Genomic DNA, 101065 nt, shown 5'->3' with positions numbered 1-101065 from the left:
CAAAACACTGCTCTGGAGGCTTTTCTCAGAGGAAAAGATGTTTTTGCTCTTCTCCGGACTGGTTTCGGCAAGAGTTTGATCTATCAATTGGCTCCTCTTCGTCGTCGCTCTGTTACGTCATATGCTTCGTTGATCTGATTGGTTTATTTGGCCCGTCTATCACCAACATAGGCCAATCAGCTAACCAGTATTTTCGCCCCTTCCCAAAATTACTTCTATGGAAGGTTTCCATATGGATATGCGGAGCAAATCCATCTGGCGGAGTCAGGTTATTAATGATGTCCCTAAGATTAAAAAATAAAAATAAAAAATCATCTCCGAAACCTGAAAATCTGCTAAAACAATTTAACATTACTTTTTTTTTTAACCGTTATGAAGTAGTACAGTTTTTTGTTGATATTTAACAGCACATTGTTTATATCATACTATTTGTGAAGAGGAGTCCATTTCAATAAGCAGGTTTAGCAAACTCAAATCCTCAACTCTCAATTCATCTAGCTTAAGGTGGGAAACTGAGTTTTAAGTTTCATAAAAGCTTCTATGCATTGTTCAATCAACACGAAGTAGGCCTACTGAGTTGAAAACATGCATAACAACTATACAGTCATATGAAAAGCTTTGGGCACCCCTATTAATCTTATTTCTAAATATTTGGGTGTTTGCAACAGCTATTTAAGTTTGATATATCTAATAACTGATGGACACGGTAATATTTCAGTATTGAATTGAAGTTCATTGGACTAACAGAAAATGTGCAGTACGTGTTAGTTATCAGGGCAAATATTAGAAAGGATGTATTTTATTAAGTTATCATGATAGAGCTTAGAAAGCTGGCAGTATTAATCTTGGCTAGTGGTTTGTGTTTATTAGACTTGTTTTTAGGGACCACTTTTCCTGGCAGTCATGTTTTTGGTTTGAGGAAAAGTTTCCAGAGAGGTTCCACACATACAGAAGGATATCATGCAAACTCAGTGCAGAAAGGCAACGTCTGAACCCAGGATCTACAGAGTTGCACTGCAGAAATCTAGAAACACCTAGATTTGCCTTGTTTTTGCAAATAACCTTTAAAAAAATTTGCATTTCTTGTAAAAAAAAAAAAAAAAAGGTTTAATTTCATTTTCTCATTTTAAGGGGTGAAATCTGCATCATGTAGAGACAGAAGATGAATTTGAGAGTTTGATGTTAATTATTTTATTTGTACAACGGAATAATTCAGCTGAGGGTGGCTGATGGACACCATCTGCTATAGCTGCAAGGATCCAGACTGAAAGCTTCCACTGACCTACTGCAGCATTTACTAATGTCGAAGAAGCCAGCATCATCGACCTCCTGGGTCTTCCTGGTGAGACTTTGTGAAAGTCAGTGTAAGGTCATGAAATGAGATCGTTCTTTACCAGAAACATTGCTTCTGTGAGAACAAATTTGATTGGACCAACCTGCTGGATGACAGACCCCTACAAACGGCTCTGGGCTCAGACTGTCGAGTCTATCTCACGTTCAGTAGATTGAAGAGATTTGTGTTTATGGACGTCTGTGTCACTGCTCGTACAGGATTTTTTTAATTAGTAAGCTTGGTTCATGCTAATAATAATAATTGAACTACATTAATTTCACTCTGGAGAAATTCTCCTCTGCATTTAACCTATCTCTGTGGTGAGCATTGTGGGGTTAAGGGAGCCAGAGTGGCGGTCTGTGGGGCTTGAACTCAGAACCTCCAGCAGCCAAGCGCAATGCTTTAACCATTAGGTCACCAATGGAAACAGAAATTCTTTACCATTTTATTAAACGCAGATTTTAAGGCCACATTTATAGAAACTTTTATGTATTTCATTATTTATATAAAATAAATGCAGGAATAATAATTTTTCAATTTCTGCTATTAAATTTCAAGTAAATGTGAAGACATTATTAAATAAAATAGATTTTAGTTGAGGTGCTTTCATATTGTATATGCTGCATAGCTAACATTTGACCAATTAGGTGTCTGGTCTGCTAATGGTTAGCATTAGCAAATATTGAACTTATCCAGAAGGAAAGTGGCTCCTCCGCCCTTTGCTTCCTTACGTTAGCATCAAGATCCAAACCTCTGCCGTTGTTCTCCCTCGTTTTGCTTCTTTTGGCTTGAAATTGACTAATTAACACTTAAAAGTTCAACCTACTATTCCTATTAGTACAGAAGTTGGAATGGTAACCAAAAGTAAATATTTAAATACATGGACCAATCAAATTGTATAAAACAGTTATTTATCTGCTGTTTTTCCCCTTTTAGTAAAATCAATACTTTATTCAGCACCATTGAAGAGGTTTGGTTTTAAATAAAAATACTTTTTAAATAATTTTGATGAAAATGTAGCTATGACCCATAATTAACTGTTGCACAGGAAAGTTGGAAATAAAGAATATGAAATTATGTAATGAATTTAGTAAATGTTCAGGTTTTATGTAAATGATGAAATATACGTATTGATTCTGTTGGGTTCTGGAATTAACAGTTGACCTCGTCTGACTTACAGTAAAGTGTGTCCCAGTGCCGTCCTCCGTTTGGGTTTCCTCCTCGAACTTTTGACTGAAATGTTTTTATCCTATAAGCCTTAAAACAAAGTAAAATGTACATCTTATGCAAATAAATTTAATGAATTTAAACCAGTGATTCCACACATTTAATAGATGTTGATGTTTGTTTTTGCTTCATATCCACAAAAAACAATGTGTGCAGAATTAAGAGGCAGAATCAGTGGGTCTTTTTAGGTTTCATGATTTGGTTAAAAATAGAGTAACAATCAAGCAGAGGTTAAAGTGAATTCATAAACAGACTGATTACCGTTGCCCCTGGTGACCAGAGATCAATCCGGGTTAATTTAAAATCAAACATTAAAGTTAAATAAATAATCCCCTCATGGTTTACGTATTAAAAAGGAAGACATCTTGTGTAAAAGGAAGATAAAGTTAAAACTCGTCAGTGTGACAACTTTCTCTCTGCGGTCCTTATTTGGCAACAAAGGGAACATTTCATTGTTTCACAATAAAAGCACAAATGACTGCAGTCAGGACAATAAAACATTCTTATTCAACACGTTGAACCGAGGAGGAGGAGGAGGACGAGGAGGAGGAGGACATGGAGGAGGACTTGGTCCAAGACGTCTGAAGTTCAGGAGTAGCAGCAGAAGGGAGGAAGAGTTAGCTACATGAGCTAAAGCTACATTTTGTCAGTGTGTGAAATTCATTAATAAAATTTAAGATTGCGTTCTCACACTCGTCACGTTCTCTTCTGTGCAAATCAAAAAAAAAAAAAGAGGCCTGAGAAGGTTTGTGCGTTAGATTCTTGTACCGTTGGTTCTGAATTACAGTAATCTGCTGCAAGTCTTTCCGCGGATGTAGATATAATCCCAGATTTGGACCTGCACTGCTCTGGTTTTCCTGGTCAGTGTAGATAGCTGGTGTTGTACTGGAAGGAAGCCATGTTCACTCTGCTCCGCAGCCTCTGGACCTCTAGATCCTGGAAGTAGTCGTCCTCATCGTTCTGGATGATGATTCTCTGTAGGTCCCTAATTTCCCGCTCCATCCGAGAACGCAGCTCTCGCTTCATTTTCAGCAGAGCCTGTAAACATAGAGGACTGGAATAATGCCTCTGAAGTTGAACTTTCCCAGACGTGGAGAGTTTTAACATGACTAAAGCCGGGCATACACTAAGGGTGTGCAAAATAATCGTCATGACGATGCATCGCGATTCTAAGTTTTGTGATCTACTGCATCGATTCTTGAAGGCAAGCGTCGATTATAAAAAAAAAAATAAAAAGGAACAAATAAAATACATAAATGGTTGGCGCACATCAGCCAAATCAAGTGGAATACAACTTCCAGTCCAGCAGATGTCACTGCGGATGTGTTGACGCCCGCTGCCTTGTGTCACTAGCATTTCCGGCCGTGGGATACTGCGACGGGTCATATGAAATAAACATGGAGGACACTATGAAAATTCACCCCGCGGTTCCATCACATTTCAAGTCAGAAGCTTGGATGCATTTTGGCTTTAAAAACAAAGAAGGTAAAAACTAAATTGATATGATGCACGTAATTTGCAAAAGGGAAAATATACATTTGAATGTTTTCGTTTCATTGGTTTAAAGGACCACTGAGGCCATGTAAACTGCACTGATTATCCTTATTTTGTTATTTTACGTTTGATGAATCCTAAGATCTTTTTGTCAGTGTGTCCACGCCAGTAATAGTAATATTTCTGTCCAGTATTTCTTTTCATGGAAACACCTCCAAAAGTCGTTTCAATAAATACATCTATGTATGAATTCAGTTGCTTTCAGTTATGTATCAATTGTAGACACGATCCAGATCACACACAACCAGTCAGCCACTGGTAATGGCTGTATCTTTTTCTTACAGTGTTCGGTAAAAATATCGCAATGCATCGCGATGCATCGCAATATTTCAAGTATCATGATGCATCGTGATAGAATCGCATCGTGGCATGTGAATCGTGATTCGAATCAAATCATGACTTCTTTGCCAATACCCACCACTAGCATACACTGTGAAATATTTTCACTCGTTGCAGGCAGCTACAGCTCAAACAGTACAACAAAACCGCAGGGTTTAAAAGTTCTCCTGACCTTATGCTCCCTGATCAGGAGGTGGTTGTGAAAGGCAGATCTCCCCTCGTTACCTCCTGTACTCTACACGACGCGCGATCAGGCTGAAACTCTGCCTGATAGAAAAACTATTACATGACTGGAGAATCGGCCCGAAAAGGGCAAAAAAATCCTACAGTGTATGCCCGGCTTAAATAAGATTTTATTGGTTTATCTGTTTATGCTCAAATTTAAATAATAAACCAAATTGGTTGTGGAGAGCAAAAGTGCCCCTGCTGGACATGCAAAAAAACAAAGCCTGGAAGGAGGGGAGGAAGGTAAGTTGAAGCATAGAGGAACAGAGAATGGCGGCTAAATCATTTAGTCAGTGGAACATTTACTAAAAGTACGATTTCATTTTTCTATTTTTTCTTACACTTATTTAGATCTAGAAAACACCTTGGATCCATCCAGGTTGCCCCAGTCAGACCCTGATAAAAATAAACTCTCCCGGAACATTTATTTGGTTGATAAGAACCTGGGACTTTTAATCACTGCTGTGACGATGATCCCAATGAGGGCAGAAGACTCCTTCACATCAGATCTACCTGGTTCTTTACAACCTGCCAGTCAGATAAAAGTCAGAGTTTCTTAACCCTGAAAACACGTTTTTTTCTCTAGGTTTTGTCAGAGCATGACTAACTGGATCGCCCACTGCAGTATTCCGGGGGTCAAATTAACATTGAATCATGTTTACAGAGGAAAAAGGTAAGCACTAGCCAGAATCTAAGAAAACTGATTTGAGAGACTTGGAGAACAAATGGAGAGCTATTTTTAGGGTCACATGTTGGAAGACTGTCAGAAAAACCTGGTATGGAGCAGCCGGATCAAATATCTGTTGCTGGAAGAATAGATGGGCTGTATATGAAGCTTTAATGCTGAGGAAATGTAGTAAATATTAAGAATTTTGAATGTTTATTGGGAAGCATTTACCTTTTCTTGAGCTTTTTTCCGAGCCTGGATCTCTTGCCGCTCCTCTGCAAGTTTTTCAGCAAGTAGTGAAAACTGAGGGGGAATAAAATGCATGTCATTACTGTGGAAATTAGCCAATTTATTTCCCTGATAGCTTTTTTTTTTTGGAAGGTTTGAATCTTACCTGATCCTTGTAGTAGTTCTCCAAGGACTCGATCTGATCCTGGTGTCGTCTCTGATGCTCCAGTCGCTGCTCCTTGGCGTAGGCTCTCTGCTCCCTCACTCTGAGCTTCTGTAACTGCAGACCTTCTTCAAAGAGCTGCCGAAACATCTGCACACAGATATATCCACATCTGTCTCATTTTTACAGGTAAAACAAATATTCAGAGTAAAAAGAAAAAGTCAACAGAAAACTTCAAAGTTAAGCTCTAATTTTCTTTGTTGCTTTTTTTCTTAAACTATAACCTTAGAAAATAAATAAAAAGTGGATAATTTGGAAGAATTAAACAGCCTAGACAGGAACAGTTATATATTCTAACATGTTGTTAGCATGATGATACTGCCCACCTTCTCCTCCTTAGTGCGAGCCCTCATGAGGCGGGCGCTGTGCTGAACATGGTAGTCGTTGTGGTATTTCTTAGCTCGGGCGACCTGCTGCCTCTGCTCCCTCAGTCTGTTCTGCACAGACTTCTGCTGCTGGATGCGCTCTTTGAAATCCCGCTGAAACATCAACATTGACTCATTTAAAAATCCCCACGTGTGAGAGTGCAGCTAGTGGGCGAAAAACTAGTTCATGTATTTTTACACGTCTGCTAAACGTATGGGTCTGCTGATGCTCACCAGACGTCTGCTGTGGTCCTGGTCTTTATGCACGAGATCCACCAGCAGGTCATGTTTCCTCTGAGCTTCCTCCAACTTAAAGACAAGGAGGAGTTTATGTTACAAAGATCACAGATGTTAGCTCTGACCAAGCAGAGGAAGAATGATATTTTGCAAACTAAACTATGCAGAGTTCCTGTAAAAGTTTTGGATTTGACTATTAGTCTTTTTTCCTACTTCTGCTTCTCCTCTTAGTAAATTCTGCTTAATTATTTTAAATTGAACATAAAGGAGGAAGAACTCTGCAAACCAAAGTCTGAGATGTTTACTTGAAAGTTTGTGTGGGAATAATAACTGCATCTGATGTCAAACCCAGGGATTAGTCCATGCCCAACTCATGCAATAACATCATGTTTTAATAGATACTGCAGTGTGCAAGATCTCAAAAAGTGAGGGAAAATGTGCAAGGGAAACTAATTCTCATGCATTTGAACTAAAAACCTATCATATATGTTTTGTTTAACAAAGCGTACATCGAGCTGTGGTTATTTTAGGATTCTTCAACTCTTCTCACCTGCTTGGAGAGTTTGTAGTGATGTGGACTGTGCGAGGAGGATGAAGCACGGAGTCTGTCCACCTGCTGCATTTGCTGCTCCCACATTCGGCCCAAAGCATGAGGAGAGACTTGAAGGTGAGGCAGTTCCTCCCGCAGCAAAGGGAGAAGTTCATTCTCTTTTATTCTCACTGGTTAGAGGGAGATGGAGAGAAAATATCATCATGTTTGCCAAAATCAAACCAGCGGCTGCATCCTAATATTCACTGCTTTTAGATTATGCTTGGGGGGGGGGGGGGGGGGTCTTAGATATTGGAAATAGAAGCCATTACACAGAACTATTAAGTCCTGTTAGCTGGAAATTAAGCATCGATTGATCACCAGTTTGTCACTTGACTGGACTGAGAATTGTGCAACTTATAGGCCACTTATTGTGCACACTCTCTGCTCAGATATGATATACGCACCTCTCATCCTCCTCGATGTTCCTGCAACATGTCACCTTATCTGTGTTGCTTTTGCTATGTGATTACGTTTTTTTTTTGCAATCTCAAACTGTATCCTGCTAAGGATTTAAGTAGTAGACTGACAGACTTTTTTCTATTCCCTCGCCTAATGTGATCCCTTTCTTTTTGTTTTTCCCAAACGCTGCAGACATCCCATCTCCCCCATGTCTGTATATTGTCTGTGTGCTTTGTATTTTCTTGGATGGGCTGTACCGAAACTGAAATTTCGCTCTACTGGAGTGCCACTCCAGAATCCTTTATATAAAAACCTCATCAATTATCACTTGTCTGCTTTGTGGAAGCAAAAGGTAAAAGTTTTCTGTTATTGAGGCAAACCATTCTATGACAATTTCAACTAAATAAACCGGTATTTATTGAAAAAAATCACGACAGCAAAATCACTTGTTTTCTGTCTAGAGATTTTGTCTAGACTCTCTGTCATAACAACTGGAAAACAGGCTATAACCTGCATCTGTTAGAATATCACATTTTCCAAACAAAAAGGTTATTTTATTAATAAATATATTAAAGGGAACTGGGCCCAGATGAGAGGGCCATGAAACACCAATAGATAAACAGAGGTTAAGAAGGGGAATGCAGATCTAAGAGCAAAGAAAATCATCTGGGGATAATAGTTAGGTCTATAAGCAACAGTTTTATTTATAAAATAAAAAGAAACACAGGAACCTTGTTTTCTCGTTCCGGTCTAATAATTTATATCTGTTATTTGCAGTCAGTCTGGAGCTTCAGTCAGCCATTTACTGTACAGTAGTAGCCATTACATTTTCCCCACTTTCCTTGATGGGTCCTTAGCTGGTCTCCTACAATTCCTCTTAAACATCAATCTTTGTACTAAAATATTCTTTCTGTCATGATTTGTAGACATTAAGATCTAAAGAGAAGCGTCGTCTCCTGGTCTGACCCTGTAATTCAGTGAAAGAGAGTGAGTGGAGTTACTTCAAGAGGGGGTCACTGCCGTTCTGCTGGCGTTTGACTGGGAAGGGCCATTTTAAATGGCTGCTACTGTAAAGGTTTTGACTTACATGATGGAGCTTTCTTGGGGCCGTCGAGGCTTTTTTGTGCGACTGGTTGTGCTGTTCGTGTTTTTTTACGTTGCGTCTTTGTTTTGCTGGGAGACGGTCTGGATGATGGGGAAACATCTCGTAGGATGGCCTCCCTGTACTCTTGCTCCTGCAGACAGAACACACCTCCATGCTTTAAGCTGGCTTGTGTTGAAACATTTCAATCATGTTGATCTCATCAATAAATACTGGGCGGTCTCTCACAGCAAGAAATGGTGCATAGTTTTATAACATTTAGAAAATATTTCCGCTCATATATTTTATGTAACAGTTTAGTAGCAGAATTATAAAGTATTTACACATTTTTAAAGCATATCTTGAATGCTTATTCTTGGCTACTTTAATACTAATACAGTATGTTTATAACTTACAGCCTTCTGAGCATTGAGGCGGGCTTTGTGTAGTTTTGTCCGCTCTCTCTCTTCATATCCCCTCAGCTCCTCTTCATAAGCTTCATTCTCCAGATGCTGAAAAATGCAGAGTTTTAGGTATAACACTTAAGAAGTCAGGCACACATTGCTTCATGTAAAGCAAATGTTTTAAACCGTTGGTTCTCAGTCATAAAAGACATTAGAAACAAATAATCAAGCGAAAACTTTTATTTGAAGTAACCAAACCTGGTTGTAATTTCTCCGAGGCGGCCTGAAGTGTGACTCTCCCTGTTTTAAAGGGTCAGTAACTTGGAGGTTAGTCTGTCTCCCGTCATCCAGGCTCAAAGCCTCTGCAATGGCTTCCTCTAGCTGTCCGTGTAAGGAGCTAGGATCGCGAGGAGGAGAAGGTGACGCAGAGCGTGTTTGCTCAGTGGATTGCAGATCAGGTGAGCCTGTGGGCATTAAATGTAAAGTTTAACACATAACAAGACTGTAGGTGAGATTATTCTGCGTGGAGAACATCATATGGATAAAACTCTAACCTATGCGTTGTCTTAAAGTCCTCTGACCCTCCATGATGCCGTCACTGCAGCCGGACTGCCTGTCCGCCTCCCTCGTTTCACTGGACTCATCACTTTCTCCCAGAACTCGTTTCAGCATCTACAGATATTTGGGTTGTTTGTATAAAGGCACGTCACAGAAACATGTGATTTGGTCTGCACCTGACGTCATACACTGGTTTGACTCGCACTCATTATAGCCACAGTCTTCTTAGAGATTCTGTTTTGTAGATGTTAAAAACATATCCTCATCTGTTAGGAGTGGATTGAGACGTTCCTCTAGCTTTATCACCAGGCCTTGTTCTGTTTCCTTATATGTGCTACCTAAGGGCTACATTACCATGAAATATCAACCTCTAAGCTGATGACACTCAGCTATATCAGTCCAGTTTATTTACATAGCACCAATTCACAACCCATGTCATCTCAAGGCACTTTACAATTCAACCAGCGCATCCAGTCAAATTGATTCAAAGTTTTCTATCTAAGGAAATTCCAAAAATGTAAAAAAAAAAAAAAAAATCCACTGGACTTTGTTTCCAAGTATGAAGATGTTTCACCTCCCATCCAGGAAGCTTTCTCAATTCAAAAAGCCTTGTTTTAACTTAGAAAATTAGCAAATTGAACCTGAGGAAAGGGTCTGCCCCTTGGGAATGGGGGGTCGTTGGGTTCTTTGTTAGCCTGCAATACCTGATACCTGTCTGTGTCTATCTAAGGAAAATCAGTTGATTGCATCGACTCATTGACTCTTCAGCAATCCCTCACAATGTAACCTGATAAATGCAGGGACCAAAAAATATGACGGCATCAAGCATTGGATGCCTTGTAGATTTTATATGAGTATTATCATAAAGTTTAACTAGTAATTTGAAAACTAAAATATTTTTTGGTGGCTTCTCTAATATTTGAGTATATAATATTACAATTATGAATGCAGCAATCAAAAGAAACATTAATAATTGCTTTAGATAGATTCTGCATGGTCCTCCTCAAAAATAACAATAACTAGCACTAAGCTAGTTAACATACAGGCCAACAATATTCCAACACTTCAGCCATCGCTGGTTGTTAACACTGCTTAGGCATAATAACATGCTATACATATATGAATAAAAATGGGGTAATTTAGGTCAATTATCTAGAAAAGAGAGCAATGGGGTGAGAGTGTGAATGACTGCTGCTGTGTCTCATACACACCAGATCCAGTTCCTCCAGCCGCAGAGAGAGCTTCTCAGATATGTGGTGCAACTCCTCCTCTGCTTCCTTGTTCCTTCTCCTCCGATTAGCCAGAGACTCTTTTGAACTTTCTGGTACCGTCCTGCTGCTTTCAAGATAAGAGACAGATGTTGACTGAAAATGTAGTTTTTATTTTCTTCTTGCTCAAGTTTATAATACCGATTTCGTACATTCTGATTTGGAAAGACTTTTGATAGATACTTCTGTTAAAATATCTAACAGATAAAAAAAACAAAAAAATAAGTCCATGCTGATGGTCTGACAAAACCAAATTCTTACCGAATGTCTGTCTGTTTTCTGTGACTTCTTCCTCTTTCCCTAAATCGTTGTGTATAACTCAGATCTTCCTCGTCCTCCTCAGTGTCTGGTGGTGAAGGCGTGGCGGCCGCCCCCTCATCCTGCAGGGTGAGAAAGAGCACATCTGGCTGGGTGCGAAATAAAACCCTCCTTGGACCTCCATTAGACGGCTGAGAACAGAAGAACAAAGCATAGCAAACAATCAGATTTGGGGGGAAATGAAAGACTACATTTGTTCCACATTTAGACTGTAAAATCATACCTCCAGAGTCTCTCCTTCCATTTCTGTCTCACTTCTTTGCGGACTAGAAAGAGATTCCTCACTTTCAGCTGGAAGTTAAACCAGAAAAGATGTCAAGAATGATGGGAAAGCTTCTCCCTTTGGTATAGTAGCTTAAAGGAGAAGTTCAGTTTTTTTCAATTTAAGCCCATTTTCTGTAGTGTCCAGGATGAAATCGAATGATCGACACCAAAATTTTGACAATTGGTCCTGTCTCTGCTTTTTGGCTCATTTAGAATCACCCCCTGGCTGCTTCAGAATGGCTTCCATAGTGCATGTCCGATAATGTCCTTAAAACAACCTTAAACGTTCTTTTTTTAAAATATGCTACTCACCGGGTCGTCAGCGCTGTTCAATGACGTTCCAAAAAAGTTTCGTGAAGAAAAAAACGTTCCTGTAGTGTTTTATTTAGCATTTTGTAAATCCCATTGAGTTCTGTAGGAATAGTCAATATTCCCCTGCCACCGGAAACGGAAATGGGGCCTGTTTACACAGTTGTAGTCTTTTCGCTTCACTCTGTGTACTCCGACGTCGAGAATCAAGAATCCACCTTTCGTATTCCATTTTCAGAGTTTTTTAAAGTGTTTAACAGAGACGTTAGCACCTCGACGTCGGAGTACACAGAGTGAAGCGAAAAGACTACAACTAAGCGTAAACAGGCCCCATTTCCGTTTCCGGTGGCAGCGGAATATTGACTATTCCTACAGAACTCAATGGGATTTACAAAATGCTAAATAAAACACTACAGGAACGTTTTTTCTTCACGAAACTTTTTTTGGAACGTCATTGAACAGCGCTGACGACCCGGTGAGTAGCATATTTTAAAAAAAGAACGTTTAAGGTTGTTTTAAGGACATTATCGGACATGCTCTATGCAAGCCATTCTAAAGCAGCCAGGGGGTGATTCTAAATGAGCCAAAAAGCAGAGACAGGAGCAATTGTCAAAATTTTGGTGTCGATCATTCGATTTCATCCTGGACACTACAGAAAATGGGCTTAAAGTGTAAAAAACCGAACTTCTCCTTTAAGCTTGGAAATAGCCCCATCTTTTGGCTGCCATCAGGTCAGGCCTGTCATTCCGGCAATGTGAATGGGTTCAAATCACAAAAGCCTTCCTTACACTAGTGATCACTAACAAATTTAATCTGACATGTTTGAGCTCCAAAGCAGGGAAGGCATCACTACTCACCGGGTGACGAGCTTGGTGTGGGGGACAACACTCCGTTGGTCAGGCTCTCTGTTACCATGTTAGCGTTCTGGAAAAGAAAATGAATTTATGTTCATAGAAATGCTAACCTGTGTGTGGTTCTCTGTGTTTTCCTGTTTCAAAACAAAAATGCATAAAAAGTAAAATAATCCTGTTCTTGTTTTTTTTTAACTTACATGCAAAAATGTAATATTAAACCTATTGAAAATCAACATACCGTATTTTCACGACTATAAGACGCACATAAACGTCTTTTTTTCCCCTCAAAATGTGCGGTGCGCCCTTTGGTGCGGTGCGCCCTATGTGTGTTGCAACTGCGACTTTCGAGACCACCTCATTGAGGAGATGATAAAAGAGTGGCTGAATGTAAGGAGACCAGGTGTTTGTTTTTTTCCACTCATCACCACACCATCGCTGTTAATCTGACTCCATGCGTGCCCATCTCACAGCTGATGTGAAAAACATGGTGAAACAAATTAATGCTGTGCTCGCTCTGAACCGGACGCAGCAGGTGCAGCAGAAGCAGCGAGTTTACATGCAAAGTCAACGGTTAACGAGCGTATAGACGCAGCAAAAGCTCCCGCAGCGCGTTTTGAGCAGCAGGAGCGTTTAAGCATCTGCCAACGCGCTGCTGCTGCTCGAGATGGAAAAATTGGAGTTTTGCTGCTGGAAGCGCCGCATCAACGAATCAGAGAAGCTGATCTGGGAGCTGACAGCGAGACAGACACATCGCTCTGATGACATATGATTTTAAAGCAAATGAAAAAGGCTGGATGGATGAGGAGATGATGAAAGCGTGGCTGAGGGAGGTGTATGTGAGGAGACCAGGTGGTTTTTTTTCCACGCATCACCATCGCTTTTAATATGTGACTCCATGCGTGCCCATCTCACAGCTGATGTGAAAAACATGGTGAAAAAAAAATAAACGCTGTGCTCGCCGTTATCTCGGGGGTCTGACAAAGGAACTTCCACCGCTCGACATCGGTGTGAACCAGCCGTTCAAAGTAAGGCTGCGAGCGGCGTGGGAGCGATGGATGACAGACGGAGACCACAGTTTCAGGATAAGTGGAAGGCAGCGCCGGGCAAGTTACGCCACCGTTTGCAGATGGATTGTAGATGCTTGGGCTAACGTGTCTGCTGGCTCTGTTGTTCAAGCTTTCGCAAAAGCCGGCATTATTTCTGAGGAGCTGCGCTGCACGGAAAGTGACTCTGACAGCGAAGAAGGGGAAACTGGCATGTCTGATTTAGCGCAGCTGTTTAATTCAGAAACAGAGGATGATGACTTTGATGGGTTTGATTAATACTTTGTAATAAATACATTAATAAAGCACAATCATACTCAGTTTTGCTCCCGCTCTATTTTTCTACCTGAACACTTAATTCAACGGCAGCCTCTGGGCGGGTCTCCTCCGCGTATACCGCAGTGGCTGGCAGGTGTTTTTTCATCTAAATAATCTAAATCTTGCAGCTATATTTGCTGTGATCAGTGGGAATTAAGTAGTTTTAATATGTTTTTAAGTGAGAAAGTCCACCTGAAAACTTCATAATTGCAGTCAGTTCATCCAGATTATCTATTTCTGTCGGAGGCGCTCAGACCCCCACATACCAGCGGTGCACCGACAGCAGAAATCCCTTCAACAGCAGCCTCTAAGCAGGGTAGCCTCCAGGTTCACCGGCGGCTGCTGGCAGGTGTTTTTCATCTAAATAATTTAAACTGCAGGCACCAGGATACCGGCAATAAAAGCGAACATATTCCGTCGGCAGGTTTCAGGATTTTAAGTTAATTTAGGAGTCATCACAGCGCTGTGTCATCTGCGATGTGTCTGTCTCACGGCCAGCACCCAGGTTTGATTAATACTTTGTAATAAATACATGAATAAAGCACAGTCATACTCAGTTTTGCCCCCGCTGTATTTTTAAATACGCAGTAGAGGTATTTAAAGGTAGTAGAGGACATGTACCGGTATATAAAAAACGCGCCCTATAGTCCAGTGCGCCTTATGTGTGTGTTAAATATAGAAATGGGACACATAACTGAGACTGCGCCTTTTAGTACGGTGCGCCTTATGGTCGTGAAAATACGGTAGGCACTTTTCAGTCATCCTTTAAGAAACTGGCAAAAGCTGAACTCAAATCTGCAATGCTTTAGCTCGTTACAGGGCTCCAAATTACTCTGCTAAGAGCTCACTCTGTTAGCAAGGTGAGGAAAGGAAATGTTGCAAAGGATGGATGGGAAAGGCCACTGACTTTGAGATAGACTGGATACATCCAGTAAACCGTCACCACACCCTTTCATGGTGAGCCGTTGTAATTAGAATGAACAAGCCTTACGAATTATTGCTAAACAATTCTAGTTTTCTTTTTAGTCTGATGTTCTTGTCATTCCCTCTTTCCACTTTAAAAAAAACAAAAAAACAAAAAAACTAAAACAGTCTTTGTAAGTGAACAAACTCCCATCCTAAGAAGAGGATCAAATATATATTTTGTCCTCTAAAGAATCAGGCTGTAGGTTGAACTTGTAAGCACTCACACCCATAAAGGATATTTGACTAGGTTTTTGTCTCCTGTGGCAAAACAACTTCAAAATGATAAGAATTTGCATAAAAATATTTTAAATTAAAACCCAAACGCTTAAGTAGAACGGATTAGGACGCAGACATAACCTGACAAAAACATAGGAAAGACAGGTTGGGAGGAGGATGTTGGCCTGGGAACAACAGGCTAACGTCTCCTATTCTCAGACTCGCTGAGGCTGAGTCAGCATCCCCGTATCCTTCTGATAAAACACTGATAGGAAGCGCTACTGTAGAAAGCAAACTGAGTGTAAACTTTAGAGGAAGAGTGTTCATGTCACGCTAGCTGTATGTTGTACCTCAGCCTGTGCTGGCTCAGGCGTTTCCTCCTCTGAAGGTCCTTGGATGAGGGGAGCAGCTGTTAGGGGACAGCTGGGGGACTGGGGGGCGACGTCAGGGACAGAGTGGGGGGTGTCAGACTGGTTGGGTGGCTGTAACGGGATGGCTGAATAGATCTGTTGACTGTGTGGAGCTCTCCCATTGTCAACCGGACCTGTGACACTGTCTGATGTTTCTGGAGGGACAGCGGGTTCTTCTACGAGGACAAAGATTTAGAAAAAAAAAGTGATTTTAATCAACTTGTCCAAGTTAATATTCTAGATTTACTTTGATAAAACTATTCAATACAAAGACGCTATAAACAACAGATTTTTCTTAACAAACCCAGGAATAAAAAAAAAAAAGACAAAGAATGAATAAAAATGCTTAGAAAACACTTTTCTCCCCCAATCAGAAGAAACATGCATTTACCTTCTTGTTTGTTAGTGAATATTTGATCAGAGCCTCCAAAACCGTCGAGCCCACAGGCCGATCCAGCCTCCTCAGTGTTTCTGAAAGTCAGATTAAGGATTGTTTAAAATATATAGCCTGACATATCGTTAGCCTCTATGATATCAGTCCTATAGGGAAATAAGTCAGATAGACAGCTAAAATGCATCAGTTCATCCTTGGTTCCTCCTTTTATTACAATGTTATGAAAGTGCAGGTTATAGCTTCATAAGAGGTTAACAGTTTACCTTAATCATATTAATTTGTTTATTTTTCTCCATAAAAACAGAAGCAACACTATCCTTTGGTATAGAAAGAAATTCACGTGTTGGATAAAATCTTTTGGGTTTTTTTTTTTCCACAGGAAAAGAAACCCACAAAGAAAACTATTCAGAAAGACTCCAAGCAAGATCAATTTGAATAAAACAAGAAACGGTCATGAGGCAGGTTTGATAAATCGATTGCTAAACCCCTAAAAAAGGAGTTTGGTGTAAAATCTTGCTTGTTTGATTCAACAAATGCACAAAATGTATGTGTCAGAAACCTTTCATGTAGCATCGTATTGACCTTTCAGTTTTTACAGCTGCAGGCTGTAAGCAGGGTTAGCTGCTGTCAACCACCTGAGTCATGTGCTGCGAACTTCTCACTCTGCTGGGTTTTGGTTTACAGAGGCTAAAAGCAAATAGGAAATGTTTTTTTTCTCCAAATTTTTTGATTTCTTCTTGAATTTTTTTTTTTTTTTTTTTACAGTCTTTAAAATGGTATCTTAATTATGTATACGATTAAGTGAGTGACCATGGATTTCCATATGGTACGGATGAAGGTTTGCAGGTGTTTGTATCCATGTTAGGAATGCAGGTTGGGAATTTGCTTTGTTTCATACATTATATATAATATGTTTGTTTTTTTGCAGCATTTTAATTTAATTACCAACGTTATTTACAGCAATTCTTATCTATTTTTAATACCTTTGTGTTTGTGCTGCTTCACTGAGCTCTTATATTGCTCCTTGAGGACAAATTACAATTAAATTGAATTAATAATAACATACGAAACTCTGATGGGTCAATGGTATAATAAGTTTCCTCATAATGTGTCAGAATTAATCACTTTATTCAAAATTACTTCCACTGAGTGATTTCATGCTTCCTAATGTTTTTGGAGTGCTGAGGAGCTCTTACTCTGCACCGGGTGACACCGCCGTCTCCTCCTGCTGTGGCTCCTTCGATGGCTTCTTGTTTTTATCCGCTTCATCTCCACTTTGGGGGTCATTGAGTTCATCTGCATGAGGAAAAAAAAACAACAACAGATGACTAAAAGAGAGAACACATAAATAACCCTAAAAATTAGCTCAATGCTAATGTCAGGAACAGTTAAATCCACACAATAACAATAGGAGACTGAATAAAAAAAAAAAAGTTTTTAGATAATACATTTCTATTTTTATGACCAAATTACAGTAAAGAGTTCTGAAATTTGAGAAGTTTAATTCCATAAAAAGGTGATAGTTTGATAAAAGCAAATCGTTTTCTAAACTTTGCAAAAAGTAAAGAATATTCTGGACACTAAATAAATTTTAAGGATTCAGTTAAAGAAAATTAGGATTACATCCCACCAAGGCATTCCTGGGCTTCCAAAGTTTAAACTCAGCCTATCACTGTTCATACACATTAGCTGCGTCCGAATATCCGCCCCAAAGGCCGGTTTATACTCAGAAACCAGGTCGTCTGCATGTGTGTCGCAGTTAACGCAGACATGCCCCCCCCCCGCAGCAGAGACTGTGCTGCACCCCTCCAAAATTGTAGTAGACTGCAGTCAGTGCCACACACAGGAGGCCTCTGATTGGTCAAATCTACATCCGCTCTACACTATGCGTATTTCCTGTTTGGTACCTTACCTGCTTGTTTTGTTTGTATGACCACCATTGTGAAGATGGACTAGCTAGAAGCAAGGTGCACGACAACGCTCTGACCCTTTTTCCACCTGGATCCCCACTCCTTTTCACCGTTATGTCCCTCCGTTGTCGCCTTGGCTGTATCTAGACCCACAGCTAGTTCCTAATTGTTCCTCTTGCGTTGTGGTGTGGAATAACATAGCGCAGACCGCGCTTCAAAATTGGGCATAAATCAAAAAAATCTGCGACAACCTCACTGCGACACACTGCTGCGGGAGGATAACCAGCCCTTAAACCCCTCAATCACCATATAGAACGGGGTCTATATAGAGGACTTTATAGTGAACTCAGTTAACTGACCGTTTGGACAGATAATCACCACTTTCCGCCCCCATTGGTCACATGACTCTGCCTCCACGCACGATGCCTGCCCCATCTTTGTTATTTGTTGCCATTGTCAGGTAGCGACAGCCGTAGGCAACAGTGGGCCAGTGTGACACCAAATCCCATAATGCTTTGTGAGGAGAACTCTCCTCGGAAATAATTTCAGGATATATCTGCTCTTCTAGTGACAATGGATGATCACTCCTTTTCAAGGTGCATTATGGGGAATTTGGAGTCTAGAGATGTCCCGATCCAGGTTTTTGCACTTCCGATCCGATACCGATAGTTTTTGGACTTCCGATCCGATACCGATACTGGCCGATACCAGCCTATTCAAGCATGCATTTAAGTTTAAGTTAAAGTATTTAGCCTTAGTTGTAAGACTCATGTTGAAAAGGGTTTTAGTACTCTTGATAGCATCTAGCCAGCTGAATTAGGTGAGATTGAATAAAACACAATGATTGGTAACAACAAACTTACCTGTTTATTAAGAGATAAACACAAACTGGACAAAATTATGAATAGCAATCTAATATTGCACAGTGAAAAGTAAAACCGTAAAACGTTAAAGGTGCAAGTATTGCTGTAAGTTTTAATAAAAATGCAAAACAGACAAGAGTGGAAAATATTCTATTAACTTAGAATCAGGACTCTACTCTTGAAAAAAGATACTGCTTAAAAAAAAATCTGTTCACCTGTTTTAATGGTTAGGCCAGGAGACAGACCCAAAAAGACCTGTGGGTGTGTTGAAGGTGTTCTGGAAAATGCGGACCGGATTCGGGGAACACTGGCGCAAAATAGTGGAATGGATCATTTCAATCGGCGAAACTGGAAAATACGGACCGGATTTAAAAAAAAAAAACTGGATCGGCAGTCTGGATCGGCATTTTTACATTCTTTGCCGATACGCATTCATTTGCCAATATCGGCGTCCCGATCCGATCCACGTATCGGATCGGTACAAGCCTATCGGAGTCCACTACTTTCACCAGACATCCACCAGACATTCGGACACTCATAAAATGGCGTAACAACTATATAGTGCCCTATATAGTGAATAAGTCAGACATTCAGACACATCCATTCACTAAAAACTGATAAACTATATAAATGTTTATTACTTTCCTACTGTTTAAAACGGCAGAGCGGCTAGCTTGTCTAACAAGCGTGTCTCACAGCTTGTGTTTGTATTCATTTTGTCATCAGGTCAACTCCAATAAGGGGTGACTAAAATAAGAGAATAAGTTTTAAAAAGCTATTTCTTTCATTGTTAGTTTGTCGTCAAACTAAAGGGAAAAACAAAAATGTATCAATTGGATTTGTTTTTAAAAAAAAAGAAGAGATTTTATTTCTGTCATATTGCCCAGCCCTAGCAATACATTAATGAAGCTAATGAGATAAATGTATGATTTATACGTGCCGCCATTCTGTGACTCCTCATTGAGGTATTCCAGGAGACCATCGAAGATTTCCAGGAGGTTCTTGATCGACTCTTTGTCTCCTCTCACCACATTTTCTCCTGCAAATACAAACTCACTGAATAAGGTCTACGATTTAACCCTGAATATTTCAACACACTACTTCAGAAAATAGCTAAACTCTCTGTTAAAGAGACAGAAACTAACAGATAAATTTATTTTTCCTTACCTGTGATGTGGGAGAGGCTGATCTGAAGGTAATCCAGAGACAGAGAGTCAATCACAGATTGAACATTGTGGACCTCATCTTCCAGACTGCTCGGCGATTTAATAAAATCTTAATGCAAACATAAAAAAATGCATATCAGCACAAAGGAAAACAAGTGATAAAAAAATCTGTGGACCAGTATAAACTGCACAAATCTTCATTATTAAAAACATGCCTCAATCACTTTCACTGATGTTTACAGGAGGAAGCAGCTGGATGTTTGCGTTTTCAGGAAACAGTTAACAACTTGTTTAAACATTAAGAATGTAAACATGTTACATAACAGTAAAAGGTTATACTGGGGCTGATTATTCTCTATTCACGTCATTAATTATCATGATATGAAATCTTTCATTGATTCATTTAGCTTTTTGATGATCTCAGAGTCTTAAGGAAAGTTTGTCCACCAAGACACGATAAACACCCAGTCACCAGGTCATCCCCAGAAACGTTTAATCTAGATGCTGCTTTTACCTGGAACCGTCTCTCCGAGGATCTTCTCGTATAAAGTAATGAAAACATGTGCATTGCAGTCCGACAGCACCCCCACCCTAAGGTTTACGTTACACCTGCTGAGGAGATTGTTTGCCACATCAACCCAGTCTGTGGAGGGGAAAAAAGGGCAATGATTAGTTAGAAGTTCTTCTTGTGAGAAAATATAATCATGATTTTTAATTGAATCACAGAGATCAACAATCTGGTTGAAGGATGAAATGTTTGACTGTTGGGCTCAAACTTTTATGTAACCCTCAGACAGACAGAGGATTACATGTATTCAGTAATGAACAACATGGAAGGATTAGTTTTAGGAGCTTTAGGAGTCTCCTTCCTATCCTTTGTTAATGCATCAATGAACCTCCTCTGTGGTTTTCCATCCACTATCTCTCCTCTGTAATAGTCCAAAGCACCTAGCATCACATTTCTGCAATTCCTCTAATTCCCCTGACTATGACACTCTGATGCTACTATTTCTATACATCTGAGTAAACCCATTAATATTTGTAACATATTTATATGTATGTCCTATCTGTGGGTTTGAAGCAATGTTTCCAAATTACATAGAGCAGCCAGATGATCCTCTGTTATTAAAGACCCCTGATTGATGCCTTCATCCAAAAAGACCCTGGTTGTTACCATCAGCAAATCCTTTTAATTCTCCTGTTAAACTAATTATATCTACTGGTTTTTAACAGATTTCTTTTTTGTTTTTGTTAAATAATATAAACATTATGTTTAGTAAAAATATGTCCAAAATTCAATAAAACTGAAAATACTGAAATATATGAATATGTTTGATTATAGATCTGTTAAGTATGTGGGAATATAAAAAAATCCAGACTTTACTTGTGCTGAGCTAGTTGTTCAGTGAAAGCCTGGAACATTAATAAACTGAGAGCATGGTGAGGACCAAGGAGCCAAGCGTAAAGGTAGAGGTAAATTTTGCAGAGGGGCTGTAATCGATGTAAGGCAGGGGTCGCGCGGCTCTTTAATGCACCCCTAGTGGATTTTTTTTGTTTGCTTGTTTAAATATGAAGTGCCGGAGTTCAAACAAACATTAATTATGTTTCCAATGCTTTAAAAATGTGTTCCAAAAGTGTTAAAAAGAACAATCCACTGGACTTCGTTTTCCAAGTTTGAAGAAGTTTCGCTTCCAATCAAGGAAACCTTTTCCAATTCAAAATGTCGGGATTAGTTTCGAGCTTTATAGAGTAGCCCAACAAAGCCTTGTTATGGCTTTAAAATCTGTATAGTAAATACATTTAAATGATAAATTGTAACATTTCTGTCAATGAAGATTTGTGAGATAGCCTTCCACAGACATTTCAGCACGTTGCGGTGCCAGGCAGGTGGCTGTTGCAAACAAACTGGCGGGTCTGTGTTGGGCTATGGACCTCAAAGGGAAAAAAACGAAGAACACTGATGAGAAGAGAGGATTTAAAGAATTAACCAAATCATTTGCTTTCATTACCAATGCGAAAGGATTGCCTGAATGTTTGCTTTGTAACAAGAAGTTGTCAAGAAATAAAAAGAGTAATTCGGAAAGGCATTTCCAAGGAAGGCAGGCTAAATAGGCAGCCGACCACCAAGTTGCTAGTGAAATAAAAAGGGCTTGCATTTAGATTGCATTTATTTCTGGATAAATTAGAGGAGCGCAAAGATATATTTAAGAAGGGGATTGCATCTGCAAACTCCGCTACTGCTGCTAGGTTTGTTGCGAGAATGGAAAGCCGTTCACAGATCAAATAGGTAGTGCCTCCTTAAAATAGGAATAACACCAAAAATGTGATTTTTTTATCATGTTTCTATGATTTAATCAATATAACAAAACCTAGTATATTAATATTGTAATGGAATTTAAACCTAAAAAACCAGATATTGTACAGCAGAGTAGTCACATGATGCGATATTTGCTCCAGGATAAACATTTAACCATGAATGCTTGTTATATATTTTAATATTGGGCTGGTACACTTAGAGTCTGTGTTGCCATGCAAGGTTTATGTAAGCCTTTTACATCTTTGCGGCCCCAGACAAATGTCGTTTTGTTTTAGGTCCAATATGGCTCTTTGAACAGTTTGGGTTGCCGACCCCTTGTGTCATTTTTACGTTGAGTCAAAGATTTAATTTCCTCACAGCCTGCACCAGGGCAGCTGTGGTTACAATGAAGCTGTACACCATCAGCGTGGGAATGATTGCCTGAAAGACTGAACGTAGTGCAATGCACCACGTTCCACCATGGATTTCCACCCCATTTTGGTGAGTTGAGCGTTGGTCCGCCACTAAGGTGGGGAAATATTTTGACACTACCACTGTGGTTTGTACAGCTTTGTGAAGACATGACAACAAGACTGTTTTTGTGAAAACAAAGCCACAAGAGGTCATGTTTAACGTTAGCCGCTGGTGATATAGCAGACAAAGAGATGTTCAGAGAGCTGGCAGAGACCCTGAAGCAAGATGTGATTCAACTAAGCTGAACACACAAATAAACACCACTTTATGCCTCAGAATCTTCTTTGGTATCTTTTTTTTAACCCATGTACCACTACCCTGCTACTTTACAGAAAGACTACGCTTTGTGTTGTTTAATCACAAGAAAACCTTTTAAAAACACATTAAATATAAAAAAAGACAAATAAATTAGCATGAGTACTTTTGCAAAACATTCACTTTTTACAGACTCCTTATTCATCAGCAACCAAAACAAACAAAACATTTGTTATATTTGTCTCTGGATGAAACTAAACTGCTGCCCACTGACATCCTCTCATTTAAAAATAAGGAATAAATAAATAGAGATATCTTTTTGATCTAGCTTCTTCGCTCTTTCTTACATCTTTATATGTCTGTCTAGCTGCATTGGTTCCCAGTTACTCCAGCTCTTCAGATTACACTTATTCATGAAAATCTGAGCCAGCAGCCTTCCTAGTAACTCCTCCATCATCCTCCCGCTCCAAGGATGTTATTAAACTATTAATATGCAATAAAAAAACATTTTTTTCAGACCAATCTCTGGAAAAGCTTCCTTTACTTCCTGCTGTGCGCTGTTACCCACCTTCTTCCTCATTCATTACATCCTTAAAGTGTTCCTTATTCACTTTCACACCGTCACTCACTCTTTTAAAATGGGTTAACACTAATTTTAAAACTAATAATAACTACTGTTACATGGCGAAGGTATGTTCTAAAAAAAAGCAAGAAGTGTTTTGGTTTTTAAAACAAGCCAAACTTGATGGGAACATCAGCGCCTTCTCTACTGTTTGAATTCAACAAGCTAACGTTGCTAACGGCTGCTAACAGAAACTTGACGGATAAGGATAAACTGTGACCTTTATTATTCATACTAACGATGTCTCTAGCAAACGGATGTCCAACTAAAAGCCTTCGCAACAGCAGCCACACAGAAAACAACTTTAGCCGTGAGCGTTACGTGTCGCTAGCTTTCACCCAGACAGTCCTGGCAGCCTTACTTCTCTCTCCCTCCTGGGTTCCCATGAAATAACTGTGGAAGATAAAAAGGTCGCTGGGGTTTCAAAGGTGACGATGAGCCAAAAAAAGGATAAAGTCCCAAATGGTGAACCGGGGCCCAATAGATTGGTATCGGTGCTGTAGTTTTTCGGTATCGGCTCACATTCAAAACTGTGGTCTTGTTTGATTGGACGTTAGCTCGCTGTTGTTTGAGGAAGTAAAAGCTGCTCCGCTGCGTGTCGCCCCCTACGGGTGTCTGACGATATACCGCACTATTTGGCGCGTCAATGAAACCGCCATGTTGGAGAGGGCGACCTTAAAACTTAGGTCACTGATATATTCCAGGCTCATTATATCAGTGATGACAGGTCACAGATGTTGGTAGAAGGTGATTTAGATAAAGGTTTGAAAGTTTTCATAAACGTTATAACAGTTTATAAACATTCCCCTTTCAGGTTGCATAACTTTTACAGTTTTGGACTTACCAATGTTAGATTCTGAAATTAAAGATATATTAAGGAATTATGGAAAAAACTAAATTTGAGCTAAAAAGAGGATGCAGACATATTCAAGGAAGGAAAACTAGACAGCAAAATATATACACTGCCCCCCAAAAAATAAAGGAACACTTTAAAAACACATCAGATCTCAATGGGGGGGAAATCATGCTGTTTATTTATATTAATATGGACTGGGTGATGTGTTAGGAACAAAGGGTGCCAAATCATTTGACGGACATGAAAATTATCAACCTACAGAGGGCTGAATTCAAAGACACCCCAAAAATTACAGTGAAAAAATTATGTGGCAGGCTAGTCCATTTAGCTGACATTTCATTGCAGCAACTCAAAATTGTATTCAGTAATTTGTATTGCCCCCACGTGTGTGTATGCATGCCTGACAACGTCGGGGCATGCTTAGGGTGACCATATTTTCATTTGGGAAAACCAGGACGCCTTGGTGCGGGGGTGGGGGGGGGGGGGGGGGTGGGGGGGTGGGGGGGGGGGGGGGGTTGATATTGAAAGAACAAATATCTCATCATCGGGATTTGCTCTGTGATCAGAGGAAATGTTACTTGGCGCAGAACAGTTGTGAAAATTTGAAGTTCAGTTTAATATAATAATACAACTCTGTGAATAGTTCCGTCTGAAATTAATGGAAATAGTTGTTTTAATGGTTATTGAGTCAGATATGTGGCGGTAATGTTTGGTTTATCTAAAGGTTTTAATCTGTTACTGTGTAAATGAGTTTGGCTGTAATTTAAGGACAGATTCTAATAGATCTGCAGAATGGGAACTATAAATCTGATAGGATTTTTATTTTTTTATTGTTGCTTTGCACAATATGCTTAACTAAGTATTTTTTGTTGTTGAATATTAGAGATTTTGCAGATATATTTTGTAGATACATCGTTTAGATTTACTTATATATTTCTAACCCTTTTATAGAATAGAATAGAAAATCCCTTTATTGTCCCACAATGGGCAAATTTACAGCAGCAGAAAGATTATTGAAAATGGTCACACAAATGAGGACCTTAGAAAAATGTATAAGAATAACATAATAGGGAAGAGTTAAAATATAAAAAATAAAATTCTGTAAAGTGTTTTAACAATATAAAACTGGAGAATAAATAACCAATATGCAGCTATGGACATTTTTACAGTAATGGATATTTGAAAATAGCAGCAACATCAGAGATGTGCAGAATGACAGCAGCAGGTTATTTAACTGACTAAGGTTTCTATCATTACATTTGATTTGATTTGTTCCTGATACCGGTGGTTGGAACCTTTATTCCACTCTGGATTCTTGTGAGTGTAGTCTTTGTTCACTTTAACTTTTTAAAAAATAAATAAATAAACAAACAGTTTTGAAAACCTCGGTACTCATTCTTTTCCTGCTTTGTGTGTCAACTTTCACGGTTGCTAAGCAACAGAGCATACGCCGGCAAAACCCGCCGAAGGGAGGACCTGTTCGAATTTACAGACAGAACTCTTCCGGCCTCCTTATTTTCAAGGACTTCGAAGGATCCAGTCTAGGTAGACCGCGTCCTTGGAGGATGCAGCCCAGGTTTTCGAACAGAGCCTCTGATTAAGAACAGGGCTGCCCGCACTGACGCGGCTCAGGGATTACGTCACACGGAGCGTCGTGCGCAGTGAAATCAGGACATTTCCTCACTTTCTAAAAAAAACCCGGGACGCCCGGGACAGGACGTGAAATACGGATATGTCCCGGGAAATACGGACGTTTGGTCACCCTAGGCATGCTCCTAATGAGACGATGGGTGGCGTCCTGGGGTATCTCCTCCCAGATCACTGAGCTCATCACTGAGCTCCTGAGGTGCAACCTGGCGGCGTCGGATGGATCGAATCATAATGTTCCAGAGGTTTTCTATTGGATTTAGGTCAGGCGAGCGTGGGGGCCAATCAATGGTATCAATTCCTTCATCCTCCAGGAACTGCCTGCATACTCTCACCACATAAGGTCGGGCATTGTCGTGCACCAGGAGGAACCCAGGACCCACTGCACCAGCATATGGTCTGACAATTGTCACAGGCCGGCTCAATGCCCATGACAAAAAGGAGGGGACACCAAACAATTTAGGCCAATCAATACTTTATTGTAACCAATAAATAACTTTAAATAAAACAAAGATGAGATGTGAGTATGTAAGAATGTTTAGTGTGTGCAGTGTATGAGTGGGTGAACATGAATGTGTCTGAGTGTTACAAAAACCAAAATGAACCAACCAACAAAGGAAATACCTGGAGGAGCAGAGAGAGAGAGTGTTAGTGGAGCCCAACTTATATAAGGAGCCCAAGTGGCTCCAATTAGTAATTAGACCTGCCTCTGCCTACAGGAGGAACCGCCCCTGCAGGTCAGAGGAAAGGGCCGTGACACAATGGGAAAAAGGATTTCATCCCGATACCTAATGGCAGTCAGGGTGCCGCTGTCTAGCCTGTAAAGGTCTGTGCTTCCCTCCATTGATATGCCTCCTCAGACCATCACTGACCCACCACCAAACCGCTCATGCTGAACGATGTTAGAGGCAGCATAACATTCTCCATGGCTTCTCCAGACCCTTTCACATCTGTCACATGTGACATCTGTGAAAAGCACAGGGCGGCAGTGGCGCACTTGCCAATTCCAGTGTTCTGTGGCAAATGCCAAACAAGCTCCACGGTGCCGGGCAGTGAGCACAAGGCGTACCAGAGAACGTTGGGCCCTCAGGCCCCCCTTGTGAAGTCTGTTTCTGATTGTTTGGTCAGAGAAATTCGCACCAGTGGCCTGCTGGAGGTCATTTTGTAGGGCTCTAGCAGTGCTCCTCCTTGAACAAAGGAGCAGATACTGGTCCTACTGATGGGTTGTAGACCTTCTACAGCCCTGTCCAGCTCTCCTGAAGTAACTGCCTGTCTTCTGGAATCTCCTCCATGCTCTTGAGATTGTGCTGGGAGACACAGCAAACCTTCTGGCAATGGCACGTATTGATGTGCCATCCTGGAGGAGTTGGACTACCTGTGCAACCTCTGTAGGGTCCAGGTAGCGTATCATGCTAACAGTAGTGAGAGTGACCCTAGCCAAATGCAAAACTGGTGGAAAAAATATCAGAAAAGATGAGGAGGGGGAAAAAAATGTCAGTGGCCTCCACCTGTAAAACCATGTCTGTTTTGATTGTGGTCTCGTTGTTTCCCCTCTAGTGCACCTGTTGTTAATTTCATTAATAACAAAGCAGCTGAAACTGATATAGTATATATAGTATAGTGTATATATAGTATATATAGGGTGACCAAACGTCCGTATTTCCCGGGACATATCCGTATTTCACGTCCTGTCCCGGGCGTCCCGGGTTTTTTTTAGAAAGTGAGGAAATGTCCTGATTTCACTGCGCACGACGCTCCGTGTGACGTAATCCCTGAGCCGCGTCAGTGCGGGCAGCCCTGTTCTTAATCAGAGGCTCTGTTCGAAAACCTGGGCTGCATCCTCCAAGGACGCGGTCTACCTAGACTGGATCCTTCGAAGTCCTTGAAAATAAGGAGGCCGGAAGAGTTCTGTCTGTAAATTCGAACAGGTCCTCCCTTCGGCGGGTTTTGCCGGCGTATGCTCTGTTGCTTAGGAACCGTGAAAGTTGACACACAAAGCAGGAAAAGAATGAATACCGATGTTTTCAAAACTGTTTGTTTATTTATTTATTTTTTTAAAAAGTTAAAGTGAACAAAGACTACACTCACAAGAATCTAGAGTGGAATAAAGGTTCCAACCACCGGTATCAGGAACAAATCAAATCAAATGTAATGATAGAAACCTTAGTCAGTTAAATAACCTGCTGCTGTCATTCTGCACATCTCTGATGTTGCTGCTATTTTCAAATATCCATTATTGTAAAAATGTCCATAGCTGCATATTGGTTATTTATTCTCCAGTTTTATATTGTTAAAACACTTTACAGAATTTTATTTTTTATATTTTAACTCTTCCCTATTATGTTATTCTTATACATTTTTCTAAGGTCCTCATTTGTGTGACCATTTTCAATAATCTTTCTGCTGCTGTAAATTTGCCCATTGTGGGACAATAAAGGGATTTTCTATTCTATTCTATAAAAGGGTTAGAAATATATAAGTAAATCTAAACAATGTATCTACAAAATATATCTGCAAAATCTCTAATATTCAACAACAAAAAATACTTAGTTAAGCATATTGTGCAAAACAACAATAAAAAAAAAAAATCCTATCAGATTTATATTTCCCATTCTGCAGATCTATTAGAATCTGTCCTTAAATTACAGCCAAACTCATTTACACAGTAACAGATTAAAACCTTTAGATAAACCAAACATTACCGCCACATATCTGACTCAATAACCATTAAAACAACTATTTCCATTAATTTCAGACGGAACTATTCACAGAGTTGTATTATTATATTAAACTGAACTTCAAATTTTCACGACTGTTCTGCGCCAAGTAACATTTCCTCTGATCACAGAGCAAATCCCGATGATGAGATATTTGTTCTTTCAATATCACCCCCCCCCCCCCCCCCCCCCCCCCCCCCCACCCCACCCCCCCCACCCCCGCACCAAGGCGTCCTGGTTTTCCCAAATGAAAATATGGTCACCCTAGTATATATATATATATTTATGTATGTTCTGGGTTCAGTTCCCGGCCCGGGGTCTTTTTGCATGGAGTTTGCATGTTCTCCCTGAGCATGCGTGGGTTCTCTCCGGGTACCCCGCCTCTCGCCCGTAGATAGCTGGAGATAGGCACCAGCACCCCTCGTGACCCCAATTGGGACAAAACGTGTCAGATAATGGATGGATATTTATGTATGTATATATATAAATGTATATATATACCTACATTTTTTTTATTTTGTCTTCTTTCATAGACTAAAACTCAAATCTATGACTAGTCAAATTAAATCCACGTTTAGCTCATCAGTTTTGGTTATTGTCATGAAAAAAAGGAGCATCAACTAAATTATTTCGTCATCGTCATCCTTGATGAAAACATTGCTTACGACCCTCGGCTGTTTTCAAAGAACCACTGTGAAAATGGTGCGCTTCAATGACTCTGAAATCACCACACATATATGCCTGAAAGTGCGTATGCACAGAAAAAGATAGCCAATGCGACGAGCATGTAGGACGGCCTTACGTAAACATATCACCAGGATGACCGACATTTAGGAGGATCTTTTATTTAGACGATCCACTCGGAAATAAAATATTGTCCTCTATACCTCTAAGGAACAGTTTATATAACCTGCATGTGTTTACACTTGGAGTAAAAGTAATAAAAAGTACGTATTAGTCAGTAAAAGGTGACATTTTTAGCCTTTAATACAATAAACTGCAATTAAATATGAGGTTAGTGCACATATGTACGGACTGAAATATATGGAAACAATTTTTTATAAACGTATATCTTTTTTCTCAATGACCTAATGTGCTATAAAGAATACAGCCACCAGGAGGAGGCGTTGTTCTTTGGACACTAATGCACTTTGTGGGGTGCCAAGGTTAGAATGCCTTCTAGACTGTCTTGCTTAGTTGTTTCTTAGACCAGCTCTCTCAGCTTTTCTGTTTCATTCTCAGCTGCTCTTCGTAATTTCCTGATTAACTAATCTGCATCAAATGGCATTCTCCACAGTTTTGTTCCATTCTAGCTCTCTGATTGTTATAATTTATATTATAATAATCTATTCCTTTTTATCCACTTATTCCAGTACGTTTTCTGTTGTAATTCATTCACTATGCTCATTCATGATTTTAATTTTTTTTATATAAATAAAATGTATTAATCTCACAGAGGAGAAATTCACCTCTGCATTTAACCTATCCCCTTGGGAGCAGTGGGCTGCAACTGCACGGCGCCCGGGGAGCAGTGTGGGGGTTAAGAGCAATGTGGGTGTTACGTCTTAGTTGTGGTTTAGAGGACCCAAATGCAGAGACAGAGAGGCTGAGGTGAATTCTTGTAGTTTTAATGGTAACACAAACACAACAATAGGGGGCAAAATCCAACTTAAATTGTTACGCAGACCAGAACCATGGAGACATCAGGGGAAAACAAGCACAAGGAGCCAGGGAGAGACGAGGTGAGAAGACAACAGCGACGGAGTTGAGCAAGAGTATATGTAGCTGATTGAGACAATGGCAGGGCTAATGAGCTGACAAGGAGCAGGTGTGAGGAGACAACGAGGGAGCCAAGGGGAAAGGAACACACACAAGAGGGCAACAGAGGAAAACAGAAAAACCTGAGAACTAACATAAATCTAGAAACTACAACAAAATAGGAAATAAACCAATACTAGAAAACAAGGAGCAAAGTAAAGCACAACACAACCAAAACCATGACAGTGGGGGGTAAGGGTCTTGCTCAGGGACCAAGCCTGCAGGCTGTGGGGATTGAACCGGTTACTTGCAGCTCTCTCAGCTCTTACCACTAGGCCAACACTCCCCCATTCTACCCTCCTGTTTGTACTTAGGTTCTACATCAACACACTGTTACAAAAAATATAGTGCAAAGCTCAGCATGTGAGCTCCAACTTGACCAAAAACATATTATCAATTCTTCACTCTAACAAGCTGCAGCATACAGCATGCTATGTGCTTCCCCAAAAACAGCTTTCAATCTGTTAAAAGGATACTAATGTCATATACAAACCTTTTTAGAGCTTGGAATGCTTCAGCTGGGATGAAGTTCCTAATTAGCTATGGTCAATACTGAAATCCTGAGAATATGAGACATAAACTCATAAAATGTCTGACGCATGGCACTTTTAATAGCAAGTGAGAAGTTGAATACAAATATCCAGTAGATTATTTTTTCTGAAAGCAAATCCCATTCAAATTGAAAAAAGAAATTTTTAAATATACATTATTTAAAATGATAGCATAAAGAAAAAGTTTATTCTGGAAGTCTAAGCCTAATGATTTACCTTCAACAAACAAAAGGTTGTTAAAGTTAAGGAATGAATAGTTCCTGGAGATTAATGAATAAAAATCTCAATAACAGTGTTTAAAATAACTGTCTTATAACCAGAATATTTCAATGCAGGATTTTACTCCAAGTCAAGATATTTCTTTCCATACCTTGTGACCCAAATGCTTATTAAAACTTAGGTTCCATCTTAAGAGAGGCATCCTCAGATTGACACACTACATTAGATATAAAAGAAACTCTGAGAGCCACAGGAGTTGGCATGGTTTACATCATTTCCTGAAATCCAGCATTACTGTTGAACTAAATTATAACATTTCTTCATTATAACCACTTCTTCTACAAGTACTATTTTTCATTTATTCAACTGCTAAAAACTAAAAAACACTCGTTTTTTTCATAGTAAACCGATGGGGACAACATCCTTTTGAAACTTGGTGACTCACTCAAACAAGCCACAGTTTCCATACTGTAGACATCAGCTGAATCTTGTCTTTATCTGTTGGTTTATATCTGAACAGGTTTTCTGCCATTGGCTGCCTCCAGTCACCACAAAGCATCATCATTGATCCAAATCTGGTTACTTTACGAAATCTTGAATATGCTTATAAGCCTCTTTGGTATTGCAAGAAATGTTCTTTTAACAGAAACAGAACAGAACCTTTAAGTTAAGGTAAAATTCAGGGTTTTAGGTCTTCTACAGTAGCTAGCCGCTGTAGCTAAAGGGAGACATCCCGGGCTACTGTGAGTTGTAAAATTAATCCCAAGCAGAGTTGCTAGTCGGGGAGGAAGGAGGGGCTAGTCGGGGAGGAAGGAAACACCAGGATATAGACAGATAGAGTGATGTATGAAACACTGGCATTTGTACAGAAGACATGACGTTACCAACTGCAGTGAACCATCAGGTGAAGAGTGATTCTCCTCTAGTTCTAAAATCCCTAAATGGTGCTGATTGGAACTAATTTTATCTTCTGGTGGACACGCCCACCAGCTGAAACCCATCAGCAGGCTGACTCCATGCATTTAAATGTATGCGTTTCCTCTGCCATCAACCGCTGTTAAACCGGCTGCAAAAAGCACTATTTAAAGGCTGGACAGTCCACTCGCCCTACGCACTACAGGGTTTGGGAGGGTACTTAATGTGGCGGATCCTCCACAGGAATGAACAAATGGAGGGTTTGAGCTCAGGGTTAGTGCTTACGGGCCAGCTTGGGATTGGCTCGAGGACTCTTCCAATCTGAACAGGCCTCTAAGGGTGGTGGCAGATGGACCTGCAGTTTTTAAACCTGAACGCTTTCAATAGGGTTTATATTTTCCAAAAATGAACTCAAACATATATTTATTAAATGCTTTCCTACTGTTCAGAACACAAGAGAACCATAATACATTTGTGGTATTTATAGTTACAGACAGATGCCTGCCTTTAGTGCATTGTTTTATAAAGGGCTCAAAAACATTAATGTATAAAAAATGACGAATAACAGCCGATACTGATGCCAACATCAATATATCATGCATCCCTAGTATGGACACAACTTCAGCTCCAACCATCCATCCATGCATGGCTTACCCTTAAGCTGTATCAGTAATTATCCTCCTTCACAAGCAGCAACATCTAATTTAGAAATTTGTCCCATATGTCAACCAGCTTCACAGGCATCCCGGAAACACACAGCCAGACAGACAAGCTTCAAGCCAGCTCCCATGTCAGAGGATGAAGAGGGCCCATCCAGCCAGTAACAGTCAGAGAAACAGGCCGATCTCCAACATCTATAAACAAAGGTGTTGATGGCAGCACCACAGCTGATAGCCATCTCCAGGATGGAGTCACAGCCAAACAGGACAGATTAGTCGAAGCTATTATGAGAAAAGGCAGAAAGAGCATAACATTAGAGATTGAACTAAGGGATTCTGCAGAGTGGAAGAATAGAGATAGAATGAAGCAAAATGATGAAATTGGGGTCCCTATGTCCTCCAGCAGTCTAAGCCTATAGCAGCATAGCTATAGAGATAGCTATAACCTGAGCTAGAGATAGATAACCTGAGCCACTCTAACTACAAGCTTTATCAAAAAGGAAAGTTTTAAGCCTAGCCTTAAAAATAGACAGGGTGTCTGTCTCAGGAAGTAAAACTGGTTGGTGGTTCCACAGGAGAGGAGCCTGATAACTAAAAGATCTGCCTCCCATTTTCTACTTTTAGAAATTCTAGGAAGGACTAGTAAACCTGCAGATTGAGAGTGAAGTGCTCTGATGTAAGATGGAGCTTGGCCATTTAAGGCTTTATGTGTGAGAAGGAGGATTTTAAATTCTATTCTGGATTTAACTAGAAGCCAATGAAGAGAAGCCAGGATAGGAGAGATATGATCTCTCTTTTTAATTTTCAGCAGAACTTTGGCTGCACCATTTTGGATCAGCTGAAGGCTTTTAACTACAGCTTGTGGACTTCCTGATAGTAAAGAATTACGATAGTCCAGCCTTGAAGTAACAAATGCATGGACTAGTTTCTCAGCATCACTACATGACAGGATATTTCTAATTTTTTCAATATTCCGAAGATGAAAGAAGAAAATTCTAGAAACCTCTTTGATGTGCGATTTAAATGACAGGTCCTGATCAAAAATAACACCAAGATTTTTTTCTTTATTATCTGAAATCAGTTTAATCCCATCCAAATGAAGTGACTGACTAATCAGCTTCTTTTTCAGACTCTGGTCCAAAGTCTCTAACTTCTGTTTTGTCTGCATTCAGAAGCAGAGAGTTAAGAGTCATCCAGGTTTTTATGTCTTCAAGACATGCCTTTAATCTATGTAATGGGTTAGCTTCATCTGGATTTATAGACAGATATAGCTGGGTATCATCAGCATAACAGTGGAAATTAATCCCATGTTGTCTAATAACTCTACCGATTTGGAGCATATATAGAGTAAAGAGAATTGGTCCTAGCACTGATCCATGTGGTACTCCACAGGTAACCTTTGAGGAAGATTTAACATTAACGTGAAAAAAGTGAAACCGATCAGATATATAGGATTTAAACCAGTAACAGTGCTGTTACTTTAATTCCAACAAAATATTCAAGTATTTCTAAAAGAATATTATGATCAACTGTATCAAATGCAGCACTTAGATCTAATAGGACGAGCACAGATACAAGTCCATTATCTGTTTTCCTTTTCCATTGGAGGGAAGAGGCCATCCGATCACTAAATAATGCCCATAAATATAGTTAGAAAATGTTTTATTATGACTTTTCTGAGACAATTTTATACTTTTTACATTTTTTCCCATAAACTGCTTGTCTGATGCCACCTTTGGACATGCTCAGTCTGGCAAAATATGATTAAACCATGTTTATCTGCATTTTAGCTGTTTCTTTCTTTAGATTTACCATAATGTTAACACAAAAGGAAAACATAAAACTCAAAAAGACAAGATTTATGTTTAAATCCAAAGCCAGAAACAGCTCCCAGAAGTAGTATAAGATCCCATTGTCTGTACATATTGGGCACAGACGAGTGATAAAACAGACAGGATTTTAATGCATTTATTTTCTCAGGAACTACATTATTAAACTTTAACGCATTATAGTTTACTACGCGTACTATTTTTGGGAAGGGAAAAATGTAATATAGGTATCTTTTACAAAGTGAAATTGAGGGCGGCCTGGATGCATATCTGGTCGCACTTGCTTGCTCCTTGGTTTAATGCAGAGCTGCGTACTTTGAAGCAAAATGCTAGGAAACTGGAGAGAAAATATCGCTCCACAGGCCTGCGGGAGTCCTTCCTAGTCTGGAAAAATGGTTTACTGCTGTATAAGAGGACTCTTTGTAAAGCAAGAGCAGCATACTTCTCCTCATTAATAGAGGAGAATAAGAATAATCCTAGATTTCTTTTTAAAACAGTTGCCAAACTCACCCAGAGCCATAGCTCTGTTGAACCGTCCATTCCACCTGCTCTTAGCAGCAATGATTTTATGGGATTCTTTATAAATAAGATTGATCTTATTAAAAATAAGATCATAAGCACTCCTCTATCCGCGATTGTACCTGAGGTAGTCATGGAATCTGAACCGAGTTTAGACTGCTTTGATCCAGTTGAACTTTCTGAATGAGCAAAATTATTGTCTTCATCTAAGCCTTCAACTTGTATGTTAGATCCAGTTCCAACCAGGTTATTTAAGGAGGTATTCCCTTTGATCTCCTCCTCCATTTTAGATGTGATTAATCTATCTCTGTCACAGGGATATGTACCTAAAGCTTTTAAGGTTGCTGTAATTAAACCTCTGCCCAGATGACTTGGTTAATTATAGACCTATATCCAATCTTCCTTTCTTAAAAAGGAAGATTGTCTATAAATCCAGATGAAGCTAACCCATTACATAGATTTCAGGCATGTCTTGAAGACATAAAAACCTGGATGACTCTTAACTTTCTGCTTCTGAATGCAGACAAAACAGAAGTTATTGTCTTTGGACCAGAGTCTCTGAAAAAGAAGCTGATTAGTCAGTCACTTCATTTGGATGGGATTAAACTGATTTCAGATAATAAAGTAAAAAATCTTGGTGTTATTTTTGATCAGGACCTGTCATTTAAATCCCATATCAAAGAGGTTTCTAGAATTTCCTTCTTTCATCTGAGGAACATTACAAAAATTAGAAATCTCCTGTCCAGGGGTGATGCTGAGAAACTAGTCCATGCATTTGTTACTTCAAGGCTGGACTATTGTAATTCTTTACTATCAGGAAGTCCACAAACTGTAGTTAAAAGCCTTCAGCTGATCCAAAATGCTGCAGCCAGAGTTCTGATGAAAATTAAAAAGAGAGATCATATCTCTCCTATCCTGGCTTCTCTTCATTGGCTTCCTGTTAAATCAAGAATAGAATTTAAAATCCTCCTTCTCACATATAAAGCCTTAAATGGCCAAGCTCCATCTTATATCAGAGATCTGATTGTTCCTTATGTTCCTAACAGAGCACTTGGCTCTCAATCTGCAGGTTTACTAGTGGTTCCTAGAATTTCTAAAAGTAGAAAGGGAGGCAGATCTTTTAGTTCTCAGGCTCCTCTCCTGTGGAACCAACTACCAGTTTTAGTCCGTGAGGCAGAAACCCTGTCTACTTTTAAGGCTAGGCTTAAAACTTTCCTTTTTGATAAAGCTTATAGTTAGGGTGGCTCAGGTTATCCTGAGCTATCTCTATAGTTATGCTGCTATAGGCTTAGACTTCTGGAGGACATAGGGACCCCCATTTCATCATTCTGCTTCATTCTCTCTCTGTTCTCCTATTCTGCAGAATCTGTTAGTTCAATCTCTAACCTTCTGCTCTCTCTGCTTTTCCTCAGAGTAGCTTTGCCTCGTCTGTTCCTGTTTGGCTGTGACTTCATCCTGGAAAGAAACATCAGCTGTGCTGCTTCCATCAACACCCTTGTTTATAGATGTTGGAGATCGGCCTGTTTTCCAGTGTGGTCCTGTTTCTCTGACCGTGACTGAGTGGATGTGCTCTCTTCGTCCTCTGGCATGGGAGCTGGCTCGGAGCTCGTCTGCCTGGCTGTGTGTTTCCTGGACGGGCCGCCTTTTACAGCTGCTTTTTGTATCTCTGCTTCTGTCTCCTTGAACCCCAGTCGGCCTCGGCAGATGGACGCTCACACTGAGCCTGGTTCTGCTGGAGGTTTCTTCCTATTAAAAGGGAGTTTTTCCTCTCCACTGTCGCTACAAGCATGCTTAGTGTGAGGGATTGTATTTGAGTCAATGAGTCAATGCAATCAACTGGTTTTCCTTAGATAGAAAACTTTGTATCAGTTTGACTGTATGATCTGGTTGAACTGTAAAGTGCCTTGAGATGACATGTGTTGTGAATTTGGCGCTATATAAATAAACTGAATTGAATTGAAAATTGAATTGAACTTGCGCAAATCAGTTGATGGTACGGATAGGGTAGTGACAATGCGGCTGACAAATGCAGCCTTCTGTTTGCCTATTTTGAAGGACAGGTCCAGTGTAACTTATGTATCCTTTGATATCCCAGGATTCATTGCGAGTCCAAGCAAGCCGTTTGCTTCGTAATCAGAGGAAAAAGGTAAATGGCGATGAACAGGGGTGAATAATGTAAGTGCTGTTTAATATAATAGAAGTATGGGAATAGCTCCGCCTGAAATTAATAAAAAAATAGCTTTTTTTTTTTATTGTTATTGAGTCCGATATGTGGTGGAAAATGATAGGTTTATTGAAAGGTTTTATCTGTCCCTGTGCTAATGGGTTTGGCTGATATTTAAACACAGATTCTATTATGTGTTTATTCACGATGACGGTACAGCTGCTGAAGCTCCTGAAAAATGTTATAAGCACCCTAACAGTAGTGAGAAGTACTGCATTCTATCTTTGCCTGCTTTGTGTGTCAACTGTATTGGCTGTTAGGCAACAGAGCATATGGGCGCTGAATGTTAACACCCTCTGATCTTCCTCAATGCTACAAGTCTACTGTTATCTCCTCTGAGCTGGTTTAATCTCTCTGACCCTGAGTCTGGTTAAGACTAGCGAAATAACTCTTTTTTTCAACACCTGGTAAGAGAAGAACTTTATGCAATTATTTTCATTTTTATTACGGAAACTGCTTTGGTCGCAGTATTTTTCAATGGTAGAATAAAGGAAAAAGAAACTTCTATTAAAGATAGAACATACAGTGTCATACTGTATGTTTTCAGTCTCTTTATTGCTACATTTTCTATTTAACATAATTTTAGATGCTTGCTGTTTTTTGTTTCATTGTCAAACTGTGTACATTCTTTGGCTTTTCATTTTCAATCAGATCAGGAAACTGTCACTTTGTGTCTCAGGGTACTTAGTGGCAGTCTTTAAAATTATTCCTTATTTTGGTGTATTTCTTAAGTGATGAGGTCATAAACGATGCAGCTCAATGAGCAAAGACATAACAATTCATTTGAAAACTGTCTAAAAAAATAAGATCTAAAACTGTCTGAATACAAGAAAATACTGAATAAAGCCTAAAAATAATCCCAAAACATGAAGACTTTGACTGTGTGGAAAGGAAAATTCCTCCTAAAAAATTCAGGGGCTGAGCTTTCTGTTTTTCTGTTCCTAAACATTATCACTTATAGCTGTATCTCTCACCCTACAGCTCTAAAATAAAACATGGTAAGATTTGAAGGTGACCATCGGATCTCAGTGGAATATGAAGCACCCATATCCTCAGCCACGAATGATACTTTAATGAAGAATCCAGGTGAGAGCAAAATCCCAAAGTTTACCAGTTGAACAACCATGCACCCATCCATCCATTTTCTTACACACTTATCCCAAGTGGGGTCGCGAGGGGTGCTGGTGCCTATCTCCAGCTGTCTATGGGCGAGAGGCGGGGTAAACCCTGGACAGGTCGCTAGTCCATCGCAGGGCAATAAATGATTATGAAAAAAATTAACAATTATCTTAATCTCTTAATTTGAGCATTTTAGTTTTAGGCATTTTATGCTTTCCATCTCAAATAAAGAACATTAATATTCACAGTGCACCAGTGGTTAGCATTGCTGCCTTGCAGCGAGAAGTTTCTGGGTTCGATTCCTGGCCCCGGGTCTTTCTGCATGGAGTTTGCCAGTTCTCTCCATGCGTGTGTGGGCTCTCTCTGGGTCTAAAAACATGACTGTTAGGTTAATTGGCTTCTCTAAATTCTCTTTACAAACCATTCCTTGCTTGAATGGTTGTTGTTCCTGTTGGTCGTCTCCGTGTTGCCCTGCAATAGACTAGCGACATGTCCAGGGTGTACGGAGGATAGGATCTGTCCATCAGAATGGGCAAAAACAAGACTGCATTTGTCAGCCACATAACAAGGAGTCTTCCAATACAAACAGCCCTTGGTGCCATAGTATGTTGAATCTGGCCTTCAGAGGATGCAGCCACTGAATTCGAACTCAGCTACAGACATACATAAAAAAACAAAAAACTATTTTCTCACCCCTCGTGAGGTGGTATGTGTCATCCTCAAGGTCAGGTCCTCTACCAGAGGCCTGGGAGTTTCAGGGTTCTGCGCAGTATCTTAGCTGTTCCTAGGACTGCACTCATCTGGACAGAGACCTCTGATATTTTACCTGGAATCTGCTGTAGCCACTCTCCCAGTTTGGGGGTCACAGCCCCCAGTGCTCCAATTACCACTGGCACCACTGCCACATCTATCACTTCTGCCTTCTTCTGCTGTTTGTCGATCAACACAATGTCTGGTTGGTTAGCCATCACCTGTTTGTCAGTCTGGATCTTGAAGTCCCATAGGATCTTGGCTCGGTCATTCTCAACTACCTTAGGAGGTGTCTTCCATTTTGACCTTGGGACTTCCAGCCCATACTCATGGCAGATGTTCCTGTACACTATGACAGCTACTTGGTTGTGGTGTTCCATGTATGCACTTCCTGCCTGCATTTTACACCCTGCTGTTATGTGCTGTATTGTTTCAGAGGCATCTTGCACAGCCTGCATCGGGGGTCCTGCCTGGTGTGGTAGACCCCGGCCTCTATTGATCTTGTACTGAGTGCCTGTTCTTGTGCTGCCATGATTAGTGCCTCTGTGCTGTCCTTCAGTCCAGCCTTTTCCAGCCACTGGTAGGATTTTTTGATATCAGCCACTTCCTCTATTTGTCTGTGGTACACGCTGTACAGCGGCTGGTCCCTCCATGATGGTTCTCCTTCATCATTCTTGTCCTCACTTTCGGTTTTCTCCTGGCTGAGTAATTCACCAAGCCATTTGTCTTTGGGGGCCATCTTCCTAAATGTACTCCTGGATCTTAGTTGTTTCTTCCTGGACAGTGGTCTTGACACTCACTAGCCCTCGGCCTCCCTCGCTACACTTGGTATACAGTCCCTGGGCGCTGGATTTGGGGTGGAACCCTCCATGCATTGTGAGGAGCTTTCTCGTCTTGATGTCAGTAGCCTCTATCTCCTCTTTTGGTCAGTTTATTATACCAGCGGGGTATCTGATGACTGGCCGGGCATATGTGTTGATGGCTTGGATCTTGTTTTTCCCATTCAGCTGACTTTTCAGGACCTGCATTACTCTTTGTAGGTATTTGGCTGTGGCAGTCTTTCTTGCTATCTCCTCATGGTTGTCGTTAGCCTGTGGCACCCCAAGGTATTTGTAGCTGTCCTAAACATCTGTAATGTGGCCTTCTGGTAGTTCAACCCCCTCGGTTCAGATCATCTTCCCTCTCTTTGAGACCATGCGACCGCACTTGTCCAGTCCGAATGTCATTCCGATGTCGTTGCTGTAGATCCTGGTAGTGTGGATCAGTGAGTCGATGTCTTGCTCACTCCTGGCATACAGTTTGATGTCATCCATGTAGAGGAGGTGACTGATGATTGTTCTGCTTCGGAATTGTTATCCATAGCCAGTCTTTGTCATGATCTGGCTGAGGGGGTTCTGGCCTATGCAGAACAGCAGTGGGGATAGTGCATTGCCGTGGTATATGCCGCACTTGATGGTGACTTGTGCAATTGGTTTTGCATTGGCTTCCAGACTTGTTTTCCACAGCTTCATTGAGTTCTTGATAAAGGCTATTAGTGTCCTTTTGTTCTTGTACATTTCCAAGCATTCCAGTATCCATGTATGTATATATATATACAGTGTTGTGCCTGAACGCGTTCATTGAACGAAAGTTCATGAACTCGTTCATATTTTGGGCGAACGTGAACTGAACGAACTGTATTACTGCCTGATGAATGTTATTGTGAACTCCTTCATTCTGGTGTCTGTGAACGGCACGCTCTTTCAGTTCAACTTCGTTCAATAGGTTGCCAAATTTCTATAGAGCCCTCCAGGCGAAACCCCGGCTAAATCACACCGTAAACAAGCCTTAATATGTAGCGGGAAAAACACCCAATCTGGCAACACCAGCTACCAGTGTTGTAGCCTACAGCCGCGTGCGTCATCAAAACAAAATGCAGCGTGGAAGCCACAGCAGCATGGAGGCGACCATGGAGGCGACAAAACAGCAGTATGATCACTTAAAACAGTTTTATGACCAGGTGGTCGGTGAGGATGATGGCAACAATTTTTACATTTCTCTGCAAATTTTGTCCGCCGGCTTTCAGTAAAAAAATCTGCACTTCAGTAACCTTAAATTCCTACCTCAGCCTGGTCTCTCAGTTTGTGTTAGTAAAATGTTCTGGAGGGTTTTACTATTCATGTAACTTGTTTGTTAAACCTGCCTGGTATAATTTTCCAGGATTCCAGTATTCCTTTTTAGTATGTACTGAAATGGAATTTTAAATTGAAAAAATTATTAAAATTAAAAAACATTTGCACCTTAAAGACTACTTTCCTGTTTTTCTTTTAATAATTCCTCATAAAAAAGACCATTCAAGCAGCACATTTTTACTGATTTTTTTGAGAATATACTGTAGGGTTGAAAGCTGCAGCTGCTACTAGTGTGAAGTCAATGGACAGCAACAAAGCATTAAAGCAACAATGGGGAAATGCTCTCCCCTCAATGCTAATGTAAACCCTGGTTGGATAAGGATTCAAAACTGGATATGAAGATGAAATCTGACGCACAGTTTCAGTGTTACAACTGATAAAATAATTGCTGTCTGTGGTTCTACAGTAGGCTATGGTGTAATTGAGCAATATATGAAAAAAAAAAAAAGAACTATGAACTAGTTCATTTTTTGGAATTTTTAACTTAGTTCAAAATTTTGAATTATGAACTATGAACTGAACTAGTTCATTTTAAAATGTGTGAACTGAACTTTGAACTAGTTCACGTAGAAAGACAACTTTCCCAACACTGTATATATTTATATATATGTGTGTGTGGTTAGCATGAAGGTTACAAACCTTTTTCTGGTGAATGTAAGATAACCATCACTAGGCGGATAATTTCAACATGAATGTTGTGACAGCTAATGTATTTTGTGGTCACTCTAATATACCAGCCCTGTCAGGTCTACAAATGAGGAAGACAGAGTGTTCTCACAGTAAAACTTCATCTGCTAGTTTGGGTAACACTGACCAAAAGCTGGAGTTGTGAAAACAACCTAAAATTCAAAGTCATTCTCCATTTCAGACTCTAATAATTTCTTATTTTAACATAGAAATTAAAACATGGTTACATGTATTTATATTTTCTATCGCTGAGGCTGTTCACTGTTTTATTTCTCTGTTACATTTTTGCTGACAGGGAGAAACCATTTCAGGTGGATCCTTCTGAGTTTCGGACTTCTCTGCATACTTCAAGTTACTCTCAACATTTCTCTGCGTCTGACATTTTGTAAGTTACTTAAATCTGTCTTCATTTCATCCTTCTTATAAATCCATAAAAACATAATTCCAAACTTTAAACAAAAACTAGTCTAAGACAACCCTATTTGTTCAGTTTTAACTTTGATCTACAGCAGAACCACTTTCCTTCCATCCTGATTTTATAAAACCCCAGGAACCAGCAGGGGTGACTGTGGAATCTGTAGACAGAGTATTTGTTTTCCAATCAGAAAGTTGTGGGTTTGATTCCAGCTTTCCTCCACCCATTTGCTGATGTTTTCTTGGCAGGACAACAAAATCAAGTTGCTGACTGATCAGCATTTTGCTGTATGAATATGTGAATAAGAAAAAATATAATGGATCACGCTACTAGTATGTATCGGGTAGTGACAGATACATACATATTAATAAATAGATGCCTCATTGGATGCTACCATCAGGGAGGTCGACGTGCCCATAGGGCGGCCATTATGGGTGAGAACATATCTCAGACAGCTACTGTCAAAATGAATAGGAGGCACCTCAGATCTCATTTTAATCACATTTGAGACAAGTTAAAGGCAATTTCACAATATTCTCTCACATGACAAAACCCATTTAAAGGCCGAATCAAATTTTAAAAGGTCCTTTCATTTAGATTACACACATTTATTCAAAACAATTTAAATATAAGTCAAAATTGAAGAGACATGATGCCTACATGCAGTTATAATTTTTTAGATTAAATATTAATATGATAACACATTAAAGACATTAATATATTATATAAATATATATTTATTTAGTATATTAGTATTATTATTTTCTATTATTAATGATTTTACTGTGATAATGACTAATAGTGGAAACATTTTTGTACTAAGAATTTACAAAAGAGAGTAAAAATATTGTTGGGTATTTTTATTCATTTTAATATTAATTTTTATTTAGTTCGTTTTTGTCTAGAAGTTGTTCAAATAACATTGAATGGTAAATTCATGTTATGTCTGACTAAAGGGTTTTTGAACTTATAAGTTTGCACTTCTCCCAAAACTTTTTTTCAAAGTACACATTGTTTTTATTATAATATATACACATACAAAGAAATATATATTTATATATTATATAATGTGTATTTTTAGTTAAATATACATGTATACTAATACAGTTATATATCATTTATATAATTGTTATGACTTTTTAGATTTAATATGTATTTTTATAAATCCTCATTCACACCTTTTAGAAATCAGGATGTTTTAAATACTTTTCTCTGCTTCCGTTCCTGCTATCCATTAGCACCTCTTGTTTTGAAAAAAACAGTAACGGTGAAGCATGAGGATAATTTGTCATAAAATCATATTTATGAAAGAATGAAATCCCACTGGATCTGATTTGTAGTCACCCTTTATTCGTGAACCCATAGGTTCACCAATAAAGTGTGACTGCGCACAGTCAGGGCACAGAAACAGGTCAGGGATCCAGGCAGCACAAAAAAACAGATCCAACAGGGGCTAGGCAGGCTCAAAAACCAGGAGGCAGAAACAGGTCAGGATCAGAAAAACAGACAGAGAAAAATGCTGGATGCTTACTAACCAAGGCTTTCAGGCAACCTGGCACTGTCAACTAGTCAGAGGCCTGCTTAAGAAGGCTGGCAAACAGGTGAGAGGAATCAGTGGTAATTAGGCTGAGCAGCAGCACAGGAGGACCAAAAGAACAGTCAGAGCCGAAGGGAGAGGGGAATGAAATCACAAACACTAGTTGACAGGCCAGAAACATAACACATGCTGCTTCATTTTTTATGCTTGTACAAGTTAAGTTCTGATGCGCAGCTGCAGCTTCTTTGCTGCTCTTGTTGCGCGATCAAAAAGTCGGTCTGATGTGTGTTCGGCAGAGCTACCCTATCCTTTCTTTGCTTTAACAATGGCGGGTGAAATTGAGAGAGTCTCTTGGCTTATTTAAATAATAATGCTACATTCAAACTGCAAGGGTTGAAAGGCCAAGGGCTGGAAGGCCAATAACCTCCCTCTCCACAATGTGGAAGCTCATGTCCAGGATCATAGTGGCTAAGATAAGCGGGTACACGGATTAATACATGAGCACAGCTCAGAAGGGAATTGGTAAAAAATACCAGAGGTGCCAAACATCAGCCCCTGGTAGACAGACCAGTCACTTGAGACTGCAGAACCCAAAACACTAACCTGAGAACTGCCTGGATTGATTACAAAAAAGCCTACAACTCAAAAATAAATACTTGGATCATTGAATGCTCAGCACTATACAACATCAACAGGATTCTAAGAGCCTTCATTGCAAACTCAATGAGGTTGTGGAAAACCACCCTTGAGGCCAATGGCAAGACACTTGCACAAGTCTCCATCAAATGTGGCATATAACAAGGAGATGCGCTGTCCCCACTGCTGTTTTGCATAGGTCTGAACCCCCTCAGCCAAATAATAACAAGACTGGCTACGGATAGCGGCTCAGGGACAAGGCCGCCATCAGTCTCTACATGGAGGAAATCAAGCTGTATGGTAAGACTGAGCGAGACATTGACTTACTGACCCATACCACCCATATCTACAGCACAAACAAAGGGATGTCATTTGGACAGGCGAAATGTGGTCGGACAGTGACTAAGAGAGGGAAGGTAGTCCACACAGAGGGGCCTCAATCCAAGAAGGAGCAATAGCAGACATTGAAGACAGTTACAAGTACCTCAGAATCCCACAAGTAAATGGCAATCTCAAAGGGGTGACAGGGAAAGCGACTATGGCCAAATACGTCCAACAAGTAAGGCAGGTCCTAAAAGCTAGCTGTCATGATGGGTTCACTAAAAGCGACCCAAGAATGCAGAACACCACTGACGGACACAGGGATGAAAGTTTAACAGTTTATTGATGCACAAGCACACAGAATATACTGGTTCAGGTTCGGGGCCTGGATACTGGTTCACCGGAGTCTGCGTGAGAGACAGTTCAGTTAGCGTTGCCAACAGAGGTTTGATTTCCTGAAGTTTACTGATTGTACCTTGAGGGTTCTTGAGGTTAGCTTTGGGAGAGTCTCTGTTGGTTCTGGAGAATAGTTCATCAGTAGAGTCCGTTTGCTGCTTCAGCGTCTCACGTCTTATATAAACAGACCTTGGCTTAGGGTTTCCCAGCTCTAGTCCAGAGCTGCTTGGAGGTTCTCTGTGATTCTTCGGGTTTGGCTCTGAGGGTCGGCTCGGCAGGTTAGCTCTTCCTGAGCTTTCACAGAGGAGGCACAGGTTTCCTGGAAAACAGAAACAAGGGTTAGAATCCAAGCTGGATTCAAAAGTCATCGAGTTACTCTGAGGATCTAGGCTTAAGCGCTGACCAACTGGAACAACACTGCGGCGTTGAGGCAAGGTCTGAAGACAGCTTAAGTAGTGGATCCTCTGATGATCTTGACGAGCTGCAGCTGTGCAGGAGGCTCCCTCAGAAGATCCACGGCGGACTCTGCTGGAGAAAGGTGGAATTTCTCCAGCTCCCAACAGTACCCCCCCCCTCAACGACCGCCCCTTGGCGGTCCGGAAGAGGTTGATGGGCAGGAACGCTCGTACTCCTCGATAAGGGCAGGATCGAGGATGTACGAGCCTGGAACCCACTGGCGATACTCCGGTCCGTAGCCCTCCCAGTCGACGAGGTACTGCCATCCGTGACCTCGTCGACGGGAGTCCACAATGCGACGGACAGTGAAGGCCGGATGACCATTGACCTCCAGGGCGGGTGGTAGGGAGTCGGACGGTGGGCACAGAGGGCTCGAGGAGACAGGCTTGATTTGAGACACGTGGAAGGTAGGGTGGATTCGGAGGGACTGAGGTAGTTGGAGACGGACGGCTGAGGGGTTGATGACTCGAGTGATCTTGTAGGGTCCGATGAATCTAGGAGAGAGTTTGAGACATCCCCTTGAGGGGAATGTCTCGAGTGGACAGCCATACCTCCTGGCCTTCAATGTACTCGGGGGCGGGACGTCTCCTGGCGTCGGCGAAGCGTTTTATGGACTCTGATGACTGGTTGAGGGTGGCGATGGTTTCCCTCCAGATTCTTTGGCAACGGCGGATGTGTTGGTTTACGGACTGAACCGAAATCTCTCTCTCGTCTGCGGGAAAAAGAGGTGGTTGATAGCCGAGACTAACCTGAAATGGAGATTGTCCAGTGGATGCAGATCTGAGGGAGTTATGTGCGTATTCTATCCACGGGAGAAATTGGCTCCAGTCCACGGGGTTGTTAGAAGTGAGGCAGCGAAGGGTGGATTCCAACTGCTGATTCATTCTCTCAGTCTGTCCATTCGATTGGGGGTGGTAACCAGAGGTGAGAGAGGGTTTGCAGCCGAGAGCAGAACAGAAAGCCTTCCAGACCTGGGAGATGAACTGAGGACCTCTGTCCGAGAGGATCTCTTGGGGAATGCCGTGTAACCGGAAAACATGCTTGATGAGAAGCTGGGCTGTCTGGAAGGCCGTGGGAAGTTTTCTGAGGGGAATAAGATGGCAGGACTTCGAGAAACGGTCAACAATGGTGAATATGGTGGACATACCTTGAGAGATTGGGAGACCGGTGACGAAATCAATGGCGATATGGGACCAAGGACGCGAGGGAACAGGAAGCGGTTGAAGCAGGCCAGAAGGAGGTTGGTGTGAGGCTTTGTTACGGGCACATGTGGGGCAAGCCAACACATACTCCTTAACGTCCCTGTGGAGAGTGGGCCACCAGAAGCGTCTGGAGATGAGAGCTACAGTTCTACTGACTCCTGGATGAGCAGAGAATTTGGCGGCATGCATCCACTGGATGAGACGGGACCTGACGGAAGATGGAACATAGGTTCGGTTAGTGGGGCCGTTACCTGGATCGGGTTCAGTGGCCAGGGCTGAGTTGATGAGATCAGTTATTTCCCAGTTGACCACTCCCACTGTGCAGGAAGCCGGAAGAACAGGTTCAGGTGTCTCGGGATGATCGACGGAGTAGAGACGAGAGAGCGAATCGGGTTTTACGTTCTTGGATCCGGGTCTGTAGGAGATGATGAGATTGAACCGAGAAAAGAAAATTGACCACCTGGATTGGGGGGGATTAGCTTGCTTGGTTGACTGGATGTAAGCCAGGTTCTTGTGGTCAGTCCATACAAGAACCGGATGCTCAGCTCCCTCCAGCCAATGCCTCCATTCCTCCAACGCCAGTTTAATGGCCAGAAGCTCTCGGTCACCCACATCGTAATTTTGCTCTGCAGAAGAAAGTCTACGGGAGAAGAAAGCACAAGGGTGTATCTTTTGATCTGAGTCAAGTCTCTGGGATAGGACTGCTCCAACACCAGAATCTGAAGCATCCACCTCTAGGATAAACTGCTTCGCTGGGTCAGGTTGCATAAGAACAGGTGCTCTGGAAAACAAGGACTTTAGTTTTTCAAACGCTGCTTGAGCCTCGGGAGTCCACTGAAAAGTGCGTTTGACAGAGGTCAGAGAAGTTAATGAAAGGGTGGTCTGGCTGTAGTTTCTGATAAACCGACGATAGAAGTTAGCAAAACCTAAAAACCTTTGTAGCTGTTTTCGGTTCTCAGGAACTGGCCAGTCTAAAACTGCCTTAATCTTGTCCTCAGATGGTTTTACCTGGCCGCCCTCGAGCACAAACCCCAAAAAGGTGACTGAAGGTTGATGAAATTCGCACTTCTCGGCTTTCACGAACAGCTTGTTCTCCAGCAGTCTCTGTAAAACAAGGCGGACATGTTTTTTGTGTTCATCGAGGTTCTTGGAGTAAATGAGTATGTCATCAATGTACACGAAAACAAATACGTTGAGAAAGTCTCTTAGAACATCATTTACGAGGGCCTGGAAGCAGGCTGGAGCGTTTGTAAGACCAAAGGGCATTACTAGATATTCGAATTGGCCCAAGGGTGTTTTGAAGGCAGTTTTCCATTCGTCGCCTTCACGGATCCTAAGGAGATGATAAGCGTTTCTTAAATCCAGTTTAGAAAACACTGTAGCTCCCTGTACGGGTTCAAAAGCAGAGGCAAGGAGAGGCAGTGGGTATTTGTTTTTAATAGTAATCTGGTTCAAACCTCGATAGTCAATACAAGGTCTCAGGGAACCATCCTTCTTCCCCACGAAGAAGAACCCGGCGCCCAATGGAGAGGATGATGGGCGAATTATTCCAGCAGCTAATGATTCGTTGATGTATTTTTCCATTGTTTCTCTCTCGGGCTTGGAAATATTATACAATCTGCTGCTAGGTAGAGAAGCACCAGGTAAAAGCTCAATGGCGCAATCGTATGGTCTGTGTGGAGGTAGGGACGTCGCACTGACCTTACTGAAGACAGGGGCTAGGTCATGGTACTCAGAAGGAACTGAAGAAAGGTCAGGAGAGTCCATCTCCCCCCCACCTCTAGGAGACCCCACCAAGGGGGCAGCAGAACGAAGGCATGTTTCATGGCATGAGATGGACCATGATTCCAGGTGACGTTCAGTCCAGTTAATGTGAGGATTATGCTTCTCCAACCATTCGAAACCGAGCACCAGCGGGGAACATGCAGAGGGAAAAACAAAAAATGTTATAGTCTCTCGGTGGTTACCTGACAGGAGTAGCTCGAGGGGCTGAGTTTGGTGTGTAACTTGATGGAGTCTTTTTCCGTCAATAGCGGATACACTGAGAGACTGAGTCAGAGGAATGGTTTCAATTTGGAGTTGCTGGACGAGGTTAGAATCGATTAGGTTACGTTCACAGCCTGAGTCGATGAATGCAGGAAAAGAGAGGCTTTGATTAGAACAGAACAGCGTGGCAGGAAGTAACAATCGAGGAGATTTCTTAGTGTTTATTTGGCCCGCCAGACTCCTCAGATCTTCTGGCGGGCCCAGGCTTTTGATTTAGCCGGGCAAGAAGCGATGAAGCGTCCACTCTCACCACAGTAGATACATAGTTTGCTTAGAAAACGCCTTTGCCTCTCCTCTGGAGTGAGCCTAGTGTGTCCCACCTGCATGGGTTCGACATCCCGTTCGCTCGAATGAGAGGCCTGAATAGGCAACGGTAGAGATTGGGACTTAGGCCTCTGAATGTGCAGCTGTTCTGTAGAGGAAGAACAAACAGTCACGTTATGTGAGGCAGAAGAAAGTGTACCCTGCTTCTTTGAGCTGTTTCTGGCACGAATTCTATTATCCAATCTAATGGAGAGGCGAATAAGCTCTTCGAGGGTAGCTGGTTCGTCGAGGGTTGCGAGCTCATCCTTAATGTGCTCATTTAACGCCATGAAAAAGGCTCCCTTTAGAGCGCTTTGGTTCCATCCGGAAGCTGCCGCTTTAACCCGGAAGTTAATGAAAAATTCAGCCACCGAAGAGTTTACCTGTTTTAGGTTGAAAAGAGCTCTGGAATCAATAGTTTGGTCAGTTTCTTGGTTGAATACCTGGGTAAATTCAGAGATGAAATCAGAGTAGTAGCAGTTTAAGCTATCATCAGCGGCAAATCTAGCCTGAGCCCATTCCAAGGCTCTTCCTGTTAACTGTGAGAGAATAAAAGTTATTTTCTTGTAATCCGTGGAAAAGCTGCCAGGGGAGTTCTGAAAAATCAATCGACATTGAAATAAGAATCCTTTGCAATCTTTCATGTTACCAGAAAATCTTTCTGGGAGACTAGGACGGAACTCAGATGACGTGACTGCTGGTGACCTCGGGGGAGGGACTGGACCCGGAAATGGTTGTTGTGCAGCATTAGCGCTGTTCAAATAATTAGCACAGCTCTGTAGCATGTGGTTATGAGTATCAACAAGGCGGTATAACTCACGGAGCGTTTGGGTTTGTCCTTGAATTTGGGCATCCTGCTCCTCCAGTCGACGGGTGAGGTGATCTGCTGGGCCTTGAGTTTGGCCGCAGTGTTCTGTCATGATGGGTTCACTAAAAGCGACCCAAGAATGCAGAACACCACTGACGGACACAGGGATGAAAGTTTAACAGTTTATTGATGCACAAGCACACAGAATATACTGGTTCAGGTTCGGGGCCTGGATACTGGTTCACCGGAGTCTGCGTGAGAGACAGTTCAGTTAGCGTTGCCAACAGAGGTTTGATTTCCTGAAGTTTACTGATTGTACCTTGAGGGTTCTTGTTGGTTCTCTGTTGGTTCTGGAGAATAGTTCATCAATAGAGTCCGTTTGCTGCTTCAGCGTCTCACGTCTTATATGAACAGACCTTGGCTTAGGGTTTCCCAGCTCTAGTCCAGAGCTGCTTGGAGGTTCTCTGTGATTCTTCGGGTTTGGCTCTGAGGGTCGGCTCGGCAGGTTAGCTCTTCCTGAGCTTTCACAGAGGAGGCACAGGTTTCCTGGAAAACAGAAACAAGGGTTAGAATCCAAGCTGGATTCAAAAGTCATCGAGTTACTCTGAGGATCTAGGCTTAAGCGCTGACCAACTGGAACAACACTGCGGCGTTGAGGCAAGGTCTGAAGACAGCTTAAGTAGTGGATCCTCTGATGATCTTGACGAGCTGCAGCTGTGCAGGAGGCTCCCTCAGAGGATCCACGGCGGACTCTGCTGGAGAAAGGTGGAATTTCTCCAGCTCCCAACACTAGCTCTATGGCAAGAATAAGTCTCGGCCAATAAATAGCTTCGCTCTACCAGTAATCAGATACCCTGCAGGAATAATAAGCTGGCCAAAGGATGAGATACATGCCACAGATGTTCAGACAATTAAGCTCCTAACCATACATGGAGGTTACCACCCCAAATACAGCACCCTGAGACTGTACGTCAGCCGAAATAAAGGGGGCCAAGGACTAGTGAGCATAAAAATAAAAAAATTAACTAAAACTGGAGTTATAGTTAAATATTTAACCTATTCAAAATCGGAGGTGAAATAAATTTAGTGTTCTTAGTTGAATAATTGCAGCTTTAATTTAGTTACTTACAAGGGTTTGTGGTTTTCACCTCTGGAGGGTTCCTGGACCGGCTGTTAAAATCAAAGTATCCACACCAATCTAGTGACCCAGGCTGAGTTATCAGCAGAGCTATTAATTATCAATACAGAACCTTTTATCTATGTTTATTCGCACTATTACCAAAGGGGGTGGATCTGACCTGAGTGATAAATAGTCCGCTATATGAAACACAGAACTACTACAAGGTAAACAATGATGTCTTTATTCCAATAATTTAGGATTATAGAAAATCTACATCTATGCAAACACTACACGCTATTAGAAAAATAAACACGAGGTAGATTAAATGACTAGTTTAAAGAAAACAAAAAAAAGAATAAAAAAAAAAAGAATAAAACCCTAAGAGTCCGTTTAACTTCTGAGATTGTCCAAAATATGCCAGAGGTTAATACATTCACTAATGTCCGTTGGAATAGCAGCAGTTATGATGATAACAGTGCAATTAATCAATATAAAATTAATATATTCAGCTTAAAAATGGTAAATGATTAAAAATGCATTAAACAACAGCAGCAGAAGTCATTTTAGCAAAACGGCATTAACAGGGGGGGGTTTGTGCATGGGGAAGGCATGTAAATGTATAAGAGTGATATTACTTGGAGTTGCCTTCGGTCCGTGAAGGAGCGGGGGTTCTGAGGGAGCACGTGGTCTGGCTTCGGGCGCGCGGATCTTCTTCACCACCGGATCCACTCTCGGGAAACTTTCAGTCAGTTTGATGCTACAGCAGAGGGCTTGATGTGCTCTTAAGTCGAGGAAGATTTTTCTTACGGAAACTATCAGCAGAAGGCGTCCCTTTTGCTGTCGGACTCCACTTAGCAGTCAGCTCCAGAGGTTTCTGTCTCCCCAGTTAGCGCAGCCACTATGCACGATGGGACACTGCGATCCATGACTTTTGACGCATGAAAACGAAAGCTACTTCCAGTTAGCTTTCTTCTGGCATTTCACGTGAAAAGAGCCTCTCCTTGCAGGTTGTGAAAACCCATGGGAAAGAGAAAGATTGAACTCGCACTCTGAGTTTTAAACCATTAGTGACGTGGGGGCAATTCCTGTTGAAGTATCAGCCCCCTCCATCAGCTGATTGGTCCAAGTGTGAGCTGACCGTCTCTTACAGTAGGCAGTTGCAGTACTTTTCCAGAGAATCTTTTGTTCTCTATGTGAAAAAGGAAGGGGGATGACTTTAGATGGTTCATCTAATTGATTTGGGCTCCATTGTGGTAATATATATCAACATGTGTATATATATTTGTGTATACCTGTATTAATGTGTTTGCATATCATAATAAAAATATCCTATTACTCTTACACTCGCTAAGAATATTTATTCTTAAGCCACCTTTGATTCCCCAAAGCCACCTTTTGTCCCTCTAACTCTTTGTCAGACCTACAGTGCTCCCCACCACTAGTTAAAATTGAAGGAGCCTCTTGCATGAGAAAACTTCACATCCAGTTGCCTAGATTAAATTTTTTTAAGCCTGACCATAACCTGGATGACTGAGAATTTTCACAGATATATGTCAATAGCCCCTTTTACACTACCCTTTTGAAACAGTGCCGAGATCGGTCCGAGCATGGTAACAGAGTTGGCATGCACAACTGACCCAGACCGCACCAGACACAACCGAACAGCGCTAACATGGTACTAGTTCTTTGGTAGGGCTCGGCTTGGTTCAGTTCTGGCTCGATTCTCAAATAACAAAGAGTGCATGAGCAGAATGCATCATCTCCTTAAAGTCAGCCTCCGTAATCATGGAATTTCAGAGAGGGCTTTGAATCCTGAGATTGTGAGTTCAATACCCCACTCCCACAGACTGCCACTCTGGCTCCCTGAGCAAGACCCTTAACCCCAAAAAAAACTGCTCTCCGGCCGCCTCACAATGGCAGCCCATTGCTCCCCAAGGGGATGGGTTAAATGCAGAAAAGTAATTTCCCTCTGGGATTACAGTATGTAAAATAAAAAAAAATAACAAATAAAAAGTCATCCTCTGCTAAATGAAGAGTGTTGTAAACTCTGCATGTCTCCCCGAACACCAAATAAAATGTTAAATAAATCAGCTGTGAAGCAGAAGATGTTGGCAACCTTATTTGAAAAAGTGAACCCTTATGAGAGACAAAAGAGAGAGATGAAGGGAAAGCAGACGCTATCTATTACTTTCTGTAAATTTTCTCAATTTTACAACTTTTTGTGCTTCTTTAAAATTCCTTAAAATCCCAGCATGTAAAGGTTAGTGCAAATAGTTGAGGATGCTATAATAACACTCTAGTTTTTGGATAGTATTCTAAGTTTTGTGTTTGTAGTTTAAGGTCAATTTCTTTTTTCATACTGCATTTTTTGTAATTATCCGCAACAGAGCCCTTTTTTATTTTACATTTTATTTTATTTTATCAGTGCAATTTTATGCACTCTATTTTTTTAAGGTAATTTAAACATGTGATATATATTGTGTTTCGCGATTATAGCCAAAATATAGTATGATATTACATTTTCTTCATATTGCCCAGCCCTACATTTGTATCACCTTTTCAGTCTAACTTTTGTGAATAAACTTGCATTTTACTTCACAGATAGGTCACCTGACACTGAGTCCCCCAGCAGAAACGTCAATGTACAATCCATCGAGGAACCTGACCAGAACCCGACTTCACAACCCACAGAGGACGCATGTATAAACCATACTGCACAGATTCATCAGCTTAGGATGCCGCTGTGTGTTTATGGGAACATTAACAGATCAGCTAATGTTGATATACAAACATGTGAGTAAAACTTGGTGTCATTTTTTTAAGTCAGGCCATAGAAACATGTCCTTGGAAAGTAAGTTAAATACATTTCACAATTTTGCTACGAAATGAAATGTATATATATTGAATAAAAGCAAAGTATTTTTTCTATGATATATTAGATATGAACACATCTCCAGTAGATCACAAGCCTCAGCACCTTTGTTTATTCCCACTGACCTGAAACACTACCCACTGGAAGGTTCAGTTTCTAGTGGACAGTTGGCAGTTGGTGTAAATAATAAGGTCTGGGAATATAGTGTTCAAATGTCTCTCAAAAATTTGGAGGAGGTTGGTTCATGTCTGATAACTTCTGAGTTTTACTCAGGCATCAAACTGTCAAAAGTACAAAAAAAAAAAAGATCTCTTACTGCTGGTTAAAAATATACAAATCAAATCTAACCATTGATGCAAAGATTTTTCAAAAGGCAGCATTTAACAATCAGAGATCTCAGAATGACTAGTGATGTGTCTAAAATAGGATCTTATCAGCAAATTTCTCCAGTGCATTTAACATGATTAGGTCGGGCTTACTTTGTGATAAACTTCACCAGATTTAGATGGAGGCATCAACAATCACCAGAATCAAAGACTACCTGACAAACAGACCGTAGTTTTTTAGACTGAAGGGTCAGCTGTCTAATCAGAGGACTGTACTGTCACCATTCCTTTTTACTCTGTATTATGTCTGACTTCCAGTACCAGACAGACTCCTGTCATCTACATAAATACTCAAATGGCTCTGCAGTCATTGGGTGTCTTAAAGATGGATGAGAAGCTAACTGCAGAGGGCTGGTTGAATGTTTTGTGGCATGGTATGGAAAAGATAATTTGATCCGGAATTTCACCAAAACAACAGAGATCGTTGTAAATTTAAGAAGAAAGAGGAACAATTTGAATTCTGTTAGCATCATGGAAGAAGATGTGGAGGTGGTCGAGCAATATATGTACCTTGACAAGAACAACTCGACTGGAGACGCAAATGTGCAGGCATCTTCAAGGAGGGACAGAGCAGACTGTACTTCCTGAGGAAGTTTATGTCCTGCAGCATTTCAAACAAGATGCTACAAATTTTCTATAGGTTTGTTATCGAGAGTAAGATCTCTTCTGCCATCATCTGCTGGGGTAACAGCATCAGAGCAAATGACTTGGAGAAGCTAAACAAGCTGATAAACAACTCATCTAGAGGCTCTGGAGATGATCTCACAAAGAAGAATGCTTCATAAAGTGAAGAAGATTATGGAAAACACAGAGCTTGTTGCTAAACAACAACAGAGTTTCTTCAGTCAGAGGCTTCTCCATATCCGGTGCAAGACAGACCGCTACAGACGTTTTTTCCTGCTTACAGCTGTGAACGCCTACAACAACTAGTTAAAGAAAACCCTCTCTGAACTGCTGCAAAATTTAAGTTCCCTTTGAATTGAACTGAATTAATTCAAAAATTAAAATCACTTGGTTATATAGCCACAACAGTTATCCAGTACATAAAAATTCCGGAAATGTAAAAAAAAAAAAGAAAAAAAGACCCTGTTGTTTTTATGGTGGAAAATGCTTCAGGCATCATCGGAAGAACTCTCATTGATCAAAGATTTAAAAAAGGGAGGATTTCCAAGGTTTTAATTTTTTGGAAAGAGCCATCTTGCAGATCTACACTGAAATCTGTCAGGGTTTGGTTGTGGTTAGAGGCCCCAAATGATGGAATGTTCACAAGCAACTGAGGCAGGAATCCAAAAATCCATCATTTAAAATGTAAAACAAACCAGAACCATGGAGATATCAGAGGAAAACAATCACGAGGAGCCAGGGTAAGACAAGGTAAGACAAAGTAAGAAGATGTATGACGAGGAACCAACACTGAGGAACTGCACCACTAGAGTATTTATGAGAGACTTGACAAAGAGAGGACTAACGAGCAGATTTGAAACAGGTGTAAAGAGAGGAGTCTAGAAAGGGGCAACGGAAAAAGAGACAACACAAGACGGCAACAGAGGGCAACAAATAAAAACCTAAGAACTCAAACATACCCAGGAAATACAAAAAAATAGGAATTAAACCAATAAAACTAGAAAACATCCAGCAAAGTAAAACATAACAGAACCAAGACCATGACAGTACCCCCCACTCAAGGGCAGATCCCAGATGCCCTAAAATGCCCCAAAACAAAAAACAACCTACCTAGTGTGGACGGAGGGCCACCGAAGTTCTCTGGAGGCCGGCCATGAGGCCAGAGACGAGGCAGAGTCCATGGAGGGCGGCCGTGAGGCCGGAGACGAGGTAGAGTGTCTGGAGGGCCAGCCGTGAGGCCAACAAACTTCTTGGTAGCGTAGGAGGCTCTGTCTGCTGTGTGCTGTACAGGAAGTTGCAGCAACACCAACAATGCTCCCAATTAAGAAAGTTTGAAGCAACCCCTGATGTAAATCAGTGTGCCCATACCTAAACGGTATATGAAACTTGCAGGTTCCTGCATGTGAGCAGAGGATGGTTGTAATTAGTTTAATTCACTCTGTTATATTTACTTGAGTATTTTTTTGACGAAAATTTATTTTCAAGGGTTGTTTTACTGATAACACCTTAAAATACCTTTACTCTGGCATGAGTAAAATGTTTTGTTACTAAAAAGCAAGTTAATGTGTATATTGAAATTAGTAATACATTTTTGTACACAACCTTACTTAAACCTACCATAAGATTTGGAGGTTAAGCTAAGATATACTGTAGTGAGGTTTTAACATTGGCACTGGAGGTACTGGTTTCATAATTTTATGATAAAAAGAAAATTTGTTTGGAAAAGTGTTTCTTCTGTCGGGTTATTTTTCACTTGCATCATTTGTTTGTATTAAATATTTTATTATAGTCTTTAAAATAACTGAATCTGTAATGAAACAGAGACTGGATCTAAATAAACCAAGACAGGTTAGTGACGTTTGATCGGTTTATTTAACAGGTTGCTCTGAGAGCGGGACTGAATCTGAATGGAGCAACAGGCTGCAGGCAGACAGGCGGGCAGATTGTGTGAGATTTACCAGTTAGTAATCCAGGAGGGGAAGGCAGGGAGTTGAGAGGAGCTTTTTCAAGTGTGATCCAGAGAGGGGGCAGCAGGCAGTCCAATCAGAACGATTCAGAGATCCGGGGATCCAGAGGCAGAGCAGAGAGGATAATCAGGCAGGCAGAATCAGACAGGGGACAGGCAGGCTCGGAATCAGGAGACAGATCGGGTCAGAAACGGGTAGACAATCAGATATTACTTTAGATGCTGGAATATTCTTACCAGGTTGGCACGAGATAATCTGGCACAGAGGACTGGTCTGATGAGGTTTATCTACTGATGAAAACAGGTGACTCCAGTCAGAGCGGATTTCGGACGGGTGGAGAAGAGCTGGTGTATGGACTGAGTGATCAGGCCAGAATCTTAACATAACTTTTCCTTTTTGGTCTGTCTGTTATTCATAATTTTAAACCTAAGATAAAATGAAGTTACTAGGCGCTTGAGTAGCCTTTTTACTAAATTCTATTTTACTCTAACTTGATAATTTCTTGGATGGCTACTTGTTATTCTTACTAGAATAAAATGCAATGTAGTGGTCGTCTTGCTTGAATACAAATTTTGGGTACACTACCCACCTCTTCATATGAATAGACAAAGCGCTTACCTTTCCTCTAAAACACATGCAGTGACACAAGAAACTACACTATAGACTTCAGAATTAAAGTTAAGTCTCAGACAGTTTTATTTATTATGGATTTTACAGCAAAAGTACAAATCACCAAATGAACTATTTGTGTTTCGTTTGTCCTGCCTTCTTGTTGTAGTGGCCTGTTTGTCGAAAGAACGGTTTTCAAAGGTTTGTCCAAGCCTGTACTACATTTCCTCTACCATTAACACTTGGAATGACAGTAGAAAAGATTGCTTGGAAAGAGGTGCAGACCTGGTGATCGTCAACAGCAAAGAAGAGCAGGAGTTCCTGAGGAAATTCAATCGAAGGTTTTGGATTGGACTGACTGATGCTGAAGTTGAGGGAGAATGGAAATGGGTCGACGGGAGTAAACTGAATATAAGGTTGGTAAATTGTGGATCAACAGCTCCAAAGTTGAGAGGCAACCGATTACATCAAGGTTCAATGTGGGTTCTTTTCAATTTTTGTCAGGATAAGAGAATAAATGTTTGTCAAAAACATTTTATCAGATCCAAAATATACAGACTTTTGAATAAAATAAAGGTAACTCTTTCGAAAGCAACCCACATCTGAGCTTGACAAGGTACATTTTTTTAGATGTTCCCATGAAGACTGTTAATTATCAGCAACGTTCGGTTCAGATGTTAACTTGTTCTTCATCAAATGCTTAAAAAAAATCTAATTATGCCCCTCTCTAACTATGGTTTTTGTAAATGAAAAATTGTTTAGAAATCATCTTTTATTACACAAGAACTCACTTCATATGCACTGTGAGAATACTTGGAGGACGATTTAACAAAGTATTACAGCATTATGATAAGATTAGAAGGTTAGCAGCTCAGTTATCTGTTAAATGATGCTTCCATTACAGATTGACCTTTCAGTGCAATAAGACACACTATGTACAATGCTTTGTTTGTAAACTTGTACTGTTAAAAATAGTATGACTAAGCATGCATGTAGCAACAGTGAAGAGAAAAACCTTCCTTTCAACAGGAAGAAATCTCCAACAAAACCAGTACGAGCAGCCTTCTCTCCAGGCTGACTGGGGGTTCAAGGAGACAGAAGCAGACATACAAGAGTAACATAGAACAACTAATCTATAAATGCTTTCTATTTTAGAAAGGGTAAACTAGCTCTACAAGACTCTGTTTGGGAAGGAAAAAGTGAAGCAGAGCTCTGAGCCAGTTTTCATGTCAAAGGGATGAAAAAGAGCACATACAGTTATCACAGTAAAAGCTGAGTCCATATGAAGATACATTTTTTTCAAAGCAGATTTGTGTCTGCAGTGCTTAATTTTAGTGCTGCAACTAATGATTATTTTACAAATTTATTAATCTGTCAATTCTTTTTTCGATTAGTCAATTAATAATCGGATAGCAAAAAGACTTAAAATTAAACCACATGAAACTGAAACTTTTCCACTTGAAGAGATCTGGATAGAGCATAATGACAGAAAATGTTTTCTTTATTAGAAATGCAAAATGCTTACTATTTTGCTAACAATTTTGATATAATTTATCATCAAGGTGGGTTGGTCTGTCAGCTAAAGGCATATTTTAGAGTTTCTACACACCAGTAAATGATTGAACGATTACTAAATGACAGTGATGGGACTAACGGCGTTGAAAGTAACGGCGTTACCTTGTTTTAGTAACGAGTAATCTAACTAATTACTTTGATTGTAACTATAACGCAGTTACCATTGCAGACACCCCGTTACTGTGGGTTACTCAGGTTGCACAATGAACCTTTTTTCATGATAGGACTCGTGCGTGCCTTGTCATGAGAGAGGGGAGGATGAGAATGGCTGATGTATAGTGAAATTCCGTCTGTCAGTTGGGTAGGTGGGTGTTTCTGCTGGCGGGTGTTAATGTACAGCACACACAGAGAGATGGAGAGTGAGGATGACTCCAGCAGCAAAACAGCGTTTTCCAGATAGAAAAACCGGTGTTACGTCGAGCTGCGTTTCCCCATCAGATACGGTTTCCCCTGCATCTCCGCACAGCGCAGGCGGCACGATTCACCACGCAAGCGACAGGAAATGCGCATGCTCACTAAAGGCGCGTAACAGTCGCCCTGTTCTCACGCCACAGGAGAACTATGGAGAGCGTGAACGATCAAATGATAGCCTATATGGAGGAAGGGAGAAATATGGATGGATGGATGGATGGATGGATGGATGGATGGATGGATGGATGGATGGATACTCTGCCTTTTTAACCTACTGTATTTTTATTTTAAACATTATTTGATGGCCTTTGTGGCAGGGATGGAGATCCATATTTTATGTCACACACAGAGTATACATCTAGATAGATAGATGGATAGATAGATGTTGCAGTATCTATAACAACCCAAACACAAAGGATTTCAGAATTAGACATCCCCAGTTATTAATTTCATATACTCACCAGATCTGAATGCCCTGTTAAAAAACTTCACGTCGCGTTCCCCCCTGATGTAATTTATGGTGAGTTGCAATAAATGCAAAACTCTCAGCAGGTTCTTGTCTTTGTCGTCCAGTCTTTTCAGCTGGCTTTTGAAACACACAGCGAGAAAGTGGGGGCTGGGTGGTGAGGGTTACGGGGGCGAGAAACGCAAAAGTAACACAATAGTTGTTGGGAGCTGGAGAAGTTCCACCTTTCTCCAGCAGAGTCCGCCGTGGATCCTTCTGAGTGAGCCTCCTGCACAGCTGCAGCCCATCAGATCGTCAGAGGATCCACAATATAAGCTGTCTTCAGACCTTGCCTCAACGCCGCAGTGTTGATCCAGTTGGTCAGCGCGTAAGCCTAGACTCTCAGTGAATCTTTGTGACTTTGAATCCAGCCTGGATTCTAACCGTTGTCTCTGTCTTCCAGGAAACCAGTTTCTCCTCTGTGAAGCTCTGGAAGAGCTAACCTGCCGAGCCGACCCTCAGAGCCAAACCTGAAGAACCTCAGTGAACTTCCATGCAGCTCAGGACTAAGACCTGGAAAACCCAAAGCCAAGGTCTGCTCAAAACTAGAAGTGAGACGCTGAAGCAGCAAACGGACTCTGCTGATCAACTCCTCTCCAGATCCAACAGTAACCCTCCCAAAGCTAATCACAAGAACCCTCAAGGTACAATCAGTAACAATCAAGAAAGCAAGCTCCAACGTGCTACGCTAACTGAACTGTCTCTCACGCAGACTCCGGTGAACCAGTATCCAGGCCCGAACCAGAACCAGTATAATCAGTGTGCTTGTGACCAAATAAACTTGTTGAACTTTTATTCCTTTGTCCGTCTAGTGGTGTTCTGCATAATTGGGTCACTCTTAGAGTACCAATCATGACAGAACACTGCGGCCAAACTCAAGGCCCAGCAGAACACTACATCCGTCGATTGGAGGAACAGGCGGCCCAAATCCATGGACACGGCTTGGCGCTACGTGAGTTAAATACCCACATTGAAAGGCAAAATCAAGCTATCCAAAGCTATGCTAACTACATGAACGGCGCTAATGCCGCACCGGCCCCACAACCATTTCCGGGTCCAGTTCCTCCTCCGAGGTCACCAGCAGTGACGTCATCCAAGTTCCGCCCAAGTCTTCCAGAGAGATTTTCTGGTAACATGAAAGATTGCAAAGGATTTTTATTTCAGTGTCGTTTGATTTTTCAGAACTCTCCAGGCAGCTTTTCCACGGACTATAAAAAGATAACCTTCATCCTTTCTCAGCTAACAGGAAGAGCCTTGGAGTGGGCTCAGGCAAGATTTGCCACCGACGATAGCCTTAATTGCTATTACTCTGATTTCATCTCCGAATTTACCCAAGTTTTCAATCAAGAAACTGATCAACCTATTGACTCTCGAGCTCTTTTCAATTTAAAGCAGGGAAATTCTTCTGTGGCAGAATTCTCCATCAACTTCCGGGTTAAAGCGGCAGCTTCCGGATGGAACCAAAGCACTTTGAAGGGAGCCTATTTTATGGCATTAAATGAGCACATTAAGGATGAGCTCGCAACTCTCGATGAACCTGCTACCCTCGAAGAATTAATTCGTTTGACGATCAGATTGGATAATAGAATCCGTGCCAGAAACAGTTCCAAATCAAGAAATCAGGGGACACTTTCCTCTGCCTCACATAACGTGACTGTTTGTTCTTCCCCCACAGAGCAGCTGCCCATACAGAGACCTAAGGCCCAGTCTCTCCCTGTGCCTATTCAGGCCTCTCATTCTGGTGAAAGAGATGTCGAACCCATGCAGGTGGGACACACTAGGCTCACCCCTGAGGAAAGACAAAGACGTTTTCTGAGCAAATTATGCATTTACTGTGGTGAGAGTGGACACTTCATCGCTTCCTGCCCGGCTAAATCAAAAGCCTGGGCCTGCCAGAGGATCTGAGGAGTCTGGCGGGCCAAATTAACACTAAGAAATCTCCTCGACTGTTGCTTCCTGCCACGTTGTTTTGTGCTAACCAGAGCCTCTCCTTTTCTGCATTCATCGATTCAGGCTGTGAATGGAACTTAATCGATTCGAACCTCATCCAACAACTCCAAATAGAAACCATTCCTCTGACTCAATCTCTTAGTGTTTCTGCCATTGACGGGAAAAGACTTCACCAAGTTACCCATCAAACTCAACCCCTCGAGCTACTTCTGTCAGGTAACCACCGAGAGACAATAACATTTTTTGTTTTACCTTCTGCATGCTCTCCCCTGGTGCTTGGTTTCGAATGGTTGGAGAAGCATAATTCACACATAAATTGGACTGATCGTCACCTGGAATCATGGTCTACTACATGCCATGAGACATGCCTCCGTTCGGCTGCCCCCTTGGTGGGGTCTCCTAGAGGTGGGGGGGAGATGGACTCTCCTGACCTTTCTTCCGTTCCTTCCGAGTACCATAACCTGGCTCCTGTCTTCAGTAAGGTCAGTGCTACGTCCCTACCTCCACACAGACCATATGACTGCGCCATTGAGCTATTAACTGGAGCACTACTACCTAGCAGCAGGTTGTACAACATTTCCAAACCTGAACGAGAGATCAAGGAGAAGTACATAAATGAATCCTTAGCTGCTGGAATAATCCGCCCATCTTCCTCTCCACTGGGCGCCGGTTTCTTCTTTGTTGGTAACAAAGACGGTTCCCTGAGACCATGTATTGATTACCGAGGTTTGAACCAAATCACAATAAAGAATAAGTACCCACTTCCTCTACTCGCCTCAGCATTCGAACCTGTACAAGGGGCTACAGTTTTCACTAAACTGGACTTAAGGAATGCATATCATCTTCTTAGGATCCGAGATGGAGATGAATGGAAAACAGCCTTCAAAACTCCCTTGGGTCAATTCGAATATTTGGTGATGCCCTTTGGTTTAACTAATGCTTCAGCCTGTTTCCAAGCCCTCGTGAACGATGTCCTCAGAGACTTTTTAAATGTGTTTGTGTTCGTCTATATTGACGACATACTCATCTACTCAAGGAACCTTTCTGAACATAAAAGACATGTCCGCCTTGTGTTACAGAGACTACTGGAGAACAAGCTGTTCGTTAAAGCAGAGAAGTGCGAATTTCATCAGTCTTCAGTCACCTTTTTGGGGTTTGTGCTCGAGGGCGGCCAGGTAAAACCATCTGAGGACAAGATAAAAGCCGTGTTGGAATGGCCAGTTCCAGAGAACCGCAAACAGCTACAGAGATTCCTGGGCTTTGCAAACTTTTATCGTTGGTTCATCCGGAACTATAGCCAAACAGCCCTTCCCTTAACTTCTCTGACCTCTGTCAAACGCACTTTTCAGTGGACTCCCGAGGCTCAATCTGCCTTTGAAAAATTGAAATCTTTATTTTCCAGAGCACCAGTGTTAATGCAGCCTGACCCTGCTAAACAGTTTATCCTCGAGGTGGACGCTTCAGATTCTGGTGTTGGAGCGGTCCTATCCCAGAGACTCGACACGGATCAAAAGATCCATCCATGCGCCTTTTTCTCCCGTAGACTTTCATCCGCAGAGCAGAACTACGATGTGGGAGACCGTGAGCTGTTGGCCATCAAGTTGGCGCTGGAGGAATGGAGACATTGGCTGGAGGGAGCTGAGCACCCGGTTCTTGTATGGACTGATCACAAGAACCTGGCTTACATCCAGTCAACCAAGCAAGCCAATCCCCGTCAATCCAGGTGGTCCATCTTTTTCTCACGGTTTAATCTCATCATTTCCTACAGACCCGGATCCAAGAATGTCAAACCCGATTCTCTCTCTCGTCTTTACTCCGTCGATCATCCTGAGACACCTGAACCAGTCCTTCCGGCTTCCTGCACTGTAGGAGTGGTTAACTGGGAGATCACTGATCTTATCAACTCCGCCCTGGCTACAGAACCCGATCCAGGTAACGGTCCAGCTAACCGAACCTATGTGCCATCTTCTGTCAGGTCCCGTCTCATCCAATGGATGCATGCAGCCAAGTTTTCCGCCCATCCGGGGGTCAGTAGAACCATCGCCCTGATCTCAAGACGTTTCTGGTGGCCAACCCTCCATAGAGATGTCAAGGAGTATGTGTTGGCTTGCTCCACATGTGCCTGAAATAAAGCCTCACATCAACCTCCTTCAGGCCTGCTACAGCCACTTCCGGTTCCCTCGCGTCCTTGGTCCCATATAGCGATTGACCTTGTCACCGGCCTCCCTGTTTCTCGAGGTATGTCCACTATTCTCACCATTGTTGACCGTTTTTCGAAGGCCTGCCATCTCATCCCCCTTAGGAAACTTCCCACGGCCTTCCAGACAGCCCAGCTCCTAGTTAAGCACGTCTTCCGCTTACATGGCATCCCCCAGGAGATCCTCTCGGATCGGGGTCCTCAGTTCATATCCCAGGTTTGGAAGGCATTCTGTTCTGCACTCGGCTGTAAACCCTCTCTGACATCAGGTTACCATCCTCAATCTAACGGACAAACAGAGAGGATGAACCAGCAGCTTGAATCAATCCTTCGTTGCCTCACATCCAACAATCCCGTCGACTGGAGCCAATATCTTACATGGATCGAATATGCACACAACTCCCTCAAATCTGCTTCCACTGGACAATCTCCCTTTCAGGTCAGTCTCCGTTTTCAACCTCCACTTTTCCCCGCAGACGAGAGAGAGATTTCGGTCCAGTCAGTCAATCACCACATCAGACGCTGTCAGAAGATCTGGAGAGAAACCATCGCAACCCTCAACCGATCTTCTAAGACCAACAAACGCTTCGCTGACTCCAGGAGACGTCCCGCCCCCGAGTACTCTGAAGGCCAAGAGGTATGGCTGTCCACTCGAGACATTCCCCTCAAGGGGATGTCTCGAAGTTGGTCAGCGCCTAAGCCTAGACTCTCAGTGAATCTTTGTGACTTTGAATCCAGCCTGGATTCTAACCGTTGTCTCTGTATTCCAGGAAACCAGTTTCTCCTCTGTGAAGCTCTGGAAGAGCTAACCTGCCGAGCCGACCCTCAGAGCCAAACCTGAAGAACCTCAGTGAACTTCCATGCAGCTCAGGACTAAGAGCTGGAAAACCCAAAGCCAAGGTCTGCTCAAAACTAGAAGTGAGACGCTGAAGCAGCAAACGGACTCTGCTGATCAACTCCTCTCCAGATCCAACAGTGACCCTCCCAAAGCTAATCACAAGAACCCTCAAGGTACAATCAGTAACAATCAAGAAAGCAAGCTCCAACGTGCTACGCTAACTGAACTGTCTCTCACACAGACTCCGGTGAACCAGTATCCAGGCCCGAACCAGAACCAGTATAATCAGTGTGCTTGTGACCAAATAAACTTGTTGAACTTTTATTCCTGTGTCCGTCTAGTGGTGTTCTGCATAATTGGGTCACTCTTAGAGTACCCATCATGACAATAGTTACTTTTACTAGTAACTAGTTACTTTTATTGTGGAGTAACTCAGTTACTTTTTGGGAGAAGTAACTAGTAACTATAACTAATAACTTTTTCAAAGTAACGTGCCCAACACTGCTAAATGAGTTAACGATTATTTCGATAATCGATTAATCAAAATTAATCCGATTAATTGTTTCAGCTCAATTCATACACAGGGACATCTTTTCCCACCTGCTGAACTATATGTATGCTGTCGTCCCAGTAATTCCTGAGCTTGCTAGGACCCCCATGAGGTGTTAAAGTCCCTATTAACACCATGTCAATTGGAAACAACCCTGTGCTTACTTTCACATCGTAGATTCTTTTGTTTCTGTGAGCAGATTTCTGTATGTTTTCTTGTACAATGGTACACGCCTGCTGCATTCCTTCCTTCAACTGCTCAACATAAGCATGATAATCATTGCTTCCTGTTTCTGTTGGTAGGCCGAACAATGTGTCTATAGGCAATCTTGGGGAGCGACAATATAGGAAACAAAATAGGGAAAATCCTGTCACCTCTATCCCAGTGCAGTTGTAGGGAAAGATGAGCTTATTCAGAGAGTCTTTCCAGTTAGTCTTGTTCTTATCGTTGAGAGTTTTGAGCATCTGAATCTGATGAAAACGTTCGACGTGACCATTCCCATGAGGGTGGTATGGGGAAGTTTTTGATTCTGCAATGTTGCAATATGTGGACAGCTGACAGGATTTCAAACTTGCCACCCTGGTCATGGTCTAGACGTGCTGGAAATACAAATCTTAATGGTTAATCATTGAAGATTTTGTCAGAAACTGTGGTGTCTTTCAAAATAACGAGTAATTGATTATTTTGCTTTGCATAACATCTCAGACATTAGAACAAAAACTGGTTAGTCAGTTCTCTTATATGAACTAAAGAGGTCTAGGATAAAAGGGAGCTTTAGCAGCAAGCCATGTTTTATGTATGAAGTCTCTAAACTTATTTGTAAATATATATTTTTTTTTTCAGTTTCTGGGATGAAAATGAGCCAAACGATGCCATGGGTGGAGAAGACTGTGGAGAGATTATGTTTATTCATAATAAAAATAACTGGAATGACGCAGCATGTGGCACTAAATACCATTGGATCTGTGAAAGAAAGCTGGAGGTAAATAATTTCTGGAATATTCTAGCTGAGAACTGGACTTGACAGTATTTAAATAAGGTTGAGCATATAGGCTTAAAAAGTCAGATGACAAAATAGTGTTTTTGTTTGGTCAGCAGTTGGACCACCTTTATATAAGGAGGAATATAATATGGGTATAAATTAAAACAACATCAAGCCAGGAAGACACCATCAGCTACAGCTGTGAAGTAAATGTTGTTGGTTGTTGAACTGGATGGGCTATAAGTACAATGACAGGACAGAGTAAAGACCTGAGATTTAACCAGAAACAAATAAGAACATTTAACAGATTGGTTACAAATAATTTCTCTGGCTAACAGAGCACTGCCAGTGAACGGAACCGAGCCCCGTCTCATAACGCAGGTTTAAGAAACTCAGACTCAAATTCTCAGGTATTAACTGATCTAGCCTAAGGGTGGCAGCTGTTCATTTTTGTTTTCACAATGGCTGAAGTAATGCTAAAGTCTTTGAGGTCGTTGTTGACCCGATACGGGGCCAGGCTTTTGTAAAGGTAAGTCATTTGGGTCATTGTGCATTACAGGTTTTAGAGAGCTGAAACCTGAGTCCGCCCCCTCTTTTTAAGGTTGGTTTTTCTTTCTTAAGTAAATCGATAGTATGCAAAAAAAACCCCACTTTTATTAATTTTGGTATTTACATTAAAGAGGTGTTATGGAGTTTTCTAATGACAATTTAAAGCTACAGTGTGTAATAATTACAGGGATATACCGTCAGAAATGTAATATATTATACATAACTATGTTATTTATCATCATCTACGAGCTCAGCCTCTTAACCTTAATATTTGCGTTGCCTTAGAATTCGTAATTTATAATTACATAGGAGCGGGTCTCGCAGCCATGGAGGCAGACATCTTTGCGGTACGGCAGCGCAGAGCCAACAAACTAGCGATTGCGAGATCGCCAAAACGTCACAACAATGTAGAAAAAATAACGGGTATATTTATTATCTTAAGTCTACATGAAATCTATACCCTACACAGACTAATGAAAAACTATCTGTAAAATTATCTATGTAAACAAACCTCATCACTTGAGAAGGTAGGTGATGCGGACGTCGTGGAAGACATTTTGTCCCGTAACGCTCGCCGTACTGTTGGGGGGGAGACGCGGTGGGGGGGAGATGTTCATGTTGCTGCAGTCTGACCGCTAGATGTCGCTAAAAGTTACACACTGTAGCTTTAAAATGTGTTTGAGGACCAGAATGTTCACAATTTGGACAAAGAGGACAGGTGGTTTGAAAGGGATGTCAAGGAAGCCATTTATGTTTATGTCATAATTCATGTGTTTTTTTTGTGTTGTTTTTTTTACATTATCTTTTTAATGTTAGTTTATCCTATATGAAATTTTGATTACCAGTGGCGGCTGGTCAATAGAGGGCACTAGGGCGCCACCCCACCCACCCAATGACCCTGATTAAGACATTCAAAAAATATATATACATATACACATATACACACATATATATATATATATATATATATATATATATATATACTTTTAAATTATTATGTTGTTTTGCCATATGCCATGATCATACTTTTTGGACACTGGGACCCAGTGTCCATATTTTATCTTGACATGATGATGCGTTGAAATCTCTGCAACAACCCCGGTTTCAGGCAAAGCCTCCACAGGCAAGTCACGAGGAAGCCACCAGGTGTGAAAACCTACCCCCCTCTCTATGAAGACAGACAAAACCACAGAGCACACAGGATTCTTCCTCTTTTGCCTCTTTTGCCTCTGCTCCTGATCTCTTCTGCCCCTGTGCTCAAAGCTGGGGTCTGCCTCGGCTGGATCTCCAACACAGTGGAGATGTGGGCCCCAGGGGAACCAGATCTCCAAGACCATCAAGGATAAGTTAGAACCTTTCAGAACCAAACTGCTGCAAAACAGACATTTTGCAACACATTTCTCTTGAGTTTCAGAACTTATAGAGCCAGACTGGAGAGAAAGACTGCCTGATGAATGACTCAGACAAAGAACAGAGCCGTCAGCACCGCGGTGAAGTTGGTTTGAAGTTGGATATTGAATATTTAAGCTCCGTGGAGTCAACGGGATCTAGCAAACGGTTGATCCAACTGAGGGACTCCGATGTTGGCCAGTGTCTCTCAGCTGCTCCCTCCTCCCACACACGGTGCTGCAGTTAGGGAACCTCAACAAATCTTTGAACCAAACAGTCTTGAGAAACAAAAATCAATAAATTCCTTATCTTATGACCAGCTAAGACGAAACTAATATAAAATCATGCCGATAGATAACATATGTAAGACACACTTGCTTTTATGCAATTTTAAGCTATTTTCAATTTTTAAGATATGTTTAAAGATTAAATAGTGACCTTTCTTCAATAGCTTCCAGGTCATGTGACCCAATGACTGTAAATCTATGTACTACACTAATTTTTATTCCATTTTAAGCCTTTGTAAAGTTATGCCTTACCATGCAGGGGGAAACATACCGTCACCGGGTTGGGTTTGGTCGCTCCGTCCTCGGCTGGCTCCGGACCTGGACCAGCCCCGAGGTGATGGCTCGGTTCGAATGCCCGGTCTGGTCCAGTCAACATAGCGCAGACCACGCTTCAATATTGGGCATAAATCAAAAATATCTACAATAAGCTCACTGCAACACACTGCTGCAGGAGCATAACTCGCCCTTAAGACTCCTAACTCTAATGGCTCTGGATCGGTCACTTTGAGAAATTTGCCTATATGATTGGTGGTGGCTATTTACTGCGCACTTTGTAGTGATCGGAGGAGAGACAACACACACCAGCAGTAAATTTAAACTGGCATTTACTTCACGTTTTATTTTGAACTAAGAGTTATGAGACAGGTTGATTTAATGAAAAAAAAGAAAAGAAAAAGGTTTTAAAAATGCGCAGCTTAAAAAATATCAACAGCAACAGTGTGTTTATGCTTTGCAGGTTAGTATTATGAGGCAATAAGTTTGACACAGCAAAGCATTTAAATGTGGTGTTCCTCTTTGCTAGTTAAAAAAAGCAATTATGTTCAACTCCTCAGAGGATAATGACTCACAGTTACAAATAAAAATAAATTTGCATTTGTTATATTTAAAATGCACTCTTCTCTTTTGTACATCACCAAGACTCAGAAATAGCTGTACCAGCCAACTCAGCTGCAGAGCAAGACTCACAGTCGAGAAAGACTTAAAATTAAAATTTAAGAAACCTACAAGATTCAAAGCACAAACAATACAGTGATATTCAGTGAATCAGTGATTTATTTATTTATTTATTTATTTATTTGAATAGGGACAATGCACATTAATGAACATCAGTATAAAAACAAATGTAAATATGCCGGATTATAGCTACAAGGCTAGTTTCCATCCGTAGTCCCTAGGCAGGCAAATACATAAGAAAGAACATAACATACAATACAACCATCACAAGGAAATGTTAAGAGTTTAGTGGTTACATGACTGGTTTGTTCTCATCTGTAGTTTGAGTTGGGCTTTGAAGCTGATCAGTGTAGGGCTCTCCCGTATGTGTAGAGGAAGACTGTTCCAGATGTTAGTGGCTCTCACAGAGAGAGTGTTCTGACCAAAAGTTGTTCTTCTTGAAATAAAAGCTTCAATATTCATGTTAGAAATCCAGTTTGCAGCAGTAACCTCCACAATTTCCGTTTAAGACCTCCTGGATTCCAAGTGACAGTCCGCTCCATTGTGCCTCAGGAACCAACCAAATCAAAACCTGTCCGCCCTCCAACGAGTTCCTCCTTCTGGTTAACTCACACACGACTTGATTCTGGGAAGAAAGTTTTCTCAACTAACATGAGTCCTGTTTTCTCTGTTTCTCCAAAGTCATCGTACAAAGTTCCCACGGACCCTGAACTAACCTCTGATACTTCCCTTCCCACATCCAGTTCCGGTTCACCTGTACCCTGAGTTTCCTGATTCCTGAATCTCCTCAATAAACCTGTTAAACTTTTACTCTAGTTTCTCTGAGTGGTTTACTGCATGTGGGTCAGTTCCCTTAAGAAAATAATGACAATTCAGACTTTGTCAAAGATATGTGTGGGGGAAAAAACTCTAAGTTAGATTTTGCTGCTTGTGAAGGGGGATATTAATCAATGATACAGATGAAACGGAAGCCATCTATGTGTCTGGAATCATAATTTGCAGTCTTTGGCAGTTTTAGTACCTTTCAGTTTTTCATATTTTTCCTTAATACAGCAATGAATGGATGGATGGATAGTTTTCCTATTTGAAATTGTATTTATGTATATATCGATTTTTTTTATTAATGTTATTGATGATTTAGAGCACTTTATAAATGTGGCACTAAAAGGTATATGTCTTTCTATCTGTAATTATAAATATTAGGGTGTTTCGTAACAGTTGCGTTCTCAACAATAGGAGAGCATTAAATAGACGTATGGCATTGCACTAATTTTCAGCAAAATATCAAAGAGTGTCCCCACCAACTTTAATAACAAAGTTACACCCTTGACTAAAGCACATGTTCTTGTTTGTTCCTAAAAATATTTTATCACAGGTTGTATCTGTATAAGTGTACTCAGTCTTGGGTAACATATTTTTTCTTTTCCTGTCATTAGTGAACATGATGAGGATGGGAAGTAAAAGAAAGGCTTCTCCGCTGTCTCTGACCACAGAATGTCAACTTCCATCAAGGTTGAGACAATGTGAAGATAGAATCCTCAACTCACCCTGATCCGTCTTTGCTCCAGTTCTCTAAACTGTAATGGTCTCCTTTGTGACTATTCATCTGGAATTGTTTAAAACAACTTGGTCACTCTCTATCATTTTTTAATATCGCTTTAATAGCCTGGTGGTGGTTTTATGCATAACTATACTTTGCACGTTTATTGCAGTCATCCTTCTTTAGCAATTTCTGTAAAATATATATTTCTATGTTATACTGAGCATTAATGTCTTTTAAAAGTTTAATTTCTATTTTAAGTTTCAGTTCATTTTGTATATTTGAGGCACTGATTTATGGGGTAACTCAGCCGCTGTCTTATCTCTGTTTACATCCTTTGTTGACAAGGTGACTTGCAAAGCAGTTAAACAAACACTCAAACTGATGTAGCATGACTTCCGCCATTACCTTATTTGGAAACCAGACAGAGCTGCATTTTGAGTTAGCCTTGTGTTGAACAGAGATAAGCAAGATACGTGCAGTCTACAGCAGTTAAAATAAGTATTGAGAAAGCCACAGTTTTTCTTAATAATTATATTGCTATAGGTTCTGTTGACATGATATTTTCACCAGGGGTCCCTCTCATGATGCAGATTTACTTAAAACTCCAAGTTGTCTAAAACTGAAAACAGTGTAACTCTGACTTTTCCAGTTCACAAAGACAGTTTCCTCAACCTCTGTTTCAGTCACTGTATTAACATTCTCCTCAGAGCTAACCTGGTCGGGAGCAACTTTTCCAACTTGGTGTGTCCTCTGTCTCTGCTCTCCAAACAGCCCATCAAATTGTTTTATTTCCTGATTTAGGAAGCATTATAGCATTATTTCACAGAGAATTAAATATTTATAGGGAGAGGATTCACTAGATGATAACAACCTAATAAGCCTACTGGCACAATCTGAAGCCATTCCATTGGACTGATAGCTGCTTATAACGGCCATTTGTTGGCATGATAACATCCGAAGAGCGGCTGCAAACAGCTGCTGATTTACTGTGTAAAGTAAGATTGAATCAACATGAGGAGGGACCCATGAGATGGTGCAAAGGTTCTATATATTAGAACATTGATCTACTACCACTCAAGAAATGGTAGTAGATTATATATGTGTAGAACAAGGAAGAGTGCTTTTAATAAATGTAAAAATGGCCTGCCATTGCCCACTTCATATAACGCATACGTTTACGCATTAACTCGAGCAACAATCTTCTCCTTCACCATCTTCCTCTCCTTTGTAGCTGTAGCGATGTTGCTCTTTCTTTTAAACACATTTTCCTTTTTTATTTATTTTTTTTGCATTTTTTCATTAAAATCTCTAGTTCCAGTGGGGTAAAATAGGCACTTCCTGTTGCCTGTTGTGATGGTGACTTGTCGAATCGGTGCTCCACTGATTATGGCTTCTCATACTTGTTGCGCATGCGCTTAACTCTGAGTGGACTTAAAATTGACTGAACTAATTGATAGCAGCCATTGTGAAACCAAACACTCAGAGTTCCCGACTTTTGGCTAGGTAAATATATTGTTGCGGATTTGAATCTAAATTTGTTAAAGCTGCTTCATGAAACGGACCCCAGATGTTAGTAACAATTAGTGTTGCGCCGATGCCATTTTTTGGCCCCGATACCAATACCCGATACCTGGCTGTGCAGAATTGGCCGATACCGATACCATACCGATACCTTTGTGAAGCAGGAAAAAGACTAATACAAAGTGAATCCAGGACAACTTTTTATTGCCTACCTGGAATGGGTGACAATAGTAACATGTATAATACTAGTGCAAGAAAGTAAAATTATATTAATAATTGAATAAACTCTGCAAAAATAGTGCAACCTTCGTAAAATTGTAACATGTTTAATACTAGTGCAACAGTAAGAATGTAAAATTATATTGAAATAAGAGGTATATTTGAGAGATAGCTGCATTAATGAGTATCTGAGGTAAGAACAAACAGGATTAATCAGAACTGACATAAGAAATCATTTATTCCTGTAAATTAGGTTTAGGCTGATGTGCATTTCTGTAAGTGCAGCCAAAGCATTTAAATGCGGTGTTCCTCTTTGCTAGTTAAAAAAAGCAATTATGCTCAACTACTCAGAGCATAATGACTCACAGTTACAAATAAAAATACATTTGCATTTGTTATATTTAAAATGCTCTTTTCTCTTTTTCACATCACCAAGACTCAGAAATAGCTGTACCAGCCAACTCAGCTGCAGAGCCAGACTCACAGTCGAGAAAGACTTTAAATTAAAATTTAAGAAACCTACAAGATTCAAAGCACAAACAATACAGTGATATTTAGTGAATCAGTGATTTGAAATAAAAGCTTCAATATTCATGTTAGGAATCCAGTTTGCAGCAGGGGTTTAACCTCCACAATTTCCGTTCAAGACCTCCTGGATTCCAAGTGACAGTCCTCTCCATAGTGCCTCAGGAACCAACCAAATCAAAACCTGTCCGCCCTCCAACGAGTTCCTCCCTCTGGTTAACCCACACAAGACTGGATTCTGGGAAGAAAGTTTTCTCAACTAACATGAGTCCTGTTTTCTCTGGTTCTCCAAAGTCATCGTACAAAGTTCCCACAGACCCTGAACTAACCTCTGATACTTCCCTTCCCAGTTCCGGTTCACCTGTATCCTGAGTTTCCTGAATCCAATCCCGTTCATCTCCTCAATAAACCTGTTAAACTTTTACTCTAGTTTCTCTGAGTGGTTTACTGCATGTGGGTCAGTTCCCTTAAGAAAATCATGACAATTCAGACTTTGTCAAAGATATGTGTGGGGGAAAAAACTCTAAATTAGATTTTGCTGCTTGTGAAGGGGGATATTAACCAATGATACAGATGAAACGGAAGCCATCTATGTGTCTGGAATCATAATTTGCAGTCTTTGGCAGTTTTAGTACCTTTCAGTTTTTCATATTTTTCCTTAATACAGCAAAGAATGGATGGATGGATAGTTTTCCTATTTGAAATTGTATTTATGCATATATCAATTTTTTTAAATTAATGTTATTGATGATTTAGAGCACTTTATAAATGTGGCACTAAAAGGTATCTGTCTTTCTATCTGTAATTATAAATATTAGGGTGTTTCGTAACAGTTGCGTTCTCAACAATAGGAGAGCATTAAATAGACGTATGGCATTGCACTGATTTTCAGCAAAATATCAAAGAGTGTCCCCACCAACTTTAATAACAAAGTTACACCCTTGACTTAAGCACATGTTCTTGTTTGTTCCTAAAAATATTTTATCACAGGTTGTATCTGTATAAGCGTACTCAGTCTTGGGTAACATATTTTTATTTTTTATGTCATTGGTGAACATGATGAGTTTTAGGTTTTATTATTTATACATCATGTGCACTGTTAATTTCTTAGTCAGATTAGACAGAGCAGAAGGCCTTCCTTCACATTGTGGATGTCACGGTGTGTACGGAGGTCATCTAATCAAGACAGCCTTCGTGTCTTTAAGAGTACACAGGATATGGGCACATCTTGGAGCCGGTCTGATAGAGGATGGCTATCTGTAACCCTGAGGCATAGAAGCAAGCTGTATACAGGTCAGGGCATGGATGGCGTGTCAGTTTCTGATACGGACAGCTAAGCATCCACCTGATGCAACACATATAGACTCACAAGGTATAAGAAGCAGGAGATGACCTTCATCGGGGCTCAAACTTTGCCGGACGCTAGCGGACGTGATTTTTGAGACCACAGCTGTGCAAGCTCTAAGCATTTTTCTCTGTCCTGTAACGACCTGATCTGGAATAAACCCTGTTACTTTTTTACTCCTGTTTTTATAGTCCTTTTTTATATGGTTTTACCCAGTTTGAGTTAAGAGTAGTAAATAACTTGCTCCCAGGAAAAGAACCAGTGAGGAGGCCCCCGGGGCGCTACAGCCTTCCTTCCAAGGGGACAACTCCTCCTCACTTTAACAAATTGGTGTTTCCGCCCGTGACCTGGAAGCAAAACAACAGCGCTACCGACGGAAAAAGCTCCACAGCCTGCGGCCGCTAACAACTGAAAAGGTGAGGAGATTCCTTATTACAAAATATCTCCGGTGTTTTTAATGTTAAAACACTTTGGCTGTGTTGTGATTTTCTGAAGTGAGCTGAAACTTTTTATGCAAAAGAGGACAGAGAAATTGCTCAGAGTGATTTAGTTTTTGTTTTTGCTGTTTTTGTTTTGTTGTTTTCCTTTTTTTTACATTGCGAACATGTACACATAAAAAAAAAAAAAGAGAGAGAGAGCGGAAGTAAGTCGTGCGTTCTGCTGTGGGTAGCGGTTGAAAGTCCGACTGGAGGGCCCCTGCGCAAACACCTTCAAGAATTATACTGCTCACTAGGAAAAAGTTGGTTGGAGAGCCCAACGGTTTCTGCATGCAGAAAGGGACTGTGATTTTATTCCCGGTCTGCCTGCAGACACAAAAGATGCATTTCTGAAAAACAAACGCACCGACGGATACCAGTCACATTACGGCTAGAGTTTGCCAGTATACCTCCCATAAGGACATTTACGAAAAACCGAGACTGGAGAAATAAAAGCGAGCGGATCGAGTTGAAACTGACTCTTGGGGTGTTTTTCTCTTTCCTTCTCTTCTCTTATAAAAGGAAAGAGAGAGACGATAAAATGATATTCCCCATAAAACTAGAAGAGGCTGATGCCCAGATTAGGTAACTTGTTTGTCTAATCCTAAAGTTGGTGGAGTGAGCTAGGCGGTACTATATATATATATTTTTTTTTTCTTTTCTCTTCTTCTTTCTATATCTTTTTTTTTGTTTTCTCTAAATTTCTCGAGGTCTAATTTTATACACTGTGTGAACGAAAGGTGTGAAAGATGGATGCATGTGGACTAGAAATTGAATCCAGAAACACCTCGTTAAAAGCGAGTCTTGAGAAAGGGAGAAATATGATCATGGCGAGTTATCCATTGAAGGATGCAGAACACCACATTAGAAAATTTGATGAATGGGTTGAAAAAATGAGAGAAGATGGGGTGTTTGGGGAATTAGAGGGGCCCCCTCCAAACACTTCATAACGTGGTTTTTATTTGGATACACTAAAAAATAGATTGTCACAAGCTCGTGAAAAAATGGCTGGTGCTGGTGTGTACGGATGAGACAAACACCAGAAGGAAGAAACAAAACTTTTGGATCTGATTAAACAAACCATATTCAATTTTATTACCGTATTTTCACGACCATAAGGCGCACCAGACTAAAAGGCGCACTCTCAGTTATGTGTCCCATTTCTGTATTTAACACACACATAAGGCGCACCGGACTATAGGGCGCGTTTTCTATATACAGGTACATGTCCTCTACTACCTTTAAATACCTCTACTGCGTATTTAAAAATACAGCGGGCCCAAAACTGAGTATGATTGTGCTTTATTCATGTATTTATTACAAAGTATTAATCAAACCTGGCAGCTGGCCGTGAGACAGACACATGGCAGATGACACAGCGCTGTGATCACTCCTAAATTAACTTAAAATCCTGAAACCTGCCGACGGAATATGTTCGCTTTTATTACCGGTATCCTGGTGCCTGCAGCTAAAATTATTTAGATGAAAAACACCTGCCAGCAGCCGCGGTGAACGAAAGGATTTCTCCTGTCGGTGCACCGCTGGTATGTGGGAGTCTGAGCGCCTCCGACAGAAATAGATAATCTGGATGAACTGACTGCAATTATTAAGCTTTCAGGTGGCCTTTCTCACTTAAAAACATATTTATACTTATTTATTCCCACTGATCACAGCAAATATAGCTGCAAGATTTAGATTATTTAGATGAAAAAACACCTGCCAGCCACCGCGGTGAAGAGGAGGAGACGCGCTCAGAGGCTGCCATTGAATTAAGCTTTTAGGGAGAAAAATACAGCGGGAGCAAACCTGAGTATGATTGTGCTTTATTCATGTATTTATTACAAAGTATTAATCAAACCCATCAAAGTCATCATCCTCTGTTATCCTCAGCATTCCTCTGAATAAAACAGCTGCGCTAAATCAGACATGCCAGTTTCCCCTTCTTCGCTGTCAGAGTCACTTTCCGTGCAGCGCAGCTCCTCAGAAATAATGCCGGCTTTTGCGAAAGCTTGAACAACAGAGCCAGCAGACACAGTCCATCTACAATCCATCCGCAAACGGTGGCGTAACTTGCCCGGCGCTGCCTTCCATTTATCCTGAAACTGTGGTCTCCGTCTGTCATCCATCGCTCCCACGCCGCTCGCAGCCTTACTGTGAACGGCCGCTTCAAACCGATGTCGAGCGGTGGAAGTTCCTTTGTCAGACCCCCCGGGATAACGGCGAGCACAGCGTTCATTTGATTCATCTTTTTTTCACATCGGCTGTGAGATGGGCACGCAGCGATGGTGATGCGTGGAAAAAACCACCTAGTCTTCTCACATACACCTGTCTCAGCCACGCATCCACCCAGCCTTTTCATTTGCGTTAATATCATATGTCATCAGAGCGCTGTCTGTCTCGCTGCCAGCTCCCAGATCAGCTTCTCTGATTGGTTGATGCGGCGCGTCCAGCAGCAAAACTTCAATTTTTCCATCTGAGCAGCAGCAGCGCGTTGGCGGTGCATCAGATGCTTAAACGCTCCCGACGTGCTGCACCAAAACGCGCTGCGGGACCTTTTGCTGCACCTATATGCGCGTCAACCATTGACTTTGCATGTAAACTCGCTGCTTCTGCTGCACCTGCTGGGTCCGGTTCACACCGATATCGAGCGGTTGAACAGCGAGCACAGCGTTAATTTGTTTCCCCATGTTTTTCACATCAGCTGTGAGATGGGCACGCATGGAGTCACAGATTAATGGTGATGAGTGGAAAAAAAACAACTGGTCTCCTTACATTCAGCCACTCTTTCATCATCTCCTCAATGAGGTGGTCTCAGAAGTCGCAGTTACAACACACATAGGGCGCACCGCACCATAGGGCGCACCGCACATTTTGAGGGAAAAAAAAGACGTTTAAGTGCGCCTTATAGTCGTGAAAATACGGTAACTGTTTTTCTGACATGGACCCTGAACAGAAAAAGGTGGAGCAAAACGGGATGCAGGGAGGTGAGCAGGGGCTCGACACTACAGAGGGTAAGTACAAACATCCCATTAATACATGTAATATTGCAGAGACGGAGACTGTTATGGACTCCAGTCCATACAAAGGTGTCAGGGATATGTTACTTAAGGCTGGTGATGCAATGTTTCCATCAAACCCATGTGTGCAGATGCCTGTTTTTGAGTTGCATGAAGGTCAAATAAATTGTGAGATAAGGCCCACAAGGGAAGAATTAAGACAAGAGATACGAAAGGAGTTTCAGATGCAAGATATAATAGAGGAAGCAGTAACTAAAGCAGTTCAGCGAATGTCAACAATTGATAGAATAGGCACAGAACATGAAGGGCACAGTCTAGGGACAGCTGACTGTCTCAGAGGGAAGTCTGAACAGAGCAGACCAAATACGGGTAAAAATGAGGAAGATTTGATACAAATGGAAAGGAGAAGATTAGAAATACAACTACAACAACAGGAAATGGATAAACAGCGGGCAGAAAAACAAACACAGCTAAATAAAGTACCGGACAGACAAGGGGCGTTTAAACATGAGGAACACCTTTGCTATGGGGGACAGGAGGGAGCCACTTATATGAGACATCCACAAGCAACAGATCAGTGTCTTATAACCATAAATGACAGGATTGATAGAGTTGCGGAACTAGTCGAAGATGCCCAGAGATGGCAAAAGTACTCACTTTCCGTACTTGAGTAAAAGTACAGATACTTGTGTTAAAAAATACTCTGGTAAAAGTGAAAGTACTGATTAAACTTCTTTACTCAATTAAAAGTAACAAAGTACAAGCTTGTAAATTTACTTAAAGTATAAAAGTAAAAGTAGAAACCACTTTTTTCATGCCGTTGCCTACATTTTAAATGGATGTCTGCCAATAGGACTATATCTCCGTTGTGTTAATTTTCAAACATCTCGTCGTCCATGCTACTATGCTAATGCCACCGCCACCAAGCTGCAATGATTTGCCGCGAATGAATACCGCCAAATCTGTCGATTCATCTTGTAGTGGTGCGTCAAATGCAACGTAGATTCCCATCCAATTAGATTGAATTTGGTATTTGTGAGAAAACGGCTCGCCAGCTCCCGTCTCACGTCAGAGGAGGAGTAAGCAGATGACTTGCAAAAAGGTGGTAAGAACCAGCGGACAACAAAATTCCAGTTCAAAAGCGTGTAGCGGTTTATTTACTGGTGCAACGGTGAAGACAAAAAAAACCCAAAACAAACAAAATACTTTCAAATAAAGAAAACAAAACCGGCCATTGCAGGCAATACAAAACACTGACAGCCTCACAGCAAGCTGACTTTAAATAGTCTCTCTAAGCAGACCTTCAAAAGCAGTTTCTCCAACTAGTCTCTCCAAGCAGCCCCCCAAGCCATTGTGAGTGTGCCCCTTAAATAGACCCCCCAATAATCAGCCAATTGGGACAGCCCAACTAAACAGGAAGGCAGATCCCCAATAAAGCACAGTTAACATTGTAGAAAAATAAATACAGACAATAGCATCATTCATACAAAAACTAAATTATTTATGAAATAATTTAACCATACTAACATTACTATTTCACCTACTTATCACCATGCAAACAATTATTGCATACATTGAAATCCCACTTAACACCCCTGCCCCCTTATAGTCTTTTCCAATGCCCTGGGACAATGGATAAGAGACTGGCTCCGATGCGGTAGGTGTTTCCACACGGACCAGTATGCTGACGGACTAAGGGAAGAGAAGGGCTCTGTTCGAAAACCTAGGACGCATCCTTAGAAGACCAGATTCGAAGGCCGATTACGTCATAGCGCGGCGCCGAGGTCTGATCGGATTCCAGTCCTCGTTATGCGGCCTTAAAATCCGTCCTTCTTTTTGCCCGATTTGAAGGATTCTTGGATATCCCAGGATTCATTGCGAGACCAAGCAAGCTGTGATCAGAGTAAAGGTTACTTGGTGCTGAACAGTGGTGAAAATTGGAAGTTCAGTTTAATATAATACAAGTCATTTAATAGTTCCGTCTGAGATTAATGAAAAATAGTTGTTTTAATGGTTATTGAGTCAGATGTGTGGCGGTAATGTTTGGTTTATCTAAAGGTTTTAATCTGTTACTGTGTAAATGGGTTTGGCTATAATTTAAGGACTGGCTATAATGGCTATAATTTAAGATTCTAATATATCTGCAGGGTGGGGACTTTTAATCTGATAGGATTTTTATCTTTTTATCGCTGTTTTGTACAATATGCTTAACTGCGTATTTTTTGTTGTTGAATATTAGAGATTTTGCAGATATATTTTTTATAAATACATTGTTTAGATTTACTTATATCTTTCTACCCTTTTTATAGAATAGAATAGAAAATTCCTTTATTGTCCCACAATGGGGAAATTTACAGCAGCAGAAAGATTATTGAAAATGGTCACACAAATGTGGACCTTAGAAAAATGTAAAAGAATAACATGATAGGGAAGAGTTAAAATATAAACAATACAATACTGTAAAGTGTTTTAACAATATAAAACTAGGGAATAAATAACCAATATGCAGCTATGGACATTTTTACAGTAATGGATATTCGAAAATAGCAGCAACATCAGAGATGTGCAAAATGACAGCAGCATGTTATTTAACTGACTAAGGTTTCTATCATTACATTTGATTTTATTTGTTCCTGCTCCCAGTGGTTGGAACATTTATTCCATTTTGGATTCTTGTGAGTGTTGTCTTTGTTCACTTCACAATAAAAAAGAAATAAATAAACAGTTTTGAAAACTTCTGTATTCATTCTTTTCCTGCTTTGTGTGTCAACGTTTACGGTTGCTAAGCAACAGAGCATACGGCGGTAAAACCCGCCAAAGGGTAGACCTGGTCAAATTCACAGCCTAAACTCTTCCGGTCTCCTTATTTTCAAAGACTTCGAAGGATCCAGTCTAGGTAGACCGCGTCCTTGGAGGACACGTCCTAGGTTTTCGAACAGAGCCAATGTGTAATTTGACTGGGAAGTTTTATTGCTGACTACGGAATGTATATTAAAGCTGTCGCAGTGGGTAACTTCAGAGTTTGCTACGCTGGTGAGTAAGTAAAGTGTTGAATTAAAGGTGACGTTGTAATTTCGGAACTAGTGTAAACTACCGGGTGAATTGTTTGGAACTGCCGCCGCCATGATGGCCGGTCTGTGGTGCATGCTGGGAAATGTAGTGAAGAATGTGACGCTGTGTGTGATAGACGGCGGCTACACTTTGGGAACAGAGGGGGAAAACGGCTCCGTTTTCACAGTATTGATGACGTGAAAAATAATAACGGTAACTCCATTGAAATGATTCAAAACTAAAGTAACGAGCCAATTTTTTAAAATGTAAGGAGTAGAAAGTACAGATATTTGTCTAAAAATGTAAGGAGTAGAAGTAAAAAGTCGCCATAAAAATAAGTAGTAAAGTAAAGTAAAAATATCAGAAAAATCTACTTGAGTACAGTAACGAAGTATTTGTACTTCGTTACTCGTCCTGGACACGAAGTATTTGTACTTCGTTACTTCCAATCTCTGCTTAGAGTCCCATACTCCGCACGCGCAGGCCCCGGAGTCCCCAAACTCCTCGCACTCAGTGGATACCCAGATCCCAGATCTGTCAACAAATATCCCTGCTGTGGCAGCTGCAAACCTTACTTAGCTGTGTTCTTATCTAAAAGAACACAGAGGGTCCCAGACCCAACCGCACAGAATACCGATTCCAGATCTATCACAACAAAACCCTGTTTGTGAAATATTCTTGCGACTACACACAGTTATAGCTTTCACATGGTCCCAGACCAACTTTCGATCAAAAGCTTTCAGGCCTACCCTTTCGCTGCGCAGATTCAGTCCTTTGGGAAGTCGTCACCAGGATGCCCAGGGCAGGGTTGGACCAACCTATTGGCCCCGTCCGGCGAAGGGGAGACGGCTGTCGACAGTTTCTTGGCCTTGGTCCCGCACGGTCCTGGACAATTGGATCTTAACTCCCAGGTTTTGGCACCAATATGTTAGCTTAAAAAAATTGTGAGTTCATATAGGACAAAAAATGAATCTGACACACCAAGGGATTTTCAAACACAGCTTCCTGCAGGAGGAGAAAGGCTGCCTGCTCACACTTCAGCACCTTTCTGCCTCCGACCAGAACAGCAGTCTTTTATTAACAGATCACAAGCAAATGGGTGGGTCTTAGGACAGAAGACCCTGTAATGATTATCTAGCTGAATGCAGGTCATAAACAGCATGACCCTGCTTTATGATCAACTGGCTGGGGGCAGGTCATAAAGTGAAATGACCCTGAAAGAAACAAAATTACCCCTCCTGACTGAATCATAGGACAGAATGTAGCATCTTATTTCTTCAATGTTTAATATGCACACATTAACTTTATAATTCCTTACCTAGAATTAACTACCTATTTTCAATTATCCCAAATAAACCATCAACCGACTGGTTTAAATCTCTAGATTCTTCCATCTCTAAACTTCTTTGGAAAGATAACCCTCTCGTATCAGCTTAAAGACACTACAGAAAAATAAAGACAGAGGGGGACTAGATTTACCTAACTTCCAAAACTACTACTTAGCAAATAGATTACAATACATCTCTAAATGGATAAAACATGATCCTTAGAGCCCTGGATAGATACAGAACAGGAAATATGGGACTGAAATATGGGACAAATCGGGACTGAAAAGTGAAGGGGAAGCTTCTGTGGTTAGTTCAGGCTCAGTGGGAAATTTGTGTCTTCGATTTGAAGAAGGGAATTAAGGCAACAGGACTCACGTTTCCAGAAAAAGGTGTCTCTTGTTGGATCCAGTCGGTGTGGGTTGTTCGAGTGAATGACTTGCTCATTGGAGGGCGGACAGGGTTTACCCAGGCTGTGGTTTTTCCTTGAGGAACGGAGGAGCTGACTGCCACTTAGTTTTCCTGTGGTACTTGAATGGTTTCTTGTGGAGATGAAACCACTGCTCAGAGAGACGCCCAAACAATCCTTGGGGAAAAGTAGATCTAAACCACTAGCTTGAATCCTCAGCTCAGCTTGATGCTCAAAGAATCCTTCCAGGGGGGAGGAAGGTCCAAAACATCCAATTTGCAGGATGACATCCTGCCAAGAGGCAAAGACAAAAACAGCAAGGTTAAAACTCAGGTAGACAAAACTCAGTTTAAGTCAGCAAAACTCAGCTTGGCTAGACTACCTAAAACTGGCAAACACTCTGGTCGAGGTAGTGGCAGTCAGCAGCTTAGGAGTCCTCTGGTAATGAGGTAACCATCCGCAGGTGTATGAGGAGGCCAACAAGAACCAGGCGCCGCCTGATGGTGTAGGGAAGACAAACAAAAGCACAACCCACACAAACTGGATTCCGAACACAGAGTTCCTAGTGTTAAACCCCCCCTAACTACTGCCTAAATTATACAGGACACTGACTAAACTGAATGATACAATATTTCTTCCTATTATGAAATGGGAGGAGGATCAATCAATCAATCAGTTTTGAACAAAACGTCTGGGCTCAGAGAAGTCTAAGAATGTTTAACATGAGTAGAAACCCCAATTTCCAACTAATACAATACAAAATCCTCCACAGAGTGCACTATACAGGTCAAAGATTATTCAAGATGGGTTTTGCACAATCTAATATCTGTCCACTGTGCACAGGCAATCAACTTGATAATTATATTGACACGTTATGGTTATGTACGCCGGTTTAGAGGTTCTGGGTACAGATACGTAAGGACCTATCACTGAGCCTGGGTTGTAAAATCTGACTTTCCCCTTCAGTTTGCTTGCTGGGTGACTTTGAGGGAAGCTCTCTGGGGAAAAAAATCAGTTTGCATGGCCTTCACTGCATTATGTATCGCAAAGAAAACTATCCTCATGAATTGGAAAAGTAAAAACTCAGCATCAATCAGTACAGAGATCTTTTGTTAGATCATATCAATCTTGAGACAGAATCTGCATCAGACCGATCTCTCTGGGCTCCCTTGATCGGCTCCATCACCTACTGTAGTGGGGGGCTGTGGGGCACGTCCTGTGGGACGCAGGGGCTGGATCGGGGGTCCTTGGGTCCTGGGGTGCGCTCAGAGTGGGGTGCCTGGCGGATCTGACCCCAGGGGGGACTCTCAGGGGACGGGGGTGCCTATTGGGGTCAGCGGGGGAGCTGGCTCCCTAAGCACCGCACTCCTTTTCTCCCCATCCCTGGACTCCTCCCTCTGCCTGCTCCATCACACTGCCACACATGTAGGTACTTGGGGAGGGGGTCTTTACCACGTTCTGATGATGTCCCCCACCCCAATTTTATTTAGCATTTAGACACTTTTCTCTACAACAATTTCACAAACCACATGCAGGGCCTTGTCTGGGGGGGTGGGGGTCAAGGGCATTCGGGAGATGGGCTTATTTCATGGTGCTCACCTCAATTGGCTCCTCCCACCCTCTGATTTAGACATCCAGGGTTCTGGGTCATCGATTGGGGGGGGGGCGCTGGCTCCGTCTGTCTTGCGGAGGGGGGATGGACTGTGCCGTACACCCGCTTTCTGTAAAAGGGAGAATGATAAAACATCTTCAGTCTGCTATATCACCTGCAAAGAGATATAAAAAGAAGAGCACAACCAGCAGATATAGTATAAGAGATACAATAAAGTAGCACCTTGATACTATTGCTAAAATATAAGTAGTATTACTTATGTATTGTGGTAGCTGTGGACAGATTCCAATATTTGTTTAGGCTGGGGACAATAAATATTTAATTAGCGATGACGCTACTGTTACTGAAGCTCCTAAAAAATGTTATTAGCACCCAGAACAGTAGTGAGATGTTCTGCATTCTATATTTGCCTGCTTTGTGCGTCAACTGTTATGGCTGCTAGGCAACAGAGGATACTGACACCCCTAAACTTCCTCAATGCTAAAAGTCTACTGTTATCTCCTCTGAGCTGGTTTAATCTCTCTGACCCTGGGTCTGGTTGAGACCAGCGAAAGAACTTGGTGAGAGAAGAATTTCATGCTATTATTTTCATTTTTATTATCGAAACTCCTTTGTTTGTATTTTTTTTTAATGGTAGAATAAAGTAAAAGAAACTTTTATGAAAAATAGAACATACAGTGTCATGCTGTATGTTTTCAGTGTGATAAGAATGTTCTCTTTGTTGCTACATTTTCTGTTAAACGACATTTTAGATGCTTGCTGGGTATTTTTTGTTATCAAACTGTGTACATTCTTTGCTCTTTCACTTTTTTTCTCAATTTACTTAGTGGCATTCTTTAAAATTATTACTTTTTTGGTGTATTTCTTAAGTGATGAGGTCGTAAACAATGCAGCTCAATGAGCAAAGACATTTCATTTGAAAAAACTAAAAAATAAGATCTAAAACTGTCTGAATACTAGGAAAACACTGAAAAAAGCCTAAAAAAAATCCCAAAACATGAAGACTCTAACTGTGTGGAAAGGAAAATTCCTCCTAAAAAATTCAGGAGCTGAGCTTTCTGTTTTTCTGTTCTTAGACATCATGACTTATAACTGTATCTCTCACCCTAGAGCTCTACAATAAAATATGGTAAGATTTGAAGGTGACCATCAGATCTCGGTGGAATATGAAGCACCCATATCTTCAGCCACGAATGATACTTTAATGAAGAATCCAGGTGAGAGCTTACAATATTTGCAAATATAAATAAATAGGTGTGTGTGATTATATATAACTATATGTGAAGATTTTAGATGTGTGTATATCTATCTATATATCCATCTATGTATATGTATGTATCTGTATATGTATATCTGTTCCCATGCATAGAGATGTCTGTAATCCTACAATAACATGATATTTACAGTTGATTTATTAAAAATGCTTTTCAGTAAAAATCAACAGCAATAACTCCAATAACAAACAAGAATTTCATTCAAAATGTATTTAATAAAAGTGCTTAACAATTCCTGTAATGAATGAATAGCACAATGAAAGAAATAATGTCTCATCTAAACATCCCTCAACAATAAAAGTTAAAAATAACTCCCAATAACAGATGATACTCAGCCTCAGCAATGAACAAAATAATGTCTGTTCTGTAGGCTATTGGAAAAAATAAATTAACAAATGAGCTAATTAACAAAACATACCTCTTGTGTAGCAAAAATTATTCAAAATGTACCAAAAACAAACAAACATATCAATAGACTATCTTTACTTTCGGTGTCCAGGTGGCTTTTCAGATTCCTTGCACCTCCATTGGACACCGAGACATATGAGCCTGCTTTGCACACTGTGCACAAGCCCTCCCATTTGTCTCGACCCGGTCTGAAAGCGGGGAAACTCTTTTGTAAATCGTCGGTAAACATACATTTGCGCTTTTGCATGTTGTTGGCGTACTGACAGCCACACAATCTATATTCTGTGTAAGAACAGGGCTGCCCGCACTGACGCGGCTCAGGGATTATGTCACACGCAGCGTCGTGCGCAGTTCCCTAGTGCCTGTAAATTTAATGGTCCAATTAAGGTAATTTAAAAAATCAGGACATTTCCTCACTTTCTAAAAAAAAACCCGGGACCCCCGGGACAGGACGTAAAATAGGGATATGTCCCAGAAAATACGGACGTTTGGTCACCCTACTTCAGAGGACAGCGCAGACAGGCTCTAACCAGACTAGAAAAAGAAGTGGGAGGCCATGTTGCACAACTGAGCAAGAAGATAAGTACATTAGAGTCTTTAGTTTGAGAAACAGACGCCTCACTGGTCCCCAACTGGCATCTTCATTAAATAGTACCCGCAGTAGCCTGTTATGCTGTCCTCTGAAGGGAGTAGTACGCACCGTTGTTGGAAATCTTCAATTTATATATATATTAGGGATGGGACGATTTATGAAAACCGTCAGAATCGTTCGGTTCGACTGTCTCGGTTCGGTTCGCGTGTGTTTCGTTCGGTTCATGCGCTGCTCCTTTTTCTCATAGAGGAAGCGATTACACTCCAGAGCAGAAGGTGGCGGTACTGCGACCAAAGCCAACCGCCAGTAGTAAACAAGAAGAAGAAGAAGCCGGGTGTAGCAGGGAAAAAAATCAGTTGTGGAGAATTGTGTCGGACTGGCGAGTGGGAAAGAACAGGAGTTGGAAGACGCCAGCAGCACTTTATAGGTCTGCTGTATGGGAGCGCTTTGCATTTAGATTGACCTACGATGACAGCGGAAAGAAAGTTGTACCATACCATACCATACCAACTTTATTTATGAAGCACTTTATACACCGAACAGGACCAAAGTGCTGTACACAATCATAAAATACAATAAAATTATAAAATAGAGAAAAAACCAGTGTAAAATACATATTAGTATACAAAAAGAATAAAACAGAGTAAAACCTCTTAAATTGTGCCAAAAGCCAAGGAAAAAAGATGAGTCTTAAGAAGGGACTTAAAAACAGCAAGAGAAGAGGCCTGTCTTATGCTCAGAGGCAGATCATTCCACAACTTAGGAGCTGCCACAGAAAAAGCACGGTCTCCTCTGAGCTTGCATTTTGTCTTTGGGACCCTCAGAAGCAACTGATCAGCTGACCTGAGGGAACGGGAGGGTGCATAAGAATGTAACAGCTCAGACAGATAAGAAGGAGCAAGGCCATTAAGAGTTTTAAAAACAAATAAAAGAATTTTAAAATTAATCCTAAAATGTACTGGCAGCCAGTGTAAGGAAGCTAAAACAGGGGAAATGTGGTCGAATTTTCGTGTACCTGTTAATAGACGTGCAGCAGCATTTTGAACCCTCTGAAGATGAGAAATATACAAGTCACTGACCCCTGTATAAAGTGAGTTACAGTAATCCAGCCGTGTGGTCACAAATGCATGGATCACTGTTTCGAAATGCTGTCTGGAAAGAATGGGTTTTACTTTTGCTAGCTGCTTTAAGTGGAAAAAGCTGGACTTTATAACGGCTCTGATGTGCGCTTCCATTTTAAGACCAGCATCCATCTTAACCCCTAAATTTGTAATAACCGGCTTAACGTACTGAGCCAAGGAGCCAAGACTGGTCACAGAATCAGCAGTGGATCTACCAAAGATCCACTGCTGATTCCTCTATGTGGATAAAAGTGCAACAGCGTGCAAGCATTGTGCAACATGTTTTGTTTATGCTAACAGCAACATGTCATGCTAACCCCGAAATCCCTCATACTCCGACAGCAACCGCCCCGCGCAGCGGGGGTTGCTGATGGATATATATATATATATATATATATATATATATATATATATATATATATATATATATATATATATATATATATAAAACTGTTTGTGGTATGTGTCATCCTCAAGCTAGGGTCCTCTACCAGAGGCCTAGGAGTTTGAGGGTTCTGCGCAGTATCTTAGCTGTTCCTAGGACTGCGCTCTTCTGGACAGAGTCCTCTGATGTTTTACTTGGAATCTGCTGTAGCCACTCTCCCAGTTTGGGGGTCACAGCCCCCAGTGCTCCAATTACTACTGGCACCACTGCTGCTCTTACTTTCCACATCTTTTCTAGCTCCTCTTTCAGCCCTTGGTATTTCTCAAGCTTCTCGTGTTCTTTCTTCTTGATGTTGCAGTCGCTTGGGATTGCCACATCTATCACTACTGCCTTTGTGGAAGCTCATTGGTAGAATTCTCTTATGACAGAAAGAAGGCTGACGATTCACTCGATTGTCTCCGGAGGGGGGAAACATTTATTTACAAAACCGAATTCATACAGCTGTCTTAAACACTTCATACATTCAGCGCTATGTCCTCACATCTGTAGTTTTCCCCCACCTTCAATCCATTGTGGGTGGCCTTTTATAGGCTCCACAACGCACTGTGTGGATGCACGCGCACGACTGGACGCTCTGAAGAACCTTCTGGAAGTTCTTGTCCTGTGACCCGATTGCATGCGCGTGGGCCTTAAAGACCCTGTTTTGCAAAGACTTGTGACTTCCAGCTTGTAAACATCCTGTTTTCATGTTGCAATCTCTGTGTTGCTAAGTGGGCATAAGGTCAGAAACAGGACTGCATAACGCAGTACAACTGCTTCCTTGTTTGGCAAGCCAGCCAGCATTAGAGACTTTATTATTGCTAAGACTCATACTTGAACTTCAAGATGTACTGTTTTGTTGCTAAGTAAGTATAGGGCCATGATATTCTGATTCTGATTTCTGATATAAGACAATAAAACTGCTACTACATTCCCCCCTGTAGTTCATTGCAGATGAAATACTTTGTGATGTTACATGGTGATGTGAATACTACGCGACTAAGTGCACTTACATGTGTGTGAAGTTTAAGTGAAAAAAAACGAAATATTAACGTTACGGACACAGCCTGATATGGATGGAAGTTGGGGGATACAAACCTTTAAATGAAACCATTACTAAGTATCATAATTAATAATAAAAGTCAGTCAGAAGTCAGTCAGTCAGTACTCCTCTAAACAGCCTGCTATGGATGGTTCACAATGTGAAATAATAAAACAGTAATACAGGTTATAATGCAAAGCAATGGCATGTTATAATCATCAGGTTTATATTTACAGCATACAAGAATAATCAATAATTGTGTTGTCTTCTTTCCTGTTGAAAAAATCTAAAATATAGTTCTTTCACTTCAGGGCTCTGTCCTTGGCTTTTAAAGGCATGAACACAGGATCAGCGGTTCCGCCTTTAGTATTTCGCAGGCGGAAGTTGAAGGTTTGCAGTCTTATGCCTGGGGTCACCGGTCTTTACAATCCATCCCCTCAAAATGAGTAAGACAGAAAAACCACAATTAGTGTTCTTATCAGCAAATATCAACTAATCATAGAAAATATTATTCATATTATTCCAATCCTATTGTAGTACATAGTGTTTGACTTATCTAATTCACTTGGAGAGGGATCCCATTCCCCCCTGTGATGCTTTCATCACATCTGGTCCTCTCGGTCGTCCATCTGCTGGTCGCTCCTTGGTGTTGCATTCTTTCGACGAGTAGCTAGAGTTCGCTGGTCCTCTTGTCCTTTCATTACTCTTTGATGTACCTCCCTTAATATTTGAGTTCAGTCAGTCTGCTCCTTGGTTGTCGTGGTCCCCTGGGCCTCGCATATCGTTCATGTGTCCATGGCTTATGCTGATCCAGAGTAAGGGCAGTCCTTGTCCCAGTGTCCTTAAATCTCACTATCAGATGTGACCCTGAGAGGAAAGAAAAACTGACCAGTATCTTGAAACGAAATCTAGAGATGTAACACATCCTGTTTTTCATGAGTCCAGTTTCTGTAATTAATGTTCAAATTAAATTAAGAGAACTTTTAATTGTTGCAGTAAACTCCCATTGTCTCTTGGTGTATCTTCTCCCTTATCTGCAATTATTAATATTTCCAAATATCCTCCAATAATCAGTAAAATTTAAATCTCAGAGAATTAACCTTTCTGATAATAATGAAATAAATCATGTAACACGATTGTAGGACTTCAGATTGTACCTCAGGCCAAAACAACAAACAAAAAGTCTATCTTTTGTTGGATCATCTTACCTGTTCAAAGAAACATGAAATAAATTACAATCATCTTACCTTCCTAAAATAACAAAAACAGGAGAAAACTTTACTCAAAGAAAATGGCAGTCCAATCCTACTGTGCAATCGGTGTTACAGCTTAAAATCGCTCCACAATTATTTCAGGAATCTTGTAACTTAAATACTTGTTAACACAGCTAAGTGTTAGATGAATACAATGAAACTTCATCACCTTTTCTATTCCTCTGTAAGGTCCTTCTCATCACAGAGTTCCTGGGTCCTTTTCCTCGAAATGCATCAATCCCCAATTATCTGTTAATGACACAAGGAAAGAAAAAAAACAGGAGTAAAATAATAATTTCAATTTACAATGCGACCCTTAAACAGGTTCCTCTTTCATGGGAATTAGATTGTAGAAGAAAATACAAGAAATAATATAGTCAAACCGCTCTCAGCTCTCAGGTGTTCTTCTCAGGCTCCGTAGCGTACCGAGGCTCAGCCATTTTGTCAGGGTGGAGGCATCATCTGGGGGCAATTTGGTGATCTTTGCCCTAAAAAATTTTAAACACTGAAAATATTGTTCCTTATTATCTTAGCCTTCTGTTCCAATTTTGTTAACCAGGGTTTTCATGCACAAGAGTAGTAAGAAGTACTAAAGATTTTAGCAGCATAGTAATAATGAGAATAAAAGCAAAAATCCTTTTTCCTCTGGAAGCAAGTTGAGTGCCACCCTACATTATTTTTAAATACAATCTGCATTCTGGCTTTCTGTGCTTTATAACAACATTTGTAAAGACATCTAGATCTAGGATTATTGGACAGTTTATACGCTTGGATCACATAATCTCACACTTACATAATATTCCTGAATTCAAATCTTAAGGTGCTTTTCCAGTTGTAACGCCTGTTTTTATTCAGTGTTTTACTGTTAGAAATGTACTAAGAACATGTGTGACAATCTGCGTTACGTATTGGAGACCGAAATTATGATTAACTTTTCAACTTATTTGTGTAAAATCTGATTTCTAAACGAAACTAATCCTTGATCTTGCAAACTCTGCAGAGATACATTTTTACTTTTACTTATTTATAATGTTTATTCTGTTAGATATTAGTTGGCTCAGTGCAGATAACCAGGAATGTAACCTTTTCAAGATTGTACGTTTCGCCTTGGATATTCATAAACAAGTTAATGTGTCCACTTTAACCTTAATCACTCTTGTAGTTCTCTGCCAAGCTACAAAAAATAAAATAAACGGTTGTCTTCCTGTGGACTTTGAATGAGTGTGTGCGGCAGTGCACAGAAGTTGCTTAATCAGACTGGAATGTGGAGTGACTTTTTCCTGTCTCTATGGAACAACCAAGAGAGAGGCGGACAGAAAAAATGTCTTTCGAAACACAAAGATATTTGAGTAAGTATTAACATACTTTATTTGTCTTTGAGCTCGAACTGTCTTTAGTCTGTTTTGGCCTATAATACGTCTTAAGTCTTTTGTCATCTGCATTTAGGATTCTGATTTGTTTCTATATTAATCTTTAGTGACGTAAACAGTTTTCATTCCACGCTTCACGTAGAATCATCTAATGTAATCTAAAGCATAACTAACCTCTTACATCTATTAATATAATCGGTTCTTCACTTCTTGAACCAGATCTGCTTCTTTGTTCTGTTTCAAACATTATTTGTTAGTTTCCTCAAAAGGATAACTTCCTCATATATTGAAGTAAATACATGTTGCTTTTTACCTTTAGGATGTAAGAGTTTTTATTTACCGTAAAATCCAAATAACATTTTGTACAAAAACATTTCAAACATTATTCTCTATTTCTGTATCTTATTGAGTAAACAGCTAGTCCTGATGCTGGGGAGAGAAAATCTCACTTCAATAAACATCCTGGATTATTATTGTGAAACTAGTCTGAATGCTGATTTCTTAGTTTTACTTTAAGTTTTTACAGAGGTACATCTAGTGCATTATTTAAGGATTCATAGAATCTCTAATTTATGGAAATTCATTGTCATTAAATACTGCATAGGCTTCTGCTGCTTTAATTTTTATCTTATTTTTTATGTTGTAGACAGTCTTAATTTTAGTTTTCCTGATTTATTTACTTTTAGCAGCTTCTTTTGCATTCTCTAATATTTATATTCCATATAGTTTACAGGTACACATGTTAATCTTACATTGTACTTTGTGCCTAGATAATCACTAGGAGGTTCATATTGAAGGTTTCTATTCAATTAATTTGAATCATGACCTATTCTGACATCGTCACATAATTTTCACATGTCTCTCTCTTCTGATTTAGTTCTTAATACTATAGACTGTTTGTTTTAAATCACTGAATTTGGGAACAATTCCAAAGTATTAGCAGCTGAGCTCTATGTAATATCCATTAATCGTTTTCCTACCTTACTATGACATTTGGCACAAACCGTGAGTCTTCCTTCAGAAAAGGTTTCAGGTTTAGCAGCGTCTGTGAAGAGAAACTTAAAGCAAAATAATTAGTACGTTGTTAATGCAGAATGTGCAATTAAAACCTGGTCCACATTGTGTCCTGCATTAAGGAGGCTGAGCCTTTGTACTTAAAATAAAACTGGTCTGGAAATGTTTGATCTTTTCCATTCAAACCTTTGATCAATGAATACATCATGTTTATCAACCTTAACAGAGAATATAGTCATAATGAAGAAAACTGATTTCTAATATTTTGAAATAACATCTGTAGATTCACTGTTGGCTGAATCTTTACAACTCATAGCTGGTGGTTTTTCAACTTAATTGTTCCAAAAACAAAATAAAAGTAAAATAAGGTTCAAACAACATCCCATATGATTCAGGATGTAACCGTTGTAATGATTTACATAGTGGCAATTAGTAACATATTCTGAACATTTTGAAGCTTATTAATTACTGCTTATAGTTTTCCCAATACTAATTCAGTCTTTGTAAAGTAAACATCAGCAAGTTTACACAGAATGTCAGTGTGAGTTCTGTCCCCCAAAGCTGGAAACAAGTTGTTCTAAGACGAACAGAAAAAAAAAAAAAAAAAAGAAAGGACAAAATCTTACTCTAATGTTATTAACTTATATAAATCTCAGTGTTACTTAATTCTAATTGCATGAACTGATCAGCATGTTTTCTCTAAGTCCTAAAATGTCTCTGCTAAATGTGATATGAGATATTCTTCCTCATGCTGGTTCTAAGTCTCATAAAGTGTTTAGCAAACTTCACATCATTCTATATTAAATGCTAATCATATTTTGTTAAGCGTTTGTTTTAGAAAGTATCTGAACCAGAACGTAATGCATTATGATGTTACAAAATAGTTTTGCTATAAAGAAAATCATGACAAGGTTTGGAATGTAATTTTATATTAAGATAATCACAACTGCTCTAAGGCGTTGATTACAAATTTTGATTGTATTTAGTTTGCAATAGATGCTTTAGAATTAGAAGTACAGTAAAACCTATAGGTTGTTTTGTAAGACAGAATAGAATTTTTTTTTAGACACCATGTAAATGTTTTGCTGATCTCTGCTGTTGTACATAAATAAACCATAATTCACTTACTCTGACCATAAAGCTGTGTTAATTTGAGTATCTGATGTGTTTGGCTTTTTGCAGTGTTTTCTTCACGTCCAGCAACCAGCGACAGAAACCATCTCCTATTTTGGCCGAGCTTAATAATTAATTGAAGTTTTTATTGATCTCAGCAGTGGCTGCCATCGTTAGGCACCAGAGAGCAATCAGGGTTAAGGGTCTTGCTCAGAGACCCAGAGTGGCAGTCTGTGGAAGAGGGTTTCGAACTCGCAACCTCAGGATTCCAAGCTCTATGCCCTAACCACAAGGCCAGCACTTCCCTCCAAGCTTTTCATGTTAGCTGCAGCACTTTCAAGTTCTGCCAGTGTTCTTTGCTCGAGCCGCTTCGGCTAGATGACCATGATTCCTCCAGTCTCCGCCTCATTCGGTCTCGGCTGCACGGCTTCAGTTCACCAGGCTCACCTCGGTGTTTAGTAATCAGCTGGTCACAAGTCTGGACGACTCTAGTGCAACTCCGAGCCCCCCTGGGCTCAGGGCACCGTATCCTAACCTTTCAGCCAAACTCATCCAACTCCTATGTCTACCTACCATTATTCAGATTATTTCACCACTCTGCAAACAACAATGCACGTCCTCCACAACACCCCATGTTTAAGACAACCACAATACTGTTTTAAGTTTAATTATATTCATGGAAAATAATTTGCCTTGTTAATTGTTTTATGAAAAAACTATTTATAAATCATAATTTTCTCATAGCAAAACAACTTTCCAACTTTTGCTTCAAGGTGTTAAATGGACTTCATTTTATTTATCTCTTACCCCTAATAATTGTTGAGTTGTATTTTGTCTATCAAGTTTCATGAAAAGTTAATTACATTAAGAAATCCTTAGCATAAATGTAACTTGCTCTTTTTGAAAATTGACCTTTAAGTATTCTTAATAATTAGTGTTTCACTTATTCACTTTGCTACAGTAAGACCAGCTTAACTCAGGAGTAATCTAATTCTGTAATCTATGTGCAAAGAAAGGATTTGTCTAATTTGTGGGGTTTATCATAATCAAAAATAAGCTGCAAAATCAGTCACTTTACATTGCGTACACAATATCATTCTAGTGTAACGATCTGTACATTGTTTTCAGTTAAAAATGCTTCTAAATCCCTGGGCCCTATTTCTATTATGATCGCCCCTGTGTGCACTCTGGAAACTGTGCTTCTCCTTCTGCCTCTCAGCGAAAACAAGCAGCTGTGTGTGAGTCAGGCATAATGTGTGTGTGTAGAAAATGTGTGTGTGTTGCGTTTCCGTTTGCCTTGGGACAGAACTCAGAACCATTTTGGACCTTACTGGGTGGGTGGGAGGAGGAAGGGAGGGGGCTTACAGCACTTTTAGTACAAATTGATTTTCTAACCTTTAACATGTTAATTTCAAGACATAGTAAGATGTAAATGTATTAATCAATATATTTCTTATAAAATCGACCATAGTTTTTCACTTTTTATAAACATTTGAAAAAGAGGATCAACACTCTGCATAAATTTCAGCTCCTCTAAAGGTTCAACTCCAAAAATCACAGCAACATTGATAGCATTTGCAAACCAACATAAACAAAATATAACTAAAACCAAACACTTTATAATAGAAAATGTCTAGACCAGATCCTATTTCTTGTGCTCGTTATTTGTATTTTGTTTTTAGAAAGTTTTGTCATTGTTTGTATTGTAGTATTTTCTGATGACTTTGGTCCCACTCATTACTGAATTACTCAAAATGCATCCAAATAGAACGTGCAGAAATTCGACTTTTTTAGCAACAGGTTTCCTGCATACCTTTCTTGTCATATGTCCGGACGTGGATGCATAGAGAGAATCCAGTTCTTCATGGGATTTTATGTTTGTTGCCATATTAATCTATGTTTTAACATAACTTTAATCTAATTATCTGCTGTTTAATTCTCCTATTGATCTGTTTATACTGAAACATAATAGAACAAATATTTTATACCCCAGACAGACATGTTGACATTGAACAAACAACATAGAACAGACAGACAGACAAAGAACATAAAGACAGACAGACAGATAGACAGACAGACACATGCCGGCTTCTAACATAGTTTTGTTTATAATAATATATAGTCCTATTTAACAGATACAGAACGTCGTGGCATTTTTAAGCTTCCAGCGTGTGTGTGTGTCAGCGCACACACAGACAGGCTCATAGGAGGAGAGAGGAAAAGGGAGGGGGCTTTTGCTAAGAAAAACTTGTTTTGAAGCTTTTAGATGTTGTCTTACAAATTTTGAAACTTCTCTTATATCCACTGTTTACGTAACAAATTGTTCTGTAATAATTAACAACTTTTCGGACAAGTATGTTTAAACATTGGGCACAATTAAGCCTTTTCTGTTAGAACAAACAACTGGACACCTATTTTTCATGCAGCTCTGCTATTAGAAAATGTGACGCAGTTACAATTAAAGTGAAAGCAGACGTCTTTTGCAGTTATAAAGTGATCACTTTTTCTTTTGTTTAGTCTTTTATGTTTTTAGACTTATGTAATTATTTGCACTTTTTATGTTTTGTTTCCTTATTTAATGACTTTTATTACCTCCTTTTACTTTGACCTCTTATGTCCTATAGGACACTTAGGAGAGGTTATTAAAGATCTCTACATTTTGTAGAGACTGGATCTTACTTTACACTGTTTTCAGTCTGATTAAATTACAGTGATTAAGCAGATCTGATTACAGATTCTGGAAGGAGGTTTGAATTTAAACAGATGTTTTTAGTGTACACTTAGATTTCAAACACACATACAGAATCACACAGAGTCACACGTTAATACAGAGTCACACAGAGCTCTTTAGACATTCATACCATTAAATGCCATGGCAATTAATTATTTGTGCACATAATTCTTTAACTTCAAAGACCCAAGCAGCCAATATAAACTAATTTGCATGCACTTTTAACTCTTTTTAACAACTTTTTTTCTAACATCATCAACACAGGCCAAAATGCTCCCCTGTTTTCTTCTTTTCTCCGGGGAAAAAACAAAAGCAACATACGAGATCTCAATACGTCCCTCTGGACTCAGGGCCTTTTTCAACAACAACACCCCTTTAGGGTTGTCAACGCAACCGGCGACAGTTCCCAGGAAATAAATTCCTCACTAGAATGAGATATACATTTTTTTTGCATCATCATAATGATACATCACTTATAATCCGGACCCCAGTTTCCACCAATTTCCCCCTAAAGTTATGGTGCAATCTCGCTTCAAAATTACATTAATCTCCAAAAAAAAATCCAGCCAGTTCTTGACAGCTACTATTTTTCTCAAGATGCCAATTAGCTCCCGCACTCCGGTGACAGAAAGGGGGAAAACGTTTTAAATTAAATTTAGTGGCCATAAGAGCTTTCTGCCTATACTAATTAATAAAAAGAGGGAAAAATTTAACTTTCCTCTCCTTTTGCTTTGTTTTTTTCCCTTTTTTCACCCGGAGGTCCTGTTTTAATTCAATGCGCCAAAATCCCAATTGTGGAAGCTCATTGGGAGAATTCTCTTATGACAGAAAAAAAGGCTTTTACGATTCACTCGATTGTCTCCGGGGGGGGGAAACTTTATTTACAAAACCCAATTCTACAGCTGCTTTAAACACTTCATACATTTAGCGCTATGCCTCACACTGAGTTTTCCCCCACCTTCAATCCATTTGGGGGCCTTTTATGGGTCCACCCCACTGTGTGGATGCAGCGCACGACTGGACCTCGAAAAACCTTTTGGAATTCTTGTCCTGTGACCCGTTGCATGCGCGGGGGCCTTAAAACCCGTTTTGCAAAGACTTGTGCTTCCACTTTTAAACATCCTGTTTTCATGTTTCAATCTCTGGTGCAAGTGGGCAAAGGTCAAAACAGGACTGCATAACGCATACAACTCTTCCTTGTTTGGGAAGCCACCAGCTTAAGACTTTATTATTTCAAACTCAACTTTAACTTCAAGATGACGTTTTGGCTAAGTAATATAGGGGCCCTGATATTCTGATCTGATTTCTGATATAAGACAATAAACGCTACTACACCTTCTTCTGCTTTTTGTCGATCAACACATACGGTTGGTTTGCCACACCTTTTTTTCTCTGGATCTTGGGAAATCCCATAGGGTCTTGGCTCGGGCATTCTCAACCACCTAGGGGGGTCTTCCTTTTTTACATTTGGGGCCTTTCCGCCCCCTACCATTGCAGATGTTTTCCTGTATACTATGACAGCTACCTGGTTTTGGGTTCCATGTGCACTTCCTGCCGCATTTTCACCCGCTTTATGTGCTGGATTTTTCAGAGGGATCTTTGCACGTCTGTACCGGGGGTCCTGTCTGGGTGGGGAGACCCCCGGCCCCCTATTTATCTTGTATTTAGTGCCCGTTTTTGGCTGCATGATTAGTGCCTCTGTCTGTCCTTATCCACCTTTTTTCCCGCCACTGGTAGGATTTTTTGATTTTTTTTGTCTGTGGACAAACCCCTGCCGGCTTGTCCCCCCATGATGGTTTTTCCTTCAACTTTCTTGTCCTCACTTTTGGTTTTTTCCCCGCCTGAGGATTCACCAAACCTTTGTCTTTGGGGGCCATTTACAATTACTCCTGGAACTTAGTTGTTTCATCCTGGACGTGGGCTTTACACCCACTAGCCCCCGGCCTCCCTCGCTACGCTTGGTATACAGTCTCAGGGTGCTGGATTTTGAGTGAAATCCTCCATGCATTGTGAGGAGCTTTCTTCGTCTTGATGTCAGTAGCATCTATCTCCTCCTTTGGCCAGTTTATTATACCAGCAGGGTATCTGATGACTGGCAGGGCATATGTGTTGATGGCTTGGATCTTGTTTTTCCCATTCAGCTGACTTTTCAGGAACTGCCTTACTCTTTGTAGGTATTTAGCTGTGGCAGTCTTTCTTGCTATCTCCTCATGGTTGCCGTTAGCCTGTGGCACCCCAAGGTATTTGTAGCTGTCCTGAACATCTGTAATGTGGCCTTCTTTTAGTTCAACCCCCTTGGTTCAGATCATCTTCCCTCTCTTTGAGACAATGCGACCGCACTTGTCCAGTCCGAATGTCATTCCAATGTCGTTGCTGTAGATCCTGGTAGTGTGGATCAGTGAGTGGATGTCTCGCTCACTCCTGGCATACAGTTTGATGTCATCCATGTAGAGGAGGTGACTGACCCAGGCACGCCATCACAATGCGGCGCCCTCTCAAACCACAACACAGAGCACATGAAGATGTTGCAGCAAGGAGAGGTGGAGGAAATTGTTCCAAAGAAGGGTTTTTGTAGTTCGCCAGTTTGGCAGTATTTCGGTCATGGCAAGTCAAAAAAAACAAACCACAGTCAACTGTAAAATGTGTAGGGAACCACATTTGGGAAAATATTTATATATATATATATATATATATATATATATATATATATATATATACAGTGTTGTGCCTGAACGCGTTCATTGAACGAAAGTTCATGAACTCGTTCATATTTTGGGGCGAACGTGAACTGAACGTACTGTATTATTGCCTGGTGAACGTTATTGTGAACGCGTTCATTCTGGTGTCTGTGAACGGCACGCTCTCTCAGTTCAACTCCGTTATATAGGTTGCCAGATTTCTATAGAGTCCCCCAGGCGAAATCCCGGCTAAATCACATCGTAAACAGGCCTTAATATGTAGCGGGGAAAACACCCAATCTGGCAACACCAGCTACCAGCGTCGTAGCCTACAGCCGCGTGCGTCATCAAAACAAAATGCAGCGTACAAGCCACAGCAGCATGGAGGCTCAGGCGACCGTGGATGCGACAAAGCAGCAGTATGATAGTTTAAAACAATTTTATGATCAGCTGGTCGCTGAGGACGATGGAAACAATCTAACATTTCTCTGCAAACTTTGCCCGCCGGCTTTCAGTAGAAAAATCCGTACTTCGGTAACATCCAAAGCAAATCTGAAACGGCATATAGAACTAAAGCACCCGGCTAGCCTCTCAAGGTATGTGCAAGCAGCTAAAAAAACAAAAGACAGTCAGGACAGATCCTCGAGCAAAATACCAATAACTGCGTACACTGGCGGCTCCGTTGTCATCTCCCAGCCGCAGGTGAACAACCTGGTGGTGCAGTTTATTGTTGGAGACCTGCAGCCTTTGAGCAAAGTGGAAAGCCCAGCGTTTATAAACTTAATTAAGGGGTTGCAGCCATCCAGACAGGTGCCATCAAGAAAACAAGTACAAACACTGTTAAATAAAAAATTTACAGAAAAAATATCTGAACTTAAAAGTGAACTGTCTGAGATCGATGCTGTGTGCACAACAGCAGATTGCTGGTCAGCTGTGAACAAGGCATTTATGGGAATCACTATCCACTGGCTAAACAAAACTGACGTGTCTAAGAGACACTCTGCAGCAATGGCATTTCGTCGGATTAAAGGAGCACATACACATGACGTGTGCAAGAT

The 101065-nt window shown here is 40.8% G+C and overlaps 2 protein-coding genes across 3 annotated transcripts; one reads left to right on the top strand and one right to left on the bottom strand.

Moving 5' to 3' along the window:
* Positions 1 to 3099: 3099 nt before the first annotated feature.
* On the bottom strand, positions 3100 to 23957 carry LOC119784445 (centrosomal protein of 95 kDa-like). 2 transcript variants are annotated; one of them, XM_038286494.1, is made up of 21 exons: positions 23740 to 23957; positions 20246 to 20374; positions 19733 to 19840; positions 19506 to 19604; positions 16989 to 17088; positions 15790 to 15869; positions 15339 to 15574; positions 12449 to 12515; positions 11242 to 11309; positions 10962 to 11149; positions 10644 to 10770; positions 9429 to 9546; positions 9133 to 9338; positions 8887 to 8982; positions 8477 to 8624; positions 6949 to 7118; positions 6396 to 6470; positions 6123 to 6275; positions 5740 to 5886; positions 5577 to 5648; positions 3100 to 3598 (listed from the first exon to the last, which is right to left on the bottom strand). In XM_038286494.1, exons 1-21 carry the CDS (start codon positions 23762 to 23764, stop codon positions 3422 to 3424), a joined length of 2589 nt encoding a protein of 862 aa, XP_038142422.1. In that variant the 5' UTR covers positions 23765 to 23957; the 3' UTR covers positions 3100 to 3421. The 2 variants fall into 2 exon arrangements, with proteins under 2 accessions (XP_038142422.1, XP_038142423.1); XM_038286495.1 differs by having other exon boundaries at positions 10644 to 10767.
* A 13703-nt stretch (positions 23958 to 37660) lies between these two features.
* Positions 37661 to 72215, top strand: LOC119784451 (C-type lectin domain family 4 member E-like). Its single transcript, XM_038286502.1, has 7 exons — positions 37661 to 37739; positions 38314 to 38418; positions 42355 to 42444; positions 53901 to 54092; positions 57927 to 58173; positions 66627 to 66765; positions 71381 to 72215. Exons 2-7 carry the CDS (start codon positions 38328 to 38330, stop codon positions 71381 to 71383), a joined length of 762 nt encoding a protein of 253 aa, XP_038142430.1. The 5' UTR covers positions 37661 to 37739; positions 38314 to 38327; the 3' UTR covers positions 71384 to 72215.
* The last annotated feature ends 28850 nt before the right edge of the window (positions 72216 to 101065 follow it).

Source organism: Cyprinodon tularosa, unplaced genomic scaffold (genome assembly GCF_016077235.1).
Source record: "Cyprinodon tularosa strain WSP-4 unplaced genomic scaffold, ASM1607723v1 ctg226, whole genome shotgun sequence".
Taxonomy (NCBI): Eukaryota; Metazoa; Chordata; class Actinopteri; order Cyprinodontiformes; family Cyprinodontidae; genus Cyprinodon; species Cyprinodon tularosa.
This window is presented reverse-complemented; position numbering and strand designations above follow the sequence as displayed.

Bases quoted from the DNA above. Each gene is read 5' to 3' on its own strand.
- LOC119784445 (XM_038286494.1), bottom strand. From the start codon at position 23,764: ATGGGAACCCAGGAGGGAGAGAGAA. The intron at 17,089-19,505 runs GCACGTATAAAT...TTCCTCATGCAG, and splicing joins TGAGGAGTCACAGAATGGCG to ATGAACTCAATGACCCCCAA. The intron at 8,983-9,132 runs GTTTGGTTACTT...TGCATTTTTCAG, and splicing joins CTCGGAGAAATTACAACCAG to CATCTGGAGAATGAAGCTTA.
- LOC119784451 (XM_038286502.1), top strand. From the start codon at position 38,328: ATGGTAAGATTTGAAGGTGACCATCGGATCTCAGTGGAATATGAAGCA. The intron at 38,419-42,354 runs GTGAGAGCAAAA...TTTTGCTGACAG, and splicing joins TACTTTAATGAAGAATCCAG to GGAGAAACCATTTCAGGTGG. The intron at 54,093-57,926 runs GTGAGTAAAACT...TTCTTGTTGTAG, and splicing joins TAATGTTGATATACAAACAT to TGGCCTGTTTGTCGAAAGAA.